We start from the raw sequence: 103,125 nt of genomic DNA, 5'->3' as shown, positions 1-103,125 counted from the left end.
ATCCTTGGTCCCAAATGTTTTGCTTTGGTTATTGTCATTTTTTTTCCATTAAAAATAACTTTTTCAACCAATGCGTAAAAACCCTCTTACTTTCTCACTGGCAAGCGCACCATGGCTCTCCCCTTCTGCTCATCTGCGCCCTTTGCCCATCACTGACACAGGGAAGGTGGGGAACCACGTCAGCTGCTGTAGCTTACAAGAGAGCAAGGGGTACAGCAGGAGAGGCTGCAAACAACGGTAGCATTTCATGGCTGACCCAGGAATTATCCGTTCCATAGCTTTCAAACTGCCACTGGATCTCATGTTTGATTGTTTTCCTCCGACATCTCATCATACTGAGGTTCAGGAGGCCAAGCAAATGACAGGCGCTTTGACCCGAAAAGGTATTTTCCAAGAATTAGAATGGAAATACCTCTGCCAAAGGCATGCCATCTTCACCCAACGGCAATGCTCTTGAGCGAAGGTGGCAGCAGTTGTCTATCTGTACATCAGGAAGGCACCTTTAGCAGATTTCAAACTATGTCATGTTACTTTCCTTGTAGATTGGGGGAAATGGGACAAGGGCAAGAGGGAGGGAAGGAAAAATCGAGACTATTCTTCCTGGTAAACAAGGGGAAAACCTCAAAAAAAGAAGAGGCCAGTTTTATAGGTAATCCTCACTTAACAACCATTCATTCAGTGACAGTTCTGATTTACGACGGTGCTGAAAAAATGTCTTATGGCCGTTCCTCACACTTATGACTGTTGCAGCATCCCCATGGTCACAAGATCACGATTTGGGCACTCTGCAATTGGCTTGCATTTTTGACCATCACAGCATCCCATGATCACGTGATCACCATTTTCTACCTTCCCGGCCGGCTTCTGGCAAGCAAAATCAATGGGGAACCGCATGATTTGCTTAATGTGGTTTGCTTAACAACCATCACAAAAAGGCCGTTAAAATCGGGTCAGATTCGCTTAATGACTGCTTCACTTAGCAACTAAAATTCCAGGCACAACTGCAGTTGTTAAGTGAGGATTACCTATATGTATAAGAGGGCAACTCTGGAGCCCTTGCTAGATTCAACGTACCAAAGGAAGAAAGATTCCATGTGCAAAACCAGACATCCAAAATGGCTCAACATAATTTATTTTTTTTTATGTTAAAATGTACAGAGTTCTTTTGAAAGTACTTGCTAGAAAGGGGGGAGGGAAAAAGTGATATTACATACAAGGAGAGGAAGAGAGGCCGGCCGGCCCAGGAGCTCATGACATGGAGAATTACAAAGGGTTATCATCCAGGCACCCCTTCCCCTTTTGAAGCTTACAAGTCACCAAGAACAAAGTACAAAGAAGTTACAAAACAGGAAAAGCAAATATAAACAGACAGGAATAGACGCGGCTTCATTTTGTACATGCGGCTTTAGAGGCATCTGGAGCTCTAGTCACACATTCTAGAGATCTCTTTAAAGAGAATTTTCATCTTTCTTAAAATAGTCTTTAATATTCTACAACAAAGATAAAAAATTTTAAAGATGGAATGAAATGAAAAAGCTTTTTTTTTTTTTTAAAAGGCATCAAAGTCACTAACAGTGAGTTTTTTTTTAAAATTTCTTTTAGAAGATTACCCAAGTTTATTTTGCTAAAAATACATTATTATTTTCTTTTCTTAAACAGAAGTGGAAAAAAAAATGACAGGTACCAATATTACTGTGTTGGATATTTTTTTTTAATAATATAGAAAAGAACATTGGTTCTCTACAATAGCTCTACAGTCACAAAGCTTTGTGGAAAAAAGGGAGCTGCCCAATTGATTTTAAAAAAAAAATAGAAAAATCCAAAACTGGGAAGAAAAAAAAAAGGCAACAGCAGACGGAAAAAATAATATATATATAATAATTTTACGGCCCTCGTGCCAACAGCTTTGCTTTCGACACCCCAACCAGCCAGCCCCCGACCCATCTGCAGCTAGGGAGCAAAGCCAGCGCAGACGACCTGGGAAGAAGGGGACAGGCTGGGTCACCTTTCAACACAGATGAAGTGAGCCTGGATCGGTGGATATTTACAGGGTCCTGGGTCCTACACAGCCTTGCACACATGCTCAAGAACTCAGAGAAAACGAGGGCTGGAAGCCCAAGGGATTCTGCCTTTCCATACTCAAGAGTACAGAGGAAGTCCGTTCGAATGCAGCTGTGGCCCCTCCAAACTGCCTTTCAGGTTTCTTTGAAAAAAAAAAAATCTTTACACATCTAAGTCAATCTAAGTGCGTCTGTAGCTCTACAGGAATATACAGAGAAAACTTTACATTAGAAGGATAAGCTACATTTTCTCCTTGCAACCGGCGGATGGTGTGCCCGCAGGCCCTGCGTCCTTCATGGTTCAGTATGATGGACTGCGATGTGGGGGTCCTCCCCCCCCATGCTCACATACAAGGCAGTGTGGAAAAACCCCAGCTGGTGATCTCCAAAGATGCCAGGGAGGCAAATGGGGCGGGAAGGGGTGTGTGTACTGGGACGAAGAAGTCCTACATCTGGCGCTTTCTCCCCACACGCTAGCACCAGGCCAGCAAACATTTTAAAAAATATCTACGTGAAGCTATTGCGACAGCCGTTTCAACGTACATCCCAACTTCCAGGGGTGGGACAGCCTTGCACAAGTGCCTCTAGGAACTGAATCCTCCGGCAGATTCACCATGCAAAGTCCAGCCACTGGGTTTTGGGTTGACCTCCAGGCCTCAAGAACCCCGTTTCTCCTACCCCACGTTTTGGCTGGACTCGGCTGGACTAGAGTACGCAGCTCCTGCTTGGATATATGCCATGGGTGCACTTTACTCTAGTTACATTTAAACCGTTATTTCAGTTCACCCAAGGAGAGAGAGAGAGAGAGAGAGAGAGAGAGAGAGAAGGAGAGAGAGAGAAGGAGAGAGAGAGAGAGAGAGAGAAAATATAAACTATTCAGAGTTCCTATATCTGGGGGAAATGACCAAAGAAAGTGGGCTCCGTGTACCACTCCCGGTTCCTGCAACAGAGCTGCCTGTTGAGGACACAGAAAGATGGGAAGGATCTGACCTCTCAAGGTTGGGCCATCTTAAGAGCTGTGCACAAGGGTCAAGGGGACAAAAAGGCTCTAGCGTCTAAAAACGAGAGGCCTGTTTTACACACTCTGCCCGGGTGGAATCGGCAAAGTTAGGCTCTTTGTTCAACGACGGGAAGGTCGTGTGCACGTTTTCAATCCCTCTCCCCCCCACAACAAAAAAGAAAGAGAAAAAGAATCCCAAAGCCCAGTTCCCAAAATGGATTTGAACAGTGAAGCGTTTCCAGATTGCGGAAGGAAAAACCGAGATCCCAAAAAACAAGAGAACCAACCCTGCCCCTGCCCCCCCCAAAGAAGAAAAGAATAAAGACCAGGCCCCCTAAAAAAATAAAATAAAATAAACCAAAAGGGAACAAAACCCTATCTAAGATCTACAGCAATATTTAACTGGAAAAAGGTCCATTGTCTCTGCTTTGTCAGTATAAAAGGTTCCTTGATTGAGCGAGAGGTTTCGGGGGGCGTCCTGCTCATCTCCTCATGTAGGGCCCGTTGAGCGATTGCTTGGGGACCCCAGCAGCGTTCATGTAGCTGTGGTGGGAAGGGCCCGTGTACATCATGTTCCCATGGGGGTTTGGCTGCATAGGCTGCTGGGGATAGGCCTGGCTCCCCATCATTCCCATCTGCATCTGCATAGGATACTGGGCGGTCTGGTTCATGTAGGCAGGGTTGCTATGGTAACTGCTATTCATCATGGGCTGGGGCATCCGGTAGCTGTTCATCGCGTTCAGGGTGTTCATGTTCATGGAATTGACGTTGTACGGGGCCGTGGGCATCAGGTTCACCCCCATATTCATGCCGCGCTGGACAGCCAGTGCCCGGGGACCGGCCTGCATGGCCACGGCGGGCGGGCTGCGGCCGTAGAGCTGCTGCTGGTGGGCTGCCGCGGAGGGCAGGGGGGCAGACTTCGACCGGATGGAGATGTGCCCCTTGACCGGCATCTGGCCCTGCAGCCGCTGGGTGTGGGGGATGCCGATATTGGGGGAGGACATGTTGCACTGGAGGAGGGGCGAGGCGAGGTTCATGGCGGCGGGGGCCAGGTTCGGTGGGGGGGTCATGGTGGCTTGTGCTTGGGCCGCCCCGGCCAGGGGGTGCGACGGGGCCAGCTGAGCCAGGCCCGTGTTCGACAAAGACACACTGGTTGCATAGGAAGTCACAGCAGAAGAATGGCTGTAAGGCATGGCGTGGGGGTCCATAATCGTGTTGGTCAACTGCTGCAACTTGGCTAAGCTGAACGTGGCCGAGGGCTGGGAGTAACCGCCGGCCCCGAAGTCGCTGGGGAGCCGCTCGTAGATGCTGATGTTGCCGGTGCCGCCGGACTCCGGGATCTCCATGATCATCGGCGCCGGGGTGAAGCTGTTGTTCATGCTGCACTGCGACAGGGGCGGCTGCTGCTGGGGCGGCTGCTGCGGCTGCTGCGGCTGCTGCGGCTGCTGCTGCTGCGCCGGAGGCGGTGGCTGGGGCGGCTGGGGCTGGGGCTGTGGGGGCTGCGCCGCCGGCTGCTGGTTGCTTGGGGGCCTTTCAACCACGCAGCTCTGGGGAGACTTGATGTTGCAGCTGGCGGCGGGCTGGACGCTGCCTTGCGGCATGAGGCTGCAGCTGCTGCCCATGCTGGCGATCTGCTGGGTGACGACGCAGCTGCTCTGGGTCAGGCTGCTGGAGGAGGACAGCCCCCCATAGGAGCAGCTGCTCTGCGAGGAGTTGTTGCCGCAGATGCTGCTCCCCATGGTGGAGTCGTAGCTGCTGGGGTTCTCGTAGTTCTCGGTGGTGCTCTCAATGCTGCCGAGGTCGCTGAAGCCACTGTCCACCACCTGCTGGGAGTGGTCCGACACCGAAGGCACGTCCATCATGGGGCTGGTCTCCATGTTCTGCATAGAAGGTGCGGAAAGAGAGCCCTGCTCCGGGCTGATCTGGGCGTAGCTGCTCTCCAGGGCGCCGGGCACGCTGGGGCTGCTGACCGAGCGCACGGACTGGCCGGGGTGAGACTGGACCGAGGAGATGGGGCTGTTGTGTTCCGAGGCCTGGCAGTCTTCCACCATCGGCATCGGCGGGTCCTCTTCAGCCTGGGTGTAGCTCTGCAGATTCTGGCAAGCAGCCAGGGTCTCCTCACAGTCCTGGTAAGCCACGTCGTGCTCGTGGTTTTCTTCCTCCTGGGTCAAGGACTGCACCGCTTGGACAGTCTCGAGATCCAGTTCGCTGTGAGGGATTGGCTCTTCTTCCTTAAGCTCCATTAGCTCTTCCTTGGGGTGCTGGTCTTCCTCTTGGTCATCTTCAGATCCAGGAACTGGGTCTGACCCTACGGACGTCTCATGGGATACCTGATCCTCCTCAGAATCTGCCTCTCTTTCACTCTTATTCTTGGCATCGTCTTCTCTACCGTCCTGTGTGCTTGTTTCTAAAAAAGGCTCCTGGGCCTCTGGTTCTTCCTTCAGTCCCTCCTTCTCCGCCTGCTCTTCCAGCTCATTCTTTTTGACGGACTCCGTGTGGCCGTCGTCTTCTTCATCATCTGCATCATGATCTTCGTTCTGGTTAGCTGCTGCTGCTGCTGCGACCTCCTCCTCCTCCTCCTCCTGGTCCTGCTCGGGCTCTTCAACTTCCTGCTGCTCTTCTTCAGATGGCCTCTGCTCTTCCAGGACTCGAGGCTTGTCTACTTCTTCCTCCAGTTCAGGTTCTTTAGATTCCGTCCCTGGGCTATTACTGCTGTCGACAGGAGATGCCGCTCTCACTTCTCTAGCAGGCGTATCTTCCTCCTCTTCTCCCAAATCACCTGCTTCTGGAGGCCCATCTTCATCCTTCCTTTCTTCAGCACTCGGCAGAAGCTCGTCCTTCTGCTCCACCAGCTCTTCCTTTTCCTGCACTTTTGTTTTACGCCCTGATTTGGAACTGGCTTCCATGAGATCGGTGGTCTCCTCTGAAGCAGGTGCTCGGATCTTTCCCCTCCTCAGCTGAAAGCCTGGCTTGCGCCCAGGCCTTTTCTTCCAGTGAATGGGCTTGCGGCTCTTGCCCTTGGGCCAGCCCTTCTTCTTCTTCATGGGGGTGGAAGTGCCAGGCTGGAGCGGAGAGTCTATCGCTTCACATTTTCTCAGCATAGAAACCGGTTTCAAAGTAGGAGAATCTGGAGAAAAGGCAAACAGAGGGGGTCAGCTTTGGAGCAGTAATCTGCTATTACTTATTGTTAGCATTACCAAAATCGACAGTTGATCAATAATGTTTATTTGTACTAATGATTATTTGTAATCACTCAATAATTTCCTCAAAATCCTGAAATCTGTGAAATAATGCTTATCATTCACTGTTAAAAAGAACAATGATATTCATTATTGTCTTTTTCATTTACTCAGAGAGAGACATGTTTGGTATGAAATAGCTGGAAGTTGGGGAGGAGAACTATGCCCCTCATTCTCACTGATGCAGAAGACCGCCCACACTATTGGCTGAGTAAAGTGTGAGCATATTATAAGCAAACTTTTTACCCCTATATATTCTCACAAAAATCACACAAAATTTTAGTCTACTAAGCTCTGGGCCACTATGAATAGGAAAGCTGTCCAATTGTTTCAAGGTCTGAAACTGAGCAAAGAAGACTGGTCAATTCCTGAACTCAACGCATAGGACAGTGAAGCATTTCTAGGGGAAAAAAATTTTTTTTTTTAATCCATTCAATCCTGTCTGATTCTCGGAGACCACCTGGACAAGTCCCTGCAGTTATCTTGGCAAGGTTTTTCAGAAGTGGTTTGCCGCTGCCTTCTTCCTGGGGCTGAGAGAGAGGGACTGGCCCAAGGTGGGACTAGAACTGATGGTCTCCCAGTTTCTAGCCTGGTGCCTTAACCACCACACCAAACTGGCTCTCTCTAGAAAATGATAATGATAATTTAAACTTGCATGCCACCCAACTCTTAACAATTCTGGGTGACTCACAACAATCAAACAAACAAATTACAATAAAATCAATAAAACTTAAAAAATAAAGATAAAAGATGGCAAGTGCGATGAAGTGAGGGGTGCCCCTCTCCATCACAAAAGGCCTGGGGGAAGAGCAGTCTCTGAAACGGTTTTACCAAGACACAAGGACTGGACACGAACATGTACCGTAGGTGCAGTGAAACAATGCTTTCTCAGACGTGGTGTCAGATCTAAATTTATGGCATGCTGCCACTGATTTAGCATATTACCAGTGCACCAAGAGGATCATCTAGAGTCATATTTACAATTTCCTAACATGTTATATATTTCAGGCACTGCTGAAAGTGCGGGGGCGGGGAAAAGCCAGGGAAACAATTCAGCATTTCACTGGGGACTGCACAAGAGGGTAGACTTAGAAATCCATCAAGAGCCAAATTACAAGGTGGGAGCCTCATGCATTAATGCTCCACCTCTCCAATCCATATAAAACTATCTTGATTGCAGCTGCTCCGAACCGCTTTCAGTCTACAAGTGATCTACTGAGAGAGACCTGTCAACAGAAAACAACTTTTTATTGTGTGTGTGTGTATAATTATAGCTAATGTGGCACATGCAGTTTGCGTGCAGGGGGCTAGCTCAATTAAAAACCCAAGGAATTCAGCTTGATAGGCATATTCCAGAAAGCACTGGGGGTTAGCGACTGTTATTTTGAGGTATCAGTTTACGACTTGGGTGGAAGCCACTTGGGGAAGGACTAGGACCCATTAACAGAAGTCCAACTTCCCCATGCTGATTCTCCTAGTAGGAGAGTTCTGCCCGGAAGATCTGAACCAACATAACGTGAAGGCAACATTCCGCTGGACTAAAAATATGTCATGCCACTTTCTAATTATAGTTAGTTACAGCTGAGATGAGGGCTGCAGAGTGAGGTGGAGGAACATGCACGTACAGAGATGGATGCAAAATATGCTTATGCCACCTTTTCTTCAGCGGCATCACTTTCTATCCTCTATCAGAAACTTCACTTTCATCCTTCGAATGCTGTTCTCTAAGAAAGGCTTTTCACTACCTTCATTCTAGACAAGGTTTTCAGGGGATCTCGACGAAAACGATGGGCAATCTAAGGCCAAGAGATGCTAGAGGATGCTGCATGCATAGCCTGCTCCTGCCCGTTCTGGGCCCTTAAAGCAGCAGCTCTGGGCTGAAATGCCAGGAAAGATGGCCGGCAGGAATGATCTTGGTAACCTTATCGGATGGAACCAAGGTCAGAAGGACTCGTGCTTGGACTGCACAACTGCTTTGGGGCTTTTAATTCTCTTCCCTCAAGCAGGAGAGTTTACTGCAGTGATTTCAGCAAGATGTATCTCCAGCTAGCTGTCAGTTTCTTGCCATTTTCCCCATCAACCTTGAAAGGGGAGGGTCCTTGGGGTTGAAAGCAGTGGAGCTCTTTGGACTGTAACTCTTGCTGCCCCCCACTTGTTCTTCAGCAGGCCTCCCTCCCCACCTGGGCAAGGTCTTCCCTGTTCCCAAGTTTTGCGTCTTGGCTACCTCTCAATCTGCCACTTCCTCACTTCCCTGCTTCTTCCCATCTTTTATTTACTACCCATCATATTGGGGGCAACACAGCAGCATTTCCCACTTCTGTCCCTTTCCAGCTGGCTACACCCCCCCCCCAATATGTCTAACATTTTCTTGCTTCAAAAACAGAGGAACTTACTTTGGTAGAATGGGGACTGCAGCTAGATGGGTGCCAGCCTTATGAGGCAGACTAGACAGGAAACACGACCAGATGATCTAATTCTACTTCATTGTAAAGCTACATTAACAGAATCTTGCAAGTCTGAAAGTACAATTCTCCCTCCATCTCCTTTACAGCCTGAGAAACTAGGGAGGGTCCCTTCTGAGCCTCTTTCTCTGCCCATTATGCAGCTGTGGGCTATGCTCTCTCTTATCTGACCGTTCCCTTGGTTGTCTCTCTTTGCCCTGTCTCCCAAGGTCATTCCCACATACTGTTACATCAGGTCAGGCTATGCCCACAAACCCCATAACGACTGACTGGACATTTACAGAATGCCAAGCCTGGACATCCTTGATCAATACTGAGGGAGGGAAGACATCAACAATCCTGGGTTCAGATAAATCAGAGTACCAGGAAACATACCAGCTGTATCATCCGATTCCTCTCCTTCTTGATTTCCTCTTTTTAAGGAGGGCCTATGCCTAAGGGAATCCTGTGGAGAGAGACGGCGAAGATATCCTCGAGAGAACAATTCGCTTTCCTCGTCTTCATCCTCGTCTTCCATTTCAAAGGTGGGCTCCAGTTGAGGCATGGGCCTCTCGGAATCAGAGTCCTCAAATGGCTCGTCCAGGACCTCTGTCGTTTCCGAGATCGTTTCAGTAACCACGCTGCTGTTGTGGTATTTTCGCTTACGGACACGTCTCTTCCGGGGAATGGGCTTCTGCATGAGACAGCCAAAAGGAGGGGGGGGGGAACGAACAGCTGAAAAAACACTGCAAAGAGTCTCCACATTTTATCTGATAATTCACAAACATCTGTTTATATTTCTTAATCCACCCAATAACAGGGATCTCCTCACAATTAAAAACAGTAATAAAAGATACAGCAATACAAGGGAAAAAAACAGGGAAAAGCCACTCCGTTTCCTGAACTGTGGTCCTTGATAAGCTTATCACATATACGAAATCTGGACTCATGTGTCCTTGAGTACCAGTTTCCTAGCAACTTGTAGTGTTCTTGATTCTAGAGATTTACACAAACACACAGGGCAACCTACCCTAACTAACAGCACAAGCAGCAGCTGTGAGAAGCCCTAAAGGGGACTGTTTCTTCCTTTCGGGAGCGTACTTTCGCTGCACAGGGCAGGTGAAGCTGCAGGCGCAAGAGAGAGGCCAAAGGGACTCAGAGAGGTGCCATTCACCTTTCCAGAAGCCTGGATTATGGGTTACGGCCACATTTACCTTACTTTCAAACAAGTGGCCTCTATCTGTATCTCAGGTTTTTAAAACCTCTTATTCTCAGCAGAAAGCACGTGGGGAGAGTACAATTTATGCCATTCATTCGTAGAAGAGAACTTGATTCAAAAGAAGGGGCCAAGGAATACACTGACAAAAAAATCAGGAGGAGGAGTCTGGTAGCAGCATTTCCGACTAACACATTTCATTAAAAGGTGAAAGCTTTTTTTAGTTGGAAAAGGTGCGCCGAGACTTCCCCTCCTGTTTTTTTGTCACTACAGACTACCAAAGCTCTCCTGCTACAAGACCGACATTGGTTCGCCTATTCTGGCTCTAACTTTTCTAACGAGTTGTGGCAAGCACAAAGATCTGGTATTGTCTTTGGCTATTGTGAAGTACACATCTCTCCTGTACACTTTATGTGTCAAGAAAAAGCAGGGGAGTAGATTAAGATGGAAACAAACCAAGCATCGTGGGCCATAAAAGGCCCACGGCCACAGGCAACCTCCAGCCCACAGAGGTGTAACTTCCTTCAGCAGCAAAAATGCCTAAAGTTGCTGTGTGGGAGTGCAAGGCCTTTCGGAGGCAATCCACTCTCGTTCCTACGCTCAACTACTTCTCCCCTCTTCCAGAATTTGCTGGTTTGCGATACAGCATGCTGCAGCAGCCCAACCATTGTCTAAGTATGCTGTATAAAGCAAGCCAACATATTAAGCCACACAAGGCTTATCTGAGCTCTACAAACCCAGCCACGTTGTCTTGACCTAGTGGTTTAGGGCTTAGTGTGTCGTGTGAACCCAGCCAGTAGGATGCACACAGTATGTTAATGACGATGTAAATTTCACTGATTTCGGTGGAGCAACTATTTCCATCTTAGTCTAACCCCCTGCTTTTTCTTGACACACAAAGTGTACAGGAGAGATGTCTACTTCACAATAGGCAGACAGAGGCAGTACCAGATCTTTGTGTGTGCCACAACTCCTTAGAAAGGAAGACAAAGTGGTAGTGGCTGCACAGTTCAGCTTTTTGAGAAACCATGCTTGTTTTTTTAACATATCCAGCTGCTAACCGCTACCACTTTTAAGGCGCACCATAGAAGGGACTGGTAAGACTCCCGGTGGCTGCCAGTAGAGACGCTACGATCTCTTCCTGGTCCTTCTGCTCCACCTCCCCAACTAACCAGCCTTTGGGGAGGAGAGATGAAAACCAGCAAGGACGAGGCGCACAAGAGCACACTGGCAGACTTACACCGAACTCTGCCCTCTGTCACGCCCCGTCTCCCGAGCCCTCCGCGGGGGAGGCAGAAACGCACCTTCCGCTTCAGCGTGGGCTTGGTGAGGACCGGCGGGGAGCTGGAGCAGGGGCTGGCCGGCTCCTCGTCGTCCTCTTCACTGCTCTCGCTGAAATGCCTCAGCGCCGCGTGGTCGCCCTTGCCATGCCTCCGGGCTATCCTCTCGCACTGCTCGGAGAGCCGGCTCTTCAGGGGCTCCAGGGCTTTCAGCTGCCCCTTCCACACCTCCAGGCCTTCGCTGCACCGCCGCTGGGTGGCAGAGGGCTTCTCGCCCTTGCCAAAGTGCCCCGGGGAGGAGGCGGCCTTCTCTTCTGCTCTCCCAAAGTGCCCTCGCAGGGTCGGGGCCTTTTCCTCACACTGGCCACACTGTCCCTGGGAGGAAGCTGCCTTGTCTTCGCTCTCCCCAAATCTCCCCCGAGAGGCAGCGGCCGCTGCAGCCGCTGCAGCCGCTGCAGCCTTTTCTTGGCATTCGCCACAGCGGCCCCCCCGGGCCATGGCCGACTTCTCCTCCAGGACGAGTTTCGGGTCCTTCTCGGCGCAGGGCTCCCGCAGCTTCTTGTTCTTCCGGCTCCACCGGCCCCTGCGTGGTGTGTGGCTGTTGGCAGGGAGGCCGCTCAGGGGGAGGCTCTGCTTGCCAGCCCGCAGGGCGTTGACGGGAAGCCCCTCCGGCTTTTTCTCGCTTTCCCGCGGGAAGCAGGACTCCCGCTCTTTCCTCTCCCAGGAGACGCACTTGATCACCTGGGGGGCACAAGAGGAAATCCACCGTTTATCAGGCTTCTGGGGAAAGGCTGATTTCTAAAGACCAGGTGCCGATCACCTTCTAAAAATTTGGTTGTGGAAATTGGCGCCTAAAGCTGCGGGAGATATGGCAGCCTCGTGCCGAGCGAGGCCAGAATTAAAAATCTCTCCAAGGGGTAAGCAAATGGAGTGGGCTTCAAGGAAAAAATGGGAAGATTCCTGGAAAATTACTAGACCTCTTCTCAACAGCTACCCTTTAAACTGCTAGGCCAGTGTCTCTCAATCTCAACAACTTTAAGATGTGTGGACTGCAGCTCCCAGAATTCCCCAGGCAGCATGCTGGCTGGGGAATTCTAGGAGCTAAAGTCCACACGTCTTAAAGTCACCGAGACTGAGAAATGCTGCGCTAGACAAACCTGTATAAACTACTCAACAATTTCATACACGCATAAAAGCATCGCACCCTGACCTCAATGTCTCTCTCCCGAGGCTGCTGAGGGACATCAATTTCTGCTTCTTCAGGATCATCATCTTCGTCCTCTGAAACCATCGCGTTTGAGACAATGACGGGAGTCCAGCGCAGACATTCTGGGTCCACCACTACAGGCCGGATGTTCAGTTTCAGTTTTGCCATGTGGTCTTGGATAAGTTTCTCCCGCCGAACAATCACAAATCTGAGGAAAGAACAGAGAATGGGCGGCTTTGGCTTTGGACATCAAGTTCATGTTATAAACATGGAAATGCAAGGAGAAAAAAGGTGATTGGGATATCCAGTGAAAGGGAGAGCCAAATGAGAGATGCGCTACTAATCACTGGCCACTCATGCAGCACATCAGTAGCTCACCTCCATAAAAACTGCCTTCAAAATGTCACAGACACTCTTGACGTGGAATCCAGCCCACATCGTTGGGGCTCATAAAATGCACTAAGCCATTAGTGTGGGCTCAGAAGAATGTTGTCCACTCTGGTGCATATATTATGGCTTATGGCTGAGAGTGTTGTGTGAACCCAGGCAACCGTGATTCATTCATTAAGACTTATTTAGAATAAATTCCTGAAACATGAAATCTATATTTTAATAATCAAAACTATCCTCAGTCCCCAAGCTTGAGGAACTATTGTATGCTAACACTTAAGAAGCAACTGGAGTTTTAATAATTTATCTCTAAAATGTACAAAAAACAGCATCTGCCAGGAAAGTTGCTGTACTGCATTAAGAGACTACATGAAGACAGTATGGGGGTAGGGTTCTACGGCTTTTTGTTTTAAAGGTCAACATACTGATATTGAAGTAAAACAGAAGTAATACAGAAACTGCAAGAATGGCAATGGATACAAAATTCACCCTTCCTAAAAATCTCAACCTTTCCAATAAAAGAAAAGGCAAGATTCTAGCTCTTACGCTGTAGAAATGTTTATTTTCTGGTTCCTGAAGACGGGAGCACCAAGTTCTCTCTCTGGTTTACAGCCCACTTTTCATTCAGGAGTTCAAGAGAGCATATTGTGGAGATTATGGTTCTCTGCTCTTTCCTGTAACTAGCAGTGCTTAAATCAGTGTTTCTCAACCTTGGCAACTTTAAGATGTGTGGATTTCAATTCCCAGAATTCCCCCACACATCTTAAAGTTGCCAAGGTTGAGGAACTCTGGCTTAAATGGTGCCGTTTGAGAGAATCAACTTTTATACTTTACACAGATTGCAGGATTAAATTTTTTTTGTGCAGAACTTGGCCTGGGTATAAAATTTAAGTCTGCAGATTGCTTAGCCTCCACAATGAGAACATGTAACAGTCTCTCGAATAGTAAATGTGTCCTTTCATGGAGCGTGTGTTCTTTGCCCAATGTTCTAGAGCTGGTCTACTAGTCGGCGCAAGGAAGCCACCAGGCTGCATAGGACTTGCCACCTCTTCCCTGCCAATCAGCTCTGTATGTTTCCCTCTTCTCGTGCTGTTTGCTTACCAAGCCATCCCCCGCCAATCCCCAAAGGCTCACTCACTAATGCTCCAGAACTGCCTTCCTGCACTTCACCCTGCTCAATCTTTTTCAGCCTGACACGAGACGGTTCGACCGAGAGAACTCATGATCGCTGCCATGTGTTTCTGCATCCTGTACCAAGGCAATCAAATTCTCCACCAGAGAGCGCAGACATTTCTCTCAAAGGGCAAACACAGGGTAGACTGACTTAGGTTAATGTTACAATCTGCATTATTTTGCGTAATTCTTCTGCTTCTGCCAGAGACTGGAGAAAGAAATGTCTGTCCCATGCTGTACAGGGCTGTTTATTATCAATTTCCCCAATGGAAGAAAACAGTAACTTAACTACAGATGTTAACTAGGTTTCAATTAATGTACCTTGATACTGCTCTGAAGCTGCCTCAAAAAGATATGTATCCAGACAAGGCAGGATATACATCATAATTCATGTTTGTTAATTTAGACCCTGCTTTTCATTCAGAAATTCAAGTTGGCACACACAGTGACCCCCTCCTCCATTCTCCCCCCCCAAAAAAAAACCACCAATCCCGTGAGTTAGGTTGGACTGAAAGTATGACTGGCCCAGTGTCACTTGGGGAGCTTTTATGGCTGAGGGCGGCCAGAGTCTGGGCTTCCTTGCTCCTAGTCCAACACCTCTACCACCAAACCACACTGGCTGTTAGGCTGAGGGGAAGGAACTGCCCCAAAGTTCCCCGAGGAGCTTTCCTGGCTGACCTAGAACCTGGGCCTCTCCACTCCTGGTCCAACCCCTCAATCCCTACACTGGCTCTCTGACTTCACCCCTCACTTCTGAGATTTTAACAAACTCTTGAGGGTGATCTTGACAGCATAAGGGTTAGGAACTCAGTGTGTGCGTGTGTGTGTGTGTGTGTTTCTTAAAGAAAAAAACATGCTTGAGTTTTTCAGGATTTTAGCGTCTACAGAATCAGCCCTGAGCATAATCCTGCCATTTTCTGAGGCCCCCCGATTCTGTGAGAGAAGGAACCGGTCTGTGATGCTCACTGATCATTACGAAAGTCAAGCATGCGCAGGTGATGCAGAGTCGAAGTGATGTCTTGAGGACAGATGCCGGTCAGTTTGCTTAACTTCTTGATGCTGATCTGCTTGTCATTTTGGTTATAAAGGCACTCCAAGATTACACTTTTCCAGTACGCCATGTAGGAGAGACGACCCAAATCAGACAGTGGCTTCTCTGGGGATCCTGCCTGGCCTTCACGTTTAGAGAGGAGATAGCCTAAGAGAAAGCAGAAAGCACTTAGGAATAGGTCTGGCATGTCCACCAAGGTAAAACCCTTCTGGTTTCACCCAGACCTGGGAGCATCTCAGGGTCCCTGAAGGACTATTAGTGACATCTCTTTTGGGAAAAATCACAAAACAATCCCACTGTTATGACCAACAACCTGTTACTCTGGCCCTCATCAGCATCAATGTCACATACAACGCCGCCTTGAGCTCCTGTACAAAAGGCGGGATAAAAATCTAATAAATATAAATAAATGCAACCTCCTCTGCTGCTTCATCAAGAAAGCAAGACAGACACCAAGAGAGATCTTCATGAATAATAGCTGGGATTTTTCAGAAGATGGACAGGAATATGGAACCACAGTGACAGGGATACTCTTTAACCAAGATCTCAATTTCCAAGGAAGACAAATAATTCTTCCAAGCCACAGAGTGTCTTGACTAGGCAACAATTACACAGAGAAGGGCTTTAGCACCCATTCCACTGAAGCAAATGCTGGAGAATGAGGTCCAGGTAGGCTATAAAGACGAAATGTATTTCTGCATCCGAGTTGTGTTCACGGCCACTTGGGGGCAGATATTTCCTGTTCTGATTAACAGCCTACCAACAAAACACAGCATGGCTAAACAGTGGAGATCCGTGTTCCCTCTTTTCCAGTACACTCCATTCTGTCCACTGCCCACCCAAGAGTGTGACGGTGGTCATGCTTAACTTTTAATATGCTCTTTTGTAATTCCTTTTTGCCCCCTCTCATTTTCCTTCTTAAAATTCTGTAATACTTCTGTAAGCCTTGAGAACTCACCTCCTTTCTCAAAGCCTCTCTTTTGCAGGCACTGACCAGCTGAGAAAAAGCAATATTCTCTGAAAAGAGCTGGTAGAACAGAAAGGCACCTCAATCCTTTCTGGGCCTTGTTTCTAAAAGCTGACACTTTAGAAGTTCCCCAAAGACCAAGCAATTTGCCTCTTATCCAAAAAGAAGCATCTGCTGTACAATTTACTTCATCACGTTAAGGGCTTGAAATCATGGGTTACCCCCAACCTGCAGGAAGGGGACTCAATGCACATTTTCATCTGGTACATCATTTTGCTTTTACTTTTTTTTTTTTTTTAGTGCAATCAGTGGTGCGGGCTGCGTTCCACAAAAGCTTATGTCACGGTGAATGTGCTAATCTTTAACCTGTTGCAAAAAACTTATTTCTCAAACCACCTTAGGGTGTGCTCCCTGGGTTATTCAGAAGCAAGCTGCAGGGTTTATATGATTAAGTGCCAGTGGCTGCTTCTTAAAGTCCCAAAGGGCAGCTCCCTGTCTAGAATATCACAACAGTCAAGCTCTCAATTTATGAAATATAAGTGATAGTTACTAGATACAAGCATACCCCGCCCCCAAAAAGAAGGGAGGTGCCGCTGCTTGATTTTTCTGGCTAGATTGGTGGTGTCAAGGCCCCGCAAAGAGTTGATCAAATCAATGAAGCAACTAGAATAACTCTTTTCCTTCAAGTCAGGGGCCCATCATTCATTACACACTCTGGCTTTATAAAGATTAACTCCCAGCTGCTGCCGCCCATCCTGAGGTCAACGTTCCAGAGTTAACTCAAGGTAACTCTCATCATTTTTTTAAATAAACAATTGATTGATTGATTGATTGATTGAGAGGATTTTTCTCCCCAGCCTTCAACTCACACTTCACCTTGAGCAAACTGATAATAAAGTCCATTCAGAGGCTTATTGGAAGACACGTGATCATGAGTGATCAGTGAGTTTTCAAATGGACCAGACACCAACAAGACGGTACAAAACAGGCAATTACTTAAAGAATGTTAAAAAGAACTGAAACTTCAGCTAGAAATTGTATCAGTGCACAGAGTTCATTTCAAATAATGAACATGAAAATGTCAGCATCCCTTTAGAGCACTTAATGCGGGACTCACTTTTCACTACACAGGAAGCCGTCTGCACAAATGAGCATCTTCTCATTTAGAAATGGAAAAATTGAGTAAACAGGTACTTAGTTTGGCTTTGAAAATGGGACTTCTCTTCCTCTCCAGAAAGCACTGCCTTTATATTTCCTGTCACTGCCACCAAGGCCAGACAAGGTACTTTTGCTATCCAGCTGGATTTGGCTACTACTTCACTTTCATGCACAATCCAAGATGCCTTTTTTGAATCCTAAAGACTAAAAAGTCCACAGGTATCAGATCTTCTGGTCTCTGAGATCAGTTGAAAAGGATGACCAGCATGCTTCTCCTTTATGAAAGTCTGTAACGCCATGCCTCTGCTCAAGCACTCTGAGAGCTTTCAGGTTGGTGCAGAAGTACAAATATTTATTTCTCCTATGCTCAGCAGTAGTTTATGACTCTAAATTCACCTCTTTGCTCAAGTAGAGATGGTTTCAAGGCAGAAGTATGTAAATTCCACTGATTCTTCCTTTACAGGCTGGATTAATCCAGATCCTGGGATACTGTAAATCAAAGGCTCTGGAATAGTAGCCATCAAAACCTTTTGCTTGGGTCAGTGTGTGCCCTGCTTTCCTTACCCCACATCCACCCAACTGGTTCGCAATCTTCTTGTGTTGTGTGTCTGCCAGACATCTTGCTTTCCCATTTCCTGTTGCCTAAGCATTCCAACTATTTCTAGAGGCTGTTTATGTAATAAACAAATAAAAGGGTGGGACATGCCTTCCTATCCTGTAATGTCTACTCATCCATCAAACACCTAATCAACCCCCTGCTGAACATCTGGTCACCAAATTAATAATTTGAGATCTGTTCCCAAATAATAATAACCCTCAGGCCTACTTATTTCTAGGCATCACACTCACTGAAACGAACAGAAAACTTTCTCCCACATGTCCCTTTACCAAGGGATCTTGGCAGGCCAGGGGGAAAGGACCCTCTCTGGGGTAAGAATGTGGTATGGAAAGGCCTGCCTCATCTTGCTGCAATAAGGCTTACTGCTTGTTTACATTATATTAGTGTCATTTTTTAAAACATCAAGTTTAGCAGAGACCAGCGGACTGTTATGACAATACTGAAACTGAGAAGCATTTCGCTCCAACAATAAATGTTTGATATAATGAGTAAATTCAGTATTTTTCACGAACAGTTTCAAGCTTCCACATTTATTTATTTTATTTTCTATCCTGCCTTTATTTTTTTTATAAATAATTCAAGGTGGCAACCATGCCTAATACTCCTTCCTCCTCCTGTTTTCCCCACAACCACCACCCTGTGAAGTGGGTTGGGCTGAGAGAGGGACTGGCCCAAGGTCACCCAGCCAGCTTTCATGCCTAAGGCGGGACTAGAACTCTCATACCACACCTGATTGGCTCTTGGGCTGAGAGGGCGTGACTGGCCCGAGGTCACCCAGCTGGCTTTCGTGCCTGAGGCGGGACTAGAACTCTCATACCACGCCTGATTGGCTCTTGGGCTGAGAGGGAGTGACTGGCCCAAGGTCACCCAGCCGGCTTTCATGCCTAAGGCGGGACTAGAACTCTCAGTCTCCTAGTTTCTAGCCCGTTGTCTTTAACTGTTTGAACAAAAATTTTAATTTCCATCTCCATTAACAGCTTTTAATGTTATTGTTTTTCCAGCTGAACTGTTCTGACTATATAACATGATTTAAATCTTTTATTGCTCATCGGTAGGCTGGGACCTAGTGCTCAATCACAGGGCATCTCCAGACAGCCCCCGGCCTCCCCTCGTGCCCTCTTCTGCACATTCAAGCAGCAACTGCAGAACGGCTGCCAGGCTCAGCTCGGCTCTCTCATCTTCTCTGCTTTTTAGGGCAAGGGGAAAACGTTAAAAATAAGAGGCATCCAACTGCTGAGAGCAACAAGGGAAGAAGCCAGGAGGCAGGAGTTCCCACCAGCAGGAAACCATCCACTCCCAGCTCCAGAGGAAATGTCACAAAACTGTCTTTGCACCACTTCCTCTCACACAAGAATGTCCCAACCTGCACCCAAGTCCCACAATACTGTGGGAATATTTAGGAGGAGGCACTGCCAACCTTAGATAAACACAGCCTCCACATGTGGAAAGGGCCACAGCTGGACCTAAACAGAGCTGTAACAGCACCGCTACCATCACATAAATACAATACAAATTAGCAACCGTTTACCGAAATTCGTGTTTGGATAAAAATGGGACTCAGATCCAAAGCAGGAAGACTGTTAAATGTTTGCTGAGTGGAAGTGCAACAGGGAAAAAAGGAAGGCAGCGGTGCAGTCGATCAATCACATTCAATCAAAAAAGCATTTGTTTTTGCAGAAATCCGGGGGGGGGGGGGAAGAATTCCAAAACAGAACCAATTCAGATAAACAATCCCCCTGAAGTCACATTCAGCCCAATCACATTGCAGGAGAATTGCACAGCTCCATAAATTGCAATGCAGAGTTAAAGGGAAACCGAAACAGAAAAACAAGAAGGGGCTTACTAAAGTCAATGAGGAACCTGCCGTAGCCCTTGCGTTGGTACTGGGGAAGGATCATTATGCAGGAGACATTGTACTTCTGCTGGCAGTGCTTCTCCTGGTGAGAGAGAGAGACAGAGGAAGAAAGAATCCAGTCATTAAAAGCCTGGGTTTGTGACATGGAAGAGAAGTTATTTGGGACAATAATTAATACAGAGGGAATATTCCAGCAAAGGACACAGCTGTAATTCCATTGGGGCATCAAAGAAAATCAGATGAATAACACGTCTCCAATGGAAGAACAACAGCAAGCCTCTAATTATTCGGGAACAGGAGGGGAAAAAAAAAAGATGACTGAATATGGTTTGGTAACTGAAGTATCTAGTCCAGCAATGCTTATTCCAGGCGACCGTGGCTCTGAGGTCTGTCACTAAGGGTCTTCCCACTCCTGCTTCTTCGAACTTTCTAAAACGGAAATAGCAATACACCTGACTTCAGATGGCGGAGAAGAACTGGGAAATGTTTGTTGTTTGGGATTCTGTGAAATAACCAAGGATAATTATTCCTCGAAAAGTATCTTGTTCAGCAGATACCACTATCTCAAGCAATGGAGCAGATAAATGGGGATATTAAGAAGTGGATGAAAATACCCAGACGTCTGTGGGGAAGAATAAATCTAATGAAAACAAATATGCACTTTGAAGAGTGACAGCCATGTTGATCTGGCCCAAGCGCCAAGCCGGTCTCTTTCAAAACAATGGTTCACATCTGATAACAGCAGCTTTGATTTTTTAAAATAACCGTATCAATGGGCTTGTTAACTTTTGTTAATATAGGGGAATGAAGATTATACTGAATATGTACCGGTACAGGCCATATGGGAGAGTTATTACTCGGCACCCTTGAAATCCTAACAAGAACTTGGTTTCAGTTCCAGTAAGAATTTTGTGATAGTAATGTAAGTCAAGTTAAATATATTTAGGCATCACTATATAGGAAAGAAACTTTGATTTTAGATCTCATGAGAAGTTGACAATATGGAATCCTTAGTTTAAAAATGGTGGGGGGAAATCCTTTTTTTTGGAAAACAGAGTAACTTTAATCAGTTAATTACTACTGATACTTTAAAGACTTCTGAAAGATTACAAAAGGAATATATTTTACCCAAAACAGCTAAATGATAATATATATTATTAAAATAACTTTTAGGCTTTTTTCTTTTGTCATAATGCCTTAGCAGATTCTAAAATTCCAGTAACGCTGAATTAGAAAAAGATTTTATGGAGACTAAACCAACAATCCAATATTATCAACCATTGAGAGGCATCTGCTACTCTTACACTGTACACACAATTTTATTGGTTTTTAATTTTTTTCTTTTTTCCTGTTTTATATTCATTTTAATTTTTTATACTCACACTAGTAGTTAATACGGTTAATAGTATGGATACTAGTTGATAGGAGTATGTGAAAAAACAAGATGCCACAATGAATGGGGCAATAACATCAACTGGACAGAACAGTGTCAGTTTTGTGAGTGAGGTCAGGACATGCTATTTTCACCTGTCTGAGGGAAAACATGTTGTTCTAATTAATGTAAACCCATTTAACCTAATATGACAAGAACTGTTATTGTTCTATGATGGTAGTACAGGAAGCTGAGTTGGTTGCTGGTTTCTTGGTGTAATCCAAGGTTCTGGTTATAACCTATAAAGCCCTATACAGCTTGGGCCTGCTGATCTTCAGAGTTGCTTTCTCCCAAGAGAACCTGTCTGTCCAGGACAGAAGGTAAAAGTCTGCATCCACCAAGACATGCAGCAGGGGGATCTCAGAGGTAAGCATTCTTTCTGAGAACTCCCTTCCTTGGAACAGCTTACCCCTGGGATGAGGGCAGTTTCTCCCGCTTGGCATTTCAGAAATTAGTAAAGACCTGGTTCTTCCACAGAGATATTGGGGACTGAGGAGTATTATCCCAACCCTGGGATGAGTAACGAATGCTTTGGCAGTCTACTGGGTATTTTTAATCTCATTTTGATATACAGGCTTAATGGTTATTTAGTTATGCACCAGGATATTATGGTATCACAGACTTGTAAGCCACTTAGATTCACTTGACTGAAGTGGCATAGAAGTAGCTGTATAAACAAACAAATGTACTCTACAGTTTTCACTACTTTTCATGTAGTTATAAGAGAAGGAAACCAAGCTGCTGAATTCTGAAATTCAGAAGAGTCTTGTGATCCCCTTTTATGGTCTGGATGGGAAAGAACATGCCCAGGTTCAACTCTAGCAAAAGTAGGTAGCTTTGGGTTCAGAGATCAGTTCTGTCCATGGATTTTCTATCTTCAGTTTTGAAATAGGAACAGGTGCATACAAATTGTGTACTTCCCCAGATGGCACTGATGCACAATCTGGGGGCCTCCGGGACCTACTGCTGTTGCTGGAAGACCATGTGGCAGCTACAGCTAGGAGGGTTTGTGCACCAAATGCATCCTTTTCTAGACCAACACACCTTCCATATGATCACTCACGCACTGCACCTCCCATCTCAACTACCGCAATACGATATATATGGGACTGTCTCATGTAGAAACTCAAAAACTACAGCTGGTCCAGAGTGCAGATATGTGAGTAGTACACCCACATATCACCTCTACTTGGTGGGCTGCATTGGCTACCAGTTGGTTTTGGGATACAATTCAAGGTCCTGGTTGTCTTCTATAAAGCTCTTCAAGGATCAGGCCTCAGTATTTATGGGAATGCTGGTCTCCAATTATTCCAGTCTGTCCTATAAGACCTGGCATGGTGGGCACACCCCAGGCTCATCTATAAAATAATGCCATCTTGTGGGACACTGGAGACGTGCATTCCCTGTTGTTCCTTCTGCCTTCTGGAGTAGCATTTCCTCCTAAGACCCATTTGGACCCACCCCAAGTCCACCTGTCTGACCCTGCCAGCCTTCAGGAAAACAGCATTTCTGGGGTGATTTGTGAACCATTTGAATGGCTGTGTATTTCCTGAAGTGCTATTATTGTACTTGAATTGATTCTGAGGTCCTGAGCACTGCCTTGAGTCATTCCAATTAGGCAGCCCTGTAAAATAAATAAATAAATAAATAAATAAATAAATAAATAAATAAATAAATAAATAAATAAATAAATAAATGCACAAATTCTTCCCCTGTCTTTAAAAAAAAAGGACTTCAGAGTAGAAATCTAAAATCTGCAGTGCCTCCAAAGAAACGGAGGATTTAGGCCCTTAAGACAGAACCACAATCCAGCATGCCTATCCCATTTTGTAGGTAGACTAGCTAAACTGCAGATTCGGATGGCATGAATGTCTCCCCTGAAAATTTCTCCTCCAAGCAGAACAGCTTCTGCATGGGGATGGAGGCTGGGGGAATGCAGAGGAGGAGAAAGAATGCAAAGGCAAGGCCTTAAATCTTACGCCTGGCCCCTCTCTATGCACGAGGAATACGAAAGCCGTGTTCGGTCTCAATTGCTTCTTTTCCAGAGTGCAAACAAAAGCTTTGAAATGAGATCAGCATCTGATTTGTGGAGCAGCGAGCTCGGTGGCGCTAACAATGAATGTTTACTTCACCAACTAGCTGTACTCTTCACTACCCAAGGGATGAGGAAGTAATTTAAAACCTTCTCCCCTCAGAACCGCTAAGCTGGAATCCACGCTCCTTGGAGGATACACTCTGTTCAACAGGATGAAGAAAAAGCCAGCCACGTTAACTGCTTCAGTTCCCTGGATTAGTCTAGACAGAGTTTTAAAAGGGGCACAGAAAATTGCACCCACTGCTTCAGAAGTCCCTCGTGTAGTTAAAATCCAGCAGAGTTTTGGAAGAATTACTGCAGATCCACTTCAAACTGGCTTTTGAGTTCAGACTGTTAAACTGCAAACACCAGCCCAATTATAGCCACTAGGATGCAGCTCAGACTAATTTCAAAGGTAATTTCCAGAGATACCAATTCAGGACAGAAGGCTCAATACAACAAAGAACTATAGGATGGAAAGTGACAGGAAAAAAAAGGCAGAGATAGGGAAAGAACATTTAATTATCTTCTTACACACATCAGATCTTGTGACGCCACAGTTCCAGAAGTGGTGTGGGGGGAAGCGTGGGATTTGACGCTGAAGGTGGTTTACTACCCTAATGACTAGCAAAAATACAAGGTATCTAAAAGTGGTTATACGTGCTTAAATGTGCAGATAAGGAAATGCCTGTCAATATACACAGCTTGCATAATTTACATGGATTTCCAAATTCCACTTTCCTTCCCATAGGTTTTACAGCAGTTTTTACAGTGCAGACGCAGCACAGGTCTAGCTTTATTTCCTCCTGTTGAGCGATCGGAAAAGGACCTCTGCCCAGCACGGCAAAATGAAACTAAAGTCACCTTCAGACGGAGCGCAATTCTTGGCGACTCACAAGAACACACCCATGCAGGTTTTCCTGCTAAGCAAAAGCCGGGTTTCATCTCTGCATCCTCACCTTGGAGAAGTACCCAACGAGGTGGCAGCCCTTCACATCGTTTTGCGTCAGCACGTAAAAAAGAAACGGCTCCACATCATAATAGAGAGTCTTATGGTCCAGGAAGAGTTTTGCCAACAGACATAAGTTCTGGCAGTAAATAGTACTGACATTGCCGTCCACCTTAAAAAGAAAAGTAGATTAATTCGCTGTATCCTCACCGGGAAACCACATGAAATACTATACCATACTCTGGCCACCAGAGCCAAATAATATTAGAGCAACATTCATTTCTGCAAGCATTGAGAGAGGGAGAGGGAGAGAGGGAGGGGGGGAGGGAGGGAGGGAGAGGGAGAGGGAGAGGGAGAGAGGGAGGGAGGGAGGGAGGGAGAGGGAGAGGGAGAGGGAGAGAGGGAGGGAGGGAGGGAGAGGGAGAGGGAGAGGGAGAGAGGGAGGGAGGGAGGGAGGGAGGGAGAGGGAGAGGGAGAGGGAGAGGGAGAGGGAGAGGGAGAGGGAGAGGGAGAGAGAGAGAGCAGTTGGAAAACATCACTGCTCTGACCTTTGGCCCGCAAGGCAGCCCGTGTTCCTCAGCTTACCACTTAGATTCGTTTATATGGCCAAGAATTTATAACCTTATTTAAAGAGTCACCTAAATCATGAAAAAGTATTCTTTTTGGAAATGGTATTTAAAAAGCCAATTTAGAAGGCAGAAATTTACAGCAGAGAAGCAGTAACATGCGTGGGCATTAACCAATTCCTCACCCACTGGTTTCTTCATTAAAAATTGCTGACTGCCCAGCACTCCACAAACAACATGCCCAGAGACTCTTCAAATGGTATTTCTGTGTTCTGGAGCCAGTTCCTACCCCTTGCATCAGAACTTGCTCTGAAAAACTCATTGTGGACCGTGCCGCACGTTTCACCTTTTATTAAGACAATCAAGCAACAGTTAAGAACTGCTGAAATTTACCTCAAAAACCGAAACGTTACTCTTTCTGTAAATTTCATTGGCTGGGGGATGAAACCAACCGCATTTCTTCATGTGCTGCTGGAGAATAGTTCTGCTTTTCATATATTTGAGACAGAATTCACAAATATACAACTTGGGCAACCTGCAAGATATGAAGCAATTATACCCACTCAGGGCCAAAGAAAAAGGCAACTTTGAAAGAGCAAAATGATATAATCCCTCCAGTTCTCACCCTTACAACAAATGGCAAGACCAAGGAAGTGTTTTCCCTTAAGCGAATATCCACTGGGCAGGACTGAACCAAAGAGGCACAAGAGCAGGCGAAGGTATGCAGAGGCCTAAGCAAAAGATGGCTTAGGATGACCTCTAGCATAATATATCCAGGGCTGTCCACCATCAGTAAGAAGCAGAACCAGATAAAGTAGGAAATTTATCTTCAAACTTCAAACGTTAGCAGTACAAAAGGGCTACAGGAAAGCAATACTGGATACCTCCAAATCTTACTACTTTAACTGCACACCAACCATCACAATCACAAGTATGCCTCTTTAGCCTCTCACATAAAGCCCTTACTAAAAGAATTCAAAACTCTTTCGAAAAATGAATTTAGGAAACAGGTCATTGTAAAATAAGCAAACGTGTATTCTTTATTTTACTCTCCAACATTTTATCTGCATATTTATTAATCTCATTACACTGCTGACTGCGGATGCCTTTCTCCAACTGACATGCCATCCTGTTTTTTTAGGGGAGGGAGAGAGCTTAAAGTGTGAGTGTATTGGGATAAATCTGTAATAAGAGCTGCTTTGTTTCCAGCAATTGCAAAAGGTTCCAATGGGCAACACACGGCGCATCATAAAATGTGCTTCGTACCTGGAATATTCTTGTGGGTATGGAGAAGAATACCAGGTGTGGATTTCATATTTTCCAAACTCAATGACGGACGGGCAGCGGACTTGGGGGTCAGGGGCTCCTGTCACTCCTACTTTCTGTAAAAGAAGCAAACAAATAAACGTAACCCACTCACTATTACTCCACAGGTCTGGGAATCTAGCAAAAAAGCAGACTGTTTACGTGAACAGCAATTTTTACCCAGAGTCAAAAATGGAGGAAGTAAAAAATTACGTGTGATAGGAAAAAGGCTATCCCAGTCATACTTAATATTTCTAGAAATGTTTACTACTATAATACAGTGTTTCTCAGCCTTGACCACTTTAAGGTGTGTGGACTTCAACTCCCAGGATTTCCCAGCCAGCATGGCTGGCTGGGGAATCCTGGGAGTTGAAGTCCACACACCTTAAAGTGGCCAAGACTGAGAAACAATGCTGTAATGACACAGACCAACAATGATCATAAAGCACTTGATATTCCCTTTACCAGTCTAAGGAAGTAAATGCCCTGGAATAAAGTGAAAAGGAAAAAAGAAAAGAAAAAGAGGAAAAAGCATTTCTAATAAAAAGCATAAACCTGAGAGGGAACTGCCATAGGGTACTGAAGGCAATTGAAGAGCCATCGGATGGGTTAAGGTCTCTAGGGAAAAGTTATGACTTCTTTATTCACAATTGCCAATATGAAAAAAAAATCAGCATTATCAATTTATACAGATGCAACTTTTGAACAAGGACAAAAGAAAGCAGTTCTTTTTAAAGATATCTATCTCTACACACACTATCTGTGAGAGTAAAAATGAAATTAGGAACTCCCAGCCTGCCAGAATCTTAGGAAGGAGCTTCGTTTGGAAAAGAAAACAGCTTTTCTGCAGGAAGAATCGTGGCCATAAAATCTTAAGTGCTCAGGGGTCATCTATCTGCCTTTCAAGTGATCAGCATAATTTTGGCTTTAATTGTTACTTATAGTTTTACTTATTGTAAAACAGAGGATTCCCTTCTTTCTCCTCGCTACCTACCCCTTTTCTCCCAACTCGATGTTCTCAAGAGATGGTAATATCTTGCAAATTGCCCTTACATGCAGAGGCAGAAAAGTGAAGAGAAAATGCCAATTAGGCTCCTCCAATCCTTTCCTGTTTAGTTTCTACCATGCACTGAGAACTTTAAACAATAAAGACTATAAATGTTTTATAGCTTTTCCTAGTGACGGGGTGTTTTTCTTTCTCTTATTACTCCAGCTGCTGCTTCTAAGATACTCAGGTGTCTTACTTCTCAGCACTGTGTATTCACATCTGAGCTTCAAGCACATGCCAAAAGGTATTCTTATCCCACAGACATTTTCAGATGTCCAGTCCTTACGCCCTAAAGGCGTTATAGCCAAAGCCAGAAGGTCCAGCCCCTGCGTTCTTTCCCTTTGCACGCTCACATTTTTTTCAGGTTAGGAAGCCTGTGCAGATGGTTCCTCAGTAGGGACGAATTAGTTCAGCTTAGGCAGAGCTGAAATTCCATCATAAAGCCATTTCTTGTTCCTTACTTTTTTCCTCTATGTCCCCATTTCTTTCCAAGGAATTACAGGAGCACCTTGAAACATTCAGGTAAAAGAACAAGGGTCGGGTCTACAAAATTTCCCCACCCTCATGCACTGAACCAAACCGCAGTGACATGCCAAATGATTGTTTAGCATTTTAACCAGGAAAACAAGCCTTGTGTATTCATGTACTCCCTCTACTTTTCTTCAGTCCCACAAATTATTTTCTCTTTAGCTCAAGCCACAGTTACTATGTCCCCCTTCGACCCAGGATTCAATCATCCTTTAAGCTGGAGTTTGCAAGATTCATTCAGAAGACTCATTAAAAGCAAATATTTTCAGGTTTGAATTAACAATGATCTAATGTACTGCACTGGAGCTGATCTCCATCCAAATGATAACTTGGTGATGTAAGAAATAGTTCTATAATGTTTAAAACTATCTATAAACTGCTCCCTTTCTTTTGCTAGATCATATAAACCTATGTTTAGTAGATCAACAGAGAACAATGTGCTAATTTGTTCCCTCTTCCCTCACTCCCTAGTTTCCTATCCAAATCTGTAGCCCAAGATTAAACTAAATTTCCTGGTTTGGACGTGACAGGATGCTGGTTAATAAGTCCTACAAATCCTTCATTATAAAGAAGGAGTGAAGAGACCACAACTTTCAGTTGAAGCCTAGGAAGCACTGGTTTATTAAACTGAGATTGTTTTTTTTTTTCCCAGAACCCAGCATATGAGTCTTTGAAATAAATGGCCTTAATAAGGCAATTATAATTAGTACATCCTCTAGTAGAATAGTATGAAAGAGCTTCTCCAATAACTGGTTAAGATTTAACAGAACTTAGTGTCACATTATGTAATTTAAGTATGGATTGTATTTTCTCTCCTAAAAGTTAAGGGTGAGTTTTAATAGCTAAACACTGCTTCTGTATTTAGGATCAGCGCATCTGAACACCACAAACTAAGGATAAAACAGGAAATGGCCAGCCACCCCCATCATGCCATGCTCACAACCTTCCCAGAGACCTCTGGCTGACAAGGGTTAAAAAGGACGCTATAGTAGATCAACCTTTGATCTTATCCCACAAAGCAGTCTGTATATTCCTATACCAACCTCAGGACAGAGCCACTTCTCCATGAGAGTTTATAGGCATGCCTTGCCCACCATCTCTTTTATTTCACATTTCAAAGTAGCAATAAGGTTGACACTGCCTCTGCAAAACCTTGCCCTGCGTTCACACTTACCTGATATACTAGAATACAACTTGCTAGACCTATTCACAGCCCTTCACAACAAAAGCTTTGTCACTATATCATATTGCACACAATAGCAAATGCACTTTCTCCAAATGTCATCTCTGGCTGATTCCCAGGGCGCTCTTAACAAAAAGAAACAGAAACAGAAAAAAAAGGAAAGGAAAGGAAAAAGAAAAAGAGAAAGAGAAAGGGAAAGAGAAAAAGAAAAAGAAGCCAGCCAGCCTGAGGGACTGACTGAGGAGTTGGAGCAAATCAAACCAATTTGTTTTCATCACAGTTTAAGAAAGTCTCTTTCTTTGGGTGGGTGGGACACAGAACAGGTAAATTAAGAAACCAGTTTGATTCGAACATCGGCCTTAAGTTAGTTGCTCAAGTGCAAGAGCTCTAACAAATGCACCAGTCAGAGGAATTACATCCTGTAAGAATCCGCCACACTGAAATAAATCACCATTTCGTTCCTAACAGGGATGGAGAAGATGTAATCGTTTTTAACAGGGATAATGAAGAATATAAATCTATAATCCCACAAAAGAAACTGCAGATATTCTATTTTTGGCCAACAGAATTACTTTACGCATACACAGAGATGCTTCAAGTAGGCAGACTGCTCACTATACCTGTGGTAACAGCTTATGAGTTTGTGCCTTCCCAATATCCACAAAACTCTCCTCCAAGTGAACCTCCGAAATAAAGGTGGAGTCCCAGTTCCAATACAACTGTTTGCACATCACAACAGCCCAAATCCCATCCAGATGGCCCAAGTTCCATCAAAGTGACCAATTTCCAAATTGGCTCCACACCCTGCTCTAGATTATTCTTGCCTCACAAACTCAGCCTTTCCCCAACAATTCAGCAAGCCATTTTTGCTCAGCGAATTCCCTCCTGCTCAGGTGCGGCCCTCTGCTCTACCTAGAGACGGACTGCGTCAGCTACTCAGCTGCACTTAACCCAGTCCTTGCCAAAACAAACCAATTAGACTCTTAGCAAAGTTCTAGCATGAAGCAAGAGACTTAAAGTTCCTTGAAGGCTGCAAGAGATGCTTGCTTTCTCAGTAGCCCTGCAGTAACTACGCCACGCCTCTGCCTTCCTATAGATGTTAAACAATTTGTTTCAAAGGCTTGAATCATACATTAACAAAATGTATTCAAAATACGATACGTATTGCATCTCACAGCTGTTTGGCTAGGAAAGCTGGGAGAAGTTTGCAAGTTTAACCAGTTCATTCAAGTCTGCATACTTTAAGGTTCTCCTCCTTTGTGTTAGTTCCAGATGAAGTCACAGACCTCTTCTCCATCTTCACCTGAAAATGCGGCCAAAATTTCCCCCCTCTCATAGCTTTCCAATGTGATCTATCCTGCCTTCACTAAAAAAAAAAAAAGATAACGTCTGACTGTTGAGCAAGCATTCCCAAAACATGAAACGTTCTAGAGATTGCCAAACATTTTACTGAACTACTGTCCCTCATAAAGGGAAGTGACAAGCAAGCAAACTGTACTCAAGGATCTCAAAGGAGATCCCACAACTCACTGTGCACTACAAAAAGAGGAGGCACAAGGAAATGCCCAACCAAAGTGCTCAACCCAACTGTAGTAATTCCATACTAATTCTGCAACAAGCAAAACTATTATTTATCATTTGCATGGAAGATTCACAAGCTAGGTCTTCCTAAACCAGCATACAGTTGCATCCTCAGGCCCATGCTTCTGAGCCATGCCACAGCGTCTTCTACGTTCTCCCTGCAATTCTGCCTTCTTGCATTAAAGTCACAATAAAGTGTGCATCAGTTGTCTGATACTCAGAAAATCTTGTGTAAGTGATCTGCTTCAGTTTCCTTGATAGCAGTAAGCACTTCTTTCTTGATGAGCTTCTTTGGTTGTAACAAACTGCATGGAAGTTTACTCAATGTTACCTGCAATGCTTGCTCCTGAATGTCTCTGAACAACTCCATATCTTTCTCCACCATGACATCTGGGCCTCCTAGAAGCCACTCTTCATTTTCTTGTTTTCCATCCCAGCCATCCTGATTGTCTGAAAACAGAACATTTAGAATTCCTTGATGAATTATCAACAATTTGAACAGCAAGTAAAGTAATTTTTTCATCACAAATGGCACCTGTGCCTTTCCTTGCCATGTATCGACACCAATCAGATCCTCCTTGATTCTGGCAGACAGTCTCCTTAGTTACTGAAATGAAATAATTCTTCTCTTCTACATCCACCCAAATCCCTTCATCAAAACTGCCCTGTACCCTATCTCGATTTATAACAATGGTCTCTAGATAAAAGACAGTAATTCCAACCAGCTTCAGATGCTTCTTAAGAGTAATACTGACTGAAACAATAAATTGCAGCAATAAATCAAGGTAATTATTTGCTCTGGTCCTTCTATGATAACACCACAGATAATTTCTAATGGCCAGTTTTTAAATGAAGTCATCACAGTTTCTTTATAGCAGTTCACTCTGAAAACCTCTGAGTTCCATAAAATATAGAGGTAATATCTGTTAGCTACCTGTGGGCCAGTCTGAAGTGCTTGATTTCCTATTGTCCTTTCTCCTGATCCTATATTGCTGAGAGTAGTCCACTACTTCTCCTCGAGCTTTACGCCCATCAGGGGACGGGGTGAAGAATTTGGTAAGGCCATCAATAAGCCCTTTGGTTTTCTTGTTGAACTTCAAGGTGATGCTGGCATCTCCGCAGAATTCCAGACCATCAACTTGCTCCAAGTAGCCCCCTTCTGATGAGCAAGTTGACTGACTGGATAGGGGAGTCTTACGCTTACGACCCCGACCGGGTCCTGTCTGGACTTTGCTGAAGGGGGCTTTTGATCTGAACAAATAAGTGGAGAGGAAAAAGAAAAGCTATCAGCAAAAGCCGTCAGAAAGAAGACACAAAGGTATCAACCCAGCATGCAAACAGTAGTTGACTCACAGTACATATTTTCAAACTTTCTGTTTGGGCTGAAAATTATACTTTATAATCCCTGCAAATTTACTTGGAATCAAATCCAACTATGTTTAATCATTCAACACAGAGATTACCTCCATTTTAAAGTGCAAAATGGCATCTGGTGCTGATTTCTCATGAATCTTTTGAACAAACATAAAATACAACAGCCACTGCAAATATTGCACGCTTCTTTTTTTTTTGTAAAATACTAAAAATTGTGTTTATGGGCAAGCATCTCAGGATCCATTAAAAATGGCTTCTGAATGAAGAAACAATGTTTTTAGTTTTGTGCAAAACTAACCATTCAGGGACAGAACATCCCAGTATTTCCCTGAATGTCCCAAGCCGGCTGTTTTTGGGATGGTTTGGTAGTTTTCCAGAAGTAAATCTTCCAATAACAGGAATAGGTTTGCAATATTCTGCCCGCGTTTTGGAACAGTGAGTTTGGCACACCCCTGAATGTTTATCCTTTACACAGTTTCCCAGCCTTTTTGCACTGCATTAACGGACAAGCATCTAACTATTCAAATGCAATAATGAACAAAGTACTGCTCAAACTTCGTCGTTGCAGCAACGATTTTGAACTTTTGAGAGACAATATGGCTGCAGGAATACAAACGCTTTCCTTTAATGAGATCAACACCTTACTAGAAAAACTCTCCCCTGCCTTGTTTAGGAGGACCAGAAGGGGTTGCAATACAGAAGATAGACATACCCGCAAAAAATCGGGTGCAGAAAACGTTTCAAACGTTCCAAACTCAGAGCAAAACTTGTGCTAAGAGCTGTTCTAACCTCAAGACAGGCCCTGCTGAGTATTCCAAGCTTAAAACAAAATGTGAATGTTCTAAGGATTTGTTTCAAGATTTGCTCTAGCAGAACACAGTCAACTTCACTATTCTAATGAAACGTTCTGATGGAACGCTTCAAGTGGGACTGTTTTCTTCGGAGCTCAGCATAAAACGTATTTGTCATTTAATGCACAACCTTAACTCAAAAGCTGTTAAGTGTACATTCAAACCTTGTTCCTGAGGATCAAAGCTCACTAATGACTCTAAATCAAATTGAAATCCAACTCCCTGAAGGATTTTAACATAAAGGTAGCTCTTCTCCGGTTCTGCAAAATCTACCTTTTGCAGAAGTGTTCTTTTAGAAAGGAGAATTAAGAAATACGAATATTGATTTATATCATTCTGTAGACAGCGTTTCCCACCTAAATCTTCCCACGGCAGTACCCTTATTAGGCAAACTCCAAAGCCAGCAATGGAAAAAAATGCTGAAACCAAAGCAACGTCAAGTTTGAATATTAAAGAATTAAGTGAATCAAAAGCAAATGGGACATTGTGTTTAAAAGCAAAACCTATTCAAAATTTAAATATTAACCTCTTCCAAAGCAGTTACCAAGATTACCAAGACACTTGTCTCCTTAATTTGCAAAAAGGAGGACACCTCCAACAAAACTGCATCATCCCTATCATGCTCCACAATTCAGAGTACTTACGTTGCATTTTGGTTCTTTAATCTGTTTTTGGGACGTCCTATTGGGTTGGCATAACGCCGCTTAATCTGTGCTGCCTTTTTATGGAGTAGTTTTCTTCCTTTTTTACGTGGCCGACATATCTGACATATCCACATGCCTGTAAGGTACAGAACCACATCATAATACCAGTATATAGCTAAGGCCAGAGCAATATAGTCTTGCTTGTCTGTTTTCCATATTCCTACCTTGCTGCAATCTAGACACTTCTGGTAGCTTACACGGAATATAAAAACCGAATAAAACATCCACCAGGTAACAACTATAAAAACAGCAAGCCAACACCACCCAAACTGAAAACTACCAAGAATAAAAACAGGAAATGAAGACGGCATGCTAAAATCAGGAGGAATAGAACAATTCTGTTTTTAAAGCTTCCAACGAGGGGGCTCGCCTGATCTCAATTGTGAGGCTGTTCCACAGCATCAGCGCTGCCACAAAAGAGCAGGGCCTCCTCACTTTAGCCCCCTGGATTTTCCGAAAACATAGGATCAGTAACAGATTCACCCTATTGGACCTGATCAGTCAGGCTAGTACTCGTTGGAGTAGGTGGTCCTGCAGCTATCCAGGCACCAAGCCAAAAAGGGCTTTATAGGTTAAAACCAGCACCTTAAATTGTACCTGGAAACCAACTGGCAACCAACGCAGGGTCCACAAAACCAGTCTTATCTACTCCCAGTAACAGAAGCCAGAAAGTATGCAGGCTGCTGCATTTTGGATCAACTGTAATTTCTGGGTAGTTTTTAAGGGCAGCCGCAAGTAGAGCACATTATGGTAGTCTAGCTAGGTGGTGATAAGTGCTTGAGTTACTGCAGCTAGGTCCTTGTGCCTCAGGTGTGGTCACAACTGAAGCATCATCTAAAGCTGGGAATGAGCCCTTCTGGCCATGACTTCCACCCTGCTGTTCCATCAGGAGCTGTGAATCCAGAAGGACCCCCATATCATGATCCTGCTCCCTGATAGGGAGTGCCTGTCCCTCAAGGAACAACTCTACTGGTGATGGAGAACCCCAATGTATCCATAACAACTCAGACTTACTAGGCTTTGGGTTCAGCCTGTTCTCTCCCATCCAGATCCTGGCAACCTGTAGGCACTGGGCAAGGATACTGATGATACCACACCATGAACCATTGAATGACATCTCCCAGCAGCTTCATACATATGTTAAAGAGCAGGGGAGAAAACCTAGTCTTACAGTTCATTTTCTTAGCTACTTTCTAATAAAAAGGCGGGATCTTTTATTGTGTTGGAGTGCAAATGTATACATTGTTCTACCTATCAATTCCATCCTATGTGTTAAAGATTTCCATGTAATCTGAAAAGCTTTACCTTTTCCTCCTGCATAATATTTCAGCCCCTCCTTACCTTTTGGCATCCTTGTCAAAGGGGGATCACAACACTCCATATGAAAGCCCCGATCACATGAGTCACAAAATAGCATATTATCCTGTAAAGCACAGATGTTTCTGGTTAATATCTTGTACACGCAAACTCAAAGAGATGGTCTGGATGCCACCAATGCTTTTGGCCAGGACTCCAAATACCTAAGGTAGCCACTGCGATACAGTTGTTATAACAGTCCATCCCCAGCCACAGAAATTTGCTAGGTGACTTTGGACCAGGTACCATCTCTCAGCCTACTCACGGGGATGTTGCGGGGATAAAACTGGTGGTGCGAGCATGCTACCTTGTATTCCTAGAAGAAAGGTAGGATATAAATCTAACTAAACAATTAATGAATTAAGGGAATGCCTTCTTCATATTTACTCCCCCACACTCTGGAATGCCTTCTTCATATTTACTCCCCCACACTCTGATAAATAACATCTTATTTCCTATGCCTTGTTCATACCGTAAAATTAGCCGAACAGCCACAAAGACCACCACCTTTATGAAACCTTATGAAAAACCACCTTCAATAAGAGAGCCACCAGATGTAGAACTGGGTCTGCTTATGGGTCTGAGGGCTTTGCAATTTTTTTCATTTAGATTTGACTTCTGTCTGTACCAGTTAAAATTACAAATCCTTCTTGTTCATGTTGCAGTTTTGTTATTGATTACGTTGTCACTATTTTTTTTTTTTTTTTTTTGGCCATTCAATTATGTCTGATCCTCAGTGACTGCCTAGACTAGTCCCTGCAGTTTTCTTGGCAACATTTCAGAAGTGGTTTGCCATTGCTTCCTTCCCAGGGCTGAGAGAGTGTGACTGGCCCAAAGTCACCCAGCCAGCTTTCATGCCTAAGGCAGGACTAGAAATCAGAGTCTCCTGGTTTCTAGCCCGTTGCCTTAACCCCTAGACCAAGCTGGCTGTCATTTTAGAAATACTAGATATTAAATGAACTTTTAAATAAATTTGTCATCATTCTGGCAAGTAACATATTAAACTAACAAGCGTGAGAAATATTTTGCTAACGCTATTTATAAAGTGTCAACTTTTATTTTCACATATTTGTGTACTGCTTTTCCATTTAAAAAAAAAGCATCTTAAATAAGATAATGTTTAAATAAACAAACATAAATAATTAAGTAGAATCAACCAGCCTTCTCTACTACAAGCTTTCTAGAAAGGAAAGATGAAAAGGATCTCTTGGGAAAAACAAGGGCCACAAAAATATTCTCATGCAAACCAGCCCACCTAATGTTAGCCACAGAGTGTCACAAAGCAGCACTGGCATGTGATGATTTGAGAAGATGGTCAGGCCCGGAGGGGATACAGCCGTTCGTAAGATACAAGGCCCTTTGGAGCTTTAGAAAGGAACTCCAATGCTCTGGATTAAGTCCAGAAGCATGCTGGGAGTAACACAATTGGTACAACTGTTTCCTGTAGTAAGGGCTGCCAGACCTTCACCACACTCTGGGCCAGTCAAAGCTTCCGAGTAGCCCCAGGGTATCTTAGAGTGCTCTAACTTGGATGGGATGAAGATATACATGATTCTTGCCAATTCAAATCACAAGGAGAAGTGTGAGTACAAATCAGATGAATTCTGTAGAAGAGCTTACTCAAAGTTTTATCCAGACCAAGATAACCTGATATACCTTCCAGAACACTGACACAGCAGATAAACATTTAGCCCAAGTACTCACAGCATTCTTGCCCTGGTCTCGACAGGAACTGCATGTCTTGCACTCGATGCACTGCCATCGCAAGGCCTTCACCCGAACTGTTAATTCTGGGGAGAACTTCAAGCAGGATGGGTGACCTGTGCCAAGGATGCAGGAGCAATGTCCATGATGCCAAGGAAGAGCAGCCACGCTTACCGAAAGCACAAGTTACAGGTTCTAACGCAGTTCATCCCTGACATCCTGAGGGGACTCCTGGTTTGTCGTAACAGTTCAACACGTGCTTAGCACTTTGCATTGATTCACAGGATGTGTTTTTGGAACTTTTAGTTAAATGAGGAAGCCTTTAGTCCTAAAGGATTTTTGTGAATGGTTGAACCCAAAAGATTTAAACCTGTCCACGACTCATGTTAGACTCATACACTGGCTGTATAAAGAATAGTTTTTACAAGGTTTATTCTATAATTAAACATACGTTTTAAAAATGTCTAATCCTAATCTGGCACAATTTTAAAGCACCAATCACATAAGATTTGATAAATTTATCTATTTTCTTTTCACTTGCCTCCAGTGCACATTACTTTTGGACACAGAAAATACCTTCTGGCACTAAAAACCCTGCTCATAATGGAACAATTTGTCACCTAGTTTGAGGAAGCATTATTTATTTTTGCTGTAAGTTTGAAAATCATCCAATACTCCTTTCTGTTTACCCGTTGGTGCAGGTAAATTGATCTCTTTTTGAATAATTACAGGTAGTCCTTGACTTACAACAGCAATTGGGACTGGAATTTCCATCGCTAAGCGATGGCAATCCCTGCAGTCCTGGTTGCCATCATTAACCGAATCCCTTGGTCGTTAGGCGAGGCAACTTCCTGCCGGTTTCCCACGGCCAAAGTCAGGGGGAAAGCCAGCAGGAAGTCGCAAGTCCCAGGCCGGCAGGCAGGTAAGTGGCTGCTGCTGGGTGGGGGAGGGGGCAAGGGGATATGCGAGAGGAATTGGCGTGGGTCGGGAAGAGGGTGCAAGGGGGTGCGCAAGAGGTGCAGCGTGGGTTGGGGAGGGAGTGCAAGGAGGTGCACAAAAGGCGCAGGGCGGGGCAGGGCGGGGCACAAGGGTGCAAGGAAGCACATGACAAGCACAGGGCAGGTTGGGAGGGTGCGCGGGGGTGAATGAGTGGCCGGTGCAGCACGAGCACAGAGGGGCTGGGAGAGGGTGCGCGGGTGGGGAAGACTCACCCCAGCAGCTTGCGACCTTCCCTGCTGGCTCCCCCATTGACTTTCTGGGGAAGCCGGCAGGGAAGGCTGCAAATAGCAATCATGCAATCGCAGGATGCTGCAACTGGTTGTGTGAGCTGGTTGCCAAGCGCCCAGATTGCAATCACATGACCGCGGGGGTGCTGGGATGGCTGGAACTCTGAGGACTGGTCATAACCACCATTTGTTCAGTGCCGTCATAACTTCGAATGGTCGCTGAACGAATGGTCATAGGTTGGGGACTACCTGTTGAACACAAAGAGCTACGTCGTTTCAACTGACGCATAACTATAACTTCTAGTCCCCGCTCAACAAGGACAATGCACCAACACCTGGCTTAAAACAGTATACAGTAGTACATTCATGCAGATCTCTACTGAAGCTCTAATGGAAATCCCTGAATAGCTGGGACACAATACAGCTAAAACGAGTGCTAACGTCTGGTCCTTCCCTGCCACGGGCAGAAGCACCTAGCGATCAGCGCAGAAGAGCACGTTACAACAGTGCAGGGAAGGTATAATTATTCCCATTGCCTTTAGAGATGTTTACTTGCATTCAAGCCTAAGGATGTACAAAAGCCAAACACGGGGCGGCTCCAGCCAGAAGAACGAACAGATTGTCGCCAGTGCAAATAAATCTTATTGCCTCAAATACAGAGAGCACCACCTACCACTATTGCCGCAATCAGCACAAGAAATGAGCTCCTCGGGTTTCTTTTCTCGGTTTTGTTCTTTTGTACCAAGGCAGAAACTGCAGATTGGGATTGGTTCAGCAACTGGCTGCAAGGGGGGACGGGGGGAGAAAGAGAACACAGGCTTTCATTAGTTAGCATGTTTGCAAAGCACAGCATAAAGATACTACAGCAAAGAAGCCGAACTTCCACATCACCGTAATCAGAGATGTAAGAACTTGGGCTCTGGGACGGCTTCTCACTTTGAAATTCTAAGTACCTAATGATGAACACAGAGTTAAGGAAGCTAGGTCTGAATATCTCTGGCCGGAGCAAACATATGGAAAAAGGTGTTGGTAGCCCCTCAGTCCAAAGGGAAAGCTGGCTCAGCAATGCTCCTTTAGGCCCTGATAACGCAGGCAGGATTCAAGTCAGTAGTTTGAGAAGACCTAAAAGGTCAAGATTTCTGTCCAGAATCATTACAGTACCAACAAGTGCCAGCTAGGAATGGAAGAAGCCAATCTCTAGGTGGGGCCTTGGGAGAGTTATGCTCTCAGCCTAACTTTCTGCACTAGGCTGTCATTAAAACAAAGTACAGTTTCATGTGTTTCACTGCAAACTCTTGGAGGAAAAGTGAGACACAAATGTGATCAGTGGTCACACCCTCTATCCACATTCAGTATATGCCACCCAGTGTCAGCTGTTGTGACCAAGAGCTTTCACTTATCTGTGGCTCAAAACAAATGAGAGTTTGGTATATTTATATCCTTTTCTTCTTCTTTGAACCTGCAGGTTGAATACATGGGATAATGGTTATTATAAAAAAGAAGCAAGTTAGGTGCAAAGGTTACTTTCCTAAAACGTGCTAGTTCAACTACTTAACATTCTGAGATGCTCCCATAAAATTACCTGAAGACGGAAAAAGCCAGATCATACAAGTAGCTCCAGCATTTCAAAGCCAGCTTTCCCCACAACCACTAGGGCCCACTTTTCTTATAGATGTCTTCTATTGTAGAAGAATGTAAACTGTAATTCCAGCAATACTAAACTATTCAACATGCATAAGGTAACTGGAGCTAACGTGGACACTGGGATAGCAAAGATTTCTAATAACTAAATTATTCAGAGTGGTGAAACCACAAGCAGACAGAAGAGCAGATGGCCACCCTGTAGGCTGGGTGAATGGTCAACAAATGGTAAAAAGTATGAAATGCAAGTGCCAAATTATGGGTACAAGGATGATAAACCTAACTGACATAAATACTGATGGGACAAGAACTAGCTGTGCCAAAACAAGAAATCTAGCATTGATGTCACAGGGCACAAAAGCTTTCTTAATGTGTCAGTGAAAAAGGCAAACTCAGTGGTAGTAAAACAAATATCAGTAAAACAAAGCAAAAGCATTAATATTATGTAAACGTCTGGCATTCATCTTCTGTGACTTATTACAGCACAGAGCGCTTAAACGTTATGGAGTTGGCCAACGTCTGAGGCCATTGTCTCCCATGGCACCTGCACTATCTTCCAAGAACTTGGCAAAGAGAGTTGGTTCAAGAGCTTCACAGGTAAAGATGCCTGAAGACTGTTAGGATTTGGCAAATCACAGGCTACTTTGTACCCTTGCACACATGCCTCCAATTAAGCAATCCAACTGAGATCCCAGTGATCTCAGATCATTCACAGGGGTCTAAAGTAGCACACGCCACTCTTTTAGGCTGCTTTCTAATATATCCCAATCCTGACAAAAGACCAGTATAAGACTGCTTGTCATTCCTGGCTCATCAGAACGCTACCTCATACGTGGCACAAATTGCTCCCATCATGGAAGAAAAGGGATACTTACCAAGTCTTTAAAAAAAAAAAGTGGTAACCTTGTATTTCAAGTTTACTGATGGTAGGAAACAAAAAAACCTAAAATAATGGGACAGATGTGGCCTGCAGGACCACAAGGTTCTCTGTTTAGCTATAACTCATTTGGCCGTAGCGCTTTACATCAGCCACGTCAATCAGCTTCTTGATACTATCGGCCATACATCCTGCCTCAGTGTAAGTGGGTTGATCGCAAAGCCACCTGAAGAGGAGGATGGCTTCTGAGCAAGCCAAAACTAGCTACAAAGTAGAGATGGAATGTACCATGCCCAGTTTCTGCTGGAGATCTTGACTCTACGAACAAAACCCCAAACCAATCCTTGTATAATACAAGGAACCCCTATTATTGAGATTCTGTGTGATGACTCTGGATGTCCCCCTCTTCCTCATTCTCAGTGACACAATATCCAAGATCTCAACACAACCCCCCCGAAACTTACTAAATATAGTTGAATTTCTAATAAAGATACTAATACGATACCAATCCAACGCTTATCGAACTGTAAACCTCCCCTCCTTGTAGGTGGCAAATCTGCTGCCTAAGTAGAATAAGGGGCAGGTCACCAAACTAAATCTACAGGAAGTTCAGAATGCAATGTTTAAAAGGTGTAAGTGGATGTGCCAAGGAAGGAAGGACTGTAACCACTAACAGGTCTGTTCTACCAACTGGTAACAGACAGCAATAAATAAACTGTAAATCTGTCCTACCTTTTGCACCCTCAAAAAATTCTTGGGAAAGGTCAAGTCAAAACTTCTGCCTCTCATGTCACCTTTTTGTGTCACCTCACATGACTCTTTGCCCATCTGCTTTGGTTAGCTGACCAACAAGTAAGCAACTCTGAAGGAGAAACCGAGAAAGACTCTCAACAGAGGGTAAGGAAAACATTTTTTTCCTTACAGCATAAAGCTTCCCTCTAGCTGTCATCCCTAAGGGAGTCACTGAATAATAAACCAACAGTTTTACAAGTCCAGTCAACACCGGTACATTCAGAAGGAAAGCGTATTGAATGTTACTAGGATGCAGTTAGGATACATGTAATTACAGAGAGTAGGCAAGGAAGCCTGGGGAGAGTAATCTTTTGAATCAGCTATTATAGGAAGGGGTATACAATATCCCTGGTGATATATGTATGCAGCAAAGAAATCTACAGACAGCGAGGAAAGAAATAAACGTACACAACCGAAGACCTGGGAAAAAAGACAAGGGGCGGCAGAAAGAGAGTTTGGCAGACACTCAACTCTCTCTGCTGTTTTCCCTGTGAGCACATCTATCGATGTAATGTCACCAGAGCTGAAGGGAAAATGGGAGGGGGGCACATGGAAAGGGAAGAGTCTCAGACGGAGAAAGAGTGGGACTGTTTTAAGGATTGCCAGCTTCTCAGCACATAACACAAAAGCTGTCTGGGAAGCCCACTTGCCTGACAGAAGCAAAGGCTAAACTGTTCCCATAGAAAAACACAGAAGAGAGAACAATTTATGGAATGGCAGGTTTAATACAAAACACGCAGAGATGTATGCACGGAGGCAGCAGCCAACAATTCTCTTCTCCGGGCGTAAGGACTCATTTCATCTATTTTGGGAGTTATGAGTCCAGATGCAGACTGGAATATCAAATCCTGCTTGCAGAAAGAGGTCCTTTCCACATTATGCAATTTGCTGTTCCGTTTCTATCCCTCTGCTTTCTTAACTGCTTTAGGCAAACAACAGAGTGGAGGAGGGAGCAATGACAGTCTGGGCACCCAGTTAAAAAAACAGACAGGCACTAATGTTTACACATTGTAAGTACCTTGAGGCGGATTACTTTTATGTACTCAGAAAACAAGTATGAAGTGGAAAGTCACTCTGTGAGGGCAGATATAACATTTCTCCCTCCTATTTATCACTCTTACTCTGTAGAAATTTAACCTTGGATGCATCATTCCTGAAAGATTTACTTAGATCATCAAAATACATCCCTAATTCTCCTGCCCTTGCATTACTATTATGCAGAATATTATGGTGGAGGCAGGTTGAGGAGACAGGCGGTAGAAACATCCTAAGCTAGCTTCCTCAAATTGATCCCGTTTTCAAAGTCACAAGGGTCTTTAAACCAGCTTGTGTGCAGCTGCTGAATTTTTCAAATGAACATCCCCTTTTAAAGTCTCAAGATTAAAAGTATCATAAATCTCGAAACGCTCTGACAATGACTGAACTCTGTCCTTGGCCAATTGCACCCTTGGAAACTACAGAATCCTTTTAACATGCAGAGATTTTAAGAACAGTCCCTTTTTTTATCTCCTGCTGCAGGATCCATAAAATGTCACTCAGTTCTGACATCAGGTCCACAGCCTCAGAAGTAGCTATGAAGAACTCTTCTGGGAATCCATGTACTTTAAAAAAAACGTTATAAAACACCATACTTGACTCGGTAAGTTCATAAATAACTGCAACCTGACAAGTCAAGCGTTTCTTCTTTGCTTCTTTCTTGAATCAAACAAAAGATACTGCTTGATCCACTATACTAGTCTTATATCAACTGCCCTCTGGATAAAGTTAAGCTACAACTTTATCTGGAGGGCAGTAAGGTTATGCTTAGCAGTATGGGTATGGATGAAAAAAGCCATTGTTCAACACATCTACAGAATGCTAGGCTCAGTAAGGTGATGCTCAGGCCAGTCTTCCTCAACCTTGGCGGCTTTAAGCTGGGTGGACCTCAACACCCAGGATTCTGGGCGTGGAATCCATCCAGTTTAAAGCCACCAAGGTTGAGGAAGACTGACTTGGGCTAATGCTCTTCAACCTTTAAAGAATGCTTCTGAAAAAAGGTAATTGAAAGAATCTGTGAATTCCTCACCACTTAAGAGGGCATTCTCAAATGCCCTAGTCTTGTGGCACTTTTAAGTTCCTCCACCTTGAAAACATAACCACGTGAGGTTCCTGATGCGGTTCCTTATCACTTCAACTGCTATTACAGGGTGAAAACAATTACTATAAAAACATTTTTAAACTACTTACAGCAACCAGGATGATCGCCAAATAAATAAAATATACAGAAAAGCAGGTGTTATATAATACAGCAAATTAACAACAGAGCATAACAGCTCAGCAGAAACAACTCACAGCTACTGAACTATGGGGTGGAAACAACATCAGCCTCAAATTGTAAAAACTTGACTCGACTGCTCAGTACTCTAGTACTGGTCCTCATCACTGGGTTCACTAGGAATATGAGAGAGTTCATAAGCCACAATGAGGACACATCTCTTGGCTGGTCTTCGGCCAGAAACTGAAGTCAGAATAAAATAGTTTATTTCAAGCACTGATCCACTGCAGGAAAGCATCTTGGATAAAAAATAAACTAGCCCTCTCTTGAAACCCTCAAAGGAAAAATATTCCAATAAGCAATGTTGAATACCAAAAAAGTTCCCACTAAGGATCCATGGATTAATCTATTAATCTGTGATCCTCTGAGGACATCTACTTCACCGTGGAATAGTTTTTACCATTAAGAAGATCCTCCAAAATCTATTTCCCTCAATTTATTATTATAATTTATTTATTACTACTACCAGTAGTCCTCAACTTATGATGGCAATTGGGACCAGAATTTCCATCACTAAGCAATGCGATCGTAACGTGTGACCACATTGCTTAGCGGCAACAATTCCTGCAGTCCCAGTTGCTGTCATTAACTGAATCTTATTGTTGTTAGGCAAGGCAACTTCCTGCCAGCTTCCCACAACCAAAGTCATTGGGGAAGGCAGCAGGACGTTGCAAGTCCCAGGCCGGCAGGCAGGCAAGTGGCTACTAATGGGTGGGGGCAGGCAAGTGGCTACTAATGGGTGGGGGAGGGAGCGAGGGTATGCGTGGGAAAGGATATGCAATGGTGTGAAGGGGTGTGCAAGAGGCATGGGTTGGGGAAGGTGCGCAAAGGTGCAAAGGTGTGTGCAAGAGGTGCAGCGCATGTCAGGGAGGGTGCACAGGGGTGTGCAAGAGGCTCAACATGGTGCCGGGAGGGTACACAAGGAGGTGTGCAAGAGGCATGGGTCAGGGAGCAAGAGCACTTGTCAGGGAGGGTACGCAAGAGGCACGGTGTGGGTTGGGTGCACAAGGGTGCGACGGGGTGCGAGAGGTGCAGGTTGGGGTGGGTGAGCATGAGGGTGCCTGGGGGTTTGCAAGTGGCCGGCGCAAGCGCAGAGGGGCTGGGGGAGGATGTGCAGGTGGGGGAGGCTTGGCCCAGTGACTTGTGACCTTCCCTGCCAACTTCCCCACTGACTTTCTGGGGAAGCCGGCAGGGAAGGCTGCAAATGGTGAACATGTGATCACAGGGCACTACAGACGGTCATAAGTGTGAACCCGTTGCCAAGCACCCAGATCGCAGTCACATGACTGTGGGGGTCCTGGGACAGCTGAAACTTAAGAGGACCAGTTGTAACCACCATTTGTTCAGCAACCTCATGACTTTGAACGGTCACTGAACAAATGGTCATAGGTCAAGGACTACCTATATTATTTCTAATCTCTCCCTTCTCCCCTGAAGCAACAGAAAACAAGTTACTCGAATCTTCCACACAAGTCTTCAGATATTTCAGGAATATATCAACATTCCTCTTCCTCACTATTTGTCATTTAAGACAGGGAAGAGCTTACCTGCCCACTGGACACATTGAAGTTTTCAATGCGGCCAATCTGAATGCGATTAATTTTAACTTCCAACAAAAACGTTTTCCATTGCAAAAACAGTATCTCAGTGCATCACAAGAACCTTTCATGTGACCTTCAGTCCATAATAAGCCATCCCTTCTAAGCTTTAAAAAGTATAGCTTTTACCATTGGTATTAAACAATCAATAGTCCTTTCTGAATACTGATGTCCTTAAAAGAATGTAAGTGCTGGTGATGGGCATATCCAATGAGTAGCATTACAATTCCAATATAAAGAGAATATATACTATATACAATTACAGGTAGTCCTCTCTTAACGACAGTAATTGAACTGGATTTTCCATCACTGAGCAAGGCGGTCATAAAGTGTGACATCACATGACTGCATCGTTTAGTGATGGCAATCCCAGCAGTCCCCATTGCTGTAATTAAGCAAGGATCACCCATCGTGAAGTGAGGATCTCATGTGACCATGACTTGTGACTCCCTGCCAGCTTCCAGCAAAGCAATGTCAATGGGGAAGACAGCAGGAAGTTGCAAGTCCTGGGCGGCTTACAAGATGGCCGGCTGGCTGGTGAGTGCTAAGGAGTGCGGTCAGGTGGGGGGGATGTTGCAATGGTCAACAAATGCAGCAGGGGGGGGGGTGCTGTGGCACCACACAAGTGGGTGCACACTAAGAGTGTGGGCAGGGGGTGTTGTGGGCAGGCGCACACTGGGATCTCATACTCCGTAGCAAGGCTCCTCAGGAGAAAAAGTTGCAGGAGCAACTTGCGACCTTCCCTGCCGGCTTCCCCGTTGACTTTGCTTGTGGGAAGCCGGCAGGGAAGGTTACAAATGGTGATCACATGACCAGGGGACACTGCAACAGTCATAAGAGTGAGCTGGTTGCCAAGTGCCCAAATTGTGATCATGTGACTGCAGGGGTGCTATGACAGCCAGAATTTTGAGGACCAGTCGTAAGTACCACTCATTCAGCACCATCGCAACTTCAAATGGTTGCTGAACAAGTGGTTGCTAACTGAGGACTACCTATACAAAATGTATTTGAAAAGAGGTTAAGGCAATGGGCTAGAAACCAGGCGACTGAGAGTTCTAGTCCCATCTTAGGCATGAAAGCCGGCTGGGTGACTTTGGGCCAGTCCCTCCCTCTAAGCCCAACCCACCTCACAGGGTTGTTGTTGTGGGGAAAACAGGAGGAGGAAGGAGTATTAGGTATGTTCCGCCTCGAGTTATATATCCCCCCCAAAGGTGGGATAGAAAAAAAGAAAAGAAAAATACTCTGGATTCAGCTACCAGCTACACTGTATCTATCCACCAGAATCCAACCCAATCAAAATGTATATTCACTCGTTTTTGCATTTTCAGACTACCTTCTTTCACCTGCCTTTTCAACCTACTTTCCTTCTCTTGTATGCTTTGTCTTTTTGGCCTCACAGAAGACTGTACATTTTTATTTGACTATTTTCCTGAGTCACTTGGCAGGCTTACTTTCATTTGCAAAGTTGGATAAAGTATTAGAAATAAGATTTCCCTAAAATCATTTCAGAATTGCAGTTTTCTATTCTGTTCCACATCTTGTATTTGTGCTCTTGTCGCTGGTATAATTAAAAAAAATGTTAACCAAATGCAGTACAGGCAGACCAACCCTCGCATTTACAACCATTGCCGCATCCCACGGTCATGTGATTGCCATCTGAGTGCTTCACAACTGGCTTGCAGACAGAAGTAAAATCCTAACTTGTGGTCATGTGATGTTTCACTTAATGTCGCTTTCCTTAACAACCAAAGGGGAAGTGAGGTTGTAAGCCCATCGCAGTCATGTGATTTTCCACTAAGCAACCGTGGCGCTGAGCAACAGAGTTGCTGGTCCCAATTGTGGTTGCTAAATGAGGACTACCTGTATGGCTTCATAACTGGATCTTAATAGACACTGACACCTAAACATGACTATGCAGAGCTGGAAAGCTGGATTCTTGTATTTCTGGGTTCCCGTAAAGTACGATACGAAGGAGTTCGTCCATTAAAAAAAATCAGATATATTTAAATCACCTTTCACTGAAATTCTGTTGCCTACTGATGTCAGCCAATTAGAATTAAATGCTAGACTGCTGATTAGAGAAAAGACACTGAGATTAGAGAAAAGACACTGACTAATTTTATGGTGAATTGGAAGCCCCTTTTGGACTTTTTTGCGTGAAACAGTAAAGAATGAAATGATATATGGATTTGATGATTAATAATAGTAGTTGACAATTAAAAAAAGGATGTTATCTTGTAACCTTAGAGTAAGAGTTTAATGTAAGTTTTACTTATATCTGTTGTAAAAGGAGTTGGGCACGATTCCTTTTTCTATTTCTGTTCTCTTCTTTTTCTTTTTTTCTGCACCTCTATTCTCTTTATTAGTTTCTGTTAGATTCTTTTTCATTTTAAAATTTAATTAAGTTATTATAAAAAAGGAATTAAATGCTAGACCGCTGCTGAGCACACAAGCTTTGCCTTCCAAGGCCCAAATCACTCCAATCCAGGATCGCTGCTTTGACCTCCCTTTACTGGACAGACGTTCCTCCTCCTTTTCCCAGACCAGAAAAATCATCGGAGCCCAGCACCCCAGGTCTGAGAGCACATTCATGAAATGAGCTGCGCCTTCAGCAGTCCTCACCTCACTCACTGACTGAGCAAATGGATAGAGGGCTTTGCACTGGAATTTTCTTCTACAAGGATAAGACAAAGATACTCTTTTGGATTTATTTTACCACAAAACCACCATCAGGGATTTTGCACTGCCCACTCAGGAACAAATACAATTATAGATGAATACATGAAGAAAAGAACAGCAAGTTCTTAGTAGCAGCTGCCCATCCTTTTTCCCCAAGCAAATCTTCCTTGTAGGTATCCCAAAGATTAATGACAGGCACAATAATTCAGAGAAGTAAATCCAGCTTTTCACCTCTACAGAATTTTCTCAGAAAGACCAAGAAGAGAGAATTTTTTATAAAATGATGTACCGCTGGTATATGACACCAGATAAATTATCTAAGATGTATAAAGGTACCTCCAGTCAATGTTGGAAATGTGAAAAACATGGACATTTCATCATGCATGGTAGACTTGGGAAAAAGCAAAAAAAAGATACAAATGCTTATGATACAAAGAATTTTGAAGATTAATATTGAGATGAAACCTGAATTTTTTTTTATTGGGACTTATGGATAGTCAATTAGAAAAGATTTATGGAATATTTGTTTTATGTATGGTAACTGCAGCAAGATTATTATATGCACAAGGATGGAAAATACTGAAACACCCACAACAGAGGAATGGATTGTAAAGATGGCAGAATTAAAAGGAACAGCCAATACTGACCTGTTTGGTCAGGGACAAAACAGTAAGTACTTTTATAAAAGACTGGAAACCTTTTACGGACTTCTGGGTGAAAATGGAAAAAGTGAAATGGTGATTTCTGGATTTGATTATTGAAAATTGATTGAATAAAGGGCCAAAGGGACTATTGTAACGTTAAAGAGGGAGGGGGGATAATGAGTTTGTAATGGCTGCAAAGGTCAGAAGCCACTTATTTTTTTTCTCTTTAACTGTACTGTTTTCTGCACTTTTTCTTTTTGCTTTTTCTTTTCTTTCTTTTTCTTTATATATTTCTGTATTTGTCTTTTATCTCAAAAAGTGTATTAAAAAAACTTAAAGGCTGCTTTTTTATTTAACCGTTGGTTCTTCAACGTTCAGTATTTTAAAACTCTGGTGGGCTGAACTTACTGTGTTTTAAAAAAAAAAACAAAATAAAACAGAGGACATACTCAGAACCAAGTGCCCATTATGAGTCAAGTGAAGAAGTCCTTCAACTCTCGTCTCCCCTGACACTACATCAGTGAAGAAGTTGGCAAATCCTTCACAATGCTGTTCACAACAGCAGGGCACTGCAATTCAGAAGAAAGAGGCTGGGTGTGTAAGAATGAAAGCAGAGGAATCCTTGAAATTTGGGGCAGTGGAAAGCCAGTTGAGACATTAGTTGCCTATCCCTGATTTACGGCACAGCAGCCTGGTCCACAGATAGGATGCAATGAACGTTTCACCATATAATTAATACCTTATTCAGGTACTAACATGCAAAACATAAACTTAATAAACTGTCAATTGTCCTATTGATATCTATATAAATATCACCAATACTTGTTGGCAAAAGGGTCACTGCCATTGGCCGCAAACCAGCCCCAATCATTTCACTACTATGTGCCAATGGATAGGTATTTATTGTTCTTAATTTCCACGAAGATTTCCAAGGCGTGGCTATTTCTAAAACATACAAAAACAGCTACAGTTCTTAAGGTGTGTCCCCTGAAGATTGGAACATTCCCCAAGATTTTCAAGTTGATCCATGCATTTTTAAAATTAACTCCAGCTGTAACAAAGATGCATGGTATTAACGTGAACTGGCTTTTCTTGGGCCAAACAAGAGGAAAACATTCCTTATTTCTATAAAAAGCATTTATTATTGGTTCAGTGAACATGTTCTATCACATAAAGAACTACCATTTCAAAAACAACTTTATGGCTGACAGTAACTCAGTTCTCAGCTTCCCTTTGGCAATAACAAGGAAAGAAAAAAATTAGTTTTTAAACTTGGGACTTCAGTCTGAACAAACAGATATAAAATATCCAAAGTAATGACAATGCCATAAAGTGGAAGGGAGGCAGGAGGCAGGAGGAGGAGGGGAGAGAGAGAGAAAGAGAAAGAGGCTAGCTTAGTACTCTTAAAATACATTTTACTGATTTACACCAAACATCGTCATAATGTGATTTTGTCCTTTTATAAACCACATTTTCCTTGAGCTACTCTTAGGTGTGAAACAGGAAATCTGACTCTGTATAAAAAATTGTCTATGTCAGGGATCCCTTATGTGGCCCCCTAGATGATGATGCACTGAAGCTCACATCATCCCTTGCTAATGACCATACTGGCTACATTCCTCAGAGGAGTTGTAGAGTTGCATAGCTATCACATCAATGATGTACGTATGGTAAACCCTAATTCCCTCAAAGCTTGCAGTTTACTCTCGTGTAAATATATGGCTGTGTGCATCTTCGCTAGCTTCACTGGGGAGTGAGTGCCTTTACTTCTTGAGCCGTTTCTTCCAAACTCTCCTTCACTCTGTGACATACAACTCGGCACTCCAATACCTTGACCAACAATTGTGCAATATCCATGACCTTGGAGTTGTCTCAAACACACACAGCAACAGAACTGCATCCAAACACTGAAGCAACAGCTAGAAGGTAATCATAAGCATCGGGATAGGACTCCAAGCATCACATCCTCTCCTAGCAAAGGAAGGTGTTTGCCATGGTAAGGTCACTGTGTTATACCTGCCCTCAAGTGTCTTCTTTTCCATCCATATTCTCTTCAGTGTAAGAACATAACAGCTGAGGCCTACTACAGCCTGTTTTTAAAAAGACACCCCTACAACCTGCCACCACCTTCTTCCAGCCTTACTACTGTGTGCAAAGAAATTCCAAAGGGTCTACTACTTAGTAACACAGCAGACACAAGCCACAAAACAGCAGAAGGAAAGTACTACACTTTACTGCATTCTGTAATTTGGCTGTTCCTGCATAGGGAAAGAATGTAAATCCTTCCTTTTATTCTTTCAATAAAAATGATGCAATTCCTAGACAACACAAACTGTTAAAGTAACTACATTCCCAATCCTGTAATATTGCACACACCAACTACAACCCTACCCCTTTTTGGCCAAGCCCAGTTTATGCTGCAAAACAACACTCAGAACACAATATGGAAAAGTAATAAACAGTAAGATACACCTAATTTTCTAAAATACATATATCATGGAACTGACCTCTTTTTGGCACATCATTACCGTCGTTAAGCCACAGAACACCGAAAGGAACAAATAACCCCTTTAAAGTTTAAATTTAAAGAAAAGAATTAAGTTGCACAGACTTAGAAGAATGTACTATGCCATATAACCAAGCTGCATTTTCTTAGGATATCATAAAAATTTGAGGGGAAACATTTTGGTAGATGATCATGGCAGGATGGAGCTTTGCTTGACATATCTATATGGCAAAGAAGGAAGCAGAGACAACACTTAACTTCATGGAGGAAAAAGTGAGGGTTGGCTGCAACTGTCCCCAGGATTAGATTCATCTATACTGTACAGTACTGATCTGTTCCAATTCCATAGATAGATAAACAGATCTTTCAGCATCTTTTAAATTGAAAGTTAAGTATACTTGTTTTTAATTAACACTCATTAAGAATATACCTAAAGGTAGTGTTCTGAACCACACGTAACCATTTGTTACTACCTATACATCAGAGATAGTCTGGTTTAATTGCAGATAATAGAAGGGAACAAGCTCATCAGTGAGAGGTGGAAGCAGGGCAATTAACAGTTTTTCATCCTTAAAGAACCCAGCAAATAAATCTGGAAGCTAATAGCTGACGAAAAGTTATAGCAGCCAATCTCCCCACATATAACTGTGTTGGCTACTGCAAGTTATTGGCAGAGTGAATGAATCACCTTCCAATTAACTCCTCCCTACTCAGTTAGCTTTAATAAGGACAAATGAAGAGGGTGCATTCAAGACTATTAAAAAGAGGTTATGCCCAGTGCTAGAATAGTCTCACCTATTATTATTATACCTGTTTTAACTGAAAAAATGTTTCATGTATTATAGTCTGTGAAGCTGCCCCATGTTTTATCCGCTCATACCAGACTACGGTACTTTACTTTGCAACGTTTTCAGTCCAGTTCCTACAGTCATTCCCTTAGTCAAGTACAGGCAGCATTCTTCTAAGGTACCCTTTTTCTAGGACCTCAGCTCCCGCATCTTTGCCTAGATGGGGTGTATTTCTTCGGCCTTTCTGACTTAATGCCAACGGGCTGTCACTGTCTTTGTTTAAAATTCCACCCCGGCTATGCTTCCTCCTGTTGCTTTGTTTCTTGTCACTATTATGGAAACCCACAAATGGATACCATTTACACAATACATTGTGTTTGTTATTAGGAATCATTTCACCTGTTCGCCAACCCAGTAAAGAAAATTCAGACTAATTTTCTGGCACTGGAGTTTCCAGAGTTACGCACAGATGGTGGCCATCTGTTCAGATCATGACTCCCCTGTCAGATAAACAAGCTGGAATACAGCAACTCGTCTAATCCTCTCTGGTTGGAACAGACCCTGCTCACATGGGTGAGGTCTGCTCTCTTCTCATCACACGCCTCTGGCAGCCACAAATAATTTTTACATTGGCTCCATCCAAAACAAACTATTCCGTAAGCAGTAGGCCTGTTTTCTGCAAGGTAACTATTGGCTCCAAAGTTTGCTTAAAACTTTGTTTAAAATACTAAAAATTCCAACAGAACACTCTTGCTTATTTTAATTTTCATTTTTCTCTCCCACAGTCAGATTAAAATATATTAACCAGGTAGAAAACATCTTTTATTTTTTTAAAAAAGTAGAAAAAAGCAGACCAGAAGAAATCATAGATCAAACACTTTTCAAAACAAGAGGCAACCAACTTTTAATATAATGAGGTACATACATCCCTCTCAGAAAGCAATTCCATAATGTTGGGACCATGAAGAAAAGCCCCTCACTTCTAAATCTTAATTAAATGGGTGATTCTTAAGAAAGGAGAGATTTTCTGCCATAAATTTGGACTGAGGCAATTTGGGAGATTGAAAGATCAAAACTTTTTAAAATGTATTTCTATTAGAGAAATCCAAACAAAACACAACACCAACAGGGAAAAAGAATAACTTATGGTTATACAAATATTATATAGAGCTTCTGTTTTTTCCCTGTTAGTTGGTGTCTCCCCCCCGCTTTTTGTCATGTTTAGTTTATTTAAATATCTAAACTGGTATACTGAAGCTAATGGAAGTGCATGAACGATCAACATACCAAGGAATCTCTGACTGTGTCAGAGAAGCAAACCAACAAAACTGCCTGAATCATTTTTAAAGGGAGTTCCATTCCTCCAATTTAAATTGGAAGTCCTCAAGGCATAGGTCTATCTTCCAGTAGGAGTTGTAACTGATAAGGCAGCAGAAGTCATCTTAAATAGGATTCACAGCATAACCTGGATATATTTCAGACTGTGAAGCTCATCTTAAAAGGAGGGTATGAACTACTGGCTCAATGACTTGGTCTACCACCAATCATAAGCACAAATATAAGAACATATATCCTCATCTGGATCTAATGCAAGGGAGAATTACCATCAGTTCACAGAAGCTTATATTTAACAACTATTTCCTCCAGATGTTTCTACATATGTCTAAAATCACAGTGAGAAGAATACTGAACCCTTAGAACAACCACTATTACAAGTAAGATTTGCATGACCACAGACAGGCAACCTGAGCCTCAAAAAATGGTAAGAACCACCATAACTCAATATCGAACTTCCAGCCTCAAAATAGGCAAACAAAAGAATAAAAAAACTGAAACAGGCCGTTTAAGCCATCTAGTCCAAACAACCAAAAAATACTGCTTTAGATTGATAAAATTAATCAGTCAGGCTTTAAATAATGTGTAATTTTAAAAAAAATGCAGCGAGGGTGCACTCAAAATAGTTGTTTTATGGCAACTAGCTCTACTTTCCTGAGAAACTAAGCAGCTCACTAGTGCCTTCAAAATCCTGTGTAAACCACCTAATGCTTTAGTTGCTTCTATTCTTAGTCTACTGCTAAGAGTGCAAGGCTCCATTTCCTCTAAGTGATGGCTGGCTGCTGCACCCTAGTTTAACACACACACAAAAATACCTTTCAGTTTAGGGCCTTTCATAAGGAGTTTTAAGAGACTGACAGCCACTATGTTAACAAGAACTCAATTCAGAATTAAACTAATTTTAAGGGACACTTGGCTGCTGTAAGCCTTCTAAATAAAAAACTAAATGCATTTTGGCTCAGTTTAGCTGAGGTTCTGACACAGCTAATGTGAGTCTATAAATATCTACTCAAACATAATTCCAGCTGAATCAAATGGAGCTTACTCAGAGGCGTACAGGTAATGTATTGCAGGTTGTGTCTTGAGGAAACTTCGTCCAAAGGTTGAGGAGACCTCTCCTGTCAAATCAGAGAGGCAATCCCCAGCATTGTAAGTACACAGATATAAATAGCTTGTTTACTTCCTCCCTGGGCTAAGCAGTATTAGCTATTCTCCTTTTGGCAAAAGGAACTGCAGCTGTATTACAAACTACTCTCATTAGGAAGGATAGAAATTATCTGAATTATGCTGTCTTATGACTAAAGATCTCTCTGGCAGAATGTTTCATTTAAAATAGCTCGAAGCAACCCATCCAAAAATGCCAATAAAGCAGAAGGTTTTAATAACATTGCACCATCCTACCATTTAGAATGGATAAAAAACGGTGATTAAAACAGATTTTTAAGAGACATCCAATAAAAGAAACTTCTAATAATCATGTTTAAAATGAAATCTGAGTACAAATATGTTAAAATACAGACACACAGAATCTTTTGGAGAAACACTGGTTTACCCAATTAAGGTTCTAGAGAGTTTTGCATACTGAAAGACTAAGCAAACAATTTTGCTGGGACTCACAAATAAAGCGAAACAAAAATCGTTAATTCATATATACACTCAATAAATATTCTAATAGGTCCATAATGCAAATGGGCTGCATGACAAAAAAATCTGGATTATATTCATTAAAAATATAAAATAGATACTTATTGCAAACATTTAAATTATAATAGCTAATTTGTAACATACATACATACATGTATGTTAAATAAAGTGAGAGCACCTGGCTAACCATGGGTAATCTCAAAATGCTAGCCAAGGCCAGACCTGGTTTGTACTTAGATGGGAGACTACTAGGAAATCCTAAGGCTGCAAACTAGATCAAAAAATTGAATCAAATCAGTCTTTATTACAGTCATAGACCAGCAGAGATCAAGAAGTTGAAAAAATATATATTCTGGAAGAAGGCAAGAGTAAACTACTTTCCTATTTTGCCAGAAAACTACACTGGTGTCTCAATTTAGTCATTAGGAATTGAGTTTGACTCAAATGAAACTTTATCTTTTATACGGTTTAGGAATTGCATGCATTAGAAAGATGAAACTCAGTTAAGCCAATATGGTAAATTGTGTCGATTCATTTTACAAAATTAATATATTTTGTTACTGTTTTAACTACTTGTGTTCTAAGATAGTATAGATAATCAAGAAGTATGCTACACCCAGCAGGAGTTGAAACCAAATGGGCATGAGAGTGTCAAAAACAAAAAAATTATCAAGACCAAATCCAGGTGGATCACCGTCCTATTTTTTGTTGTCTCCACAAGATTAGCGAGGTGTCAGACACCTTACAACAGTAAGACAAATACTGTGGAATGATACAACTTTTTTCAATCAAAACTGCTCTGTTAAGTTTAACTATCACTTGGACATGGCAGATCAGAAGACCAAAATAAGTTCATGCTAAAACCTGTTATTACTGACACAAAGTAATATCATCAAACTCAGTAAGCATTTACTCAGCAGTTTTGAAGACCGTAAAAGCAAACTGATGTTCAAATTCATATGTATGAACTCGAGAATTCCTGTTACTTGTTATTGTAACTACTCTGCACATAGTCTGGCATATCCTGCTGAATTTGTCATAAAATGGAGCCAAACTGTATCCTCCCCCACAGAATTTCGCCCGGTTCTTCCATCCCCAAAGGGGCAGAACATTTCCCAGTTTCATGACAGTCCACAACCCTAAACGTACAATTTCACTTTCCCCTGCACTCTTAGAGAAAAAGCAGAGATAAGCATATATTATAAAGATTCATATAAGAGGTAAAACAGTAAAATTCTTTTGGCTTGTATTCCTGTTTCCCACTCCACTGATTTCAAATTACTGGGGAGAGAATTCTATGCTTCTAACTCAAAGGGGGTTATGGCTATGAGTAGCCCAAACAAAAACAAACACACTGCTTCTAAGTGACCAATATCATTGTTCTTTTGACAACCAGGATATAACCAAGCACCAGCAATACCCCAGACTTTGTGAATCTTTGACGTCAAAGCCACAATGGTCCAGGGACATGGATGGGGTCTAAAAGAAGCTTGTTTAAGTCACTAAATTAGTAGCAGAATATTTGGAATAGTCTGGAAGATGTTAAAAGACTATATTCCATGGTAGGTAGCTAGATAGCTACACACCATTCCCCTCTGGTAGTGATCATCTCAAAGACAGGCTTTGTAAGCAGTGCAGTTTCAGGCTCCAGATAACTCTATTAATGGTCATTGTTCTAGCACATCTGCTTAAGGTCAGAAGTCAAATTTTAGAACAACCTTCCCCAATTCGGTGCCCCATGCTATTCTGGAATTAAGATGATCAGAAGGATAATTTAAGAACTGTTCTAAAGTACATGCACAGAACAGAACTCAGCAGGTCAACCAACTCCACAAGGAACTCTACACAATTAGAAGTAATTAAAGAATAACAGGCTTGACACATCACGTAATCTTTTGTGTTACATTGGGTTAGTGACTAAGAATGAATCGGAAAATGTACATAGCACATATTCAACCACATACAATAGGTGTAAGCAACAGGGCACCCTCCAGATATTTTGGATTAGAACTCCCCTAATGTCTTGCAACTGAACATGCTGTCTGGGGTGACTGGGAATCCAAGGTATTTGGACTCTCACCAACTCCAGAGAGAAGTGAACTGTTGGAAATAGTTGAGTCAGTTCCATGAACAGTCCACGAACAAGGTAAGTATGAATTACCTAGCAAGCAAACTTGGAAGATTTTCTACTTCCTAAACTGGAAAACTATAGTTAAAGGCTTGGGAAAGTATTAATGTCCTGGCAATCATAATGTATTAGTTTGTCAGGAGGAGGAACTAAAGCTAATGGAAGACTTCCTGGTTTGTTTGCCAGTTCATGAAAAAAGTAAAGGCATCCACATATTTAGTTTAGGTTATCAAAATGAAATACAATGATCCAAACATAACAGTATCATCTAACCACTGTTTCAGGTCAATTAAGTTCTGAATCACAAGAGTTGTCTTTATGCCTTGGCACAATACATTGGCTCCTATGCAATGAATGGAGCTTTTAGCCAACATAAATATGCATTTGCCATAATTTACTAGATGGCACTTCTTTTGAAGCATCTGAGGCCAAAGGAAACATTTACTTTGAGAAATAGGAGCAACGGTACTAGAGGTTTTCCAAAACGTAAGCATATACAGCTGCTAGCCTTCCCTAACGCGGGTCCCTCCAGCTGGGTCACAGCTTCCAACAGAATACAGGAGCTCCATGCACAAAATATCTGAAAGGAGTTTCACAAATAATTTTCTCCAAAGAATCATATAGCACTGTTTAAAATAAGGAAACCTCCCTGGTATGAGAACTTTCAGTATGCCATGATTTAAAATGTTCTATCAGAAAGTTTCAAGATTTGTCATACTTTAGATAATTCAACCATATCTAAGCAGGTTTTGAAAAATGGCAAGATCATTCTACAAAAAGAACTTGAACCCAGACTACCAATCAGCCAACATACACAAAATAATTTTGCACAAACCTCCGAGTTTTATTTACTATGCAAATATTTTCGGTACAAGCTACACCATAATTCAGCCAAGTCTTACAACTTAGTATTTCTGCAACTTACAATATGTAAACTTTGTAAAAATGGTCCCTCACAATACATCAAAAGTATGTTTTGGTAAAAGCCATGTTTAACAGCTAGCCTCTTGGCAATGAAAAGGCTAGGGAAATTCACTCTGAAAATTATGTTGGAATATTAATCTATTTATTATTCAGTTTTGGTATTGCCTGACTCCAGACCGACTCTGTATTAACCCCACAAAACACATCAGCACAACTATTAAAGGAGATGAGATCTGTCAACCAGACAACTCCATAGTTCAGAGGTGAGTGCTGGGCCCCACCCTTTGAGGGCTTGGACTTTAAGAGGTTGTTTGTGGTCTTCTAAAACAATGTTAATAAAAGTATATTTATTGTTGTAAGCCGCCCAGAGTCACTTGCTGAGATGGGCGGCTATAGAAATCAATCAAATAAATAAATGAAATATGCTGGATTTTCAAACTTTGTTCCATTATATTGGACTTTAAAACACAACTGTGCTCCATTTACAACACCATATCGAGATACTCAAAGGAGTGACAATTGAGACATTAAACTGGTAAGGTAGTAAATTAAGTACTGGTGCTGCTTACAGACTAGCAGAAAGCATGCAAAAATGTTCAGACATACAGCCCTCTAAGATGTATAGCACTGCCTTCTTGAAATAGTTCAATAAAGGGCCAATTATTGTGGATGTGGATTTGGAACTCAGCATCTGTTTACACTAGGCTTGTTTTTAACAGCTTGTCTGGTAGCCCACAAGCAAACAGGAATTCCATGGTGATGAGTGACAAGGCTGGTGAAGGAGGTTCTTCCACCCATCCACTTATTTCCACGATAGCCATAAAGGAAAGGAAAATCTTTACACTCTGGTCAACAGAGAAATGTAAGATAACTACTACACCGACTTGCAACAATTCCTAAAGTTGATAGATTGGAATCACACACTGCCTAAGAAATAGTTAAACATAATTTGCTGAATTAAGTCACAATGGCAGGATTCATACAATACTGTACAGCAAGCCATAAACATCATTTACAAAACAATGTGATCGTGGTCCTACAACACACTAAACCAAAATCAACCACACCATAGGTTGGTATTATATTCTAATCTAGATTAAAAAAAAAAAGACAGCAAGCACCATAATGCCAAATCCCAGTTGGGCCTTCTTAGAGATAATTTACTGAGGTAAATTGTATAAACTTTCCTGTAAGATAATTTCAGATTATAAACTTAATACAATAAATATTCTCTATCTAGGAATAGAAAGCAATGTATTCTTCCTTTCTCAGACGTATCCTCCCTCGATGACTACTGTATTCTGCTGGGTATACTGTAATACAGCCCGTATAGTATGGCTACCTCAAAACTGAAACCCTCACCCTTCTCTGGAGTATTTAGTAGAAACTTCGGAACATTAAGGGGAGAGAAAGGGGAGGAGGGAATTTCAGAAAAATCAGGGCTGCTGCCACGGAGGATAGGTGCACACCTAAAAGGTCAATAAATTATTTAATTTTACGATCCGGCATCATTCCACAGACTTTGCTTCTTTCCTAGTAGACATCAGGACACATATGCAGGATTAGTAGTTAAATATGCCCCAGAAACAGCTGCTACAACATGTAAAAGAACAGTGGAGGCATCAGGCTGCCTTTCCACAACACAAGGTGAATTGTTCAATGAAATGCGTGTGTTTGCTTGATACTTCTCTTTAAACATACCCTATTAAGATTTGGAATTAATTGCCACAGGACAGGAAATTAACTAGCAGAGAAGGAAAACAGTGTGTAGCAGCCAAGTATGTTAGGTAGGAGAGCCAGAATCAAAATTCTGCTGACTCGTGAATCATGGGGCTATTTCTCAGACCAACCTACCTCGTAAGACTGTACCATGGAGGTAAAACCAGATATGCTCTGATGTACAAAATCTAGTTCCCCTTAGAAGGACAAGATCTTAGGTTTCCAGAAACACTGAACCGTTTGGTTTAAACAGGACAGTAAATGCAACAAGAGTAAAGACGGACACCCTCTTGAGCATCATTCCCTGCTCCAGCATAGAGATAGGCAGGTAAGACTAGAGAAAGGCAGAATATAAATCTAACAAAGAAATAAAAAACTATAAACAGGGTTACACAGTAATATTTGCCATACACATAATTCAATCACACAATTACTACCTTGGCAATTCATTCACTTCATTCTTAGATTTCAAATCTATCAACACTCAAAGAATTCACAGCCTTTACAACAGCCAACATAATTAACATATATAGAAAAATCATTCAGAGATCAACGGTGCTTTAAAAATTAAGGAGATGTTAGTCATTATTTTGAAATAACTACTGGAAATATAATTTAACCTAGTAGAAAAAATCCTACACAAATAAGGATTGGCATAGAGCCCTTCCTGAATTCTTTAGAACAGCACATTCAACCATGGTTTCGCAAAGTGAAACGCTACTTTGGGGATCCACGTTGTTTGTTGTTTGTTTAGTCGCTTCCGACTCTTCGTGACTTCATGGACCAGCCCACGCCAGAGCTTCCTGTCGGTCAACACCCCCAGCTCCCCCAGGGACGAGTCTGTCACCTCTAGAATATCATCCATCCACCTTGCCCTTGGTCGGCCCCTCTTCCTTTTGCCCTCCACTCTCCCTAGCATCAGCATCTTCTCCAGGGTGTCCTGTCTTCTCATTATGTGGCCAAAGTATTTCAGTTTTGCCTTTAATATCATTCCCTCAAGTGAGCAGTCTGGCTTTATTTCCTGGAGGATGGACTGGTTTGATCTTCTTGCAGTCCGAGGCACTCTCAGAATTTTCCTCCAACATTGGGGATCCATAAGAGCTAGGAATTGGGTCTACTGTAAATACTTCAAGCTGCTCCAGCAGAATGACAACATCATGCTTGTAAACTCTATAGCAGACTCAAGCCCCAGCATGCTAAATTCTCTGCAGTGAGCTACATCTTTGACTATCAAAACTCTTAATGGTCACATGGCTGCCCAACAGGTTGCCCAATACTATTCTTACCCAGTGTAAAGGTGAACTGAGCCTAGGAGCCAGCTGTTTGTCATCCAAGAAGCTTGGGCTTAGAAAGGATCTGAGTAGCTTTCCAACTCCCTTCTGTAGACACTTCACTGTCAACCTGTTACTGACCATTGCACAACTTCTACTGGAATTATATTTAGGGGTCATCAAGCAAATACAACACTCAAACTGTCTTCTGTTGCTACCATATCATACTCCCAATTTTCTCCTCTTCCTACTTCTGACAGCAACTGTGTTTTAGGACCAGTTAAAGGAATTCAAGTGCATACTAGGCCTGTGCAGCGCTCTGGATCCAAAGTGCTTCAGCTGCATGCCACTGTTAATGCAGCAGCACCTGCACTCTTTAAATCAGCTGCATCCTTTCCCAGGATCACATGACTGCCCTCTGCAGCTGCTGTGGGATCCCAGGAAAAGTCATGGCTGATTAAGAGTTGCAAGCAGGTGCTGCATTCATGCTCCAAAACACCTTTTTGGAACTGAATCTGAAGCAGTGCACAGCCCTATACTTATTACCATTATAACCATTAAGTAACACTAACAAGGATATCAAATAAAGACTAACAGCAGAGAAGAACAGGGCAAAGTGTGTTTATCACACCATTAAAAAACACTTTATTTAGAAAATAAACTTACATCTTTAACTTGGCTGGTAACCAAGGACTAACCTAAAATTATAAATGCAGTTTCAGCCAAGTGTCCTGTGCAGGAAAGATTGTAACAGCAAACACAGAATATATTTTCTTACATTATGCAAGTTAGTAGCTCATGGAAGAGAAAACTGAGAAGTCAGAGCCCATCCTGAACAATAATGTAACAACAACTCAAAAACATCAAGTAACAGATATTATATCTACATATGATATATTCTTTTAAAATACACACAAATACTAATGGGAAGGCCACCTTTGAGTCAAGCTTGACTTTTGGTACATGGACACAAAAATGAGGTATTCCTGGCAGTAATATCAAAATGATTTACAATTGCCATCTTGGTTTCCCAATCTGGTCTCCAGCCCTGGAGTTCCTGGTGGCCTCCAATCCAAGTACTACCAGGACGAACTCTATTTAATTACAAAGCTCATTCAAGGCCTGTCAGGTGTTGTCACCCAAAGGGCCCCAAATTTAGGATTACTGATAGCTACCGTTACATTAAAGAACTAAGTGTCTGCCTTGCCATATTAAATCAATCCCTATTTTTTGAGCAGATGGGGTACTCTTAATGAGAACACTAGATGTAATACTGTAAGAAAAAAATAATTCCGCTGACAAGTTTTACTGTCCCATGAAACCACCGGTTGTCACAGCAGCGACAATTATGCAGTATATAGATTTAGTACTTTTGCCATCCTTTAAAACAAATTCTCCCAGGGCTTTTTACAACATTCTGAATTCACAGTGTAAATATATATAAGATGTCCAGGCTGCCTGCTACTTATATATCACCTTAGAGAATTTATATATGCATTCTCAAAAACCCTTTCAACAACCTTGCAAGGTAGCACTGCATTGGCATCTTGACACTGCAGATGGGATCACCTGATAAAGATAGGGTCTTGATACGAAGTTACTTTTGTATTTGTAAATTCCAGTCCACAGCTCACAAGTTACATTTCTAAGCAGCAGCTTCAAGGTAGACCTGGGTATTGTCCATTACCGCAAGCAGGATTCAGCAAGCATGCAATTCTTACCTTATCTTTTTCATGTGGAAGGAGGGATACTGGAGGAAGACAAGAAAGAGACTCACAGCTCTCTTTCCCATCTGCGTTTGTGGCTGCTTTAGTGTTGAGTTGATACAAAGGTCCATCTTTAAGGAGCCGGCCATGGCCAACAGCACGCTTAACAGCCAACCGCAACTGCTGGTGAAAGATGGAAGGGGCACTGCTGGCAAACAGCGCTGACACATCCTTCTGCCCTTTCAAGTAACGTTCAATGTTCTTCAGGGATGAGCCGGTGGATTCTGCCAAGCCCTCAATGGCCCGTTTGATCAGTTTATTCCAGTCCACATTTGGTTTACCATCCAACTTTCCATGGTTCCGTGGTTTAGGAAGTGCTATTCGCCCAGGGTTATCTGGATCCTTATAGGAATTAAGTCCTTTATTGGAAACTTTTAAAATAGTTCCATCTTTAACGCTCAGTTCCAACTGCTCCAGAACAGTTTTGCGATCCAAACCATGGGATGAAGACACCGCATTGCATATCCTCTCTTCTGATGGCCGCTGTTTTTGCTTCTTGACCTTTTTAATTGCCTCCAAAATCCACTCAGTGTACAGCGGGTTAGCGAGTTTTACCATGGTGAAAAATTCTTTATATCCATAGAGTCGTTATCCCTTATCCCTATGCTGAAGGAGTTCCACACAATGGGAAAACAGATGATCGGAGAATGAGGACCAGTTAATCATAGCATACACGTTTTTGACCCCAAGTTGCTCTTCTTTTTTCAAACATGAGTATTTCCTATTCCTGGTTCATGTTTTCCAATACCCTCCCCCCAACAACCGATGAAAAAATGTATCACACAGGTAAAAAGATTTCAGTACATTTCACTCCACTGCTTTATACTCCCAATTTGACAGGTGAACCGTGCACCTGCAGGAAAAGCAAAAAACATAGTTTAGCAACTTTTATCAGAATGCAAGAAAATATAGTATGATTTGTTATCTCTTAACAGCACTGTTTTGAAACAAAAAAGCAAAATTACCTCCAAGGATACTTGGCCTATAACTGAAACTGAAAGCAACTGCAGAACTGGTTAAAATACAGCAATGTATCAGCCCGCTTTTTCAAAAACTTTTGTCAGCCAGATGCCATTCATGGAGACAAGGCACTCCAGATTTGCACATGGGGAGGGGCAAACTTCTCCAAAAGAAATGGAGAAACAGTCACAGGAAAAAACCAACCCCTTCTACCCACATGCCAAACAGACCTGAAAATAAGCCCGAGGCTGCAAACTAGACAAGTATCACCGTCAATATTTCTGGAGGGCGAACAAATCGGAACAAGTCAGCTGGCAACTTTCTAAACTCTCGCCCTGAATTAAAAAGAGAATCGCAAGATTGGGAGCCTGGTCGGGATTGTCGCAACTTCTCCAGGCAGCGCTGAATTTTCTCCGCGGAGAGGAGCCAAGAGGCTCTCTCGGAACTAACTTTCCCTGGGAAACTTTCCATCCTCTTTACGACCGCGAGGAGCGGCGGCTCCCATTCCGGGACGCGCCGGCCGCCGGAGCGGGTTTCTCCGAAAGCGAAGGGAAAATAAGAGCTTTTCGGAGACCGCCGCCGGCTCCGCCAGCCGGAGATGCCCTCCCGGAGAAAGGGAGCCTCGTTATGTAAGGCGGGGAAGCAACCACGCAGGAACCTGGGTCCGCGGGCGGGCCGCGGCTGCCGCCGCGCCCGGGCCGAAAGGGGCGATCCCCGCTCCGGCGGCGCCGCCATCCCCGTCCGCCGGGGGGTCCTCGCCGGGGAAGCGCGGCCGAGCCAGCCCCCGCTCCCGGCCGAGGAGAGAGGCCTAACCCGCGGGTCGCCCACTACGCCCCGGCCGCCCAAGCGCCGCGCCGCCGCCGCTCCGGCCTGCCAGACGCCCGGAGGACGCTCCGTCCCCACGGCCGCTCGGCGGGAGGGCTCGGCCGAGGCGGCGGCGGCGGCGCTCGGGCAAGGCGGCCTGCACCTGCCGCGGCCCCGGCGGGCCTGGCGCAGCGCGAGCGTCGGCCGGGCCGGAACAGGCCGCGGGGCCTGACGCGAGAAGCCCGCGCAGGGCCCTTTCTCCCCCCGCGGCCGGCTCGGAGCCGCCCCGCCGCCGCCGCCCGCGCCCCCCGCCGCCCGCGCCCCCCCGCCGAGGCCGGCCGGAGCCCCGCGGCGGCGCCCGAGACTCACCGGGGCCTACGAGAGGCGGAGCCCAGGCGCCCGAGACCGGACGGCAGCGAAGACCCAAACTGACACGGCGGCCATCTTGGGTCCGTAGCTCTGCGGAGGGCGGAGAGGCCCCTGGCAGCGGAACAGCCGCGTGGGGCGGAGCCGGCCGCGGGGGAGGGGTGTGGGAACAGCCTCTCCGGGAGAGGGAAGAGCAGCACGGGGAAGGGCGAGGAGGGAGGGGTATCGGGTTGAGGGAGCAGCCACGGTCTGTGTATGCGTGTGCGCGGTTCGGGAGAGGGAGGGCGGCTCGGAGGGAGGGGGGAGAGAGGGGGCGCGCGCGCGGTTCTGCGCAGGCGCGGAGCCCGGGCTCGGAATCCGGGCAGCCGCGCGCGGCGTTGCGACGGGTGGCTCTGCGGGCGGGGAAGCGCGCGGCAGCGGGAGCCCCGCGCCCCCTTCTGCGCGCCTACTCGGGAGCAAGCCGCCTGCCGCGCGGCAGGGGAGCCTACAGCATTAACGCGAGAAGGGCCGCCTGCCTTCCCTCTGCCTCTACTCCAGAGAAAGGCGTCCGCCGCGATCCGGGGGAGATCCGTCGCGAGTAAGCAAAGCAGAGGGGCGTCAGCCACCGGGCCGGTGTCGCGGGGCCCCTTTCCGTGCTTTTCCGGCAGGCAGTCCGAGGCTGGCTTGCCCCCGAGTAGGCGAACAGGGATCGCCAGCCTGGCCGGCGCCCCCGACCCCTCCCCTCGGACCCGCTCCCGAGTTAGCTCCTCCGTCGGCGACCGCGCAAGTTCTTGGGTCCTCCTTTGCACATACTCGAGAGTAAACCGCTCCCGGCCTTCCCACGGGCCGTATGCACGAGTAAGCGACGTGTCACAGCTCCCCCGGATCCCTGCATCTTCCAAGAGGGCTTCCCCGCGGGCGATTGACCCACGTCCGCCTCGGCGCCGTCTTGCTTCAGGAGCGTCCCTTACTCTCGAGCAAGCCTGTTGAGCGTTGCCGGGGGGGTCAGAGGGGTCGCGTGAGGCCGGGCTGGCTTTCTTTGCAGCCAGCCGGCTCATCCCCGAGCAAAGCGGGTGAACCTCGCTCCGTTCACTGAAATTGGCGGGTCAAGTGTCCGCAGCCGGATGCAAGTGCTCCATAAACCGTATTCTTGAGGGTATGTCTAACCTTGCAAAAACAAAACAAAACCAGAACTGGTGAGTTCCAATTACACTATATTTGCTTTGAAGTGTCACACCAGCTTCCCCAGGATGGACTTCCAAGCTTGACAGGGTAACATTACAGCCACACAGAGGCAAAAAGAATGCAGTTCCAACTGTACACTGCCTAGCATTGGCTTTCGAGAGAGTGCAGGTTCATGTCCTGTCTTTAGTAATGGCAGGGTTGCTAGATTTGGGCTGGAAACATCTGGATGACCACTAGAAGACGGGAACATCTGCATCTTGTTATTTATTAAATTTCCTGAGAGCCAGTTGGGTGTAGTGGTGAAGGCACCAGGCTAGAAACCCGGAGACAGAGTTCTAGTCCCACCTTGGGCACAAAGCCAGCTGGGTGACCTTGGGCCAGTCACTCTCTCTCATCCCTAGGAAAGAGACAATGGCAAACCACTTCTGAAATCTTGCCAAGAAAACTGCAGGGACTGGTCCAGGCAGGCACTGAGAATCGGATTTAAAAAAAATTAAATTCCCAGCCTGACCCACTCCAGAACAATTCGGGGCAGCTTCACGAAGTTAAAAGCACAACTTCGGGGCAGCTTCACAAGTTAAAATTTCCATAACAACAACTTCCAAGGCGACAGAAGCATCCTTTCACATCTTCCCCCAGCTTATAGGGCTTCTAAACAAGACCCACGGAAAAGCTGGGTTTTGAAGGATGCTCGGGGGTGGGTAGGGTGGGGGGCCATATGAATCTCCGCCACTCCAAAGGGCTGGTGCAACGACAGAGAAGGCGCCCTTCCTTCCTGGGCCCTGGTGGATGCCACTGATTGATCGATGGGGCCCAAAGCAAGACAACTCAGTTGGAGCTCACAGGATGGGGACACACAAGGGAAACAGGTGGACCCTCAAATGGCTAGGACCTGTGCCATGGAGGGCTTCATAGGTGGTAACCAACACCTTGTTTTGGACTGACTGACTGCTTGGAACTCACAGGATTGGGGAGGCTCTATGGGAGACAGGTGGACCCTCAATCAGTAGATGCCAGTGGTGCCATCTAGTGGCTGTCCCAGTTAATGCAGCCTAGATATGAAAGCCTAAGTAATGAGTTTATCAAAACCAAACCTCACTCAGATCTAACCAGGGTGGTCGGTATTTTCAAGCAAGTTTGGAAAGTTTTCCAGACTTTTTTAGTTTTACCCATGAAGCCCTGGGAACCCCTTCTACTACGCTTCTGTAGTCTCGGCATGCACATTATAGCCTACCTCTGTCTTGTGTTTATCTTGCTATAACATGGGTGATGAGCAACTGGTTGCATTTAACACAGTCACTGCTTGGGGAATAGGCTGTTTACATGCCATGACACGCATTTTGTAAAGTTTGATTTTTCTCAGACACACCTAAAACGTGTCTGATTTTTATCCAGACCTACAGTAGTCTGCAATCTTCCCTTGGTCCCCAGAGGCACATTTGAGTGCCCATTTGTTGTGGGTGTTCACACAAAATGGCCACTGTGGGTGTGGTCAGTTGCCAAGCAACCGTTTACTAGGAGGCAATCTGACAGTCATTCTTCTATCCTCTTTAGCTGTATCTCAACCATTTACTTTTGTCTTTTTCTGTGCATGCTTTTTCATTTCATTTATTTACAGTATTTATGTGCCACCAGCTCCCCAAAAGACTCTTAAAGAATGGAAAGACTTTAATGTTATGAAATGATCTTGTAAATAAAGATTATGTTTAAAGAGTCGCGTTTTGATTCCCCCCCCCTTTTTTTTGAACTTGGAATTGGAAATAAAAAGAGTGTCCGATACAGCAAGAAATTTAGTGGGTGCGCATGAAGATGCTGTGGACTTATCCAGGATCATGGCCCTAGGTTACCCCAACTGAGAAATGCAAGGCAGTTGCAAGTAATTGCAGCCTGTAGGGAAATCTGAGCACTTCCTTTTCATAGTAGAGAATGCATTGGCTTAAGATCATCAGAAGGCTGGTGAGAATAATAAAAAGGAATTCCTTGCTGTTTCTGTCGTTTGGAGGTTGTGGTGGTGCCCATGTTCCAGCTTCCAGCATAGTAAGGATTGGATATTGGAGCAGATGTAGGGCCCTCTGCCATTCAGTGGCCTGCCTGAGGCCGGATTCACCCAAAATCTTTACGTCCAGATTAACAAAGCCCCATTGCTGTGTTTGCATAACAGGCTGGGTTCAAACAAATCAGCCAAGATGTGCTGGCACATTAAACATGCAAAGACAATAGCGAAGTTCCCACAACATGTTGAACCACCATCTACCCAACCCATTTTACCCTGGCCTAGCATGCTATGAGAATGCAGTCACAGAGTGGCAGGATTTGGCACAGCAGCCAGTAACCCCAGCATCAATACAAGGATTTTGGAGCAAAGAAGTGATGTACTTAATTATAGATGCTGTATTTATTAGAGTTATAAGCTCCAGGCTGCAAAAATCCAGAGGACCACTAAACGTGACTGCTGCCATCCTGTGGTTGTCAAGATTGGGCAGCCTAATTTTTATTAGTTTATTGCTGCAAATATTCTGAAATAATGGAATTTGAAGATCTCTAGCTGAACTGAACCTGGGATTCAGCTAAGAGACTCATTCTACGCAGGCGGAAAAAGGAGAGAGGTTAAAGCATTTTCACTGATTTTAGAAATGTTTTATTATACAAAAAAATAAGAAGATGGAGAAGTGTATTTCTGTATGGCCTAGCTTTAACAATACATTAAAAGACTGAACTATTTCCATATTAATCCTATATTAATATTATATGAAATTTTACCTTTTTCTTTTTTTGACGTTTCAGTTCGTTTTAATCTCCATATGTGTAATTATAGTATTACTACTGTTTACTTTTGTTTATTACTCCCCTTATATCAGTGCTTCTCAACCTTGACAACTTTAAGATTTGTGGACTTCAACTCCCAGAATTCTCTGGGCTGGCTGGGGAATTCTGGGAGTTGAAGTCTGCACATCTTAAAGTCATCAAGGTTGAGAAACACTGCACTATACTATAGAATAAAAATATATTTAAATGTAATTTATCTCCACATCTGTATCAGTCAAAAGGGAGGGGAGTGTTAAGAAATTAAACCTAGGCTCTAAAATTCACCTGTGTCAGCTGGCGAAGTGTCACAGCACAGCACACGAAATAATGACAGCACAAAAATTTCAAATCCAGGAAATACTGGATACCTGGAACAATATCAAAACATTTATTTGTAGAGAATGGTATCGTTTGCCATTTTAAACTTGAATGGGCAGGCTGGCTCTTCGAAGCACAATATTCTTGGGGAACAAGGCTTACAGAGTCTTTTCTCAGGCTGAGTGGCTCCCCACCCATCCTTGGGCTGGCAGGAAACTAGATCAGCCTGAAATTTGTTCTTCTTGCCAATCCACGTCCAGCCCTCGCTGCCTCTGTTCCCAGTGACTGCCTTGACTGCTCTTCGAAACATGCGGTGCCAAAGACAAACAGATTTTTTACACAGTTTGAGGCTGTTCTTGGTCAGAAAAAAGCAGAGAAGGACTAACATCAACAATGGCAACAACAAATCTTCATTACAGCAAAAAATACTACATGCTCCTAAAATTATGAATAAAAAGTGGGCATAAAATACGATAAAATAACGATAACATTAATATAATACAAATAATAGTGGCAATCATCAAGATTAGCACTAATCCTCAGTTGGGATGAATGGAGCAAATAGAGGCACAGTATCAGGCAACCTTGGAAGATTTATCTTGTATTTATTTTGTATTTTAATTGTTTAATTGTAATGGTTTTAACTGTTTTGTGGTTTTATTGTTGTAAGCTGCCCAGAGTCACTTGTTGAGATGGGTGGCTATAGAAATCGAATGAATAAATAAATAAATAAAATAAAATAAAGATACGTCATAATCCTGGTTGGATGGAAGAAATGACAAGCATCTGTAAGGGAATGTGGGAATGACCTTGGGAGACAGGAGGAAGAGCAGGAGTACTGACTCTTATCCTTATTGTAAGGGTACGTTAACAGAATCTTGCAAGACTCAAGTATTTCTCCCCTCCTCTTCTTTTACTCTCTGGAAAAGTAGGGAGGGTCCCTTCTGAAACACTTCCCACACCCTTTTTCCTTCTGTGGGCTGAGATGCCTTTTGCATTACTGTTCTCGAGTCTGTGGCTCTCCCTTTTCTGGGTGTACAGAACACACTGAACCACCAAGTAACCATGCAAATTGGGTTCACACATTCTCAACTAAAATGGGGACAGGTTTGTGAGTCATTGTAAACCATGCAAATAGCCAATATGTTTGCAGAGGTGTTTCCCAGACAGGAGACTTGATAAACCTATATATTGTAGCATATTATGTCTATTAATGTTATGTAAACTAAAAGTATGTTAATATGTAGATTAAAAGTATGTTAATATTTGCACATACTAAAAAGATTATAAAGAATCACTGCCTCATTAGCTCAGCCCAGTTATGATTTACTTTACATTGCCAATCAAAGAAAACTGGGGAAAATGCCTTTATGAACTAACATGATTTTGAAGCTGGATTTTAACAACAAAATAAAAACTTCTCTAAGTGCAAGTGACAAGCATTCTTGGGGTTTTACAAAATCTCTTTGGAGAGTTGAGGTCCAGTGACCTGGTTCACCTATGTCACTTAAGCCATGGTTCTTTTAAGCCTCGTTCATTGTCTGGACAACAGTAGGCTGAGTTTGTAAAATGTGCTAAGCCACAAAAAAGGGTTTTTTCAGCTACAAATGGCTGAGGTTTGTACAGCACACTAAGCCAAAGCTACATTGTATTACGATTTAGTGTGCTGTGTGAAGTAGTTCAGTGCATGCCTTCCACATTGCTTGAGATGTTCAAAAGACCATCTCCACTTCGAAAGTGGTGCAACATCAGCCTTGTGAGGTAGTCCAGATAAGCACTAGCCATGAATACTAACACTACCTTTAAAATACCAGAATCTTGCAAGCCCAAAAGTACATCTCTCCCCTGCCACATCTTTACAGTCCAAGAAACCAGGGACGGTCCCTTCTGAGATGTTTGTCACACCCCCATTCCTTCTGCGGGCTCAGCTGCCTCTTATCTGACCATTGCTTAGTCCAGACTTTCTCAACCAGGGTTCCGTGGCACCCTAGGGTTCCGCGAGAGGCCACTAGAGGTTCCCTGGGAAATCACGATTTATTTACAAAATTATTTCAAATTCGGCCAGCTTCACATGAAAGAGGTAAGTTTCATTCTTTATTTTCAGTTTAAGAACACTAATGCATATATCCAGGCCTACCCATGAAACAAAATATAAATAATTTTGTGACTTCTGGCCTATCTTTGAGTCTGAATGTGCAGGGGCTCCCCAAGGCCTGAAAAATATTTCAAGGGTTCCTCCAGGGTCAAAAGATTTGAGAAAGGCTGGCCTATTCTGTGGCTCTTCCTCCTGTCCCCCAAGGTCATTCCACATACCATTACAAACGGCATCCTGTCTGTTGCCCATCAGCCTTCACTGTATTGGTTGATGGAACAAGCAAATCGCTTTATCTTCCCAAATTCTCACTTAGGCCTATCAGATCTGGGCTGCAAAACATTGGCAACTGTTAATGATAGCAAAATGTTTGGAGTGTGCCTGGTATCTCTGCCATCTTAGCAGCCATCTGGAATGTGGTAGTTCAGGTTACGGTAAGCCACTTTTTGAGGTGATGCCAGCTTCTTTGCTAAACTTTGAGCTGAACTTTGATTCTGGATTATGTGTCATGTTTTTTGTTGTTTATTCGTTTAGTCGCTTCCGACTCTTCGTGACTTCATGGACCAGCCCACGCCAGAGCTTCCTGTCGGTCGTCAACACCCCCAGCTCCCCCAGGGACGAGTCCGTCACCTCTAGAATATCATCCATCCATCTTGCCCTTGGTCGGCCCCTCTTCCTTTTGCCTTCCACTCTCCCTAGCATCAGCATCTTCTCCAGGGTGTCCTGTCTTCTCATTATGTGGCCAAAGTATTTCAGTTTTGCCTTTAATATCATTCCCTCAAGTGAGCAGTCTGGCTTTATTTCCTGGAGGATGGACTGGTTGGATCTTCTTGCAGTCCAAGGCACTCTCAGAATTTTCCTCCAACACCACAGTTCAAAAGCATCGATCTTCCTTCGCTCAGCCTTCCTTATGGTCCAGCTCTCGCAGCCATATGTTACTACAGGGAACACCATTGCTTTAACTATGCGGGCCTTTGTTGTCAGTGTGATGTCTCTGCTCTTAACTATTTTATCGAGATTTGTCATTGCTCTTCTTCCAAGGATTAAGCGTCTTCTGATTTCCTGACTGCAGTCAGCATCTGCAGTAATCTTTGCACCTAGGAATACAAAGTCTTTCACTGCTTCTACATTTTCTCCCTCTATTTGCCAGTTATCAATCAAGCTGGTTGCCATAATCTTGGTTTTTTTGAGGTTTAGCTGCAAACCAGCTTTTGCACTTTCTTCTTTCACCTTCATCATAAGGCTCCTCAGTTCCTCTTCACTTTCAGCCATCAAAGTGGTATCATCTGCATATCTGAGATTGTTAATGTTTCTTCCAGCAATTTTAACTCCAGCCTTGGATTCCTCAAGGCCAGCTTGTCGCATGATGTGTTCTGCATACAAGTTGAATAGGTAGGGTGAGAGTATACAGCCCTGCCGTACTCCTTTCCCAATCTTAAACCAGTCTGTTGTTCCGTGGTCTGTTCTTACTGTTGCTACTTGGTCGTTATACAGATTCTTCAGGAGGCATACAAGATGACTTGGTATCCCCATACCACTAAGAACTTGCCACAATTTGTTATGGTCCACACAGTCAAAGGCTTTAGAATAGTCAATAAAACAGAAATAGATGTTTTTCTGAAACTCCCTGGCTTTTTCCATTATCCAGCGGATGTTGGCAATTTGGTCTCTAGTTCCTCTGCCTTTTCTAAACCCAGCTTGTATGTCTGGCAATTCTCGCTCCATGAACTGCTGAAGTCTACCTTGCAGGATCTTGAGCATTACCTTACTGGCATGTGAAATGAGTGCCACTGTTCGATAGTTTGAACATTCTTTAGTGTTTCCCTTTTTTGGTATGGGGATATAAGTTGATTTTTTCCAGTCTGATGGCCATTCTTGTGTTTTCCAAATTTGCTGGCATTTAGCATGCATTCCCTTGAGAGCATCATCTTGCAAGATTTTGAACAGTTCAGCTGGGATGCCGTCGTCTCCTGTTGCCTTGTTATTAGCAATGCTTCTTAAGGCCCACTCAACCTCACTCTTCAGGATGTCTGGCTCTAGCTCACCGACCACACTGTCAAAGCTATCCCTGATATTGTTATCCTTCCTATACAGGTCTTCTGTATATTCTTGCCACCTTTTCTTGATCTCTTCTTCTTCTGTTAGGTCCTTGCCATCTTTGTTTTTGATCATACCCATTTTTGCCTGGAATTTACCTCCAATGTTTCTAATTTTCTGGAAGAGATCTCTTGTCCTTCCTATTCTATTGTCTTCTTCCACTTCCGCGCATTGCTTGTTTAAAAATAATTCCTTATCTCTTCTGGCTAACCTCTGGAATTTTGCATTTAATTGGGCATATCTCCCCCTATCACTGTTGCCTTTTGCTTTCCTTCTTTCTTGGGCTACTTCTAGTGTCTCAGCAGACAGCCATTTTGCCTTCTTGGTTTTCTCTTTCTTTGGGATGTATTTTGTTGCCGCCTCCTGAACAATGCTGCCAACTTCTGTCCAGAGTTCTTCTGGGACCCTATCTACTAAGTCCAGTCCCTTAAATCTGTTCTTCACCTCCACTGCATATTCCTTAGGAATATTAGTGAGCTCATATCTAGCTGATCTGTGGGTCTTCCCTAATCTCTTGAGTCTGATCCTAAATTGTGCAAGAAGAAGTTCGTGATCTGAACTACAGTCAGCTCCAGGCCTTGTTTTTACCGACTGTACAGATGTCCGCCACCTTTGGCTGCAAAGGATGTAATCAATCTGATTTCGGTGTTGTCCATCTGGTGAAGTCCATGTATAAAGCCGTCTCTTAGGTTGTTGGAAGAGAGTGTTTGTTATGCAGAGTGAATTGTCTTGGCAAAATTCTATCAGCCTGTGTCCTGCTTCGTTTTGTTCTCCCAGGCCATACTTACCTGTAATTCGAGGTGTCATTTGACTGCCCACCTTAGCATTCCAGTCTCCTGTGATGAAAATAACATCTCTTTTAGGCGTGTTGTCCAGTAGGTGCTGCAGATCCTCATAGAACTGCTCTACTTCAGCTTCTTCAGCATTTGTGGTTGGGGCGTATATTTGGATCACTGTGATGTTAGATGGCTTGCCCTGAATTCGAATTGAGATCATTCTATCATTTTTTGGGTTGTATCCAAGCACTGCTTTAGCCACTTTACTATTAATTATGAAGGCTACTCCATTTCTTCTGTGGTCCTCTTGTCCGCAGTAGTAGATCTGGTGGTCATTTGATGTGAAGTGGCCCATTCCAGTCCATTTCAGTTCACTGACGCCCAGAATGTCTATCTTTAATCTTGACATCTCACCAATAACCACATCCAATTTGCCCTGGCTCATAGATCTTACATTCCAGGTTCCAATGGTGTGTTGATCCTTAGAACATCGGATTCGCCGTTCACCACCAGCACCGTCGGCCGCTAGCCGTCCTTTCGGCTTTGAGCTAGCTGCGTCATCACGTCTGGGGCTAGTTGAGCTCATCCTCTGTTCCTCCCCAGTAGCATTTTGACCATCTTCCGACCTGGGGGTCTCATCTTCCGATGGTATACCGACATATCTCTGGTTGTACTGATCCATTTAGTTTTCACGGCAAGAATACTGGGGTGGGTTGCCATTACCTTCCCCAGGGATCGCATTTAGTCTGACCTCTCTGTCATGACCTTCCCGTCTTGGGTGGCCCTTCACGGTTTAGCTCATGGCATCATTGAGGTGCTCAAGCTCCAGCACCACGACAAGGTAACGATCCTTTGCTGAAGTATGTGTCATACAATAAGTGAAAAATATTTTATTTCTTACAGATGCATCGACTTGATTCATACGGCTAGACTGTACTGTGATTTGTATACGAAATTGTACATACCAGTTCAGTGCAAGAGACCATATTTCATTGTAAACATCCATATATAATGTATATCTATAAGCAATTAGTTCATAAATCACAAGTAAATTCAAATCCTCAATCCCCTGAGAGTGTAAGGCCATGTATTTATCTTTCTCTTTTAATTTTACTATTGTTTTTTCCCTCTGTTGTTTTCTTTTATTAAGTAAAGGCAAAAATTATTCCTTTTTAAAAAGATATACTATAATTTGTTTGGCTTTGCATAATTTTCATTTGAATTATAATTTTGCAGTGCCATTCTCCCTTTCTAGAAGAAGGAAAAAAACATACTAACCCTTTAGTTATTTACTTAATGTTTCTTGCTGGTGCAAAGCAAGGTGCAGAATTGAAAATAAAATAAACATAAACATAAATACATGAATATGTGGAATAACTAACATTAGCCTCGCAGTTGTTTGTTGAATCCACCACTCTTGGATGATTGAACCCCAATTTCCAAACACAGTTGCAGCCTCCGTGCAACACATTGAATGAAGTATAGTAAGTGAAGCAGTTTAGACATCTTATAAATAAGTAATTAAACCAAGCAAAGCTGATTAAGGTTTCTAGCAATGTACCAAAAATCCAGCTAATCCAAAAATTAGCCTTCCTAATCCGGGTTACCTCTGCTAGACCAATGTTTGAAGCATGCTGGCCGGGGAATTCTAGGAATTGAGGTCTACACGTCTTAAAGTTGCTAAGGTTGAGAAACGCTGCCCTAGATAGTTGTTTGAATACTGAATACTGTCACACAATTCACTGACCCTCCCAACTACTCCAGAGGGGCTTAATTTTAACGAATCCTCAGGCTTCTGGTCAGCCATATTCCCTAACACGAGAGTCGCTTCTTCCCCGTTCCAAAACAGGGAAAGCCTTAGAGAAGCCCCCCCTCCATCCCACAATAGTGCTCAGAAATTCCATCATCTCATTTTTCCACCACCCATGTGTAGTGGAAAAGTAGCAGAAAGGGATGGGTAAATCCCCACTGAGCCTGTTCATGGGGGAACCCCAATCATACTGAGATAGATATACATAAATGCAGTATATTTCACCATCACCATCGCTATGCCTTTCAACCTTCTTTTGAGATGGCTGGAAGAACTGAAAAGATGAGTGACACATAACTGACACTGCATCCTAAGTGTCCACTGTCGCCACATAGTAATGACTTCAGGGGTGTCTGCGGGGAGGGGGTCAAAAAAGTCAAGATGGTAGCCACCACCATAGGATCAACCCACTCCCTCCTGGATTTTATAAGCATTGTGACACAGGTAAAAAAGGATCAAGGGGTTAAATCCACCGTTGCAATCACCAGCTGGACTTTTTTGACCCCACCCTGAACCTGGCCAGGCCACATCTGATACCTTTGTACAACTGAATTACGTTAATTGTGCAAGTAACTGCCCTCATTAGGGATTCTGTTTTCCCTTTAAAAAAAGACTTAATCGTGCAGTGAAAGGTATCCTGCTTGGTGAAATATGATCAAATGTAAAATATGAAGCAGGGGTGGGGAGTTCCCAAGGCAAAGATTTAGGGCTCGAGTGAGGAACCATGCTTTGCAGGCAATAAAGGAGATCAGACTATTTGGCTGCCATATGGTTAAAAAATAAAAACTCCTTTGACCTCTGGGAACTGCATGGACACATCCACATCTGGTTCTTTGGCAACAATATAGAAGCTGCCATTAGCCTTTCTCAGATGTTTCCTTAACTTTCCTGTGTACTGCTGGTCTCTCCTCCAAATACTAATCAGGTCCAACTTTGCTTAGCTTTTCAAGATCAGCCAAGGCTGGCTGGGTGCTATCACTTCACTTATTAGGTAGCAGATAGCTAAGAACAAAGAATGGGGCAGGAAAAGCCAGGTAGGACCATTAATAGCTTTTCACAAATATGCATCCTTCCAAATGCCTCTACCTGTGATAGTTGAGTACCAGAGGCAGTTTCATCAGGTGTAACCTCCACCTGCTGAAACCTTCTCTTGGTCTGCTCAGTAATTACAGATCCTGTCCTGTTGCAACCAACCCAGGGCTGGTTTGGGCATCAAAGGAGCCTCCTAGATTCCCAGGTTCAGACAGAGGTTTCACGCCCTGCCATCTGTCGATGCAGCACAGCAAGAGTTAATGTAAATGGCAGGCTGCCACTTCAGGGCACCAGCTGCTTTTGCATTGGATTCACGAGGCCCTTGGGATCTCTTAACCATCTCAGAAACCTGGTGCTAGTAGAGGCCATGCCTTGCATCATTAGAGGGGTGGGTGGGGGGTGGGTGGGGGGCTGTATTGTAAGCATGAGCACTTACACAAAGAGGTAGGGTCTTTTTTCCTCTCCATTCTGTTTTTTAGCTACCATCTTGTCCCAAGATTTGCAAAATTCAGCCAAGTTTAACATTGCGGGACAGGAAAAAAAAAGCAAAGGTCATTCCCACTGCATCGTTCCCAAATTATTTAAGGCTAGAAGCTGCCACCAAAGATTAAATTAATTGTTTCCAGTCTTAATGGGTGATAATCAGCCTTCTCTACCTCTTCAGGTCATAAAAGAAGCCAATTCTCTGCTTGTTCTTTTTGTCCCCCCCTCAACTCTGTCATTTCATCTTTTTCCTTCTCTTCTCCTGGATGCCTCTTTTTCCCCTCTGCACCTGGGTTACTGGTGCTGTGACTCCTTTTCCTTTTTTCCAAAAGTGGCTCTCATGAGGAGGCAGAGACCATAGTGACTTGCCAAAGCAAGAGTCCTGAGACATGCTGAAGGTTAAACCTGAAGGGAAGAACCTGCATTTGGGGATCCTGGATGCACAGTCAAAAAGCAAACTGAAATTCAGCCCCTAAAGGACCAGCCACAACAAAAGAACATCTCAGAGTTAGGAAGACTTGACCTCTCTGGCAAGCCTTAGATGAAAGAGATGGATCTGGGGCTGGCTGGTTTGCTTGCCTGATTTCAGGACAGCAGAGCACCCTGGCCAGTCTAAGGCTTCCCTCGTAGGGCCACTGCCTCCCCTCTGCCAAACTATTAAGAGCATTTTTATCCTAACTAAAGGTAGTGCTTGACTTATGACCACAATTGGGACATGAACTTTTGTCACTAAGCAAGGCGGGTAATTTTACGACCCAATTTAACAACCTCCTTTGCCACAGTCATTAAGTGAATCATGTGGACATTAAGCAAATCCAGCTCCCCCATTGACTTTGCTTGTCGGAAGCTGGCTGGGAAGATCACAAATGACGATCATGTGACCCCAGGATGCTGCAATGATCGTAAATACATGCCGGTTGCCAAATGCCTGAATTTTGATCATGTGACTGCAGGGGTGCTGCAACGGTCATAAGTGCAAGGACTGGTTGCAAGTAACTTTTTTCAGCACGGTCTTATGTATGTATGTATGTATGTCTCAAATTTGTACTACGGCCCATCTCCCCCCGTGGAGGGACTCTGAGTGGGTAGTCATAACTTCAAACAGTCACTAAACGAATGGTCGTAAGTCAAGGACTACCTGTACTCATTTATTTTCTTACTTGCAAAAAATTGTATGCTGCCCATTTGCGGGCTGTAGGCAGGTTGCAGTGCTAAAACTCGAAAACATTGTCCAGCATAAAAACAATACGCTGAGATCTCTGTTGCTAATTAAGACTCCCCTTGTTCAAAAGCTCACAAAAGAGCATGTTTTCATCAGTCTGCCGGAAAAAAAGGGGGGGCTACCCAGACCTCTAGGAGAAGCTGTTCCACAGTGGAGGGGTGCTATGAGAAGGCCATCAACCAACTGCCCTGATGTCCCCATCATTTGTTTGAAATAAAAACATTGCTGGCTGCGGAATTCTGGGAATTGAAGTCCACACATCTTAAAGTTGCTAAGGTTGAGAAACTCTGCCTTAGGGGTTCAATTTCCATTGCGTTACTTGACAGTTAAGAAACAGCAGCAGACCCCTTGAAGCAGCCATCAGATAAGGTTCCATTTTTCATGCTATTTTGTTTTTGTTTCAAATGTATAAATAACGTTTAACATATAAATAATGTATAAGTGATGTATAAATAAAATAAAATGTACACAGTTTCTTCCCTTCCCTCGTCTTATCCTACTAGCCACTTCCTTTCCTTTCTCTCAGGCTCTTCGTAAACCCTGGAGAACAAGGTAGGACTAGGAAATGGTGGCAAACACAAAGAATAGCTGGCTAGTAAGTCAATTCAATGAGAGCCAATTTGGTGTAGTGGTTCAGGCACCGGGCTAGAAACTGGGAGACCATGAGTTCTAGTCCCACCTTGGGCCAGTCACTCTCTCTCAGCCCTGGGAAGGAGGCAATGGCAAACCACTTCTGAAAAACCTTGCCAAGGAAACTGCAGGGACTTGTCCAGGCAGTCTCCGAGAATTGGACACAGTTGAACGGATTAAAAAAAAAGTCAACCCAACATTTGTGAAGCTCTGCATGAAAGAGACCACTGTAGAGTTGTGGTTTCTTTGTGTAGGCTGAACAAGGAGAATATATTGAAATAACAAAAAGAGGGAAGGCCTTCTTTAAGTCAAGCTTGATTCCTAATGGCTTTACAGTGGTGTCCATCTAGTTTCCTTAGCCACAATACAGAATTGGTTTGCCATTCCCTATTCCTGGAATAATTTTTGAACTTAGACTGGGACTAGCCTTGAGACATCTAAGTGGCCTCCTATCCAAATATTAGCAGGTGCAATAGTGCTGAATTTTTTGAGATCAGCCTAGATCAACAAGGCTGTCACCTAGCTGAGCTAGCAGGTTCCTGAAACAGAAAATACCACACTGAGATCTTACTTTTTACATCTCATTTGCAGGTAGATCCTAGCCCATTCCCTCCAGCCAGCTGTTATACCCAAGGATGGACTAGAACTCACAGACTTTTGGTTTCTAATCCAGCACCTTCACCACTCCACCAAACTGCCTGTCCTTGTTGCGCTGGCTGTTGCTTCCATCTAAACTCAGTACTCTCTTTTTAAGTCTAACCATATTCAGACCTGAATTGATCCTCTGCTCCTCCCAGCAGCTGAAGGCTCTGTACTAATGCCTGAGGGATTTCCACCCCCACACAAGAACATCTTGTCCTTAAAAAAAAAAAAAAAGATGGGGGCTGATGATGCTTGACTTGCCAGGCAACGTGGCCATTTGCAACCATCAAGACAGTGAAAATGTACAATGGCTTTTAATCAGATCCATTCTGGCATGGAACCCTTGCCTGGTAGCTAAAGTTACTCTTTTGTTTTGTTTTGTTTTGTTTTGGGAAGATCTAGGTTCTCTGATTATGGTGGATATTAAAGAATCAGTATGGAAAAGTTCATCCTCGTAAAACCGGTGACACTTTGCTTCTCAGAAGAGATTATTTTGATGATGGTCTAGGGCTGAGCACTTGCTGCACTCAAGCAATGTGCTACGTACTTAGAAGGGCAACTGGACCCATCTTCCCTCCCCAGAAATTTGTTTCTGGAGTAGCTAAGTCTCTTGTATCAAGAGACCCCTGAAGATATATCAGGTCAGGAAACAGACACAAGAAATAATAGAATTCTAAGTTAATTGATTTAGGGGGAGTGGTGGCTCAGTGGTTAAGATGCCAGGCTTGTCGACCGGAAGGTTGCAAGCTCAGCGGTTTGGGACCCGAGCGCCACACAACGGAGTGAGCTCCCGCACTCACCCCAGCTCCTGCCAACCTAGCAATTCAAAAGCATGCAAATGTGAGTAGATAAATAGGTAACGCTTCGGCGGGAAGGTAACAGCGTTCCGTGACTGTCATGCTGGCCGCGTGACTGTAGAAGTGTCTTTGGACAATGCTGGCTCTTCGGCCATGAAACAGAGATGAGCATCGCCCCCTGGTGTCAGACACTACTAAACAGGAATCTTTACCTTACCTTTATGTTATTGATTTAGGCCAGCGGTTCTCAACGTTTTGGTCCCAGGAGCCCTTTACATTCCTAAAAATGACTGAGGACCCCAAAGAGCTTTGGTTTATGTGGGTTATATCTATCGATATTTACTGTATTAGAAATTAATACAGTAGCCATTTTAAAATATTTGACTTTGTAGATTTCCTGAAAGGGTCTTAGGGATCCCCAGGGGCCCCCAGAACACACTTTGAGAACTGCTGATCTAGGCTTTAATAACCCAATCTTAAAAGCCTGGTAATATTTCGCCTTCTCTCCCTCTTAGAGCAAAGAGAGCCAAGGTGGAACACTACAGAAAATCTGTCTTGCAGCAGAACCAGAACTTGGAAAATGGTTTAGCACTGGAAATTGGAAAATTTTAGCAAACAAAGTGTCATGAGTACTGATGGCGAGCAGGAGGGGGCCTCTATCCAGGGGGGAAAATGCATGCGTAGTGCGCAGCCATTCAAAGAGACACAGATCAGACCCGCTGTCATGAGTGCCGTTGAGCTGAAGTCATCAGCGCAATGGCACACATGACAATAGCAAGGAAACAGGAGAAGGGGCTCAAGATAAGTAGCCATCAACTCACAACGACTAACGGCCAACAGACAATAACTAAACGGATCACGGAGCACACCCAAGCCATCAGCGCCAATACAACGGAGATCGCCCAGCTGACAGCAATCACCGGATGAATAGAAAACCCGATGATGGGCGATCCCGGAACGCCAGCGGGGCCTCACAACCCCTCACCCACCGGCAGGGCAACGTATTGGACAAAGGGGGGTGACGTGACCGCGAGTGAGGGGGCGCTGACCGGCGCGGGGTATTTAAACCCCGCACCGGCGCGCTCCTGTCACTCTCAGCTTTTTTCTTCCGACGCTGTAACTGCACTGTGAATAAATCAGAGCCTGATCCATCGAACCAGTGTCTGAGCCTTATTCAGAGGCAGGCAGCGCATGACATAAAGCTGAGAGTCATAAACTCAGCCTCGCCGAGCCCCACCGGACGACAACGAGCCGCGGGAGGAATAGACGGCGAGAAGACCAGCAAGATGAAGCCGGAGCGACGCGGGCAAGGAGGGCGAGCCGCACGGCAAGAGACAGAGGAGGACCGACCAAGGCCAGAGGCACCGCGGACTCCCGGAGCCATGGACGCCCACCCCACCTGACCCGAGCCTCAGCTCCAACCCCAAGGGGAGATGGCGACGGAGGCAACCCGACCGCGGGAGGGAGCAACATGCCTTCCGAAACCAGCGGAGGACCCCGCGCCCCACATCGCACCCCAGCAACGGGCGTGGAGCGACAGCCCAACGGCGGTCAACACGGAGGAGGACGATGGAGACACCCAGCAGACGACGGAGGAAGCGGACCAGCGGCAGAGGGAGGATGAACCCCGCCGGCAACCCACCCCCGCCGACGCACCGACGGAACCGGCCCCAGCGGCGGCGCGGGCCGTGGACGAGGAGGCACGAGCTGAACTCGCGGCCATGCGGGCCCAACTGACGGAACTCCGGACCATGCTCCAGTCGCTTATGCCCCCCGCGCCACCCAACGACGTCCCCGCACAGGCCCACACCCCGAGCGAAGCACCGAACCCCCACGGGCCAGCGGAGGGTCAGCAGACGGCCCAGGCGAACGACACCACAGGCCGGGAAGCGAGAGGCAGGGCCGCGCAAAACGCCCGGGCCCCAAAGGACTTCCCCATCTTCTTCGATGGGAACCCCACGAAACTCTCATTCTTCGTAACGAACGCCAGGGAGTTCATGGGGAGGCACGGACACTCCTACGACTCCAAAGCCGACAAGATCGCCACCGTGGCGATCAAACTACAAGACAGGGCGGCGGACTGGTACGTCCAACTGTACGAGTCCAGCTCCCCCGCCCTCGCCACCTTCCCTGCCTTCATCAATGAGATGAAAAACTACTTTGAAGACCCCCTAGCCAAAGTAAGGGCGAAAAGCGCACTCCAAAGACTTAAACAGGGCACACGCACGGTCCCAGACTACGCCCTGGAGTTCAAAGCCCTCGCGGGGAAGGTCAGCGACTGGTCCGAGACCACCCTGCTGGAAATGTTCACACCCGCCTTGACTTTTGGGGTTTATATGTCTGGGTTTTCCCATGCTGCTTCAGTTTGTTAGGATTTTCTGTCTTATGTAGCAGTAATAAACACTAGAGACCTACTCCTCGTCTCAGCGTGGTTCCTGGCTGTTAGGACACAAAGAATAGAAAACTTGACACTGGTTTAGAAAATATGCAATATTTTTCAGAAGTGTAGCTGCGGTAGAGCAGTCTTGTTGCAACAATGCATCTCCTGCAACAAGAACAATGCATCTTTAATGTTCACAGAGTCCCCTTCCCTGTGATATCTGAAAGCTTATGCAGTAATAACTCTTTGTTTTATAAACTCTACAGCATGTAATGCAAGTAGGCAGAGAATGAGGTTTCTACACTACTCAGACGTGGAATCAGCCAATAAAACTGTGAACAGAATTACAACAGAGAAATAATCTCCATATTCACTTTGTAAGGCAGGGAAATGTTTCTGTGGATGAGGAAACAGCCACTAGCTCAGATGGTTTAAAAAGGCAATTCATTAAATTGATAGAGGGAGCCACAGGAGCGTTAGCCATGATAGTTCAGTGAAATCACTTCAGGGAGCTTATCTGTTGCTGGAAAGGAAGAGTGGGAGATATTTAAAAATATTCTGCTTCTGAGAAGTAGGATGCTACCAAAGAAAGACTTTTGGGTTTTGTTCAGCCAACATGCTAAAATACAAAGTGTTTTGGTTTGAGCTCCGTGCATTGAGAATTCAACTACTGCAGCTTATAAGTCACAGTTTATGAGTTAGTGGGCAGGATGAATTGTAGTTTCTTCAATAAACCGTATTTAATCAATGTGTGAACCCAGTCTTAGTCTGAGTAACCAAGGTTACATTCTTAGTCTTATGTCCTAACTCAGCCTTTCTCAACTGGAGTGTTCAATGTCTTGGAGTTCAACTTGTTCGGGATTAAAGGAGGAACGTTATAACTGGAGCATATTCTAGTGTTATGGTACTCACAGTGAGGTCTTAAGCTAACTCCAGAACAGGAAAGGTTACAAGCTCCCCACCCCAGCATTAGATTCTGCCCCATCCCTATCTTCACAACCATCCTTTCCACCCAGATATTTCATTCACACATTGCACTAGCTGGATTCAGGATTCAGGCTGAAAAAACTTGATTGGTCGATAGATGATTGCATAGAGTCATTGTTTTCTTTAATCCTTTGCTGCCATTTTAAGTCTTTCAGATGTAACTAACATTCAGCTGTATTGTGGTTAGTTAGGTTTTAATTTAGAATGCTATGTGAATCCAGGCAATGGAAATAATATAAACGACAGGTTCTTCTGCAAGACCACAAAAATCCTTGATTACAAATTCTTGTTTCTCTAAACCTCAGGCAGCAAGAGCTCCAGATTTGAATTATGTGATAGATCGATCTTTGGTTAATTTATATTTATTATTTATTCATTTGGTTTATTGGTGAAAGCAGTGTTTCTGAACCTTGGCAGCTTTAAGCTGTGTGGATGTCAACTCCCACAATTCCCCAGCCACCATGCTGGCTGGGGAACTGTGGGAGTTGACATCCACACAGCTTGAAGCTGCCAAGGTTCAGAAATGCTGGGTTAGAGTCAAGGGTGGGGGGATAAGAAGGTACACACTTATTAACCAGACTTTTTCATTCAGCTAGTGGTACAAATTTAACAAGAGCATTGTGGCCCTTTAAAAACTAACAAATGTACTGTTGCATAAATTTGTGGACCTAAAGCAATTAATAAGTTGATTTGTGTTTAAGGTATCATGAGAATCTTTGTTTTTGGTTCAAGCCCAGTCCAGCTACCTTATACCTTTTCAGCAACAACCTTCAGTCACATTCCTTTAATAGTGGTTGTTTTATTCAGTTTACTGTTTCAGTAACATTGTTGGGATCTGCCAATCATTCCAAAATGAAAAAAAAAGAGAATATAAACAAACACAAATGCTTTGCACTAAAAGATAGCTACACTCCAGATATCGCATCAGTTCAACTACCCACTGCACTCTGGCACAGTTATTGAAATTTTTAGAAGATTAAAAAGATAATACTGTATTCTTAATGAATTGCTCCTTTCACCTTGGATCTAGGCTTGTGCAAAGCCAGCCACTGTGGTCTGCCAACCACGGTTGATAGTTTGACACCTTGAACTCATCCAATCTTGGCTAAGGCAACCAATAGTGGTTAGGCAGGGTGCAAACTCAGTTACAAAAAGGACTCAAGCCGCCCTTCCCAACGGTGAATTATGAAAATTGTAATCTGGAGCAATTGGGAAGATCCCAGGCTGGGGTAGGATGTAATCTGTAGTTGCAAGTGACTAAACAGCCCTATATAGCCGATTGCATATATTGCGCTAAGCCTCGATTCGGTTAGCCTTGGTTTCTGGAAGAACCCGCTGGTGCTAATAAAGCCATTTTAGCAGTCCGCGGTCCGTCCGTCCGGGCGGACGGGCTGCTTGTGGGGGCGCAGCCAGCCATCGTGGTTTGCCTCTGACAAACCCAAAATGGCTTATGCGGTGAGAACGCCAACACTGCTAAGCAGCAACGCCCGTCCGTTTCTCCTCCTGCAGCTGCTGCGTCGGAAACTATTCGCCCGGGGCTGGAAGATCGTCGCGGCCGCGAGCCAGGAGGGGCGCAGAGCAGCGAGCAAATGCCTCCACCGCCCAGAGGCAACCGCCTGACTGAGGCGCGCACGCGCGGCCCCTCTCCGTCACGTGCCGCGCGCCGGCTGTCCGCGTAGCAACCGCCCCGTTGCTAGGGCGCCGCGGCCACCCGCCCCACCGGTTCGTGCGAGCCTTTCAAGGCCAGCCAATCCCTGGTTCCACTTTCCCCGCGGCTCAGCGCTCACCGGCCGCCCGGGCTGCCAATCGGGGACGATGCCGGGACTTGCCGGCCAATCGACGGGCGGCATTAGGAGGCCCCGCCCCGCCGCCACCAGCTTTGTCAATTGGAGCTGTCAGGAACCGGCGGCGGCGGCGGCACGGAATAGGAGGGCGGGGGGTCCTCCGCTGGCCAATCAGCGGCAAGGGTGGGCGGCTCCCGAGGGGTCTGTTCCCCGTCACGGTTTATTTGAGGAAGCCGCCGGCTCCGACGTGAAGGAGGTGAGAGGGCGGGGGGGCTGCGGCGAATTGGGGAACGGGAGCGATGGAGGGGCAACAGGAGCAGGGGCTCCGGGACGAGGCGAGCTTGGGGGTCTCCTGCCTGGCTTGGATCTTCTGGGTCGAGATCCGTGGGAGTCCCTTGCGAAGAGCCTGTCGGTGTGATGGGAGCTCAAGATCCGAGTTCTGGAGGCACCAGGTCCTCGTTTGTAGATTGCGCCAAACTGAGTTGTTTACCAGGGTTCCTTGAATAAGCCCCCATGCACTGGCTTTGCACAACCTGCTCATAAGCCACATAGGGTAGCATTGCACAGCCTGCTAATAAGCCACCATGGATTGCCTTTAGCATAACTTGTTAATAAGCCACCACGGACTGGTTTTCCACAATATGCTAATAAGCCACAATAGGCTGGCTTTGCATAATGTGCTAAGCCCTAAATCCTGGTTTATAAACCAGAGGGACTGAGTCCACACAAAGCTCAACAAGCCACATTATAGCTTCATGCAGTGGGTTAGTCCAGTTGGAGGATAACCAGGGGTGAATAGGAGGGGCAGCTGGCCTTCTGAGGATGTCAGAAAGATGCTCTAGAGGAATCAAAAAGCACCCGGAGCGGGGCCTGGGATAGGCCCAGGACCGCCTAGGGCTTGGGATAAGGGATCTGGCCAAAAGAAACATAAACAGTCTTACTGGCATCTTTGCACTGCAACAGTGGGAACCCTTCTGATGGCTCCAGAGGAGGTCTGTGGTGTTTGGGAGCTCTTTGAATTCAGTTCCCCAAAGATGTTTCGAGGGTCCCCACCTTGCTTTTCCTAAAGAAGCATAGCTAAAGCATCACAGGCAGGTGCTATGTTTGTGCATGTTTTGGATTCAGAGCTGAAGCATTACACAGCATGATGGTTTAATGTTGATGAAAACTACCTGGTCTTTGCCAGATGTGTCCAGCACAGCAATAAATAGTAGGGTGGTAATCAAAGCCGTCTGGAGGTAGAAAATGGCTTAATCCTGGTTTAGTCTATTGATACACTGCCTTTCTCAGTTATGGAAGTTTGGTATAAAGGGGGCGGCTGAGACTCCTAAGGTCATCCAGCAACTGTGCGAGGAATTGTAATGGGGGTACTTAGCAGTTCAGATATTTTCCTAATACTGGGGAGGCCCAGGTTCAGGTTGACCCTTGGCTGTGGAAGCTTCCTGGATGACTTTGGGCAGTCACTCTCTGTTGGACCCACCTACCTCACAGGGTTGTTGTGCTGGTTAAAAAATTGAGCTTGAGCTTCTGAAAAAGAAAGGAAGGATATAAATTAAACCAAACAGATTAACCTTTAAAGGAGAATCAGGGTGGAGTGGTGGTTCAACGGTTGGACTAAAGCAGGCGGACTCGGGTTCAAATCCACTCTCAGCCATGGAAGCTTATGCAATGATTTTGGGACCAGCCATTCTCTCTTGGACCAACCTACCCCACAGGATCATTGTTACAGGGAGACAGAAGTGCTGTTTCTGCCAGTGAGTTCCAGCAGGAAAGATTGGATATAAATCTAGTAAGAAATAGGTCTGGGTAAGGCTCTAGTGCAGTGTTTCTCAACCTTGGCAACTTGAAGATGTGTGGCCTTCAACTCCCAGAATTAGGGATCAGCAAAAATTACCCTTGTAATCACACGGGCATTTGTATGTGAGATGGGCAGCAGAGAAATTTAATAGATAAATAAATTTGGGGGGCAGGACGTTTGTCATGAGAGTTCTTTGAAATAACAGGATGTGACCCGCTAGGCTGTTAGGGTTCACTGCGTTAGAATCTGGATTGGAGAAGTTGCAGTTGGAGTGCTTATAAGTTAACATCCTGGGTCACATGAGAGGCCTGCTGTAATGTGGAAGTTCACCATATACGCGTGGGAGAAAAATGGTTTGAGATGGAACTTCAGTTGCAAGAAGCTTGGAGCTACAGCCTTGGAGTTGTCCCCAAGCTGGAGGGAGGCAGGGAAGGCTTGAACGGCAATTTAGAGAATGAATGAACAGAAATGTAAATAGGAGTCCGTAAAGTTTGGGCCAGTTTGGAAAACCAGCCAAAAGCTCATCCCATCCTGCAGAAGAAGGACAGAACCCAGCTTGATGTTTCACTATCTTAAACAAGAGTGACTTTAGGTGGGAGCATCTTGTTCTTTTCCTATCTCAGCTAGAAAGCAGCCAAAGGCCTTATATTTCAAAGACATATGGAAAGGTGAGAGCGTTCCTACAACATACTTACCCCTTGACAACTGAACCCTGCTTTATTCCATTAATTTGCATGATGCACTGGACTATTTTTCTTCCATTAATTTGCATGATACACTGGACTATTTATTTGCATGATGCACTGGACTAATGTTTTCCAAGCTTGGCAACTTTCAGATGTAGGGATTTCAACTCCCAGAATTCTCAGCCATGGCCATGCTGGCTGGGAAATTCTGAGAACTGAATGCCCCACATCAAAAAGTTGCCAAGCTTGGGAACTATATCTCCTGGTATGAGTCCTTCAGGCAAAAGGCAAAATCCTAGCTGCTCATAGCACCTGAGAAAAACCACCAGCCTCTCTGCAATGGCTAGCCTGCTTTTCAAGATTTCTCCTTCGATGTTGCAACGGCAATGTAACCTCAGTAATGTTTCCCCACACTGTCCTGTGTTTGCTTGCCCCACGTTCTTGCTGATGGTTGTGCTGGCAACTGAAAATCAGCTTGTGCTGCATTCTCTTGGCTTATCGCAAGCTCGGATCAGAAGATGCAGCAAATTCTGATTGCAGTGGAGAACCTTAAGGAAAGAACAGACATAAGGAATCTTACGTGCTTGTAATTTCTGGTAATGCTTAATGGACTTTTGCTGACATCAGGACTGAAACAACGAGCCTTTAAGGATTTGTTCACAGTTTTTTTTTTAATCTGTTCAATTGTATCTGATCCTCAGAGACTGCCTGGGCAAGTCCCTGCAGTTTTCTTGGCAAGGTTTTTCAGAAGTGGTTTGCCATTGCCTCCTTCCTAGGGCTGGGAGAAAGTGACTGGCCCAAGGTCACCCAGCTGGCTTCATGCCCAAGGTGGGGCTAGAACTCATGGTCTCCTGGTTTCTAGCCTGGTGCCTTCGCCACTACACCAAACTGGCTCTAAGAGAGGGATATGGGAAGAAGAGATCCTTTGTTTGATTTTAAGAGAAGGTGATAAGTTACAAAAATTGTTTATACTTGTTGTGATGAAGGGGAAGTCATTTCTTTATATATTTCTTCTCTTCTTGTTTTTTCTTTCTCTTCTATTTTTCTTTCTATTTTTTTCCTTCCTGCATTTTTATTTTTTCTTTTTGTTTTCTTTTTTTAGTTTGTATTTGTTTTTATCTCTTTGATTGTAATTTTAAATAAAATGACTATATAAAAAAGAAATCTTACATGCTTGTGTGTTAATTTTTAGGCTTAAGGTGCCGTAGAGAGATTATCTCTTGTCTGGCAACGGGTCCTCAGCGTTGGGCCTTCTCCCAGACCAGCTATGATTCACAGCCTTTTCCTCATTAACTCCTCCGGAGACATTTTCCTGGAGAAACACTGGAAGAGTGTGATCAGCCGTTCGGTTTGTGACTACTTCTTCGAGGCTCAGGAGCGCGCTTCAGAAGCCGAAAATGTGCCCCCGGTGATTCCTACCCCTCACCATTACCTTCTGAGTGTGTATCGGCACAAGATCTTCTTCGTGGCCGTGATCCAAACGGAAGTCCCGCCACTTTTCGTCATTGAGTTCCTTCACCGGGTGGTGGATACCTTTCAGGTAGGTGAAATATTCCAGGGATTTAGAATAAATGCACACAAGTCTGGTTTTTAGGGATTCTGAAGTGGACGCCTAAAAATGTAGCATGCGGAAGCGTGTATAATAAAATTCACCAAGGTGCAAAACCCGTGCATCAAAAGATGACAAAATGGGAGAAATTGGATTGCGATTAACCGTGACTACCAGGGGGGGAACTTGGAGCGATCACATGTTATCTTTTGATGCATTATTTTGCCCCAGGTTTTGGGCTACTGAAAAAGGCCTTTCGAAGGCCAAAAAATATTGCTGTTGGCGCTAGTAATAAATAACTTTACTCAGGTAGTTGTTTGCAGATTTGTTACCTTGTTAATTTCAGTTACCATTTGTTCCAATCAATTGCTGGTTGATTATAATAATTGGTTGATTCTTTGGACTTAGCTTGGCATTGGTTGCTACGTCTGAGCTACGCTATCAGCTTCACATGACAAACTTAGTCATAAATCAGCCAGACAAGTTCCTTTTTTCATATTTAGAGCTGGGAGGCATTGTGCCTGTTTTTTTCCAGTTTGGAGGGGCACTTGTAGAAACCGGTTGAAATTCAGCATGTTTTGGTTTTCGAATCATGATTTATGGCTTAGCCACTAAACCATAGTGGCTGGGTCACAGCACTCTTATCCTAGACCAGTCTTTCTCCACCTTTTGGCCCTGGAGGAACCCCTGAAACATTTCTCAGGCCTCGGGGAACCCCTGCACATTCAGGTTCAAACATAGGCCAGGAGTTACAACATTATGATATTCGTTTCATGTGTAGGCCTGTACATATGCATTAACAGTGTTCTTAAACTGAAAATAAAGACTGAAACTTACCTCTTTAAGGTGAAGTTGCCTGAATTTGAAATAATTTTGTAAATAAATCATGATCTCCCAGGGAATCCCTAATGACCTCCTGCAGAACCCTGATTGAGAAACCCTGTCCTAGACCCAGCCACTGTGGTATATTTAGTAAACCATAATCCAAGTATGGGTTAGTGCATGAACCAGTCCAAGTGTGGTGCCAAGGGTGTCCATGGTATGTGTTTGTGTGTCAAAAAGTCAAGATGCCAGTTGTGCCCATGTAATCAAAGCCCCGTCCCTTTTTAACGTGCACACCTTTGTACAAAAAGGAGAAGGGCTGCAACCAGACAGCTGTATCCACCATCATAACTTGTTGATCCCTTCCTGCAAATGTCTCGGTATGGTGCCCTTTTTTCCACTCTGCTGCATTGGTGGCACTTTCAGGAGAGAACCTGGTATGCAACGAAGGGAAAGTGGAAGAGCAAGAACCGCTCAGTCGTGCCCTACTTGATCAGCCTGTTTGGCAAAACAAAGGTACCCTGGGCACAAAATTTCACATAAGTACTTTGAGCTCAGGGATAGCGATTAGCATAAAGGCAGGACTGGCCTTGCCACAAAGAAAGCAAAGCACCTATTTCAAACAGCAGCTTCTGGATTTAGCATTCTCTCTGATTTAAGGTAGCTTTGTTTATGGACATTGATGCATTTCTGCATGTTCAGCGCAACCAATCTGGAACCTCCAGATAAGCTGGACTAGAATGCCCATCATCCTAGTCCCTGGGTAGTGCCACCCAACTTGGGGGGGCCTAGTTGGGGAAGGCGATGATGGCATAAGACTGTAGTAGAAAAGCCATTTCAGTTTTTCTTGAAGGCTTGGCTGATCTTGGGACTGAGTGATTGCTGTCTGGTAAAGGCCAAATTACATGTGATTTCAAATCTCACTTTGTTCTCTTCCTCTGGCCCGCCCTCTGCCATAAAGAAATTTTAAACTTAAAATAGAAATCCTGTCCTTGAAGTGGGTGGGAGGAAGGGAATCCAGATCAGCCCCAGAGTTGGATGGGAGGATTTTCATGGTTTCCTTCCACTTAACTATTTCCCATTGAAAGCCAGTCTTGGAAGCATCAGCCTCTGGCATCATTTTCCTTCAGCGATGGCCATCCACTGGGATGGTGTGCAGAACATGGAGTGGGCTTAGTTTGCTTTCTGGTAGGTGGATGTCCATTGGAGTTGGGCAGCTAATACATTTGATTAAATAAATGTATGTTTTGTGACTGAGGGTGCCCACTGTGGCAGCCATTTTGGGAAGAGGCAAATCTTCCATGGCAGCCATTTCAGAAATGTACCTACTTCATGTTTCATAGGATTCCCACCCCGAGAAGACTGCCTGCCTCTGGGGAAAGGAATCCCAGTCAAGAGATCCCAAGATAAATCTGATTGTTCAAATCAAAAGTAGAATCTCTGAGAATTTTAGCTTTCCTGGTGACAGAAGTATGAACCTTCTGAATGGAAGTTCAGGAGTCTGTAGCCCCAGGATATCTGAGGTAGACCCAGATATGGAGTGGCAACAGTTTTCCAGAGATTTGGGTGAAGCTTTCTCCCAAGAGATTACTAGACAAAACAGCAGTGATGATTTTGGGGACATCCTGTCCTGGGGCTTGCAATTGTGTTGAATATTGATATATTCTATTGTTTCCATGGGCAGATAATCTCCATTTCAAGATGAACTAAACAATTTGATGCTTCCCAAGGCCGGTCGACTTTATGGGAAGAGTTGCAAGAAAGGGTAGACAAGGAATAGATCGCAAACAGTCAAACAGCTTGGATCAGTTTGGGGTTCAATTTTATACAGTGATCCAAAGCTGTGTCCTTGTGGGGGGAGATAAAAATTTGATAAATGAAAATAAATAAATAAAGTGTTGGGAGATGGAAAGGCAGGTCACCTGGAAGTACCCTCATCCTTATTTTGTGGCTGAATCTGGGAGCTTCTACTTGCAAGGACTCTGTTCTCCTGCAGAGCTTCAGCCCTTTCCAGTATGAATTTTCTTGGAGATACTGTATATATTTAAATATATTGAACTATGGACATCTACATTTTAGTTGTTCTAAATGAGTATGTCTGTTTTTTTCTTGGAGTCTCCCCAATTTCTCCCCCCACCCCCGTATATACTGTATGGTTACCTTCTTCTTACAGTCCTGTATGAAATTATGTTGAGCTCTTAGTTGTAACTTGATGAGGGGAACAAAATTGAGGCTGCTTATCTAGGACTCCTTTATTATACCTGTTCCAGGTTTTCCGTTACTGTTGGAGCTCCCTGATGGTTGTAAAATGATAAATGCTGCTTGTGGCCTTTGAAGCAGAAAACCCACAAGGGGAAGCTTTCTCCATTCCAAATCATCTTCAGATGAACAGAAGCAGATGCTTTGAATTATACCTCCATTTGGTCTGAGGATGGGATGGGCCATTTGCAGCCGGTTATAGAGGTCCCACAGTGCAATTCCCCCCATTTGTTTCTGCTGAGCTTGTGCAGGAGACCGTCCTTTCTGGACCATGGCTCGTGTGTCCTGATTTTGGTTCTCACCTAATTCCTGGGGGTTTAGGGAATCTCTCCAAGATTTTTTTGAGCCAGCAGACTCCAGAATGAAGGGCTAGTTAATTTTGCTTCTCCCCACCCTCCCCAGGATTATTTTGGAGTCTGTTCTGAGGTTGTCATCAAGGACAATGTGGTGGTGGTCTACGAGGTGCTCGAGGAGATGCTGGACAATGGTTTCCCCTTGGCGACAGAGTCCAATATTCTGAAGGAGCTGATCAAGCCACCAACAATCCTCCGGACAGTTGTCAATACAATCACAGGTAGATGGTTGTGACTGGCCCTGCATAGTCCATTAGGCTAACATGGGGTTGGCTGATTTGTGGTTCATGCGGTTGGTTGAACTGAGCCTGTGTAGTTAGTTTATGGTGAAGTGTGTGGTACAAACCTAAGTACTTGGGTTACTTCAGTAAGTCATGGTTCAGTTTAGCATGGGCTAGAGCAGTGTTTTTCAACCTTTGTGGCTTTAAGATGTGTGGACTTCAACTCCCAGAATTCCCCAGCCCCCAAGGCTGGTTGGGGAATTCTGGGAGTTGAAGTCCACACATCTTAAAGCCACAAAAGTTGAGAAACACTGGGCTAGAGTGTTACACAATCTATGTGCGTTTCTGTCTAATTGTGTAAGATGGAGAGAAGGGCTGGGTTCAGCTATCTCACCAAGCAGTCAGTGATTTCTTTGATTTTGGGTTAACGTGATAATTGTAATTTATTCAACAAAACATGGTTAATAAAACCATAGCTTAATACAATATGCATATTTACTTGGGAGTAAATTCCATTAAATTAAATAGGACTTAATTCTGAGTAGACTAGCATAGGACTGTGCTGAGGAGGACCAATTAGGGTGAGGTCCAAAGAGGAAAAATTAACATTGTGTTCAGCAGAACACCTGAATGTTTATTTTACTATTGTTTTTTCTCAAGGTGGTGTCGGACGTACAACAGCATATCCAACATTGCTTTATTTCTTTGGGGTTTGTTGCAATTTTAAGGAGATGGGAAACAGGAGAGAACAAGCAAGGAACCCATAGAAAGATTCAGATTATCTGAATAAACTGCACGTTTATAATAGTAAAAGGTCCATACAAATACAATTGTTTCTGCTTGGAGGCTGATGTTTTTAAGAGCATGCTGGTTGCACATACTTTCCAAAATCAAAGCAGTTCTTTCAGGGGCACCTAGTGTGTGTGTGTGAAAAAGGGCAGAGTTGTAGCCATGACTTCATGGTCAAAGCCTACCTGTTTTTATGTGACTTGCGACACACGTCAAAAGGAGCAGGGCTTCCACTGGATGGTTCTGGCCACCATCTTGTCATACCTTATTGCTGCAGCTAAATTGACTTGTTTGGGGTGTGTTCTGGCTTCTTACTCCCTTCTTCACCTCCCCAGGGAGCACCAACGTGGGAGAGCAGCTCCCTACGGGGCAGCTGTCCGTGGTCCCCTGGCGACGGACCAGTGTGAAGTACACCAACAACGAAGCCTACTTTGATGTGATTGAGGAGATCGATGCCATCATTGACAAGTCAGGTATTCTGCAGCAGTCCCTCCAGGCGATCACGTCCTCAGCCAAAGAAAGCAGAAATCTCAGCATTTTATGGAGAACCAAAGACTTTGTTCTGTGCTACGGGTACACTGTAGGCACTGTACACTGCCTTTCCTATCTCTAGTTTGAAAGTCAGTTTGCTATAGTGGTTAAGGCAGCAGGCTAGAAACCAGGAGACCATGAGTTCTAGTCCTGCCTTATAGCGGTTTATAGCAGTGTTTCTCAAGCTTGGCGGCTTTCAGATGTGTGGGCTTCAACTCCCAGAATTCTGGATTCATAGCTGGCTGCGGAATTCTGGGAGTTGAAGTCCACATATCTGAAAGCCGCCAAGCTTGAGAAACACTGGGTTATAGGATGCGGGGACACAAAAGGGGTTGATTGACCCATCAAGTAACCCCAGAGGGTTAAATTTAATCAAAAACTGATTTATAATGACTGCCTCCTGCCTGCCAATTGGGAACAAGCTAATGATGTCAGGAAGTCTTTGGGAACAAGCTAATGATGGGAACAAGCTAATGATGGGAACAAGCTAATGATGTCAGGATGTCAGCCATTACTAAGGATTTGGGGAGAAATAGAGCCAGTTTGATGTGGTGGTTAAGGCATCAGGCTAGAAACCAGGAGGCCATGAGTTCTAGTCCCGCCTTGGGCACAAAACCAGCTGGGCAACCTTGGCCAGTCAGTCTCTCCCAGCCCTAAAAAGAAGGCAATGGCAAACCACTTCTGAAAAACCTTACCAAGAAAAGTGCAGGGACTTGTCCAGGCAATCTTCAATAATTGGTCACGATTTAACAATTTTTTTTTTAAAAAAATCTAGTTTATTTTGTCCCTTCAGGTCAGCCTTGCCTTTTGGTAACTGCCTGACAAGTCCCTGCAATGGATTTGTCCACTTTTCTTGGCAATCATTTTGGAAGAGGCTTACCCCTGGCCTCCTCCTCCCTAGGGTTGCCAGAGAGGGTCTGACCCAAAGTCCGCCAGTTGGCTCCTAGGCGTATGGCAGGACCAGAACCTGGGTCTCCTCCAGCATCTTCACCTCTACATCACATCGGCTCTCCTTTCCAGTTTATTTCCCTTCATTAATTAATGAGTGTCACTTTGCTTACAGCTTTGCAAACATACTTTTGCTTTTTAAAAAGAAGAATTTGGACAGTCTGGACTGGCCCCCGCGTCCTTCCTGACCCAGGTGGTATTTATTTTCCATGGCAGGTTCCACAATTACGGCTGAAATCCAAGGGGTGATCGATGCCTGCGTGAAATTGACGGGGATGCCCGACCTCACTCTCTCCTTCATGGTAAAGCGAAAGAGGAAGGACCTCTCTTGCATACCAGTTTTAGTAAATTCCCAGGCTGCCCTTCCATAGCAGATCATCGTGGCGGCAATATTCAAAATAAGAAGCGGTCCTACTCTACCCACAAGTGGTATAAGGTGGTAAAAACAGAGCACCCGTGTTCTGCGTGACCGCCATAAATCCAGGCAAGGTGGTGCAGGTGGCGTTTAGTGCCTCATCTCTTGGTGGATGTTGAGGTTCTGCAACAGTGTGTTTCCTGGCCTGCAGAGATGGATGGAAATGAGGAACAACTCTGGAAGGTGGAAATCACAAGTGAGACGTGCAGCAGCTTTGCTTTAAAATAGGGGAAGGGTCTTCGGGGAGGAAGGGTGATGAGAAGAGTTTAAATCTCTGAAACAGGGATTGGGACCTGCGTTAAAGAGATAGCAGTAAGGAAGACCAAAGCACAGCATAGAGGTAGTCCCCAGTTAATGATCATTCGTTTAGTGGTGGTTCAGACTTACGACGGTGCTGAAAAAACCACCTTACAACCAGCGCTCACACTTCAGACTGTTGCAGCGTCCCCGCAGTCACGTGATCACCATTTGGGTGCTTGGCAGTTGGTTTGCGTTTATGACCGTCGCAGCACCCCGTGGTCACGTGATCGCCATTTTCAACCTTCCTGGCCAGCTTCTGGCAAGCAAAATCCCATGATTTTGCTTAGCGACCACATGGTTCACTTAACAACCATGGTGATTCGCTTAATAACCACCACAAAAAAGGTGGTGAAATGGATCGGATTCGCTTAATGACCACTTCGCTTAGCAACCAAAATTCTGGTCTCGATTGTGGTCGTTAAGTGAGGACTACCTGTAGTATGGCCATGGCTAAACAGGGCACTTCATAACAAAGGAATAGCACCACCTGCTAAGGGGCTTCCAGCACTTTTGTTCTCCTCGTTTCAGAACCCCAGGTTGCTCGATGATGTCAGCTTCCACCCCTGTGTGCGTTTCAAGCGGTGGGAATCGGAACGCATCTTGTCCTTTATCCCCCCAGATGGGAACTTCCGCTTGCTCTCTTATCACGTCAGCGCTCAAAAGTAAGATTTGCAAGATTGGCTCTTCCAGTGTCTTGGACTTTTCCCCTTTATGTAAGGGGGAAAAATGGCTAAATGTGGAATCTCCTACTGTGGAATTCTGCCTTTGGCCTCATGCAAGCACCAGGGCCAACACTGGTCCCGTCTTCTTTTGATGGTCCCTTTGGATGAGTGTCCCAAACATGCCGTAGTGCAACGTTTTCTATCTCGGCAGAGCAGCAAGGCGGAAGGATGCCACTTCTGTGAGATAGCAAAGCTGCTGGGGTGGGTGGACATTTAGTGGGAAACCATCTGGTCGAGCAGGGACAATATCCAAGAATGGTCATGCATCCCACCTCTTCCAGATTAAAGGCCCTTCTGAGAGTGCTCCCATGTACCCAAAAGCAAACTGGTGAGTTTGCCCCTTCTGCCTGTCTTAACCCTTTCCTTTCAGGAAACTGCTCATCACCCTCCTGGCCTTCCCCCACCCCCAACCTTTTCTCTGTGCAGGTGGGCCACACTTCTGATTTGAGAACCGGGCTGCCGCTATCTGCCATTTTTATTTTCTAAAGTAAAAATTTAATTTGGAAAGAAAGATAATGGTGATGGGTGATGCCAGAGGGCAGCTTCTGATGCCCCTTGTTCTACATTTGAACAGCAGAATTAAGATCAGGTGAGGCAAGGGCCTGGCAGCACCAAGGGAGGTGTCTGTGGAAACACAGATGCCCGTGGGCACCAGGTTGTCTCTGCCTATTATGGGAGTTATTCCACATCAGGTACCAAATAGTTTTATGAGATGCCAACAGCTCCCCAGTTGTAATGGAACATGAGAATGACCTTGGAAGACGGGGAGAAGAGATGCTGCCTAGGGAACGATCAGATAAAAGAGGGAGGAGCCCACAACTGAGTAGCGGACAGAGAAAGAAACTTAGGAAGGATCTCCCCTAGCTACTCAGGCAGTAAATTGGGAGGGTGGGAGATCTGTACTTTCAGACTTTCAAAATTCTGTTAATGTAGCCTTACAATAATGTAGAAATAGCTCATCTGGTGGTATTTCCTGTCTGGTCTGCCTGGGATGGCTGACACCAGCCTTCAGGCCACGCTTATGTTTTCCACTTGCTCTTGCTGCCATGCCAACCAGAGATTGGTGGGGTCCAGCGCCCCTTGCTGTGACCAAGCTCTTCTTTTCTCCCCAGCTTAGTGGCTATCCCAGTCTACGTGAAGCACAACATCAGTTTCCGAGACAGCAGCTCCCTCGGCCGCTTTGAGATCACCGTGGGGCCCAAACAGACCATGGGGAAGACTGTGGAGGGAGTCCTGGTAACCAGCCAGATGCCCAAAGGGGTCCTTAACATGACTCTCACACCCTCACAGGGGACACACACATTTGATCCTGTCACAAAGGTGAGGAAGTAGAACCTGTAGTGAAGTCTGGTTCTTGGGATGATCTGCCTGTTGCCTCTTGTCCCATCTCTAAAGCAAGATGGAGAAGGAACACTGGAACCTTTTCATTGGAGGGGGCTTTCCATTTTTAGTGGAATGGCTCCGGCAGGGAGGGGGATAGATGAAGACATGGCAGTAAAGAAGATGGATTGTCAGCGCTGTAATCCCAACTCCCAAATGGAAGCTTTGAAAGGGAATGAGAACTGTGAGTTGAACCAGGAGTTGGCTCTCCTGGACCTTTTTCCACCACTTCAAGGAGAGGAGATTGCATCCTACATCAGGACACAGACATTTAGGAATGGCGGTTTTGTTGTTTGCTCTCCTGCCATGTAGCACTGGGAAGATTCTGAAATGGATTTCCCTGTTCCATAACAACCTCTTTTGGGCCTCCTCCACATTCCAAAGATGAAGGCACTTTGATAGGGCATCTTTAATCAAGTAATGGTGCTTATTGTTTTTTTTTAAATAAATTTCAAAAATTTACATAATGCTAGTCCATTTTAATGTGCCCATCATTTTTGAGACAAGCTATTGCCAGGATTCTTATCTCCTATATAAACGATGAAATCCCCCCATTCTTTGGAAAACAATGATTTGCTACTTTGCCTTGTCATACAATGGATATTATCAGGGACTTTTTCAAGCAAAGCTGTAAACCAGATCGTATCATGCCACCTCTCCTTTGAGATATTGTCTAAGTATTTCCATTGCTGAGCAATAACTAATTTGGCTGCTAGGAGGAGTAACTTAATGAGATTTTTATTGTGCAGTTTCTTATCTTGGCAGTCAAATATATGTAGCAAGCCTGGCTTTGAAGAGAACTGATTTGAAAATTATTGATTTAATGTAATTGCCTAAAGCTGTTTATCTAAATTTATTTTAGAGTCAGCCATAGACTGCAGCAAGGATCTTCTGAGAAAACGTAGAGGATTGTGATAAAAGTTTACTGATTGCTAAAATGTCAATTCAGTGGGGAGGTGGGGACTTATAGTTTAATACATGTAATCTAATACAGTAGGATCAAAGCAGCCTCAGAAATGAAATGTAATCTAGCACATTCAGGGCATCCCAGTTGAGAGAAGACTTAGGTAGGATCAGCAAATCCCGTTTCTGCAGGTCCCAATGTTTTGCCACATCAAGCTATGCTGGTTTGTTCCAACCCCTTCTGTAGGATTAATTCGCCATGAACTATCTTGTCATCTCTTTCTTTCTCCATCCTTCCCTGCAAAGCTGCTGACGTGGGACGTGGGAAAGATCAACCCGCAGAAGCTACCCAGTTTGAAGGGGACAATGAGTCTTCAGGCAGGGGCCTCCAAGCCTGATGAGAATCCTACCATTAACCTGCAGTTCAAGATCCAGCAGTTGGCAATCTCCGGTTTGTGATCCTTCAGTTCTGTGACTGTTATTCTTCCCCCCCACCCCACTTTATTTCTTTTAAAGCACCCTCAGCCAGATTGGAATAAAGCAAAGCAAATTGAAGGTCATCATAAAAGTCATGCTAGACAATTAACTGCCTACTGTAAGTAGTGGGTAAGATGAAATTTTTTGGTCGTTTTTTTTTAAAGTAACATACCTTAAAAAAAAATGTATCTCCTTTTGTGGAAGATGAGGTCAGCAAGCTAGGCAAGACCGCCCAGCCTAGGGCCTTCTGAAACCGTGGATGGCGCCATTGGAAAAGCCCTGCCTTGCAAAACCATTGAAATTTGGGACAGGGACCCAGACCACAAGACCTCCCTAGGCTATAAGATTTGCAGCGGCCAGTGGTGCATTCTTTGCTGCATCCCATATTTACTTGTAAACCATAATATCCACAGGGTTAACATTTGGCTAGATTTCCTTCGCTTAGCTGTGCTGGCCCTGTCTGTATGGCTCCCAGTATCTCAGAGACCAGATGCCTATAAAAATCAGCATTGGGCAGAATAATACTCCTGTTTTTTTTAAATAATTTTATTAAAATTTTTTAAAATGAAAGTAAAAACTAGTACAAACTAATATAAAGGAAGAAAAAAGAAAAAGAAAGAAATCAGAGAGAAGGCTAAAAATGCAAGAAAGATAGAGAAAGTAAAAGAAAAAAATAGAAAAGAAAGGAAAAAGATACAAAAAACATGGCTTCTGATCTTTACGGCAGTTGTAAGTACAATTGTAGGTTCACCTCCTTCTCTAAAGTTACTTCATGACTCTCTTCTTTCTATAATCTATCCAGGCTAATCATTACAACCGTAAATCATCAGTTCGTTTTTTTCTGCTATACATAAATAAGTCCATCTTTTGTGTTCTTAGTCTGATAAAAGAGAATTTGCTTTCAAAATTTCCTTCAGAAGAGAATATAGGAAACAAGCTCTTTTAGAGTGTTGTGTTCTTGCATTTTTTAGAGGCAGGGTAGCCAAAGGGCTGTTGGAGGAAAATCCTGAGGGTGCCTCGGACTGCAAGAAGATCAAACCAGTCCATCCTCCAGGAAGTAAAGCCAGACTGCTCACTTGAGGGAATGATACTAAAGGCAAAACTGAAATACTTTGGCCACATAATGAGAAGACAGGACACCCTGGAGAAGATGCTGATGCTAGGGAGAGTGGAGGGCAAAAGGAAGAGGGGCCGACCAAGGGCAAGGTGGATGGATGATATTCTAGAGGTGACGGATCGTCCCTGGGGGAGCTGGGGGTGTTGGCGACCGACAGGAAGCTCTGGCGTGGGCTGGTCCATGAAGTCACAAAGAGTCAGAAGCGACTAAACGAATAAACAACAACAGCCAAAGGGCACACATAAGGCAGAATGACCCTTGTGTCATTTTCCCCCTTGGTTCCTACACTTTCATTAAACCCCAGGGGAAGACCTCAGAGGGAACTCCAGTCACATTGCTATGGTTGGTGCTAAGGGGGAGTTGTAGAAATGGCTGGGAATTCTCTTCCTCCTCTGAAAAAGTTCAGAGACATTGTCCACCCAATTTCTCTGCCCACGAGTTGGGTGAACGTTTTTGAGAAGTTGTCTGGGCCCAGTTTTTGCAGTCGCATCCTACATCTTCTGCCTTTGCTCACCTCCTCGCCTCATCTTTTCTGCCCACTCCAGGCCTGAAGGTGAATCGTTTAGACATGTATGGAGAGAAGTACAAGCCTTTCAAAGGGATCAAGTACATGACCAAGGCGGGGAAGTTCCAAGTCCGGACCTAAGAGAGCTTCTGCCCAGGAGAAGGCTTGTGTCTGCTACCCCACCTCTGCTTTCCTCGTGGTTGCTCCTTGCTGTGACCCATCTGGATTTCTTCTGAGACAGGCAACTTTTCTCCTGGTTGGGCCAGCCCCTCCTCCTCAAATATTGGAGCTCTTAGGTGGTGACAAAGGGCAAACAGGAGAAGCAGCAACTTCCCTTCAGGATTGTTGGCGTTCAGCGTCACCAAACGCTGAGCTTTTCTCTCTTCAGCAGCGGCTGTGTTCTTTGCCGGCTAGGGCCACAGTGGAAGAGGCATCAGAGAACCCCGACAGGAAGAGGCTTGAGAGATCTTATCCTGAATGCTCTTCCTGCTTATTGAACGGGATTCTGGTTGGAAAAGAGCTCCGTGCCCATGTAAGGTCCAACAGAAGGGGGTCTTTATTCCCCCAACCCGTCTTTATTCAGCCCTGTCCTATTTCAATGTATCCGTTTGGACGGAAACAGGAAAGAGACAACTTTTTTCTCAGACAGTTGGTGATCTAAAAGTGGCACTTTAGCCCAGTGTAAATATGCTCAGCCTGGCTGTTGTCTATGGTGGTCAGGAGGATTTGCAAGTTTGGGGACAGCGCTTGAGAAATGAGCTTGCTCCAGAGATGCGGGAGCAAAAAACACGAGCGTATGTACCAGTGTTTCTCAATCTCGGCAACGTTAAGACGTGTGGACTTCAACTCCCAGAATTCCCCAGGCTGGGGAATTCTGGGAGTTGAAGTCCACACGTCTTAACGTTGCCGAGATTGAGAAACACTGGTACATACTGTTGGAACGTAGCATCTGTTGTATCACCATCAGCTTTCTGAATACTCTTGCCTGTCTGAGTTTCTTCCCTGGGAAGGCCGTGCACAAATGTCTATTTAATGCAATGGCCACTAAAGGAACAGGCTAGCAATGGTTTGGGCTCTGAGGGATGGGGCATTCTTGTTGCTGGGCGGTGTTTCCTCCTCCTGCATGTGCTTGCCCATTGCACTCCCAGCTGTTCTCTCTGTCGTGCATTGCTGTATACAAGTAGAACTGCTTTCACCAGTCTGGTGCCCTCTGGCTGCCCCTGAGCTTCTCCCAGTGAATAAAAATTGTGGTCCAGCATGTCTTCTCCACACCAGGCTGGGCGACAGACCACTGGTCCCTGCTTTGGTGCCACCTTTCTCTTAATGCTTCGGGGTGCTGCTCCCCTTCAGTCTGAGCTAGGTGGGAGCTGTGTGTGTTTCCCTCCTCATCTGGGCATTGCCCCTCTTGGCATGCTTCTGTTTTGTTCGTTGAGAGGAAAAACTCAAGGCAAATCCAAGTGGACGTCATTTGGCAGGGTGGTGCCTTTGTGGAAGGCCCTCACGAGGCCATTAAAAACCCCAGAAACGTGGCGCCGAGATCTGCTGGTCAGGCTGGGAAACGCAGAGGGTGTCTGACTGTGCCAAAACACACTCGGCACAATGACTTTGCTACTCAACTTTCTTATTTTTGCTGAAAGGTGGCGTGAGTTGGAATGCTGTTGCAGGACAGGACAGGAAAGAAATTATGGCCCAGCCATTGCAAGGGGGTGTGCCTGCCAGCGTGCCTACTTGTAGCAGCAGACTTATTTTTAAAAGCCTGGGCTTTTTAGAAGGCGTCCATCTGAGGCTGATGGTCATCTTTCATTTGCCCTGAAGAGGCTAAGATAGAGTAAGCGCCTTTTTTGTAATAACGAGGCCCATTTTTGAGTGAGGTATGTTTAGGATCTAACTGGGTTGGAAAATGCAGACATCCCATTCTTACTAGCTGTTTGTCTGAGATGTCTGTTCTTTTGGTTTTGTGCGTCTTGCAGTCAAACTTTAGATTAGCTCTTCTTTGACCCCTCTCTTTGCGTCATGGTCTGAGAACCTTGCAGGCCTC

General features: G+C 44.4%; 2 protein-coding genes across 2 annotated transcripts; one reads left to right on the top strand and one right to left on the bottom strand.

Annotated features, from left to right (window-relative positions):
* Positions 1-1,114: 1,114 nt before the first annotated feature.
* KAT6A (lysine acetyltransferase 6A) lies at positions 1,115-64,403 on the bottom strand. The gene is made up of 17 exons (XM_063311274.1): positions 64,297-64,403; positions 62,119-63,016; positions 38,211-38,319; positions 36,312-36,427; positions 34,593-34,674; positions 33,192-33,327; positions 31,257-31,573; positions 30,654-30,772; positions 25,944-26,059; positions 25,071-25,212; positions 24,122-24,283; positions 19,645-19,738; positions 14,973-15,204; positions 12,447-12,651; positions 11,261-11,977; positions 9,125-9,434; positions 1,115-6,187 (listed from the first exon to the last, which is right to left on the bottom strand). Exons 2-17 carry the CDS (start codon positions 62,719-62,721, stop codon positions 3,543-3,545), a joined length of 6,105 nt encoding a protein of 2,034 aa, XP_063167344.1. The 5' UTR covers positions 62,722-63,016; positions 64,297-64,403; the 3' UTR covers positions 1,115-3,542.
* A 24,609-nt stretch (positions 64,404-89,012) lies between these two features.
* On the top strand, positions 89,013-101,909 carry AP3M2 (adaptor related protein complex 3 subunit mu 2). The gene is made up of 8 exons (XM_063311100.1): positions 89,013-89,336; positions 92,829-93,000; positions 94,125-94,262; positions 95,485-95,570; positions 96,512-96,645; positions 97,818-98,025; positions 99,295-99,439; positions 101,128-101,909. The coding sequence occupies exons 1-8, from the start codon at positions 89,064-89,066 to the stop codon at positions 101,226-101,228; spliced, it is 1,257 nt and encodes a 418-aa protein (XP_063167170.1). The 5' UTR covers positions 89,013-89,063; the 3' UTR covers positions 101,229-101,909.
* The last annotated feature ends 1,216 nt before the right edge of the window (positions 101,910-103,125 follow it).

The sequence above is a fragment of the Candoia aspera genome, chromosome 9 (assembly GCF_035149785.1).
Source record: "Candoia aspera isolate rCanAsp1 chromosome 9, rCanAsp1.hap2, whole genome shotgun sequence".
NCBI classification, from domain to species: domain Eukaryota; kingdom Metazoa; phylum Chordata; class Lepidosauria; order Squamata; family Boidae; genus Candoia; species Candoia aspera.
This window is presented reverse-complemented; position numbering and strand designations above follow the sequence as displayed.

Excerpts from the sequence above, each read along its gene's own strand:
- AP3M2 (XM_063311100.1), top strand. The coding sequence starts at position 89,064 with ATGATTCACAGCCTTTTCCTCATTAACTCCTCCGGAGACATTTTCCTG. Across the intron at positions 94,263-95,484 it reads TGCCATCATTGACAAGTCAG|GTTCCACAATTACGGCTGAA; the intron begins GTATTCTGCAGC and ends TTTCCATGGCAG. Across the intron at positions 96,646-97,817 it reads TATCACGTCAGCGCTCAAAA|CTTAGTGGCTATCCCAGTCT; the intron begins GTAAGATTTGCA and ends TTTTCTCCCCAG.
- KAT6A (XM_063311274.1), bottom strand. The coding sequence starts at position 62,721 with ATGGTAAAACTCGCTAACCCGCTGTACACTGAGTGGATTTTGGAGGCA. Across the intron at positions 25,213-25,943 it reads TACCCACAAGAATATTCCAG|GTTGCCCAAGTTGTATATTT; the intron begins GTACGAAGCACA and ends CATATCTTGCAG. Across the intron at positions 12,652-14,972 it reads CTTGACTTTCGTAATGATCA|ATTTGTGATTGTTCGGCGGG; the intron begins GTGAGCATCACA and ends TTCTTTCCTCAG.